Genomic DNA, 144179 nt, shown 5'->3' on the forward strand with positions numbered 1-144179 from the left:
TAGGCAGCATTCAAGAGAATTGCCTTGTCCAAACTCTCCCGAACTTGAATGCAGCACCTCATGTTGAAAGTATAGCCCTCTCTGTGTAGAAATCCATGATGTAAGCCACATCTCCAGTATTGACTTGATTATGCTTAGTTCACTGTGGTATCAAGCACCTAAAATAGCCGACGTCCAAGCTCAACGCGTCGACGCGTTGTGAGCTTGGAGGTCTGCTATTTTCAATATTTTCTCCCCAAAGCCCTTTTAGAAATGTCAGCCCCTGCCTCTCTAACATTCTCTGCACGTCCCCTGTGTGCGTGTGTGCATGAGGAACAGGCAGCTCCCAGGCTGCATGGACAGAATGACTGAAGCCTGCCTGTTGGATCTGTCACCACCAGCAGCCTGGCTGACATGCGGGGGGCCGCGTGTTGGCCTGCAGTTGCTCTCTGGAATCACAGCCCTCGTCCACAAACTTATCTCTCTCTCCGCGGCGCTACACCAACTGACCTGATGGACAGAACAGAGACACAGCTGTTCTCTCTACAAGCTGGTGGAATGACATGGGGGGGGTCAGGCTCTCGCTGATGGCTTTTCCAGACACGTCATATAGACACAGAGCTAATGCCGGAATTAACCCCGCCGTCTCATGTCACATTGTTTCCCAGACCTCTCATCTGAGCAGCCAGAGAGGGAAAGGGAAAAGATCTGATTGTGAAGATATTATATATGTTAATAGTTTAGCCACCATGAGGCCGATTCTTGCTAAACACATTTTTGGACACTGCTCCTACAGATTTTGCCCTAAAATCACGCAAAGCGGTACTCAGTGTCTCTAAAGTCATGTCATCAACATGGGTCTCATTTCCCATATTCCCTCCTGATTGGCTACCATTGGCTTCTAAAGTTTGTGTATGCGACCTGGCGGTCGCTTATCTCCCGATTGGGGAGTCTTACTGGTAATTTAACAAATATGTCCTCTCTCCGTCTCACCACCTCTCCCTCAATTTCTCTCTCCTATTCTCTCCCCCTCCCTCCTTCCCTCCATGTCTCTGTGTCTCCGGCTCTCCTCTCACTGTGGACAATATTCCCCAGCGTACCATGCAGAAGGGATTAGTTACACAGTAGAACACAAACATAGAAAGTTCCTGTGTTTTATATGGGTTGACTCCTGACCCGGGGCTTATTAACGGGGTCAAAATGATCACACCTTCTGCAGACCACCCCTGCCGTACCTTCCCTTCAACAGACAGGAACCTTTGTTAAACAAATAACGTATGGTTCAATAGACAGGTATTGATTGTCAGTGTACATACATTTCTCTTGTGGTTACATTATTTTTCTACCTAAATCTACCTCTGTCACTGTAACACAGTATTTATTTATTTAGTTTTGTACAGGTTGCTTTTGTGTTGTCCACACAAGGAATTACATAAAAAATAACAATAACTGTCAAGGGAGGTATATACGCGGGCTGCTGTGTCAACCAGTCAATGACCCATACTATATATTATATTTTCGGGTCCCCAAACCACTGCTTGAGAAACCCTATACCCTATTGTCTTTAGAAAATGTATTTTTCTCCCTTCCCAGCAAAACACAGCCGAGCCGGCTTTGGCTGTTATCACCAAATACGGCCCTGTGAATGATTCCCTGGGAAGGGCTGCCTGCGCCAGTCAGTTGACCTGTTTGCAGTGGCCATGGGGGGAGGGGGGTGCACAGGGTGGTGGTGGGTGGGTGGGTGGGGGGGGGTTTCCTAGGAGAATCTGGCAACGCTGACGGACCAGCGCTGGGCCTCCAGTCCGATCAATGCTGTTGTTGAGCCACACAGCTGACGGCAGACAATGAACAACACACTGGGCTAATAGGCCATGTGTCCAAGTACAACAGTGAATGGAGAGAGGGCTCCCCAGGGTAATGGTTCCTCTGTCCCGCAGACCAATGGCGTAGTGCACCCCAAAATATTTGAGTCGGGAGGGGTTGGGGTGGGTACACAAATTCACATGTACGTGTCCAAAATGCTAATCAATTGTGAACACGGATAATGACATAGTTATGGGTCTGCTTTGGCAATAGGTGACTTTCCCCAGTCTAGCAGCTATATAAGGAGGTTCCTAATAAAGCGATTCAGATTTGGAAACAAAACAGGAGAACGCTGTTTGGGGGAGTGGAGTGTCAAACTATGTGACGTGTTGGAAAGTAATAATTACCATGAATATGACATAATATATGTCATTATTAACATACAAAGGCAGTTCAAAGCCCTGTTCTCTCTAGAGGATCACGTCGGTGCCCACTGGTACTTTAGGGGTCTTCAACGTTTTCAGGCCAAGGACCCCTTGGTTGAGAGAGAGATGAAGCAGGGACCCCCACAACCTTATCAATCATAGATACCATATAGTTTCATCGTTTGACAGCACAATCATCAGTGTATTTTGGATTCATGTCAATTTGTGTTTTCAGATATTTAACCACTTGAACCGTCAACACTTAATAAACTTGACCTTTCACTTAGTCTGCTCTTTTTCGCCTCTACACCAAAGCTCTTTGCCGATCTACAAGCTCACAACGCCTTGCGTTGCGAGGCGTTGTGAGCTTGTAGATCGGCTATTTTTAGCTAAAGTTCTCCAAACATGGACACTAGGGTTCAAGCGGTTCATATTAAAAAAATCACACCCGTGTGAACTGAGCGGTGGTTTACCCACCTCATAGATCATGTGTACCGATTTTTGTGACATTTGAAGAAAATATGTAGGAAAAGGAGCAAAAAGTGTGTTTTGGAGAAAATTCAAGATGGCGGAAAATTTATCCTGGCGCAAATGGGCGTGGCCTATATGGGGAGATGCGTCTTGACCCAAGGAATCCAGGGAAAAAAGAATTTTAATTTTCCGATCTACGGTTCAAGAGTTACGGGGCAAAACGTAAAGTGGGCCGTTATAGCGCCACCATGAGGCCGAGTGATTTTTCGATTCATTCTTAAAATCATTATGAATCTCCTCTCCGAGGTTTGAAACTGTAGCTCCTATGGTTTACGAGAGAAAAATACTTGAAAGTGATTTCTTGCATTGTCCCATTATAAGTCAATGGGGACAATTAAGCGTCGTTTTTTGCCGATTACGTCGGCATGGTAAGGCGGATCGGAACGAAAGGTAATAGCACACCATTCCCGGCGGAGCCGCACATTTTGATGTATATATTGCGCGAGTGGCGTAAATGGTGCGGCACTAGTTACGTGCCGAAGTTTAGGCTACATACAGACACGGACGGAGACAGACCCACACACACGGCCACGTATAGGAGCGTTGTGACTACCGCTCAAAAAAAGGAGAAAAAAGTTTCTATCACACAAAGATTTGGAGGGCCCCCTGTAGTAACTCTGAGGACTCCCTAGGGGTCCCGGACCTCCTGTTGAAGACCCCTGCTCTACTGTAAGCCAGTTTGAATAGGCATCATGCCGGTGTGTGGTAAACTCAGCAGGGGGCTGCATGAGGACCTGAGCCTCCAGGCTGCTGTCCAGTCTGTGATGCATGCATGTTTTGACACAAATTGCTGATGACAAACCTGAATCTAGAATATAATTTTAAGTTCATGGCATTAAATGACTTTGCGAGATAGCAAATGTTAGATGTATTATAACACCCAAACACACAAGATGTATTATAACAGTGTCCGGGGACCCCACTTTGGGGTCCTTTGGGGGGACAGTTTAACCCTATTTGACACTTAATCTGTTCGAAAATAGCCGATCTACAAGCTCACGTTGCGATGCTACGCGTCAGCTTGTAGAGAATATATATTTATTTTACATTTTTTAATAATTTTGAAAAAATGTAATGTGGGGGTCCTTGACATGAAAATGTTTGTGAACCACTGATTTAGGGTGGAAAAAAAGGAAAAAAGTCACTCAAACGCTATCCTGATTTTAATAGGCTTAAGTCTTTGCAATGCCCGCCTACATTATTGGCTGGGTGACGCCCCCAGTCCCCTGCACACAGCATGAGAAGCACACAGTTGACAGTGTTTAAACTGTTGATCAGAGCTGCGTGCTGTCAGTGCACTGCGCCCGGGGAGCCGCTCACACGAAAAAGGACTATTCTGTATATTGCGAGTGTGTGTGCATGTGTGCGTGCGTGCGCGCTTTTGGGGACGAAATGAAACGAATTCATAACTACAGCTCGTCCGACAGCGACCTGGACGACAATATTGAGGTGGAGAAAGACAGTGGTGACGAAAATGGGTATGTTTATTATAAAAATGAAATAGGTGTTATGTTTTATGTTATATTGTATCTGTATTTGCTAATTGGATTATTATTATTTCAAGGAAGTGGAACCGTCTATTTAGTTACGATAGACCTAATTATATCATCGCATTCGAATTCATTATGGTACTAGCCTAATTATGTTTTTGTTTTTTTGTGTGTTTTAGTCAACTTGATTCTCCGCACGACTCAATGTTACCCACAACGACCACTCAAGTACAAGCTAGAAAAAGGCGCAGAGGGGTAAGTGGCAGCACAGCAGTCTGTTTAATGTGTGCGTAATTGCGCACGGATAGATGGTTTGGCAGAATGAGCTGTTTCACACTCTAAGATAATTAACATCGCCTGTTTTCCATTTTGTGTGTGTAGATCATTGAAAAACGACGACGCGACCGCATCAACAACAGCCTAACAGATTTGAGGAGACTGGTGCCGAGTGCCTTAGAGAAACAGGTATGCGACTTTGATTGTCCTGAGTCCTCCTGACGCAGGGACCAACTAGACAAATTCTACATTTTATTGCACGATTGGGAAAATGCGAATATATAGACTATAATAGACAGAAAGTAACCGGATCCCTCTGTTCCCAGGGATCAGCTAAACTGGAGAAGGCAGAAATATTGCAGATGACCGTGGACCACTTGAAGATGCTGCATGCTGCTGGTGGCAAAGGTGACTGATCTGTCCATGTACAATCTCTAATAACCTGACCCATAAGGACCACAGCAGCATAGTGAGAACCAGTGGTGGAAAGTAACACATTTCTGTAGTACTTTTTCTTCTTTTTTTTCAGTACCTTCAAAAGATTTTCTTACATTTTATTCATTTGAAAAATTGTGAAATTGGACATTCTGCATAATGAGTAGCCTACTTTCTACTTTTGGTAGGCCTACTTTGAGTACATTTTGATACTTTTGAATACTTTTGTACAATTAGGCCTACTCAAGTACATTTTTTATTCCGGACTTTTACTTGTAACAGTATTTCTACATTGCAGTACCGATACTTTCACTTAAGTAAAACATTTGAGTACTTTTTCCACCACTGGTGAGAAAACGCATGAATGACAGAAATGTCTCTGTGTACGTGTGTCAGGGGGTGTCACAAGGGGGAGGGGGGTCCTTCACATGAAAAAGTTTGAGCACCGCTGACATTTTTCAAAAAACCTTAGAAGGATTTAAAATATTCAAAGACACACATTTTCAAGATTTTTCAAAAATAGCAGATCTACAAGCTCGCAGAGCGGCACCGAGTGCCACGCTGTGAGCTTGTAGATTTGCTATTTTTCAATAGTTAAAGAACAAAATAATGCTTAAGATTGCGTTCTCAGTCTAAATTGGTTAAACCCCCTCCCCCTATGAAGAACATTCATGGGGGGCCCGCAGTGAATCCTTGTATACCTAGGGCCCATAATTTGGTGCGATACCCTTGCGTGTATGTCTGACCCTGGGCTGCTTGTCTTGTCCGACAGGTTTCTTCGAGGCTCACGCGCTGGCCAAGGACTACCGCAGCCTGGGCTTCAGGGAGTGCCTGGCGGAGACGGCGCGCTACCTGAGCATCATGGAGGGCCGGGACAGCACGGACCCGCTGCGCGTGCGGCTGGTCTCCCACCTCAGCAACTACGCCTCCCAGCGGGAGGCACACAGCACCGGACTGGGACACCTAGCCTGGGGGGGACACTCTGCCTACGGGCCTCCCCCCACCCACCTCCCACACCCCCTCCTGCTGCAGCACCCGCACGCCCGGACCGCTACGCCCAGGAGCAGCAACAACAGCCCCCCCTCCTCATCCTCCTCCTCCTCCTCGTCATCATCACCCACCTCGTCCTCCTCGCCCTCCTCCTCCCCCATCGAGGCGTCCGGGACGTCCCGGCTGAGCACGGAGGGCCTCAGGGTCCCTCCCAACGGCACCCTGCCCCTCGCCCTGACCGTGCCCTCCGTCACCGCCAAGCTCTCGCCACCTCTCCTCTCCTCCCTCTCCACTCTTTCCACGCTGTCCGCCTTCCCCCTGTCCTTCGGCGCGTTCCCCCTGGTGTCGCCGACGGCCCTGAGCCCCCTGGGTCCCGCCTCCTCCTCCTCCTCCTCCGCCTCGCCGGCCTCCTCCACGCTGACGAAGCCCTACAGGCCCTGGGGTACGGAGATAGGGGCCTTCTGAAGCCTCGCAGCTGGACTGAAGGCAACAGCTGCATGAGCCACACAACCAGCACTGGACGCCGTCAGACGGGACTGTATACCCGGCCTGCCGGCTTCTCTACACCAGTGGTTCCCAAACAGTGGGTCAGGACCCATTTGTGGGTCATGGACCAATTCTTATGGGTCAAGACTCGAGTAAAAATCCCATTTTCTTACATTTAATTTTTAAATAATATACATTTTAAAACAAACAAACAAATCTAGGAAATTCCATAAATAAAAAATACAATAATTAAGAAGTAGTGAAAATAGCACAATCTGCTGTTTTCACTAGTTTGGGTCCCGGGAACCACTGCTCTACACTGAACAAAACTAAAGAGACTTTTGGATCAACTTGTTAAAATGTTACACGTCATGTCTTATGTTTTATCATTTTATTTTATTTAACTTTTTTGTTACATTTGAAACAAAGTAAGCATAACAAATGTATAGGCAAGCCCAGAGCACTGAAGGTGGAGCAACTATTTTTGTGATGCGGGGAAACAAAATTATGTTTTATTTGATTCCGTGTAAGAAGGGGGAGGGTGGGCTGCCTTAAGTGGGTAGCAACCTCCCAATATGCAAGCACACCTGTATAAATCGAGAGATACTGAATCATTTTGTGCCGTTCTTTAAAGAATTTGAATATTCAATTGAGCTAATATGCACTGTGTCCAGTCTGAGGTGAGATGTCTATATATATTGTCGATGTGATGTCGTTGGACTTAGCCTATTGTCTTTCTATATGCACCATGTTACAGATAGAACTGTTGATACTAATGTAGAACTTCTGCTCTTGTAGAACAGGGAACAATATGTAACAACCATAGTTCCACAATAACTGGATCTGCTGCCTTCGCGGGGATCAGAAACACATGAGGAATACTGGATGTGCATAATAATATATCAAGTGTCGATAACTAACTACTTCACAATGGACACCTGGATTCATTCATCTATTTGTAATATTTTTGTACCAATAAACTGAGTTTGAAAAGAATAGGAGTATGGCTTTCCTCCCGTGTGGCTGTCCCTTTCAGTATTTGTGTAGTTTACTCTCGTGATCCATTCTACACTGATGCTACACATTCCTGAACACAGAGGTGCTCTCCAAGTAGAAGTGACTATAGGAGTCTATAGGTTTCTATAGGAGGTTCTATAGGAGTCTATAGGTAGAAGTGACTATAGGAGTCTATAGGTTTCCAACAATCTTTCTCCAGCTGCACCTTTTGTAGTCATCCATCACCAGGCCATAATGACCGGGCTTAATGAGTCCGTTATTGACTGAAAGGCAACCCCGCTACTGTATGCCAGGTAACCCAATCTGTGGGCATTGTTGCCCTCATGAATGCCCAGGAAATCATTAAAGAGCCAGAGGAAATCCTCTACAATGTTCCCCTGACCTCGGTAATGCGGGCCGGACTGAAACGGAGACAATGGTGTGAACAGGATGGGGAGACGGAGGAAGAGCCAGGCAGCTGGACCAATAACTCGGCTGATCAACTGCAGCTGGCAGGCTTTCAGTTATTAACACTTTTAACCTGCATGGCGTCCCTATTTTGGAAATAGGTTTTCCAATTTTCTGACAGTTTCAAAAGAGTTCTAAAATAGCAGATCTACAAGCTCACAAAGCATCGCATTGTGAGGCATTGGGAGCTTGTAGATTGGAACATTTTTAAATAGGGCACAAGTGGTCAAAGATTTATTGCGACCGGAGTTTACCATGAGAAATGTCACAGCTTGTCCGCGTGTAGCACATTTTTAGTCTATGGGTTTGCCGCTCTGACATCATGCTCTGATGTCACTGTGATGTCCGACACATCTTGTCCACGTATCCATGTATCTCTGAAGGTCACGCCTGACACTGTGGTTCCCTTGACACATCACTGTGACATCACAGGTGATATCACAGGTGACATGTCCATATGGGTATTCCCCAGAATCCCTTTTATGCCCATATATGAAGATCCCTGATGTCATCGATATATATCACTGGCCAGATGGCCAAGACATGGCCCATATCTGTGTGGCTGGTTCAGATAGGGATCTCCATGTATGGGCATAAAATATATTGTATGTTGTGATGTCATGGGAACCACTCTAACAGAATCCTTTTTATGCCCATTTATGGAGATCCCTAATGTCATCAATATTGAGCTCATATCTATCAGGACTTCATATGGGAATGTCCATATGGAGGAAGACAGCCCTTATCTGTGCGGCTGGTTCAGACTTGGATCTCCATGTATGGGCATAAAAGGGAAGGGATGTACTATATACAGTACTCCATATATGGGTAACTGGTCCGATATACATCACTGGCTAGATGGCCAAGAATTGGCACAACCTCGCCCTTTAGGGCGAAGTTGCATGTCACCCTGATGCGTCTTACTAGTTATGTTTGGAGACATTTAGCTGATTCAGAGTGATTTGGATCAAGCATTGAAGACTATGTTGATACATTTGAGATAAAGCTTTCAGACTACAGTTATCAGAAGCTACCGTATTTAAATATTGTATGTAGTAGGCCTATATGCCGCCTACTGGCATACATTGTATTTTGATTTAACTCATTTATGGCATTCAGATTTTTAGTATAGTAGCCTACCGTAGGTTTTTTTATTCCAGACATTCAATCAGGGACTAATTTAGACCTTGGACTCCTGGTGAATTGCATTAACTTCCTGGGTGCACATACTTAATGGGGACATTTTGAGTTATGTACTCGATGGGTTGGAATTCTACTCATGCCTGACCTGTGTTTCATGGCACCCCCCACACTCTCTCTGCCTCTCTGTCTCTGTCTCTGCCTCTGCCTCTCTGTCTCTGTCTCTGTCTGTCTCGGGTATCCGTCTCTGTCAGTCCGTCTGTTTGTCCCATCTATCCTGTGTTTCTCCAATGTGCTATGTAATAAAAACAGAAACACCAAACTAAAATCCACTAAAATGTGGAACGCCTAACCGAAGGCCTTAAAGGAGTGTAGATCCCTAACATCCTTTAAAATCGCCATGCAGAAAAAACACTTAGAGGTGGGCTCGTACTGGTAAAAACAAACCTAGCCCAGCCTTACCCTCCCCCTGATCCTTCTATGTAAATATCTACTGTAGGCTTATATATTTCTTGCACTGTTTCTTTTCTGACAATATTTACTGCACACTGTGTTCTATCCGTCTGTCATTCAATGTTATATGAGATAAAGGTTTCCTGTGCAAATAAACCGAAAAGCTTACTAGGATCTCCTTTTAGATGACATATGTACCAGTGAACTGTACTGTCATGAAACTGTACCTTTTCCTATGCAAACTTGTAATAAAGTCTTCAATCAATCAAAATGCTATGTAAACAGAAACACCAAAGAAATCATCTTCATAATAGGAGAGTATGGTTATTATGGTATGGCAAAAATAAATTAGACAGGCCTGAATGTCTGTCACACAGTTTTTGTAAAAACATGTCATCTCAGTAACATGCCAATACCAAGGAACACAGTCAACTTTTCACCTCACTTCATCGACACAGACTTGAGCTCAGTTCATTTTTCTAAACGCCACAAATAGATCTTTCACTGCCACCTACTGGACACATGTCAGACATGTCTGTCCTATGCAGCATGATTCATACATAGGCTACTGGGTTTATTCCAGTGGTGTCCCATATGTATCCACCTGCCAGGTGTTTAATTACAAACCTAACACTGATTTCACTACCCTCTGCTCTGGTGGACCGTGGATGATCTGCATAGGGAGAGGAAACATGGGAGAGGGAGTATTTTCTGGTCCAGCGCTTCCCAATCTTTTCTCCATACTTTTATGAAAATCTCCAAAGTGATTGGTTATGTGTTTCAGATGGGTGGCCCATGTGCATTTCCAGAAGCATGTTTATTTTAATGATCAATAATCGATTGTGTTCCAGCTTGGATGAATGAATCTAATATAGTCGTTCCTATTTTTTGTTGTGCCAATGAAAGCGAATTTTTCAAGCTTTAATAAATACCATGACTTTTAACTCATTGAATGCCCTTTTCAAGATGGCCGCCAGGTACCAGGATGCCACGTTCCTAAATTTCTAGTGCACGGATCAATTTTTTGTGCACGGATCGTGCACGCCCATGCACCATATATGCACCATATGTGTAGTACTTTTTAACAGCTTTCAAACAAAAGAATCCGCTTGGAAATCCGTTCAGGCATTCATGAGATAGAAGCCTTCAAAGCCAGACAAAACAAACACTGCCACCTTCCTAAATTTCTAGTGCACGGATCAATTTTTAGTGCACGGATCGTGCACGCCCATGCCTAGATCATGCACCATATGTGTAGTACTTTTTAACAGCTTTCAAACAAAAAAATCCGCTTGGAAATCCGTTCAGGCATTCATGAGATACAAGCCTTCAAAGTCAGAAAAAACAGCCATTTTTGACATTTTGAAAGATGTGTTTGTTATGGGGCTAAACATGCAATTTCGCAATTGCGATCATGCCTAATACATTTGAGGCATTTTTAGAAATTTTTTTATAAAAAAAGAATTTTGAAAAAAAAAAAAGTTTTTATTTTTTTTTTTTTTTTTTCAAAATGGCTTCCAACTCGGGAAACTCGGGCTGTGGCAGCCTGGGAGTACTGTAATAACTCGTGAAACTCGTGCCTTGGCAGTCAATGAGTTAATGTTATTATTGTTATTGTTTATAGAAGCCAATTATTTGGGAGCCCATTTGCATAATCCTCATGGCCACCAGTGGGCCCCGGCCTACAGGCTGAGAATAGCTGTTCTGATTCCAGGGAGCAGATATCTGGCCTGGGCGAGAGGGATTTACTTTTACTGCTTCACCTAGCAGGTGGCTCAGAAACGCAACTAGCTAATTTTGTAGTTTGATTTCTGGTTCAGGTTAAATCAATCAATCAATCAATCAATCAATCAATCAATCAAGACTACAGCAGATTGAAAACATTGGAAGGTTAGCAAGAAACACACCTGCAACTAATCAAATTAATAATGGGTGTGTTAGATTTGGTTGACTACCATAGATACTGTTTCAATGGGAACCAACACTCCCAAACTGAGCTTGAGCTCCAATATCTGTGAGACATGGCTGCCTCCCTCTTTAAGACAATAGTGTTTTGGAAACATTTTCACCTCAAGGAACCCCAAAATGAATATGTCTTTGGCCACTGAACCCCATCTGAAAATATTTCGTTCCAGGGACCCCCATAAAAGATTGGAGTTGTTAAAATAAAAAAAGGTACTACATTTTCAAGATTTGTCTACTATTTTACTGGTTTGAGCTCACCAAATGGGGTGGTAAGACGAGGGGATGTGTTAATTAATGCAACCTGCCATGTTTCAGTTTGTTGCATTTGATAATGGTGTTTAAATATGAAAACCCATATGCCCTCTGATTGGGCAGCACTAATACAACTATATTATTCACATTGTTAGTCATTGAGAAGACAGAAGGTTAATAACATCATGCCAAAACCGTGGCTTGTGTTCTAAATGAATGACTACAACCTCAATGGAATAGACTAGACAAACAGAATAATAAAACAGAAGTCCATTAGGGCAGTGGTTCTCAACCACCAGGGGGTCCACAAATTATTTTGGGGGTCCCCAGATGATCAACTTAATGTGCAACATTGTTTTCTCACTCAACAGTAAACAAACCAACATAAAGTCAAAATGTATAGAGGTTATCTGCACATTTCTAAAGTGACAATTTAAAGACTTTTTAATACCTCTAAAATGACAAATTAAACATTGGTCAAATTGTCAAATATTAGAGACAGAAATTATGAAAATAGCCGATCTACATGCTCACAACGCCTCGCAATGCGAGGCGTTGTGAGCATACAAAATGTAATTCCTCAACGTCAGGGTTGGGGGCCCCCAGATAAAATATGATTATTTTGGGGGTCGCGACCTGGAAAGGTTGAGAACCACTGCATTAGAGGAGGAACATCATTCTCAACAACGTGTAGGTAATTGGTTCTCTTTATTTGGCAGTTTACATAATTTTTCCTCATCTTTTGGCACAGAAAAGTATGAGATGGTTGCATGCCATGTTCACAGAACCCCAAACCTTAGAGCCTGATTAATACTTTATCCTATGGTGGAGTCAGGGCCAAAACAAGCAGATCTACAAGCTCGAGACACGCTGCGATGCGATGGTTTGTGAGCATGTAGATCTGTTTTGTTCGCCTGCGTGACTCCGTCATACAATGGAGTATAAAATAGGCATTAATTCAGCAAAGCTTGTCACAGAGAAATATGTAGAAGAAACACAGGCAGCAGAAGGATGCAGGCAGATCTAGATAGATATCTGTGGTACTGTAATATTAAAAAGTAGTAGTTGCAGTTCGGTGCGCTGAACGTGAAGCATCCTCGCATCCCGTCCCCCACGAGCTCTCCCAAAGAGAGAGACGCCACGGCAATGATGCCTCACCGGGAGTACACGTTCACACACAGCCACACGGACGCACACATCACACTATATCAATATTAAAGGTGGGTGAAAACGGGCACATTCCGCTGCCCCCGAGACACTGTGTGCGGTACCAGTATCATGACAGAACATTCAGGAGGGTCGTCTCCAAATACTGCGTACAGACCAGAGTCACTGATGCAAGCTAAAGATTGGATCCATCAGCAGATGGGTAGATGGTGTCAGGGTGGGGTTTGGTAAAAGAAAAAAAAAAAAAAGGAATCAGCTTGTACAAAGAGCTGCATCCACACTGGGGCAAGCACATTCTTTAATCACAATACAGCACCTTTCAAATTCATTATCAAGCCTCAGTATTAGGACTCTTTAAAATACTGTGGGTTTTGGCGTCTTACTAGCGGGAGTTTCAAAGCGTGCGTATGGCCAGGATGTGATTATTATGTTTGTGTGTGAGGAGATGAGAAGCGTTGGGGATGCTCATGTGATATCTTGCGGAGTCTGGAGTCTAGGCTTACACACCGACCGATTTTAGCGTTCTTCACAAAGACACAGAAACATCGTCATGACATCGCCAGGAGAGGAAACACCGCCAATGTCAGTCTACCAACCGACTCACGACACCGAAGGCTTTCACAAGAAAAAAATAATGTCTGCTGATACAAATTTCAGAAAACTGAAAAAAATAAGTCAACAATGACACAAAGCGAGGTACGTTTAGATCACTTTGTATGACTATGCATCCCCGCCTCTCTACCATAGATAGATAGATAGATAGATAGATAGATAGATAGATAGATAGATAGTAGAGCAATAAATAAATTACAAAAAAAGTATTTACAAAATAACCATATCCTCACTATTTAATTCACTATAATCCATTCAAATTCTCAGAGTGGTGTGTGTGTGTGTGTGTGTGTGTGTGTGTGTGTGTGTGTGTGTGTGTGTGTGTGTGTGTGTGTGTGTGTGTGTGTGTGTGTGTGTGTGTGTGTGTGTGTGTGTGTGTTTGTTTATCTACCGTCACATCCACTGATAATAATGATAGAGAACGTGAGTGTAGTTGGGGTGGTGGGGCTGTGCGATGTGGGGTGGTGTTGTGAGGTGTGGTCCTCCACCTCCAGGCTTGGGGGTCTGCTCTTGAGATGTGACAGGGGAGGCTGTGGGGTGGGCTGGGGGGTGGAGGAACGTACTAGATGGACAGTAGATGGAGGTCAGGGACTGAACGTGGCTCATGCTGTCAGCTCTTCCCTTAACTCTTTGTTCCTACGCACAATCTCTGCGTGTCGCTCCTGCGGAAAGAAACAGAATGAACCGGATTGATCGCACTGAATTCGACAACTACGTACCCTATCAGTCCAATCAAAACATTTTTAAACATTTGTTTTACAGTCTCCATAAAAGATTCTTGATTTTAACATTTTACGTTGTTTTGTTTGTAGATCGGCTATTTTCAAATAAAACAGGGCTAAAGTGGTTTATGTATGTTTTATAATATTATCATTTATATCTGCAAAGTAACTATTAACTAAAGTCTAAATAAATGTAGTGGAGTAGAAGTACAATATGAAAAGTGTACTTAAGTACAGTACTTAAATAAATGTACTTAGATACTTTACACCACTGCAGATAGACAGGCAGTGGATATTCTGACCAGCCAGACATGTGACACACCCATTCTCATCTTAGCTGCAGCGGCGTAGCCAGGATTTACCAACTGGCTAGGCCTGGCACAATGTGGGTGGGCATGTGAGCTTGTACATCGGCTATTTTAAAATAGCGAACATTTAAATATTTACAGGGACATAATACATATGTCATGGAAGTGGACTTCCCAAGCAATATGGAGACGTTTTAATAATTGACTAAACTATGCTCAAATCAAACTGTGGTGTCTTTCTTTGCTTCCTAGATAGCCGCGCATCGCCACACCATGCATCGCCGCGCCGCTCCGCGAATGTTTTAGTTCTTTTTGGGTGGGCACGAAAAACGAAATGGGTGGGCCTACCACCTGTGGCTACACCGCTGCTTAGCTGACCTGGTTTCACCCTAATCCAGTCAGACAGACGCTTGGGATCAGAAGCGCTCACCCTCTCTTGCAGGCGCTCCATCATGGCTGCCAGGTGGGCCTCGCGGTTCTCCTTGATCTGGTCCATCTTCATCAGGAGCCTCTCCTCGGCCATCTTGCTAAAGTTGCTGTTCTCCTCCATGGCCTTCAGCAGGACATCCCTCTCATGCTCCCTCTTATCAGCCAGGGTCTTCAGCACCTGGGCCTCCTGGGTCTGAATACATGATTTTCAAGTGAACAACACATTATTTTCAGTGAGTTAGGCTCGAGACAGGTGGACAGGCTGACAGAGAGATAGACAGACAGAGACGGACACACACCTACTGTAAATTAAATCAGTGGTTCTCAACCTTTGCAGGCCGCGACCCCCAAAATAATCATATTTTAACTGGGGACCGACATGTCTCCTTTCCGACATGAACCCTATCCCTTACCCTGACCCTAACCTCTATGGAAGTGTTGCCACTCCGACACTAAGAAGTCAATGTTGGAATGGAGACATGTCGGAATGGAGAGAGCCCCCGCTGCCCCCCCGACCCCCCCACCCTGACGAGCACTAAGAGTTGAGGCATTACATTTTGTACAACATGGTTCTATTGTGAAAATACACGATCTACATGGCGTTGTGAGCATGTAGATCGGCTATTTTCACAATTTCTGACTCTAATATTTGACAATTTGGCCAATGTTTAATTTGTCATTTTAGAGGTATTAAAAAGTCCTCAAATTGAAATCTATACACTTAAACTTTATGTTGGTTTGTTTACTGTCCAGTGAGAAAACAATGTTGCACATTAAGTTAATCATCTGGGGACCCCCCAAAATAATTTGGGGACCCCCCTGGGTCCCAACCCACAGGTTGAGAACCACTGCATTAAATGAGCTGAACATGTTAGATTTTCAATGGTTGGGTCGATCAGTCAGGTTTCAATCAGAGCCTCTGTCTGTCTGGTGGCCTATATTCACCTTCCTCCGGTCCTCGGCTGCTTCCAGTTTCTTCTGTATGTCCTCCAATGAGATGGCCCTCTTTGGGGGCGAGGCGATGTTGTGGGCTGTGTCTGACACAGGAGACTGAGGCTTTAGGATGACCTCGAAAGCCTGGCCAGAGGCTCGCTTGTTGATGGGCTTCACCTCCATGTCTGCAAAGCAAAAAATCTGCAGTCAGGTCGTTTGCCAAGTAAAGTCTAATTTCTACATGTCGCTTTTGTGTAAATGTGTGTACTTGTTTCTTTTGTTAAATTGCTGCCCAGTGCCCACCAAGGGAATACCAAGGAAATGTGATTCAGAGGTTAACTCTGGCACATCAGTGTGTACTACTGACAATCCCTGTCAAGAAAATTAATGCAATAAAACAACAAAGTAAGACATTTAAATAGAAAATATGGATTAGGTCACCGTTTTGCATAGTATGCACATGTTTCTAAGCACCTGGTTGAGTATGAATTTATAGCTGAAATACCATTTGAATCAAAACTCTAAAATGGATGAAAGTCACGGTTGTCAGTTCTCAGTGTTCATTTAACTCAGAGGGTGCTTTTCAACCGGCAAAGAACCGGTTCGGGTTCTTTCTCCCGCCTATGGGATGAACCAGAGGTGTGCTTTTCCACCGAGAACCGAGTTGGTTCAGAACCGTAAAAGTTGGTTCGGAACGGGAACCACAAAATCCTTGGTTCCTTTGGTTCAATCTGGTTCAATCTGGTGGAAAAACAAGCCGGTTTGCGGCTGGTTCACAAGAACGAACCAAGGTTCCAAGAAAGTTGAACGGCACTGGTTCTTGAACCAAGGTTCTTTTGGTTGAAAAGCCCCCAGAGTGAAATAAACCCTCCAGATTCTACCGTGTGTGCTCCTTTGAGCTGCATATAAGCATCCATCCACAGTGCAAATCACACTGCAAAATCCAGAGTGTCGATTGAACTCAATGGACCACTGGTCCATTTTCACTCAGTCTCTCAGAGTTAAATTTAGATTTCACAGCACATGCTTTAACCGACGCAGAAGAGAAAAGACACTTATGACTTTGCGAGACTGGGGCCTCCTCCTCCTCACCTTCAAACTCACAGACCAGCTTGTTGCGTGTCTCTGGGTAGAAGCAGGAGCACAGCAGAGAGAAGACGGACAGCTCCTTCATCTTCTCCTTGTATGCTGAGGACGGGAACAAAGACACACAAGAGATTTACCATCACAGAGGTTCCTACATCCAGGGGTGTCGCACCCAATTCTGGGCCCTGGGTACAAGGATTCACTGCGGGCCCCCCATGAATGTTCTTCATAGGGGAGGGGGTTTAACCCATTTAGACTGGGAACGCATTATTTTGTGCTTTAACCATTGAAAAATAGCAGATACACAAGCTCACAGTGTGGCACCGAGTGCCACGCTGCGCAACTTCTAGATCTGCTATTTTTGGAGCTGTGTGAAACACAGGCTCCCTATACGTGGCCGTGTGGGTCTGTGTGTGTGTGTGTGTGTGTGTGTGTGTGTCTGTCTGTGTGTATGTAGCCTGAACTTCCTAAAATTCGGCACGCCACTAGTCCCACAGTTTTGCCACCACACACTCGCGCCATATGTCAAATCGACCGGCTTACTCAGGAATCGTGGGCTATTACTTTTCTAAGAGAAAGGTTCTATAGTTTAATTGATATTAATTTATTAGTGAATTAATTTTCCCCATTGACTTATAATGGGAATTGCAAAAACTCACATTCAATTATTTGTCTCTCGCAAACCATAGGGGCTAGAGTTTCAAGACTTGAAGAGGAGGTTCATAATGCTTTCAAGGATTAAATAAAAAATAATTGTGTCATTTGGCCGCATGGTGGCGCCATAACACCCCACTTTACGTTTTGGCCTGTAACTCTTGAACCGTAGGTCGGAAAATTAAAAATATTTTTTCCCTGGATTCCTTGGGTCATGACGCATCTCCCCATATAGGCCACGCCCATTTGCGCCATGATAGATTTTCCGCCATCTTGAATTTTCTCCAAAACACACTTTTTGCTCCTTTTCCTACATATTTTCTTCAAATGTCACAAAAATCGGTACACATCATCCACACACACACACACACACACACACACACACACACACACACACACACACACACACACACACACACACACACACACAGCTCCACTTCACACGGGTGTGTTTTTTATATTTCAAATCGTTCTAAGGTTTTTTGAAAAACATATGTTTCTATGTCAGTGGTGCTCAAACCTTTTCATGTGATGGACCCCCCCAAAATGATATGTATTTGGCCACGGACCCCATCTCAAAATATTTAGTTCCAGGGACCCCCCAGGAGCAAAATTTGAGTTACAAATGTTTGCTTAGAAAATACATTCAAAGATTTGCATACATTTTCACGACTTTTCAAAAATAGCAGATCTACAAGCTCGCAGCACGGTACTCGGTGCCGCGCTGTGAGCTTGTATATCTGCTATTTTTCAATAGCTAAAGTATAAAATACTTTTGGGCCCTAGTAATTCAGTCCCACTTTCCCCCCTCCCTTGTGACGCCCCTGTTTACCATCACAGAGGATCCTCCATCAATGCAGCAGCTTGACTCACTAAATGTCATGGAATTGTGACTAAAAACTTCCAGGCTGGAGCTGACTCATTTATCGCTAAATGCGCTGGGCTGAGGAGGTGCTTCTCAAAGCATTTGGAATATTGCCAGATCAAAAGAGCCTGCGTTCACAACAGACGTTCACTGTGTAATTCTGTCATCAACACATCAGAAATGGAATTTGCTCATGTTCATGTTTTGCTGGGAATTAATTCATATAGATCCTGACACACTGACTTAACATAATATTATGCAAGATCTTTACAATTTTGATTTGGCCATCACTTATTGATGGATTACACTAATACCCAATAACCCTGTTGATCAGGACATATTGATTGACAAACACAAGATCACAAGATATCTGGGACAGAGGGATCAATTGTACCGTAATGGTACTTTAATGGCTGTTATCAGACTAAAGGCATTAATCCATTTGTAGAGGTTCGTCTCTGTAAAAGGGAGCAGAGTGCCTCACTGCCCGGAGTAACCATGAGGTCATTTAACCACTTAAACCCATATACTAAATTATGTTGGCCGGTGTCCCCTAGGGGTCTATATACAATCCCCCTACTTTGTCTTAGTCTTTCAGTTGTGGATTTTTTCTTTACCAAATTTATTCTGTGAAAAGGACCAATTGCGGTACATTCTGACCTTGTACATCTGCCATTTTGGCCGAATGTTGGTTCCAGAATAGAGACACTAGGGTTCCTGTGGTTCAGAAGGTAACACTGGTGGCCAACTGGCCTGCACGTGTGCCAGTACTCTAGGTGTTCTGCTTCCTGTTCAGTTCTTAATTGATTTTAGCTCAGCCTCCACAACACATGCACAGTTGCAAGTATGCACACACACACACACACACACACACACACACACACACACACACACACACACACACACACACACACACACGTTAATAATTATTGCACAGAATGATTGTTATAATCACAATAATATATTTAACACAATAATAAATTGTGTTAAATATTCTGGAAATGTTTTGGAAATTCACACACAACAGATAAAACCACTTGCGTACCTTATTTTCATTAGGCCTCCATTCCATTATCTGTAGCTTCAGTTAGCTTTGCACTTTACTATATCTTATCTTTCATTAATTCACAACATTATCTGGCCCAGTGTTGAATGTAAAATCCCTTTGAACAACATGTCATTCCGTGGTCTACATGGTGTCACTGTTATAATGTGGGAAACAAACAAACACCCTGCACCCTGCACCCTCGACGGCACCACCACTCAACAAAGTATCCATAAGAGAGAGGAAGAGACAAAGAGCGAGGTGGCTCCATCCATGAGGATGGCTACAGATTGTCAATACTGATTAGCCTCCGCTGCTGCAATGGCCGGCATGCGAAGCGGCCCCTTGCTGCAGGGCTGGCCTGCCTCCCAGCCTGTTATTGCACCCTACACCTGGTGGATAGCAACCTGCCACAGGAGAAAGCAACAGGACCCACCATATTGGTCGTTGTTGTGTAGGCTGTTCCATACCGTATGTCGACAGATGATAAATGACATAAACCCGAGGACCCCGAGGAAACTAAATAATGAATCACTTGTAGGCTATAGGGCCTATACAGCTAAAAACCACCACTATCATCGTATGACTGGACCTTAAAATCCATTGTGCTAATTCACTTGGATATGACAAAGATAAAGGGGCTTTTCACTGGATTTAATTCCATTCAAAATGTGTCATATTTTTTGGTCAAAGACATGGAGGTCTCACTAACTACGATGTAGCTCAACCTGTCACCTTATCATAAGAGATATACTGTAGAACAGATAGCCACAACCGACAGACACTGATATATGGGCATTTGCTCTCATACAGACTGAGGAAACAATGCATTTTCAATTGCGTTCACATAAACCTAACAGCCTAAGGCATGATTTATTTTACAATAATGCAATATTGGGCTACAAACCGGCGTCGAGTAATGCAGGCTGATTAAACCCCAGGGGTCCTTTAGTGAGTTCCAGGGGGTCCCCAGCTAAATGATAGGAACCAAATGGACCCCTATGGGTCTGTAACTCAGAGAGTGTACATTTGGTTCCATTTGTACACTCTCAGAGTTAAATTAACATTGATTACTAAATGTATATAAATTGGGGTCCCAGAGATAGAAATACCATTAAATGGGGGGTCCGTAGCCGGATGCATGTCAAACTGGAGGGTCCTTAACATTAAAATGGTTGAGAATCACTGGATTAAACAGTGAGCACTAAAGCTGTGCAAGGCGTTCTGTGGGCTGATCGCTTGGCAGAGCAGCATCTAGGGTGGGGTCCTTCCTTCTGCATTATGATGCTCTGAGGGCCGCCGCCGTTTGCATGAGCGGCAGGTGCAGCCTTGTACATGAAACAGGACCGCTCCAAATCCACCCACACATACAACATGTAACACTATTTATATTCAAAGCGATCATTCATTGAATACATTTTCGCCTAGACTGAAGTTGGATCGGCTATTTAGGCTATTTAATGCGGCAGTTTAATCACGAGGAACGAGGCTCGGCTACAGAACTGATCCTATTATTTTTTGCATTATAGCTAATTCGTTTCTCCTCGAACCGAGACGGTATATCTAGCCTGTTTAGTAATAAAAACGGATCAGGAAGTCAGAGATCTAATTGCAACAGATTTGTTGTAAATATATATATATTTATATTTAAAACAAAAAAATCCCCCCAGGAGGAACATCCATCACAGGGCCGTCATCGGTTCCACCGCGGCATATGGATGCTTCTGTCAGCAGCGCAGTTTCATCCTTTGCTAGAATTTGAATAGGAACGTTCTTTAGATCCTTACCGGTCGCTGTTTTGGCCATGGCTGTAGGTATCTCTCAGCAGAGGGTTCTGTAGGTCTGGTCAACGGGACGGTGATGCTGTTTTAAGGCACTGAGTCAGCGAATAAGAGCGGCTTGGGTTCTGGTGATGATGAGAGGAGAGGTGGGACACGGGAGCGGCGCTTTAATTGTGTGCGGGAGCGCGCAGGGCAGGCACATCCTCCTCCTCTGACGCGCACATTACGCACGAAGATTTTCAACCTCCACAACCTTCCACAACACAAAGATGCTTAGAGTGTAGTTAACGTCTTTGTGTGTCTGACTGTAGGCTCCGATTGGTATTTTGGCTACAGCCCATTTCATTACAAACAGTGACATAGGCTAATAGGGATAACCATGTTGTTTCAGTTGTCTAACATTTACCCCCATCAGGTATGTTCTTCATTGCAGACCACGCATTAAAATTTAGCCTACTCATGATGATTAAGTCATGATGAAAATGGATTATTATTATTTAAATAGGTATATATTTGTTTATTGCAGAATATTTTAATGAGTCTCAAGCTGACAGGATTTTTTTTAAATCATTGACTAGGTGTCTAGGCTTGTCACATAGCTATAGCCACTATAGGAGTTAGCCTGTGTTTGTATTGCTCAAGAGCACCTTGGTTTTAACTGAGAGGTAGGCATTTCTCAAATGATTTTCCCTAAGCTCCTAATGAAACAGCAGCCATTCAGTCACAAGCCAACTCCAGTGAGTGTTACGGTCTGAGGTAGCCTATGCTACAGTTCTATTCCAATAATAAAAAATCATTAGGATATTTGTCACAAAATATATTTTTGGCTTGGCACTAAATGATATAAAGATATTAAGTCACATACACAATATGCACATCATGGTAGCAAAAAATGGTTAAATCCTAGATTATATACCCATTTATTGTGTGTTGATACAATTTATTAGTTAACAATTGAAAAGTTTAAGTTTCAAAATGTAGGGCTATAAAAAGGTACAGTATCTGAGGCCTATTGGCTATTGGTATTGTGCACAAGACTTTTTGATCGGTCCAGTGGTTTGTGAAATTAGCTCCAGACACAGACAGACATAGAGACACACACACACACACACACACACACACACACACACACACACACACCCACACACATTCTATCTCTCTGCTAGAAGGCTACTCCTGCAGAGTCACGCTGTATAATGTAAAAACACGAATAGAAGGGGAAACATTTTTTCAAGAGCAAATTCCCAAGAAACCACAGTAACCATTTTGAACCTTAATATACGTTGACTGGGCCTGGACCGCATGGCGTAGCCGTAGCGGTCCAGGCACTAGGCTCAGTGTAGGCTGACAGCGTGTCGCGGGTTCGAGTCCAGAGCCTGATGGGGATGCTGGGGATCTATCTACTGATACAAACACACGCACACACACATGTTGACTGGGGTGCCCCAGTGGTCTACAATTGATTTCACAGAATGTTGCCTATCATGACATACCCAGAAAAGGCACGCTAAGTGCACATGTGGTTAACCTACACCACACAGAGCAAATACACACAAAAATACATTTTCCATTGACTTCATATGTTGTTTATTAGCATTTATAGAAGTACACTAATATTTCCCTTCAATTATAACATGCCCACACAAGGAATGCACATTTTGACACAATTTAAATAATTTAAGTTAACTGCTAGAGCTGTGGTTCTCTTGAGGGGTTTCTAAATGGATCCTACGGGTCTGTAACTCTGAGAGTGTACAAATGGAATCAAAAGGACCTCGAAATGAAAAGGTTTGAGAACCACTGAACTAGAGTGACACAGCAGTCATGGGGTGTTCAAGTTCATCAAATACAAGTCACACGTGGTATAAAAATAGAGGTAGAGTCAAATAGGCTTGAATTCATCATCATACATATAATGCCCAATAGGCCTAGGATTATTGAATGCTTTAACTGTTGAAAAATAGCAGATATACAAGCTTGCAGCGCGGCACCGAGTGCCGTGCTGCAAGCTTGTAGATCTGCTATTTTTGAAAAAGTCGTGAAAATGTGTGCAAATCTTTGAATATATGTAATTTCAAAGTGAACGTTTGTAACTAAAATTTTGCTTCTGGGTGGTCCCTGGAACTAAATATTTTGAGATGGGGGTCCGTGGCCAAATACATATCATTTTGGGAAAAGGTTTTGAGAACCACTGACATAGTAGTCTCTCAAGAACAGACCAACTGAGCTCCATTTAAGTGAAAAGGACCGTTTCTTTGACGATGGCTGGCCAGATTGCTGACATAGAAACATAGGTTTTTCAAAAAATCTTAGAAGGATTTCAAAAGACACTTCTAGAATCGGGTAAAAATTCAAATTTTCACGATTTTTCAAAAATAGCAGATCTACGAGCTCGCTGTGAGCTTGTATATCTGCTATTTTTCAATAGTTAAAGCATAAAATAATAATATACTATAAGGTGTACCCGTTCTAAAGGGGTTAAAAGGAGTTCAGTGACATAATCTATTACAGTGCAGTACATGACAAACAAACAGGGATACTAGTAATACTTCTTTATGAGGCTGCCTCTGAATCAGACTGTGACAGGGGAAATAGTAGGAATTGCACAGCTTGTTTACATTCATCAAAATTCAGTACACATCAAAGTTATTTTTTTTATGGTTGTCGTACACACACAAATAAAACACGCATTGCATTGTGAATTTGTAGATCTGCTATTTTCTCTATTTTTTAAATGTCTGAAATGCGTGGACATTTTCACCTATAACATAATATTCTGAAGTGAAGTGAACCTGAGTTACCGGTATAAGCATTTTGTGATTTTTATATCAGCAGGAAAGTGTTTACATTTTTAAGGGATACAGAGGAGTGGGCACCTAGGAAGATTGGCCACCTCATTGTTCAATTGGCAATTTTCCTAAATGTAAATACATTAAGAATTTAGAAAAAGTTCTTAAGTAATGTAAAATATACATGATTTAAAAATGCACAGTAAATCATAATCAAATTTACTCTTCAACTTCTTGTTTATGCACCTAATGACTGGCTGATTGTAGCAGTTTGTATTAATTGTAGAGATATTAGGCCTAGCATGATCAAATCATGTATACCATTACCATTTTCCAAATTTTTTATTTAGTTTTATATTTAGGCAAAAGTAGCCAATTAAACATTGAGGTTCCCACTCTTCTGGTTAAAAAAAAAAAGAAAAAACTCACACTTACAAGTAGGGGGAAAATACATAATAAAAATACTTTTCAACACAGGAAATGATTGCTCTGAACAGATCAGTGTAACAAAGATTTGGCAGATGCGCTCAGCTGCTTCTGAATGTAGTGACTGACCAGGATCTGCGGACGTTGCTGGTAGTTGTTGAGAACCTCGTGAGAGCTTTTCATCTGGTCTCCCTTCAGACGATCCAGTAATGTCACACACACCACAGCCGCTGCGAGTAGCAAGAGAGGAGACAACAGTTAAACTGCCCCTGTTCTAGTCCAGGGCTTCCCAAACATTTTAGAGACTTGCAGATTGGCAATTTCTGCTTAGAGACATTTTTTTAATTAAGACCTGAGGCCAATTCTACAAAATCATCTCTGTGAAAGGGTTACTCTTCAGTCTTCAAGATTCAAATTCAAAAACGGTTAAAGTAGCTGATCGCTCAGTTTCGAGCTTGTAGTACTTTGGGTACTTTTGAGTGACACTGTATTGTGATCAAGTAGGGCACTAATTTACGAAAAAACACGAAATGTTAGAAAATGGAATGGTTTCTACGCGACAGCAACAAAATGCCTTCTAAATCCTAACAGTTTTTTAACATGTTATATACCGTACAGTATGTAGATCTAAAATTAAATTACACATACTTTCCAGGTCTAAATGGGTTTTAAACTGTTAAACAGCTTAAATGCTCTCTCGTCTTACCTCGTAGACCACTGAGTTTGCACATGGCAGCAAAGGCTGAAGACTCCATCTCAATGTTGCAGACTCCAGCTTCAGAGGCTTTGGTCAAGTAGTCTAGTTTGTCCTTCTCAGTGTAGGAGCAGAAGGCTCCATCCAGACGGGCTTGGCCTGGGTAGATGTTATATCACAAACAAAGGCTGTCAACATGGATCTCATCCTGGTTGTGTCTGAATAGTATTTACATTTGCATCATGTATAACCTGACTCCACCATGTGGTGGCGTATGAGTTCCTCATACTTCCATCTCAAACCGCTCAGGGCCAACCGCTGAAGGAGGCGGTCCATTTTTTCAAGCTATTTGGCAGGTGATTGGATGGGGCCGTCTGTCTATCAGTCTGGGCGAGCTAACTCCAACCACTCATATTGACGTGTCTTCATGGCGTATAGAGCATCGCAGCGGAAGTTGATTCCTGGTGTCACTACGTCATTCCCCATTCATTTTCGCCATAGACTTTTACAAAAATATTTATAACAATTATGTTAAGCCTCGAACCAAGCCATCCAGGATGGAGGTGAATCATGACCATATAACCTTTTTTTCTATGAAAAGAACATTTTGAAAATCGCTAAACAAAGGGTAGTTATTAAATGTAGTATATCAAATAATGTAATATTAAAATATGTGTTCACATAGGATCAAAGGTTATATGGTCATGATTCACCTCCATCCTGGATGGCTTGGTTCGAGGCTTAACATAATTGTTATAAATATTTTTGTAAAAGTCTATGGCAAAAATGAATGGGGAATGACGTAGTGACCCCAGGCATCCACTTCCGCTGCGATGCTCTATAGTAGCTGCGCTAGACTAGCCTGGGCTGGCTTCCAATTTCGGGCTTTTGATCCGGTCGGGAGCGGAAGGGCTCCTACGTTTTTCTGTAGTCCAAAACGGACTACACTTTGGCCGGAAACAACGACCGGAAACAGTTTTAACCGCGTCTGGCCATTAAGCAAGCCTGTCCCTGTTCCGGTCTGGTTCCGGTCTCCCCCAAGCCCCCTGTGATTGGCTGAACCGGACGTAGGGAGCGCTCGGTTGTAGTCACTTGGACCGCCGCGCGAGGTGCACCAAACGTTGCGTTTATCGTGCGCTTGCCCAGGCCTTACGGCCTGGGCATAAATATAACGATTGCATTCACCACGGCTTCGTAACTCGCGCGGCGCTCCGCCGGCCGCGCGGCCCTGGCCCGCTCTTCGCGGCCACTCGCGCCTGCGGCGCTCGGGGGCGAAGAGCAGGACCAAGGTCCGCTGGCCTTCGCGCCGCTTGCAATGTCGTGGACAGTAACTGGCTGGCGTATCTAACCATAAAACGAGCGCTCCCTTCATAGACTAGATTGCGAATAGCTTCCTCGCGTTTTAACCAGGTTTTAACCCGTACTTGCGCATGCGCTAACTACTTGCGCATGCGCTAACTGGGTTGAAACTGTTTCCGGTCGTTGTTTCCGGCCAAAGTGTAGTCCGTTTTGGACTACAGAAAAACGTAGGAGCTCTTCCGCTCCCGACCGGATCAAACGGCCCGTTTAGTAAACGAAGACCAGGCTTTCCCCCAGCGGAAAGCCTGGTGATGCGAGGTTAGCGCTAGACTGGCAGGAAAGTAAACACTAAACGCGAGCATCTTTTTTCAAACACATTTCACGTCACGGTCCCCTGATGGGGATCGAGGCGGGCCGCAGGCGACCGCAACGTGAAGTGCGCTTGAAAAAAGAGGCTTGCAGCAGCTTGTGGTAACGGCAATGATGGAAAGTGAAAAACAGGTGCTTCTCGATCGCGTCACACACGGTCTCGCTCAGATCCCGCCCGTAGCTGCCGCTGATTGGTTGGAACCGGGCACGGTGCGGTGTAGCACCAATCTCTGACCGGTTCCAGATGAAGTATGAGGAACTCAATACATCATGTATACCTATTCCGAAAGAGGTACTTCTTATAAGTTTCTATATATTATTTTGCAAGCATGTTTTAAGTTATAAACAAAGTCCGTTGATCCTATTTGGATCCGTGCAATAACATTTATGGGGCTCCATGTTAATACAGCTCAGTCTTCCATAGTGAGCATTGACACAAGGATGAAATGCATTTTAGTTCAACCTGATTACTGTCCACCCTCTAGGGCTGTTAATGCCAACTGTGGAATGGGCCAGGATCAATATATCAGTTATTAGTACCTTCATAGAAATCCATAGTACACATGGTGTTTCCAATGACCGTGTTAAACTGATTCAGCTCCTCACTGCACCGGAGTAGCTCTTCAGCCAGGCATTGGTCCATGTCTGTGTTGCGGACCACAGTCCTCCCCAGGATCACCTGCTCAAACTTGGGCACGAAGGTGGCGTCCACAGACTGCTTGGTGACCACAACAGTGCCCGGCTCAAGACCTGAAAAACAAAAAGTTGCTATGCTGTTTAATCTTGATTTACAACAAAACTCAACTAAGGTCTTATAATTTTTAAATGTGGTTCCGTCAAATGATGTACCTTTATGTTTTACACTCTCTCTTGCATCCCGTTTCAATGAATGACTACAGAATTCAGAATTACCACAAAATTGTTATCTTTGCATAATGTGTGTCTCAAACATAAATGGACAAAGCTAGTTAAGCTCCCTCTTGTGGCATAACTCTGTCCCACACTGAGAGAGAAGAAAAAGAATGCAATGAGGATCTAGCATATTTTGTCAAAAATAGCTAATCTACAAGATCATAAGTTAGCTTGTAGATCTGCTATTTTAAGAGATTTGGTGCAGAGGGAAAAAAGGAAAGGGCCTCCAGTGCCTCCATTCAATTACTGGTAAGTATAATAAGTGGTTAACATATTTTTGTAGGTTTTGGTGCCAGGAGTACCTTCCAAGAATTAGGTTCCACTGAAATCCTGAATATACTCAGTCCTCCATGGCAGAACTGGACACCACTGATTACTGGTCTCCCAGTAATCTAGGATGGTCGGTTTATTGCTTGCTTACCTATACCACCTGAGGTTCCAATGCGTATGATTGCAACATCTGTGCAGCGTGCGTGATGAAGGAGCTTTATCAGCTCATGTAGCATTATGGATATAGATGGGATGCCCATTCCATGCTGGAAGAAACACACGGAAAGTCACAGACAGTTTCCTACAAGCACTTAGAATATGCCTTGGTGTCCCTTGGGAAAAGCCTGCCAACAGTACAATGTTATCAATGTGCAGCATCAGTTATCCTTTAAAGGTAACTAAATTAGTATCATCAGGGGTGATTAACTGAATGGGCCTCTGTGTGAAGTTGCAGTAAATAATTTTGCATTTCTTGATACTATAGTATAGGCAAAGAGCTTAGTCATTCATGTAAATCCTGTTGAGAGATACAGGTGAATTATTGTACTGTTGGCATAAAGTCAGTTTACCTTCCCTGTCAGGGAAAGGGGTCCTTTTACATGTCCACACCTATTATAGTACTGGGAAGTCTAAATAATTTTTAGATGATGCAATTATGATTTTTTTTGTCCATACGTACACTGACAGAAAGCACAGGGCCAATTTTGTACATAGCATAGCGGTCTGTCCCGGCACAAATATTGGGGTACTCAGATTTTGGGTCCTCCAAACCCAGCACACCAGCAACATACTCGATGAATGCTTTCATCCTCCAAGGACTTCCCCCAATACACACAAACTGAAAGAAATGACACAAGCAAGAATCAGAAAGAAAAATAAATCGGTTGATGTTCAATTCAGATAACTATATGGGAGCGTGTTTATTCCAGTAGAATACAGTAAAAAAGTATTACTTTGACATCGCCAAACATAGCTGGTAAGTTGTGAGAGGAGGTTCCCAGATTGAAGTGATAAAGTATGTCATCTTTCATGGTGTCCAGGTGTGGGTTGTGTACATGAACCAGACTTAAAGAGAAGGGGGAAAAAAACAGCAATGCAATTTTACCAGCCAAGCATAATATGCCCATGACATGATGGATTCTAGACGGACTAGTTGGACTATTTGGAGCACTTGGCAGTGGGGTAACCGGTAGAGTCGCCGGAAAAGAAACTTGCAGAGATTTTTATTATTACAGAGAGTAAGGTTAGAAATAACTTTAGGATTACGCATATCTTTCTGAGGTTAAGATTAGAAATAGGGTTAGGTTTTGGCACCGTTTTACTGAGGTTAAGGTTAGGAATAAGGTTAGGTTTAACCGTTTAGGCATAGTTTACAGAGGTATATAAGGATATTAAGGATCTCAATGGAAAATAACAAATAAGCCTTGCCTTATCCGAGTTTCCTTTTAGTTGACATTGTATCAGTGAACTGTTTTATCATACTGTACCTTTTCCTATCCAAAACTTCTAATAACTACCTCAATCAATCAATCAAAAGGCAAAGGCATAAACCATCAGCCCAGGCGAGTTTCTTTCCAGCGGCTCTTCTGGTATTCGGCAGTGGTAGTCTACATTAGTGGTTCTCAACCTGTGGGTCGGGCCCCCCAGGGGGATCCCCACAAGATTTTGGGGGGGTCCCCAGATGATTTATTTAGGGGATCACAGCCTGAAAATGTGGTTTTCCCTTATCATGTCAATGACACCCCAAATTGTTAAAGCTATACTGTGTAAGATGCTCAACTAGTGGTCAGTAGCCCTATAGCAAACCGCGGTCGCGTTCGCGTCTTTCGCCCGTTTTTCGTACCTTCACACCCCCGCGTCTGCCTCCACAACGCCGAGAGCTATCTTTAGAGGGGTCCCTGGTTCCTGTGCGTTCAGGCATTCCGGAGAAACGGACTACTTCACCCTGCCTGGTAGGCGAGATTACCTTTTGAGTAAAGAGACACACGGGCGACTACAAATATGGCGACCCCACTTCAAGATGCGCTGTGATTGGCCGGTAGTGTACCATGTGTGCATGATCGGCGATGTGATTGGGCAACGTATAGACAACGTATACAGATGATGCAGATTACGTCATTTTGGCGCGAAATCCGGTCCACGGCCAGGATCATAGAAAACATAAAAGAGAAGGCTTCAGAAGCTGAAAATAACGGAGTGGGTGTTCTAAAACTTTTGCGATTTAACAGTTAGGACAATTTTAAGATTTGTTTTATAAAAAAAGTTACATGGTACAACTTTAAGTAATTAGTTACGCTCATTGTTGCAAACTAACACTGTTGTATATGGCGAATAAAAAACAGTAGAAAACTGTTACAAAAATAATACCCGATTTTGAAGAGTGTGTGTGTGAGTGACTGTGTGTGTGTGCGTGCGTGCTGTGTGTTGCACTGTGTGCTAAAATAACTAGTAACTACAGCTCCTTGTTACACCGTTGTGCGGGGAATAAGCACCCGAAACCGTAATAAAAATAACCCAAAACCGGATAAAAAACATGAATTTTCGGCGCGCGGCAAAAGGCAGCACGCAAGTCCTCCAAGCTCAGCTCCCCTTGGGATTTGGGAGTTCCAGCGCCCCTGCGGCCCCCCATGGACAAAGATTTTGTGCCACCACAGACCACCAGAAGAGAAGATTTGTGTTAAAAAAAATCTGCTATTTCTGAAGAGGCAAAATATAAAATATAGATAAAGTGGTTAAAATGACTGTGTGCTATATTAATTATTTTAGCTGCAGACCCCCTGGGACCTCCCCAAGGTCCCCTGGGGGATCCCACTTTGAGAACCACTGGTCTACATGTTTTTATTAACAAAACCAAATATTTTTCCAGGACCCTTGATAAATTCCAAGCCTTTCCCAGGACTGACCGGAAACATTTTTTTTTCTAAATTCAAAACAATTCCAGGAATGTCATAATGTTAGGAGGACCCTGTGAGTCGATCAGCTGTTCTTCGCGCATGTAGAGGCGCGCGCGTGCACGCGCAATGACCGCCCCCCCCGGGTAGGAAAAACACAGCATTACACCACTGGTTTTGTCATGGTTTTTCCTGTTAAACTGCAACAGTCTCCTCAGGAAGTAGCCATGGTCTTGATGACACACCCAATAGTTTTGTAACATCAGAATTAACCTAGTCTTGGTAATGAAGCCACAAACAATAGCCTACAAAAAAGTGAACTAGTTAGTTACACATTATAATTCAATTAAGCCTTTACCTGAAACAAGATGAAACTCACTCACCTATTGCATGACGACTTTTGATTATCATCATTTAAGGCCATTTTCCTGGAGATTAAGACCAGTTAGAGGTTATGAAAACTGACAATGATAACGCGATTAGCTACATTATTGCCTAAAAGCAACGCTAATAATCCATATTCAGTTATTGCCACAATATAATGTAATGCAACCATTTAGGCAGTTTAGCATATCTTAAGTTATTACTAGTTAGTAGCTACATTTTGGACCAAGGCAAAACCCCCAGGAGAGGAAATTTAAACTGTAGCATCGCACCACAGATACAGTGTATGAGGCACTGCAGAGGTCAATGTCGCTATAAAACTACGATAAGGACTAATGTAATCAATCAGCCTACACATTTACCTTGGTAACGCGAGTTGTATCCTGTGATGAGAATAGGCCTATTATAGCTATAATGAGTTACAGTAGTTTTTCCCTCTGATCGTCCAAATGATCCTCTATTTCCTCCGCACCGTATCGGATTCGGTTCATATGCTCATTGTGCTGACGTCAGGACAACGCAGCGTGCTCCAAGTATCGATGTCACGTAAACTGCCACCACTGGCCCACCAGTGGACAGTGGTGGAAATATTTGCCTGCCCACTCACGTTTTACTTAGGTAAAAGTATCAATACGGCAATGTAGATAGGCCTATACTCGATTACAAATAAAAGTCCGGAATTCAAAATGTATTTGCACAATATTATTGGTATCTACTTACCAAGTACAACAGAGTAGAAAGAAGTAAATGTAGGCCTACTGGAAGACCAAAAAATTCTAAGTAACTAGGCTACAGTAGGCCCTACTTGAGTAAATGTACTTAGTTTACTTACTCCACTGACTGCCATCCACTCATGCGCTCTGTAACGCAGTGGCCAGAAGAATGCCTCTCTCCCTCCATCCAATCACCCAATATAAATGTTTTTTTTTTACAAAGCAGTGTTGCACCTTATAAAATAAAGTGATGTCTTGAGTTCATTCTTGAATACATTCCACTGTTTGATGTGTGAATTCAGAAAGCCTCCATTCTTAACAGTTTATTCGCAATATCTACTATAGTAGGCCTACTCTCAGGAGAAAAAAGCTTTTCTGATAACCCAAAACTTGAAGATGCAGGTGAATCATGCTTCTGTTGAGAGTTATGTCTTCTCGCACTTGTACTCCACAGTTGTGTTTTGATTGTGAATAACAGCCTTGTATTCAGCAAGTTATTTTTGAGGGAATGTTTTGGCTGTCTAGCCCACAGAGCATCCCAAATAGACATTTCAGAAAGTGAATGACTGGTAGTTTACCGCAGTTGATAAATTATGATGTATTTATTACACCTTACATGTTGCAATATAGGCTACTGTATATCCATGTGCCAGAGTTGGCCAAGAGCTAATTTTCATCTGTACAAGAGACAGGTTGATTTGATTCGTGCTCATATGCACTGACAGACGATTAACCCATAGGACTGTGCATTGTACTGGCAGAGAGCACATTCTGACAAGGATAAGTATGACAGCAGAAGACCATCTGCAGAATGCAGTAGTCTATTACATTTGACAGGTGCCAGTGTTGGGATTTGAATGAATCATATGTTGATTGATAGAGTACACACTTGGATGTTATGTGGTCACAAAAGGGAACCTTTTTAGCTCTTGTACAATGCTCTTGTATGGTTATAAGATATTTTATGAATTCCTTTTAATGAAGTTGGTTACTCTTATTTTATGTATTTTATGTAAAGTGACTTTTGGTACTTTGGGAAAAGCGCTATATACATTTGAGCTATTATTACTTAGATGAAAAATATAACATTCTCATTGTTTACGTTCAGCATGATGTAATGACAGTGTAGGCTATTTCTTCTCAGAAGGAATAGTCATGAAAAGGCTTTCCAATAGGAACACTTTTATCTAAAATTCAATGCAAACAAAACAACTCACTCAAAAAGGGGGAAAACAAACACAAAAGCATTCCCAAAAACAAAAGCATAGAACATTTTTTTCTTTTTTACAAGAAATTACAAACAAATTTAAAACAAATTCAAAACTTTGAACCCTTTCAAAAGTGTCAGTCCCCAAAAATACTCATTTTAAGATGGCACCATTTTGTCTACTTACCGTTATGGGAAGTTCAGAAACCTGATAATCAATGACATCATCAATGGGCAACAATGGCTATTATAAACTACAGCACTCTCTTTCTAGCATGCTGATATAGAAGCAACCACGCTGAGCTTTGTCGAGTGTCTATACGAACACAATTGGACCATGTTCGGTGAGGGAAGCAGGGTGGAGAGGGTGATATTTGTCACTGCACGTATTCCTATGGGCTGGGGCCGCACCTGTCAGCAGGGAGTGTTGGGCAAGAGGAGTAGGACTGAGGTGCTATGTGCTCCCTGTAGGGGCTCCTCACTGGCAGGTGAGCCAGTAGGGTACCAGAGCAGTGACAACTGCTATTGTCGGGGAGAGGGGTGGGTAAAAACTGATCTGAACTGAAAAAAAAAAGGAAATGGTTTCTGAACTGAAAACAGCCCGAGTAGACAGAAATGGTACCACAACATAATAAGCAATATAGTGAAGACCAATTATATGAAGACAGGTTGAAACTGGTTGAAGTGGTCCTGGTCCTAAACCATTTTCATTGCAGCTTTGACCTTTCAAAAAAATTACAATTCATTATTTTCCTCAGCCAGAGGAGCCCAGGCTCTCTGTAAAGTTGAATAAGAAACAAGACATTAAAAACAATAAATCAGTTACTTGTTGGACAGCAATGGCTACCATTAGTTTATTGTTTAAGATTTATCCAACTTACAGGCTTTTCCAACACGACAGGGTGCTCGGGCAAGAACTCCGGTTTCTTGTTGGCCTGAGGACAATTTGCCAGCTCCATCAAAAATTCCCTTGTGTAGGAAATTCTTCCTAAAACAAAAAAAGATATAAAGTGTTCATACTGTACAAACATCATTTGGGCCAAATCCCTATAACCCAGTGAATAAAATTTGTATATAAAGATTACGTTATGTGGTACTTTGTTTATCGTGTCACTTGTGAAAACGTGTTTGTCATCTTCAACATGAGATCAAGCTTGGTCACATCCTATACATACTAAACATTGAGAAAAGTCTTCTCAACATGTGTCTTTCACAGGCAAAATGTTTACCCTCTAATAGCTCTATATACTGTATTGTTATTATGGTTGTTTGTGGGTATGTATCTAGGTGTCCGACCTTTTTGAAGACCGTAGCCCTGAAATGGCTGGGATTCTGGGAATATATGTATGCATGTAGGTGTCTGCCTACAGCCAATGAGGGACCAGCATTTCTGTTGAAGCCACTGGTGATATTAGCAGAGTTCGGTATATAGAAGCGTTCTTCGTAAAGTCTTCATTAACAGCCAATGAGGCCAGCAGGGCACACCTTGTGGCGCGCTCTGCTTGCGCACAAGTTAGCCATGTGTGCATGTGTGGCCTACTTGTGCGTCAGGCGCAAGTTGACACCTCGACAGAGTGCAATTCTAGTTTTTACTAAAATAATCAAAATTGCATGTATTTCCCCCCTGAATGTTAGATGTTGAGAATGGGGTATTCATGGGTGTCAATTTGATATGTATGAGTGTATGTTGTTCTGCTGCAAAATGAAATAAATATAATGTAATAAATAATAAACTTAACCAAACTTTACCCGATCTTTCATTGGTTCCAGGTAAGCAGAATTTGTCTTGACCCTGTTTGTCCAGCTGGAGGATCCTACAGAACTGCTCAACAGTAACTCCCCCCTTCAGATGGTAAAAAACAACAACAGAACTATGTTAGAACATTTACAAAACTTGTACAAAATGACCTTTAACCCCCTGGATGCCATCGAGGGAATTTTCTTGCTGTAACGTGAGCACCATTCATAATGATGAAATGCAATGTTTTCATACAGTATTGTCAAGGCACATAATGTTTTCATATGTTTTTATATTGCAAGTGCATACTTTCATGTTCCGTGTGTGCATTTGTCACTTAATAATGGTATAATCTTTGTCTATTCACTGTGTGTCTCATAGGAAGGCTGTGGACAGTTCAGGGGAATCCAAGCTAATAGAAACCACAGGCTTTCTATTCCTAGAAAGTTACCATGCTATTAAATGAATAGAAGCCATTGTTCTCACATTAATAAAACAATCGAAATATTTATAAAAAAAAAAAAAAAAAAAGTAACTCCCCCCTTCAGATGGTAAAAAACAACAACAGAACTATGTTAGAACATTTACAAAACTTGTACAAAATGACCTTTAACCCCCTGGATGCCATCGAGGGAATTTTCTTGCTGTAACGTGAGCACCATTCATAATGATGAAATGCAATGTTTTCATACAGTATTGTCAAGGCACATAATGTTTTCATATGTTTTTATATTGCAAGTGCATACTTTCATGTTCCGTGTGTGCATTTGTCACTTAATAATGGTATAATCTTTGTCTATTCACTGTGTGTCTCATAGGAAGGCTGTGGACAGTTCAGGGGAATCCAAGCTAATAGAAACCACAGGCTTTCTATTCCTAGAAAGTTACCATGCTATTAAATGAATAGAAGCCATTGTTCTCACATTAATAAAACAATCGAAATATTTATAAAAAAAAAAAAAAAAAAAGCCTAACATGTTATATTTCGAAAATTTGAATATAGGTTGAAAATGGGTGAAGTCGTCATTTAATGTTCGCATATGAACAGTCATTATGATTCACAAGATTTAAAGGAAAGCACCACTCACCTGTCGGTCTGCCTCTACAAATACCTGTTTATAAGAATCAGCATCCCCCCTAAGCCCTGAAGTAAGCAATAGAGTGGTTTATTAGTGAGACATGCATTATAAATAGTACTGTATACTGCTGTGACTATCAGGAAACAGATGATCCAAAGCTTGTAGTTATATTCTCATTTCATTTTTATTATTTAACATCTCTCCCCAACAAGCACCTTACCCTCCAATTACCTCACAATCCCTATCATATGCCTTTTGTATTCTAATCTATTTATGCCTTGTGTGCATATTGCTAGCCCTGAAACATGACGGTCACTGATAACATGACGTACGACCATCATGGTTGAGGATTTACCTCTGTTGGAGGACGCAAATTCAAACGCATCTACAAACTACACAATCATTCAAATTTCACAAACAAAGTGCTTAATAAAGTCGCAATCCATTGTAAATCTTGGCCGGCATTGTGTTCTTTAATAAGAAGCCTTTTTATCAGATATTTTTCTGTTTTCGCATGCATTTCCTGGTGTTCCCCAAGGTAAATAGGAGGTAAGGATATCACGTGACAACGGGGATGCGCCATGGCTATGAAGCTCACCATGGGTGCCAGAACTCGCACCAGAAGTGCGATAAAATACATGTCAGTTTTCCCAATGACCCCGAGCGCAACGGTGGGGGCCGATGGGCAATAGGCTTCCCACACTCCCGCGCCACTACCGTTGCGCTCAGGGTCGTTGGGAAAACCGCGGTCGCGTCAGTGAATGAAGCGGGCTTGATCAGCTCATGAACAAACCTGGAACAAAAACTATTTATGAACAACTGAGACCTTTGTCATATAATCTGTTCAGGAATATAAAAGAAGACATATCAAAGGTATTTTTACAATCACTTGCTTTTCGATGTGCACAGTACATAATTAAATAATAATAATAACAGTAAATAATAATCGTTTCTGTCTCCGATTTATCGCGAGATTTGGTTCACAGACAGGAGACGGTGTGTAGTCTAGCAATACTTGGCACGTTTAGAAACATACTTTTTGCTCTTTAGATACTGCTATAAAATGACACAGTGCACACATCAAAAATCCACACAGCAGAAAAAAATGTGTGACATGCCTTCTTTTATTTTCCTGAGCTGAGTATGTTATAAAGGTCTCACTTTTTCATAAATAGTGTTTGTTCATGAACTTCATGAGCTGCTGGGAGGCTGCTCCAGTCTTCCATCGAACTTTCGGCTGCAGTTTGGCACCCATGGTGCGACGAATCTGCCGGTTGGAATTGCGAGATAGCAAAAGGGGTGTGGATGTCTTTACCTCCTATTTACCTTGGTGTTCCCCATGCGCACCAACGCCATCTATTGAACACTGAGATGTGGGCGTGGCCTTGCAAAAATGGGTCCGGAAATGCATGGGAAAACAGAATACTATCAGATAAAAAGGCTTATTATTAAAGAACACAATGCCGGCCAAGATTTATACAAAGCCGAGTCTGACCAAGATTTACAATGGGTTGTGACTTTATTAAGCACTTTGTTTGTGAAATTTAGAAAGAAGAAGACATCTGAACCATATTAACTACTTACTGAGTCCTGGGAGACCATTATTGCAGCGTCGAAGGGGCCTTGCCGGCTCCAGGTGCTTCTGAAGCATTCTACGGCTGGTCACCTCCATCCTGAAAACACATGTTACAAGTAAATGAAGATTTTGACTATTATTGTTTCACTATTATTGTTTCACATCACATCACATGACGTGATCATGGCATTTGGTGTGAAACAGTCAGTGGCTTTGCTGTGATCACCATCAGATAGACAGGACTTATTTTGAATTTGCAGATAGCTTGAAGATCTATCTCTTCTCGTCAGCATCGGCAAGCAACATCATCATGTATAAATTGCGTTCTCAGGAAGGTTTCTCTTCTGAAATAGTTGGATATGGGGGTTACCATTATTATGATAATATTGATTGATTGAACTTTGTTAAAAGTTTGCAAAGGAAAGGGTACAGGATAGCACAGTTCGCTGATACAAGGTCAACTAAAAGGATAAAGACCACAAGAAAGCCATTTAGGCTTGTTTGCATTGGGGTTCCTTTGTACTCATTCATTGCGACCGTCAGGGAGCAGTTTACTATGAAAACCTCCACCAGCCGTCCGTCCGTCCGTCCGTCCGTCCGTCCGTCCGTCCCACGTCACACCTTTGTTTGTGTACGGTGTGATGTCATATATCTTCAGTATGACATCACACCACATGTGTACACAAACCTTTGTGTACGTTGCTGTGGCAACAGTCTGTTGTTGCTGGTCTGTTAGTGTACGTTAGCAACCACCTTAGCAACCATGGTTTTACCCTAGCAACCAACTGTTTACCATAGCAACCATGTTTTTTTACCCTAGCAACCAACTGGGCATAAAAGGGATTCTGTTAGGGATCTCCATATATGGGCATAAAAGGGATTCTGTTAGGGATCTCCATATATGGGCATAAAAGGGATTCTGTTAGGGATCTCCATATATGGGCATAAAAGGGATTCTGTTAGCTGTTAGTGATCTCCATATATGGGCATAAAAGGGATGCTGTTAGGGATCTCCATATATGGGCATAAAAGGGATTCTGTTAGGGATCTCCATATATGGGCATGAAAGGGATTATGTTAGGGATCTCCATATATGGGCATAAAAGGGATTGTATCCCAGATGATGCCCTGTACTTGGGATTTGTTGATGTAAATGTTCACATAGAGTGTAATAATTGGTAAAACAAACTTTTGGCCTATTTGTGGAGATAAGCGACCAACGGTCGCTTATCTCCCGATTAGGGAGTCTTACTGGTACAAGGAATATCAGTATTTGTTTTGCAATGCAATACTTATAACATATATTAATTAAAAACAATCTGGGTCAAAGGTATGCACAAGACTTGGACATTTATTAAAGTGTGACAACATTTTTCATTTGACAGTTTAGATTAAAGCAGTGGTTCTCAAAGTGGATTTCAGGGACTCTCTAGGTTGATCTCCTTTTAGTTAACCTTGTACCAGTGAACTGTACCGTCATGAAACTGTACCTCTTTCTATGTAAACTTCTAATAGTCTTCAATCAATCAAAGTCTAAATTGACCCTTAAGACTAACTTTGATCAGTGTACAAATGGAACCAAATCCATTTGTTCACTGTCAAAGTTAAGGGGAGACCTTCAAATGTTAAAGTTTGAGAACCACTGAATTAAAGAATTAAACTCGACATAAACTAATAATTATCAACTTTAGCTTTAGCAAAAAAAAAGATGCTTGTGGTGCCAGTCTACTAAGTTATTGAAAAGTTCAAAGAGGGCCAATAACCTGTCAATTTAACCACATTGCATCCCTTTTTGTAGAAATAGGAGATCAACAAACTGACAACGCGTCCGTCGCATCGTAATAGCGTACAAAGTTGTACCGGTAGACAAGTTATTTTCGGTGCGAACTGCGAACTATGACGGATTGCCCTAATCACTGCTAATATCTACTGAAGTTATCTTCATCAATGATGACAAGCGACACGCCTAAATAATTAAAAGGCATATACGCCGCAGTACCACGCCGTCGTCGCTTGTAAAACAGCACAGGACTGATCTGCAAGCTGTAAACACACTTAACACAGCGCGTCCAACTTTGTAACTCAGTTTTTCTCTCTTTTTTTGGTGGGAGACAAGCGATGGAGTCCTGGAAATCAAGCTAACCCATTAGCACTGGTGGCGTGACAACTTCTTCTGTTGACTTTTTAATCTTTACCAGATATAACATCCTAATTTTGGTAATCCACATGTTTTTTTTGTCGTGTTCAGTCACCTGTATGGATCTGTCTGCAGCTGTCTGTCTGTGCCGCCGGCTTGCTCGGTGCGTGTCGTCTTGATGCTGAAGCGGAGCGACGGTCCACCGGGCTGGGCTGGGCTGAACAGGACAGGCAGCCTCCGGCTTGATGCTCCAAACACTACTTTATAAAATCAGTGCTGGGGCTGCAGCACCTGTGTCAAGCCATGCCGTCATGTCATCTGCGTCAAGCAAGTCCCCCAAGCACATGGAGCTGAATCCGGCCGTCCAATTTCAAAATAAACTGTAATCTCTCTCTGTCTTGTCTAATCCGAATCTGCCAAAGCAGTTATATTAGTCTGCTATAATTATATGTATAAATAAATACATAAATGTTACACATTTAAGATGAAATCTGTAATTTAGTCTTTATAGCTTTGCTTTTGTTAAGAGTTAAGGGAAGGAATAGGCAGGTTTATTTTTTTGTAGACTAATGTGACCAGAGACCTCACGTTCCTATGCTCGAGTCCATTTCCGTATCCGCCTGTGACCGGATCTCCAAACCACTTAGCCCTGAATACAGGACGGGCTAATAGACCACTATGCTCCATAGCGAACTCTACGTCAAGTTAATACATTTAAAAAGAACTTCGGGTTGGTGAACTTCAAAATAAGACCAACGATTAAGCAGAAGTAATAGCTTGTACTTCCAGTGTATCATTAATTTATTTAAACTACCGTCCGTGACTTTAAATACGCTGGATGGATGACGATTCAATGAAAGCCAAGAGATCCAACTGCTATAATTAATGTATCAAGATTGACACTAGGAAATTGCTCAATGCCGCCACTCATAGGCTATATAGCAGCCAATTAATAATCATTTATTATAAGAAAGCTCACCTGTTGGAAATTGCCATTTTATATAAAAATGACAATACAAATTGCAAAAATCACCATAATAGGAATTACATTACATTCCAACCATGACCCTAATAGCCTATGGTAAAGAAGACATTAAAAATACTAAGTCAAAACCATTAAAGGTACTTTTGGACGAAAATGGTCAATGTCTGAATTATATTGTATGTACAATACATATTCTTTAACAAATAATTATAAATGGGGGCCAAGTATAGCTATCGTTTTCATTTCAGAATATTTTGCAAGATATGCAACACTTAGTAATGACACAGGAACACTGTAATCACACAACCATCATTCTTTACTTTAGGTAGGCCTGCTATCAATTAACATAATCATGGAATATATTCATGTGATTGTGAATGCCAAACATTTTCAATGGAAATACAAGTGTACCAGCCTATGATATACTCATGTTTCCACCTGCCACAACATTTTGCTACTTGATATACTCATGTTTTTACGCTACATTAGAGTAATATAGTTGGTGTAAAATACTCGATAAGTGCAAATGAATGAGCAAACAATGCTGACAACTGCAGCTGCTAAGAGTTTATCTCAGACTTAACTGGATCCTGTGACATAGTGGAGTTTAAAATAATTGGTAAATAATACTATTAATCATTGGGCTCAACATCAGTCATAATTTTACCTGGTGGAGAATTATTCATCTTAAGTGTAAATAAAAAGGTGAATACACAAGTCAGATGATTCAAAACATGCCATTTTATCAGAACCACATGTTTCTTAAACACTTATTACATTAACAAAATTAAATTTACATAAATGTCTGACCTTAAGAGCTGAGGTCATTGAAAGCAACTAATTTCACTGTTTTCACAAAACAAAACACATTTACTAATTACTAGTCACACTATATTGTCTAATCACAATAAAACATTTCAGGTAGAGGAAAAAGGAAAAAAGCTCAAAGTGAAGCTTAGATCTCAAAATATGGTCATGTCTGAAACAAATTGTTAAAGAGTTGGGGAGTGTTACATAATCAGAAAAGCACTTTCTTTTCAAACAAAAATCAACTGTATTTTCCTTGCACCTATTGGTCTTCCACTCAGTTCTTTAACCACTGTAAGCGCCTCCTGGCGGGACGTGAAGACCACAGTTGCAGAACCATTTGGCATTCCATTCTTGTCATGTAGTACGGTCACAGATCCAGGGATCACACGATAGCCATAACAAAAGTCATAGATTTCATCCATTTTGATTTTCAATGGCAGGTTCACTAGCTTCAAACAAGTGGGACCCTCGAACTGGGGTGAAGGCGGCCCAAAGTCTCCATAAACCAATCCGTTACCTCCGTCCTGTGAAGCACAAGATCCTCCCGAGTTAAGATCACTCCCTCTATGGATATTAACCTGTAGATTGGAAGTAGCCCTGTTGCCATCAGTGTGCATTCTTAGGTTTTCAACCTCCATGTCACCAGGATAATGGGGTCCCTCGCTTCTCCTAGAAGAGTACCTCTCCTTTCTTGCCATCAACTCTTGCGCTGCTGGGGGCTCAACACCAAACTCCCGCATCTGAGACAGTGATATGCAGTTCAACATGACTACTGTCCCAAGAAACCTTCGCCCATTCAGATGCAGAGCACTCATAGCCTCCTCCTCAGACTCAAAGACCACTAAAGCCTCTCCAAGACCAGCACCTTTATGATCCCGCAGCAAGAACACTTTGTCCTCTGTAATATTGAACCCAACAGAACCCATCTCAAAGAAGTCCATGATCTCTACTTTACGCACATCAAACGGCATATTACGCACATAGAGACATGCCTTCTCCGAGTCATTAACATTACCCAGTTGACCAGGTCTCCCGGTGTGAGATTCCAGGATTGACATCATTCTCTCACGTGAGATTGGAGAGATTTGAACATTTTTATGATTCAACATTTCATTATGGCGTGTTAAGGCTGAACAGTAGTGCCTCAGACTGTTGAAAAGCACAAAGAGAGAGCTTGTTCTTCTTCCTTTGTCGTCAAGTAGGAACAGTATCTGGTCATCCTCCAGTCTATTACCGAAAAATTCTTTGATGTCACGTTTTTCCACAGCATGCGAGAGATTTTCTAACATGACACAAAACTCTTCGGCAGGAGATCTGGGTCTGGGGGGCAAAGGAGATATCGTTGTATTCATGTGTTGTGAATACCTTTCACTGAGAGTTGGAGGGCCCAAAGGAGATGTTGACCTTGTACAGGCTTGTGGATACCTTGTCCTGTGGGTTGGCGGATCCAAAGGAGATCTTGACCTTGTACGAGTTTGTGAATATCTTGGACTGCGTGTTGGTGGGGCCAATGGAGATCCTGACCTGCTACGGGCCTGTGGATATCTTTGACTGGAAGTTGGCGATCTCCCTCTTCTGAACTTAACTGTTCTACTGTACTGAAAGCCATTATTGTTTTTACCCACTGCCACACTACTATCTGCCTCAAGCCAGACGTTGTCGCTTATTGGTCTAATCCTCACAAACCTTGGACCAATGTATTTCCTGTCTCTCTTCTCGCCATCTCTTGCATCCTGGCTTGTGAAAAATTTGACGAGAGCTTCACCATTGTTTTGGCCCCGTTGGTTTTTCCCCAAGATTACACCCTCAACAGATAAACCATGAAAAAAGTTACGTATATCATCTTCAGTCACAGCGAAAGGCATTCCTGCCAGAAGCAAGCACACGCCATCTCTGGTTGGAGACCTCACATCCCGGGGTGCCTCCTCATGAGAAAGATCTGACTGGCTATGTCCCCTGTTAGTGGTCTGCATGTGGTCAGCTCTCCTAACCCCTCCAGAAACATCCACTTCATGGCGCCTGGAACTTTCCCGGTGTGACCTTTTTAGTTCCAGCTCTGCTTTTTTTGTACTCTCCTCAAGTATACTCTGCATTTCCGACTTGCTGCTCAGCAGCAAGTTGACTGGGGCTCCCTTAATGCAACCCCCCGACCGAACCATTGCCCTTCTTGCATCTTCATCAGAGGCAAAGATAATGAAAGCCTCCTCTAGTACACCACCAATAATATGCACCCCACCATCTGGGATTTTCAGGCCACTGAAGAAATTGCGAATGTCCTCAGACCCTGCTGTGTGGCGGAGTCCCTGTAAACGGATGACCACCGCCATTCCGAAGCACAAATAACAGCACCTGCAGATTAAAACAGAGGGGTACAGAATAACATTATTGCTGACAGCATCTCTAGCTCACCTTCAAATTCCAACATGAGTCATGACACCACTGAACCTTGGTCAGTGTGTGATCATAACATGGCAAGCCACTGAAATACTTTAAAATAGGCCATAAGACTGCAGATAGCAAAACATTAGGATGATGAGCACGAAACAAACTTCTAGCTCCCTCACTTGTTCTAAGGGATTTAATAGAATACTCTCCTCTCCTTGTCAATGCATCAAAATTTTAAGCATCAGCAAAAAATTCATAAGCTTGCTTAACTGATTAATAGCGTGCAATCTCAGTAACAAACTATGCACATTTCCATTCAAAGTTAAATATATAAAAGCATATGTCCACACACATCTTTCATCATTTTGACATTACTGACTGCCAATGTGATTCTCTGGGTTGTGCCCAAAATGCAGTCAATTTTTGCCCCAAAAACGATAACATGGCCATCAACAGATACACAAGTAACCAAGATCAAGTGTTCTCCTTAGGAAGAGCCGAATATCATGAGCCATCCAACAAAAATATATTTCCCCCAATAAGCTCCAAGGCTTTAACGTTGTTAATTTATGCTAATTTATCCATTATAGCTCATAATCATGAGCTTAAAACAACACATTTTCTCACCATTAATTTAACCAGCTAAAAGAAAGCACAATGCACACCTTTTTATAGTAATGACATGATAACATCACAATGCAATTACAATTCAGCTGACATTCTAAACAGTCAAGTAGACAACTAGATATCCTTGTAGCTAAATTCATTTTCCAAATCATGTCAGATTTCTTTTCAATGACCAGGCCACGTTTGACTAACAAATGTATACAAAAGGCCCGGCATAAATAGAATCACAAATATACGCTTTAAGTTTAGAATTACATTTAATTGTTTTAGCGTAGTTGCGATTTCACTAGAAATCTCTCCAAGGAAGCACCATTAAGCGGACATATTTAACCAAATATACTTGCTGGTGCCAAAAAACAAAACCCACAAAATGAGGCCATCACTGGCATCTCCACAAGCTTTACCAAATACAGTGAAACAATCAGCAATCCAGCTCCACTTCACCTAATGAACCAATATCATAACACCGAATACAGTGAACCAAGCAAGCCCCTACAATCCACCTCCACTTGACCTAATGAACCAATATCATAACACCGAATACAGTGAACCAAGCAAGCCCCTACAATCCAGCTCCACTTCACCTAATCAACAATAACCATCTTAATGCAGGGCCAGGCCAACAATAGCAGAGGCATGGTCATTGGATTGGTAATTTAATGATCAGATTAATTGTTATCCGAATCCGAGCCTTGAGCTCTAACTCCCACCTATTTATTTATTTGTAATAATCATCAGACCAAATATTTGTGTCTTGCGAACACATTAAGTCGGTGGTGGGATCATAATGCATATCAAACTGGGGGAGACATGTAAAGAGAAACGCTTCCATTAGTAAACAATGGTTCATAGATGCAACAGCTAACGTTAGCGGTCATCTCCTGCATTATTGTTCTATGGCTTAATTTACAGCCCACAGTAGCTTCACAGACAAAACAAAAACACACATTTACTACGTCCACGTGGCTTGTGTTTTTCAAGCTTACTTTGGGGGGAAACGGACATCTAGGTCAAAACGTCGTACATTTAAAAATGTAAATTAGTTTTGCCAGCGATACCACCGTGGCTTCTTAGGCCTCTAGCTAGCTATAGCACCGTTATCGGCTAGCTCGAGAATGAAGCTTTCAATCCACCCAGCAAAACGACACAACTTACTCAAAAGGTTACCACAAGCGCTCGTGTATTTCAGAGCCGGAAAGTAAAGTGATTTTTGTTTGGGGTAAAAAGTAGCATGTGGTGATGAAAAGCCAGTGGGGTGAATCAGGCCTCTTCTCTTCACTGTCGTCTTCGTCAGTTCGTCTCTCGCCTCGCGGCCCTCGCCGACTCCAGGCCGTTTCTTCTTTTGTATATCCGTCCAGTGAGGAGCATTACCGCCACCTACCATGCTAGAGTGTGAAGTGGACGCTTGCTGATGCTGATTGCTGACTGATTCTGTATCAGATGACCCTTGCGTCCCAATTTTGGGCTTTTTTGGCAAAAATAAAAGAATTCTGAAAATGGCAATCTACAAGCTCATATCTACCACTTGTGAGCGTGTAGATTTATAATATACATATAATTTAGATTTATTTTATTTCTTTGTGGTTAAATGGCACATCCAATGAACCAACCCAAACCAGGTACAGAAACAGGGGAACAAATCAGCAACTTGTAGTTACCTCTTAGAAATTTTAGATTTGAATGAGTGCATATCTACTTCCATGGCATTAAGTAATATTTGTGTTGTAATTTAAATAATTTAAAATAGAACACATACTATACAACATATTATTTGCGGAAATTACATTCCAATCACAGCTGTTTAAAAAATGAATTAGCTTAGCAAGTTAGTGGATGACATGGAAATTGGAAAACATCTTTTGGTTGTCCCATATTAAAGGGGAAGACCACCCATTTTCAATATTGAACTATGTCATTAATATACCTTAAAGGAGTTGTGTGGAAATATTAAAAAAAGTTCCCCCTCTTGTTTGCCTAGAACCGAAGGATTGATTTTGGGGTTTGTATTGCAAATTACAACTTGATGACATCACACATTGTACTTTACAATACAAACCCCAAAATCAATCTTCCAGTTCTAGGCAACACAGAAGAGGGGGAACCTTTTTTTTTTTATTTCCACACAACTCCTCTAAGGTTTATTAATGACATAGTTCAATATTGAAAATGGGTGGTCTTCCCCTTTAAGCCCATAACTGTCATATTTGACTTTGGATCAGGCTATCAATTGCATGACTGTTTTGTCTGCAAAAACAAGTTTCTAATAAAACTGAATGTCTTATGTCAGTACGTGCATAATAAAAAATCTCAGCTGATATTTTAATATGTGACCTATTCCATCATTGAGCAATCAAGAAATGACATTATGCTTGCTTTCTTTGAGGGACTGTCACTACACATTATGGTCAAGTGGTATGAAATAAACATTTAGTTTATACATTTTAACCATGCATAGATAACCAGATCCAAAAAGTTAGGAAACTTAACTTCGGGCCATTATATCTCCTCTTATCAGTATTGTTTTATATACATTTTTATTGTTGTGTAGTCACCTTGAGAGGAACAGCTTGTAGTCTAAGCATCAGGCATTAGTGGATTGAGCAACACAGCTCAGGCATTCATGGGTAGCACCCCTGCAAAATGTGTCAAAATGGCCTGCAACTGTTTTGTTGGCATTCTCCTTTGTTGCACTGAATGATTGCACGCTCCCACAGTAATAAGGACAAAAGAAACACATTGGCTAATTTTACACTTTCAATTTTAAACTCGTGTCAGGACAGCCCAAAAAGAGAGTGAATACCAACAGAAGAGTATTGCAGGCCATTCTGGCACATTATTGGGTGGCGCTACCCAAAGGTTTAGCTGCGTTGCTCATTCTACGAATGGATGATTCTTACAAGCTGTAACTTGTTGTAAAGGTGACTAATCAACCATGAAAATGATATAAAACAATACCAATAGTTATTAAAGGGGAGATATAATGGACAGAAGTTTTCAAACTTTGTGGGTAGTTTACTTAAACATTCAGAAAACACCTGAAATACTTACTTTATATGTTTTATCATGATATATTGTTTTCATAATGAAATACCAATACCAGCAATCTGCTGTCCAGGGCAATTGCTAAGAACCTTGCAAGTCTTTATGTACTGTATATTATATGGAGGTAAAAAAAAAGTATCATACTGTAAATAGTCAGTAGGCTCAATGGGGTAACAATTTTCAATACAAAAAATTAAACATGAGTCAGATATTAAAAGTGTGTACTTTTATCAAAAAATGTGTACATCAAAATGTTTTTACAAAGATCTTTCAATGAGATTTGAGCAGAAATCATCCCCAATATTGAACTCAAAGAAGTTGACCAGATAATTTCACAAAAAACAAACTTTTACTAGAAGACAAACTAACATCTAATCACAATAAAACATTTAATTTAGAGGAGAAAGAAGAGCGCAGTTTCTCAGAATATGATCTCGTTAAGTCCAAATCAACCACATTTTTAAACCGTTTGGGGCATGTTGCATAATGTGAAAATGTCTTATTTTCAGTCAAAAGTGTACTTCATCATCATCAAGTGTATTTTCCTTGGACCTATTGGTCTTCCACTCAGTTCTTTAACTGCTGTTAGAGCCTCCTCTCGTGACTCAAAGACCACGGTTGCGGTTCCTTTGTGTGGCAGGTCCACAGATCCGGGGACCACACGATATCCATAACAAAAGTCATAGATTTCAGACTTTTTGACTTGCAGCGGCAGGTTCCCTAGCTTCACACGCGTGGGTCCATCGACCTGGGATGCAGGCAGCCCAAAATCTCGATGAACCGATCCGTTGCCTCCGTCCTGTGGAGCATAAGCGCAAGGATCTCCCCCTCTATGGACATTTACCTGTAGACCGGAAGTTGTCCTGTTACCATCAGTGGGCATTCTTACATTTTCAACCTCCATGTCACCAGGATAATGGGGTACCTCACTTTTCCGGGAAGAGTACCTCTCCTCTCTTAGCATCATCGACTCTTGCGCTGCTGGGGGCTCAACACCAAACTCCCGCATCTGAGACAGTGATATGCAGTTCAACATGACTTCTGTCCCCAGAAACCTTTGGCCATTCAGAGACTGAGCACTCATAGCTTCTCCCTCAGACTGAAAGACCACTAAAGCCTCTCCAAGACCGGTACCGTTATGATCCCGCAGCAAGAACACTTTGTCCTCTGTAATATTGAACCCAAAAAAGAATTCCATGATCTCTACTTTATGTACATCAAACGGCATATTACGCACATAGAGACACACCTTCTCGGAGTCATGAGGATTGGCTTGTTGGTCTAGGCGCCTCTCCTGAAAGCTATCAGGCCTCCTGGTGTTAGATTCCAGGATGGACATCATTTTCTTACGTGAGATTGGGGAAATGTTAACTGATCTGCCAAATATTTTGTCGTTATGGCGAGTTAAGGCTACAGAGTATTCCCCAAGACTGTTGAAAAGCACAAAGAGAGACCTTGTTCTTCCCCCGTTGGTGTCAAGTAGGAACAGTATCTGGTCGTCCTCCAGTCTTGCGTGTTTGAAAAATGTTTTGATGTCACATTTTTCCACTCCATGGGACAGATTTTCCAATAGGACACAAAAATCTTGGTTGGAAGGAGAGGTGGGTCTGTTGGGCAACGGAGAACTTGACCTTGTACGAGCTTGTGTATATCTTGGACTACGAGTAGGCGGGGCCAAAGGAGATCTCGACCTTGGACGGGCTTGTGGATACCTTGGACTGTGAATTGGCATGGCCACAGGAGATCTAGACCTTGTACGGGCTTGTGGATACCTTGGACTGCGAGTTGGCGATCCCCCTCTTCTCAACTTGCCATTACCATTTACACCCACTGCCAAATCTCCGCCTGACTCAAGCCACTTTTGCTGACTTGCTGGGAGAATATCCACATACCGTGAACCAATGTATTCCTTATCTCTCATCAGGCCATCTCTTGCATCCTGTACAGTGGCAAATTTGACTAGACCTTCCCCAGTGTATTGGCCACGTGCGTTTTGCTTTAAGATTATGCCCTCAACAAGTAACCCATGAAAGAAGTCATAGACATCCTTTTCAGTCACAGAGAAAGGCATCCCCCTTAGATGCAAGTACATGTCATGGTCATCATGGTGATCTCCTCTGTTAGTCTGCATGTAGTCAGCTCTCCTAGCCCCTCTAGAAACATCCACTTCATGGTGCCTGGAACTTTCCCTGAGTGACCCCTTTTGTTCCAGCTCTGCATTTTTAGTACTTTCCTCAAGTATGCTCTGCATTTCCGACTTACTGCTCAGCATCAAGTTGATTGGGGAACCCCTAATGCAACCACCCGATCGCCGCATTGCCCTTCTTGCATCTTCATCAGAGGCAAAGATAATGTAAGCCTCCTCTAGTACTCCACCAATAATATGCACCCCACCATCTGGGATTTTCAGGCCACTGAAGAAATTGCGAATGTCCTCAGAACCTGCTTCGATCCTGAGTCCCTGTAAACGGATGACCACCGCCATGCCAAAGCACAAAAAACAGCACCTGCAGAACAGAGGGGTACAGAATAACATTATTGCTGACAGCATCTCTGGCACACCTTCAAATTCCATGGCATTCCAACATGAAGCCATAACATGGGAAACTGGGAACACCACTTAAATACATGGTCTGAAACTAAACGAAAAGTATCCAAGTAATAATTGCTCTCTTTCAGTTCATGTATCTTCCATTTATGGGTTGAACTTGAAATGATAGTTTAGTTGCATACAACCTCAGTTACAAACTGCACACTTCCATCCAGAGTTGAATACAAAAATAACAAGTGCATGCACAATGCACATCTAGTTCATCATGTAGATATTTCTGGCCGCCAAAGTGTTAAGATATTCACATTCGAAGCTGGCCTAAAATGCAGTTAATCACTGGCCCAAAAGCAATAACATGGCCATACACAGGCATCCATTAATTTTCAAATGACCGAGGTCCAGTGACAGTAAAAAAACACCTAAAGCGAACATCCCAAACAAACAATACAGCAAAAATATCTCCACAAACATGCTGTATGACATGACAGTAATGGGCAACATATGATTCCATAATCATATGAGCTCAGTTTTAAATGTATTTAATAAAGCTACTGTGGGGGGAAAACAGAAGCTATAATGCAGTTTCCCCACCATTATCATTATGTTTTATATTAATATACCTTCAGGACGAACCGGTTCTATTTATGAATCCAATTAAACTTGGACAAGATGACAACCAACCAGACCAATGAGATCAGAGTCAGACCATGCACACAAAAAGCTGAGGCCAACATTTCTGACATCCTGCTTTTGACTCAACCAGCTTAACACTTTCTTTAAATGTTCCAGTCCCATCTGTGTGTGACTGTGAGAACAAAGCCAGACACTTTTTAATCTAGAATCCAGTTCCACTTCCCCTGATAAACCAACAACTCTTACAGCAGGCCAGCATTACTAGTGGCAAAGTTACAACATAATACAATGGTGCTGTCAGTTGAAATACCTAATAACAAAGCCATTTCAAATGTAGCTGGGGGATCAGTGTATCCTGACTCAAAATGCTTCTTGAGTGTTCATCAACTTCCTCTTTGCAGATACCAACATCCAACACCCAGTTTAAAACAGCTATTGGGGTCAATTACAACTTCTGTCAACTCTTTGCCAAGGCAGCAAAAGGAAGGTTGCAAAAACTAATATTACACAACCTGTGGTGCACCTGCAACACCACCACCAGCAACGAATAACCTGAAAAAACAGGCAGATACCATCAACAAAATAAGTAAAATAGTCGGCAAACACAGCCAGGCGTTAATTACGATTGTGTAATTGATTACTTGCCATTTCATATCAATGCGTGCCTGGTCACCCCTTTTGCATAACGTTACCAGTATGACTACAGGTACCATTCTTATTACTTATTAGACCAATGGATATACTAGCATAACGCAAGCTAGCCAGCCCAGCTGAAAACAACCACCACTTCAAAGAATTAATAACAAAAAACACAATTGACCCCCAAAACTCTGCTAAACCAGATTGATGTGTAAACAATAGTATACAACAACGATTACATTTACGAAATCTCACAACCAGTGGTGCAAAGTAACAATGTACATTTACTTAAATTAAGTAGGCTACTGTACATAAGTAACACATTTGAGGTATTTGTACTTTACTTGAGTATTTCCAATTTCCAATACTTTGACTAGCAACATGTTGTGGTAGCTTGTAGATTGGTCATTTTAGGAGCGCGACACCGTCGTACGACAAAATACGTTCGACAAAAATACTTGTGTTCAGAAGTTAAAGGGTACAATTGACGCCCTTTTCCAGTTGAAACTGCGTCGTTTTAGCACGACAATTAATTAATATATAATTGTGCACATGTATTTTGCACCGCAGTTGTCGTCATTAGCTTCGATCACTGTCCTACGCTAGCTCGGCTAACGTTAGCCTCCCATAGGCCTTCAGTTTCATGTTAGCACTTAGCAGCTAGCTCACCTGGGTCTCTAGTAGTCTGCTGTAAAGAAAATGAGCCTGTGGTTAAATCACACTGTGCACAGCTAACGCCTAAACTTACACAGGATGAATACCAAGAGATAATTATATTCTCAGCCCAAAAGTCAGTTCTTTAGCGAAGGTGACTCCGTTCCCGTCGTGAGTAATGTATCTCCAGCCGGAGAGAAAAGACGACAAGACGGAAGTGAAACTCCACTGAAGGGTGCGTTCGTTTTCGGAACGGAAACGCCTGTTGTGGGCGGATTTAGTCAAGAGCTTGCAGATCAGCTATTTTCACTACTTCAGACCTGTTCTGTTCTTAATTACTATTATTTTATTTATGGAATTTCTTAGATATGTTTGTTGGAACATTTATATAACCCCATTTTCTTTTCCTACAAAAATAAAATATATAGCCTATTTCAAATCAAAAATATATCATTTTATTTTTTAGGGGATTTCTTTTAAATAAATGTATTGATTGATTGATTGATTGAAGACTTTATTAGAAGTTTGCATAGAAAAAGGTACAGTTTCACGACGGTACAGTTCACTGGTACAAGGTCAACTAAAAGGAGATCCTAGAAAAGACTAAGCTTATTTCCATAGGGAAACATTGAAGTATCTCTTGTAACATTGAATGACAGACGGATAGAATACAGTACTATGCAGTAGATAATAGTAAAAAGAAAAAAAAGTAAATAAACATTAAAATTAAATAAATACATTAACCCCCAAATAGTATAACAGCAACATTAGTCCATTTTATGACTATGGAGGCCACGTTCGTAGCGTGTACTAGCGCCACACAGGCCTTAAAAACAAAGCTCCAAAGTCCAAACATAAACTGGTTAGGCTACTGCTTAACCATAGTTCCCTCTCGGACTCATCTTCACCCCGATAGTTTTGAAAGGGTGGGATATGGCTCAGTAGTTGACAGAGTACAGCATCTTGTTCTTGCAATGGGCCTGGTGTACAAGATACACTACACCACTATACCCCTGTACCTGTCAAAATATTTCCAAATCGTAAAGGATGTCCACAATCACAACACCAGAGGCAGCTCCACAAATCATGTCCAACCCAGATTTGGCTCAAACAAACTGACCAGACTGTTATATGATGTTTTTTGTTTTTTTTGCACAGTACTGTGTATACACTATATTTGTCTGTCATTTAATGTCTAAGAATTGGGCACAAAGGGACCCCAATGTAAACAGGCCATGCTTTTCCTATGCAAACTTCTAATAAAGTATTTCAATCAATCAATTAATCAATCAGTCAGTCCTAAAATATAAGTAATTATCAAAACAACAGCAATAACGGACTAACACTCAAAAGAATTCAAAAGCAACAAAAAACTCTACAGTTCGTAAGTCCCTGCACCAAGCAGAGCAAGCAAAGGCAGGCTTGCCATTGCCTCAGGGTTAACAGCACAAAGCACTGACTGAGTCTTTTGTTGTTCTGTGTGGGGAGGATGCATTTTCCTCGACCCCTGGGGCTAAGCCACCCCACAATCTCCTTCTGGAGGGGGTAGGAGGGATTGGCCAGGATATTGCCTCCAGCTTCTTCTCACGTCTGGATGCCTGCACCACCTCCACACAACACTGTCCAATTTAGCACAGATGACAGAGCAAGCTTTCTTCACCAGCCTGTTCAGTCTTTGTCCCTAAACATTGCTGGAACTGCAAAGGGGGCACTGACTACTACAGATTGTTATAACATCAGGTAGCATCCCATTGCACACATTGAAGGATGGGACCTGAGCTTCCTAAGGAAGAACAGCTTGCTTGCTTGAGCCATAGAGGGTGTCAGCAACTCAGCATTGTCTGTACATATAATATATACAGACATACATATTATGTTCCCCATTTTCAACTATCTGTCCGGACAGTCCAGTACTTGTGTCCATGATCTCCACCCGCTCCCCTTGGAGGGAGTATCCGGGAATTTCATGGAAGCCACCCCTCAGTTTGGCCTATTTTAATGGTTACAGATTATTTGTTTTTAATACATGGTACTGAATAATAAAAGTTAATAATAAAACGTGCTTCGTTATTTCTGTCGACTTAAAAATAATTGTTTAATTTGATGGCCTTGGTATTTGGCCCAAAGCCCAAGTGGACATGCCCCCAAAGGGTATTTTGGCAGTTTGGCAGCAGGTGTAGTAGGATGCACAGAGCTTAACATCAGGTCCCAGGGCTCCGAACCCAAACTGCACTGCCACTAGGGTGTGAAAGGATATAGTTGCATCAGCAGTTCACAATTCTAGAGACCGGTTTAACCACACGCATGCGTGCACGTGCGCGCGCGCGCGCACACACACACACACACACACACACACACGCACACGCACACACACACACACACACACACAGCAGTAACAACATCAGCAGAAGTGAACTTGTATTGCTTTGCCATCACAATACAGAGGTCATCCACCATTCTTTGTCAAAAGTACTTGTAGTCCTTGGCAGGGATAAGGCGTCGGACAGGCATCAGAAGACCAGCCAATCTGTGCATTACTGCAAAGATCCTACAAGGCATATTTGAGTCTGAATGTATAAAAAATAAAAGGCAAAATATTTGAATTGGGATGATATCTCCAATAACCTTTTAGCTCAGATCAACTCAACTGTAAATATTTAGACAATTCCAGACAGTACAAAAATAAAATGAAAAATCAACTCACTCACTTACCCTGCTTGATGGACTTGAGCGACCTCTCAATGAGTCTCATTATCAGTCCTTTGAAGGTTATTATGACATAGGTATGACTCCAAATTTGGGCAAGGTTTCCAAATGAATACGGGACACACATTTATTAAAAATCACACCCGTGTGAACTGAGCGGTGGTTTACCCCCCCATTTCTCTCTACTTGTTCCCTAATGAATAAAAGGTTAATAAAGGTTGATCTGTCCGTCCGTCCGTCCGTCCATCCATCCATGTATTTATCTATCTATATATCCTGTAGCAGTGTGCATCAGAATGTTTGGTGGTGGGGTGCCTGGTGGCCTAGTGGACCAGGCGCATACCATATAGGCATTGCCATTTCGGCATCAATGCCTGTCGGCGTCGCCGGTTCGATTCCCAATCCGGGTGACCTTTGCCGCATGTCACTCCCTGTCTCTCCCCCGTTTCATGTCAGTCTACTGTCCTATCCAATAAAGACAAAAAGCCCAAAAACAAATCTTAAAAAAAAAAAAGAAGAAAAAAAAAGTTTGGTGGTGATTGGTCTAGCCACTATAGACGGTTAGAATGCAGTAAAAATATATTTTTGCCTATACTGTGTGTACAGTATTTACAAATGTAATATGTAGTAGACTTTTGCGAAATCTATTATATGATGCAGAGTGCAGAGTACAGAAGCCACTGCCATAAATGTTTTGTCTAGTTACTCCTCATCCCACTCTTTGCCATTAATACTGGCAGCATGTCAAATTAGGCATTAGATTCATATACCCAGATTTACTTCAGTTTCATGAGGTTAGACATGCATTTGTTATGGTTTGTTATATGCGTTTGTACAGTTACGCTTCAGTTAAGGTTAAGCTGATATAGAATGAAAGTAAGTCAATGCAACATCCCCAAATGTTTGGCATCTTTGAATATCTTCTGATACCGATATTGATAAATATCACAATACAAATGTTCAGCTGCCATTTTCAAGTATTTCAGAAATCTGACTTAGTAATGGTTAATTTAGACAACACATTGTCTATCACAGTTCACAAGAAATCCCATGATTATAATGATAGATGTTTCCCTAGTAGTGCATCAATCTGGGAACCCATCGTCAGAAAATCTGTTTTGAGAGATTAGTGGTGCATTGACAGGATTACTTGCAGTCACACTGTCAGTTTACTATTTCTTTGGTACATTTCAACATTCCCAAAGGTTTCTGCCAAGTGTCAAACTGTTGAATATAGCTGATAGTTTCTAATCGTTTTATTGTGTATAAATATTGAAAAGCGTACAATGAAAAACGAGCCACAGGCAGCATGCATTGGAGTGAGGTTACTGGATATTCAATTATCACCCTGAAACCACCTCTGCAGAAGTCCCTAGACGGGTGCTACAACAGAATGCTGCATGCCGTAGTACTTAACATCAGCAAGAGTGAACATGTTACCAACAAGAACCTGTATGAGGCAATACCAAGGGTGAGCGAGAAAATAGCAGCTAGGAGAAAGAGACTTGTAGCAGGACACTGCCAAAGGCCTTCGAGAACTGCAGCCAGCAAATTGGTGCTGTGGGAATCAACACACATCTCACATTAACATACGTGGCTGAACAGATGCAGGAGCACAAACTACAGACGAGCTGGCCAGATGTATGGAGAACCGGGATCACAGGATGACTGTAGGCGACGATGGAGGGCTCTTCAGAGGACGACCTAGAAGAGACTAGAGAGAGACCAATGTGTCAACAGAACAGTGGTTGCCACAGATGTGTTATTACTAGTAGAACAGTCAGATACAGTAGGCCAGGCCTGGATTAGATTGATGGGAGTCGCTGGGAGATAATTTCTCTGTATTCAATCACTCACTCATTCCTTAGCCTAGGCCCTAGGGCAGTGGTTCTCAACCTGTAGGTCGGGATATTTTTAAGAAGTGAAGTGACAATGGACCTTGTCCTTTCTAATACCTACAAAAATAAAGGAAGAAAGACCATTACAGCATAAAAAGTAATAAAAACTGGTCAAACTGGGACCAAATTGTCAAATAATGTAAGAAAGAAAGAAATAGTGAAAATAGACAATCTACAAGCTCACCGTTGTGGAGCTTGTGGATCTGCTATTTTCTTTTTTTCTTCTTCTTTTTTCTGTGGAACCAAGTCAAACAAAATTGAATAGGCTACGTCAATTACAATATTCTACTTATACTGCTTATCAGGGTGGGGGCCACTGGGGGTCCCAATTCAAATATGATTATTTTGGGGTGTCACAGCCTGAAAAGGTTGAGAGCCACCTTATTATTAGTTTATAATAAGTGAAACCTGCTGGCAGGCAGAGAACATCATGTGTACATTCTCATACGGTACAGTTACAGTAGGTATGAGCCAATAGCCTACTGTAGGCTACTTGTCTAATCTTTTATTCTAATTCAGTTTTGAGCTGCGAGTAGAAAAGCACAAAGTGGCGTATTTATTATAATAATAATATAATATTGAACAGTGAACACCATTTAGCGTTGGCGCCAGCTGTGTTCCTCCCAGTTCCCACTCATCATGTGATGCTGAAGTAGTGCACAGCAGCAAGAGTTACTGCTGTCTATGGGAGTCAGTAACTATAATGTTAATATGCAATAATAAAAGTTATAGCAAGGAAACTCGCCGGCGCATTAAGTGTGAAAAAAATCAACATATAACCGCACACACACAGCAGAATGCAATACTCTCGCTGCATGTATGTATTATTATTGGAGTCCTAGTGAAGCTGCCATCACTGGGCTGTGGGTTAGCTTTAGCTTTACAGCATTAGAGCAGCTGGCTGAGGCAGTGAGCCGAGGACCTTTCTCCACATTCAAGCCCGTATGGATCACTTGACGTCGGCATAAACTGCTTGATGTTTTCCAGCGGGCCGATTGACGGTGGCGTCGAAGATGGGGGAGCCTTATTATGACCGAAAGCACATAGTAAAGTGAGTATCTGACGATCGATCGTTTTTGTTTTGCTATATTTTAAGTAACACCCCCCCTCGCCTCCTCCTCACTCTACACACTGCCTAAGCATGCTAGCTGGCTAAGCCGGGTGTAAGGTGATGGTACACAGGGGGTCCGTAATGAAATCCTCCCGGCCTGGCCCGTGACATTAAATCGGCAGAAAGTAAAAAGCAACCCGAAGAAACAACAGCAGTTATCAAAACTGCGAGTGCAAATGAACCAGTTCTGTGAAGAAACTAAAGATTAGCCACACTAGCTAGCTCGCAGCCTCGCACTGCCGGATGCTAGCTGAGTAAATGCTACATATCCTATACTTCCTCACGCCAGCCTTTCGCTCGATGCAAAACGACGGATTTTCTGAGCAAAAACTAGAACTATTCAACAGAATGAAGCTCGCGTCGACATTCGATTCTTGCGTCGTTTTTTTTTGTCCAGCGAAAAAGGCTCGCACGTCCCTAAGGTTTAGCCTTTTAGCACAGACTGGGCAGTGGGGCTGGTCTGAAAACTGCGATGCTGTTCACCTCAGTTAACGTCATAATTAATGTTTAGGATTCTCACCTTTCTAAGCCATTATACTGTATTTATTGTGGCCGTCGCCCCTTTAAAACGCAATGCAATCTATGATTTATGAACGTGGATACAATGTATTATGATCGATCAGTGGTGTAAAGTAACTAAGTACATTTACTTAAGTACTGTACTACTTATGAAATGTTTTGAGGTATACTTTACTTGAGTATTTCCAATACTTTTACTCATACTCCACGACATCTGAGGCACACATATTATAATTTTACTTCACTACAATTATTTGAAAACTATTACAAAACATACATTAACCACTCGGCCCCATATACATTTCGGCCATTTGAAAATCGCACTACATAGCAGTATTGATACTTTTACTTAATTAAAAAAAATAGAGTACTTTTCCCACTACTGTCGATATTCTGATTTGGTCAATAATCAGCACCATCAGCTGGCTTGCTATGCGTGGAACAAGAGGCTCCTTGTCCAAACCGCTATAATAACAGTGTAACAACCACAATGATCGAATCACCCCCAATTGTATGAGGTTGAGGTGTCCGTTTAATCAAAACGCTGTGACCCAAAACACTAAATCCGTTAATATTTTAGCATGTATAATATTGTGTACATGTGTACACGCACAATCATAACTGTGAAATATCCAGATACTGGACCAAAAAAAACTGGGGAATTCACTTCTCTTAATATTTAAAGATGGCCTTTGGCTGTTGCCTGGGTTAACGTCACTAACATTAGTTAGCTAGTTAGCATAGCTGATCTGATGTATGCAATAATCAAAGCATTTTTAACACTGTTATCCAAAGAATGAAATCGTAAATAACCCGACAACTGCAGGAAAACGCTTTAGATTGCATCTAACTAATCCTCGTCAAAATCTACTCTCAAAACAGTGAGGTTTACTGGATTGTTCAAACGTGTTGTCATTAGCAAGAATCAGTCGACTTTTTTTAAAAGGCCTCGTCTTCTTCGCTAGCTCTTTGCACACGGGGCCATGCTGTGAAGAACAGCTTCCCCATTTTTTTAAATGTCAAGTCCGTCACTTTGTTTTGGTTGCTTTGCTTTTAGTGTGCATGTGTTGTTGTCTTGGCTGTTGTTCAAAAGATAGCCTTTGTTCTGGTTCAGATCACCAGTCAGACTGTCTGCCTGGTCACCCAGCCTCTCTGTGAGTGCTGATGATGGCATCTGTTGTTCTCGGCTGCCTTTGCCCTGGCTGCATCCATGTTTCTCTTCCACTTAGTAGAGCACTATAGGTTGTTGATACTACGAGAACTGCCTAAGGATTCATTTTAGGTTTTCATATTCTGTAATGTTATGGCAAATGCAACAATACAACAAGCTGTGTGTGTGTGTGTGTGTGTGTGTGTGTGTGTGAGAGAGAGAGAGAGAGAGGTGGGGGGGGGGGGAGTAGCTTTAAGCTTTAAGTCCCTTGCAGAAAACATATCAGGAGGTGCAATGGCTTTCTCTCTGCCTCATTGAAACAATAGATAACACTGTAGGTTCGAGAAGACACCACCCTGCAGTTGGAGGCGTGACACATGTGTTTTCTTCTGGGCTGACCCTTGGACTGATAGTACACACAATGCATACAGATTCTAATCAGACAGACAGTAGGCAATTAACATAGATACAGGTACCACACCAGTCAGTACCTGTATCTATTGCTGCTTGTCAGCTATTTTGGTATGGTGTGTTAACGGTTAACAGTACATGATGGTGGGTATACTGGGTTACTAACCTACTACCACGTACTGATCCTGCTGCTTCATTATACCTTTGTGAAAGTGTTTGGTGAGTTTTGGGATGAACCCTGCACCATCATTAACATTCCCAAAGATTTGCTCCTTCACCTGGCTCTTACATTGTGTCACTCACAAGAGAATACCTGCTCCTATAGCAAAACACAATATACAACTGCATTTGTAGGACCCGTATGCATGTTAGAGTAGAATTCTTACCATGGCCAGAAGAAGGAAATGCTTGTTCACTGACCTCATTCAAATATCTCTGTGTCTCAACAGTGACTTCCCCCACTCTGTTATAGATAATTAGTTACAACTGTATTTTTAGGATATGCATTAAAGCTTTGGCATGACAATTCTGACTGTATAGCTTCTGACATGACCCCGTCTCATTTGATTCTCTTTCTTTCTTTCAGGTGTGTCATCAGTTTGGAGGGCTCGCTTCTCTGAATTGGATTGTATTTGGTCAGCAGCCTCTACGACCCTTCTAACTATAGACGTGTCGTGCAATGGACGCTCTAATCAAGTCAGAGCTCAGGTATTAGACCCGCACATTTCTCATGCAGCCCACAAATGCACTGCCATAAATGTCTTATCTGCATAGTACCCGTTGTTGTTATTGAGTACTTTTGATCTGTGGCTGAGCCTTGGGCTCAGTGTGGCTACAATAAAGACTACAGGTATGCTCCACAATGCAGGTCATTTCCTGATGGGCAAACCCTGATGAGGGTTGACATGATTTCTCCCTAGGATGCTTTTGATGTTCGGACATTATTATTATTATTTTCACATATGTGGGTTGATCATGCAAGCAGTTACATTGCTTGTTTGAGATCTTTTTTTTTTACGCAGTAGGCACAACAATGGTTCATTTCTCTGTGGTGGTATCACTTTTAAAAAGCGGTTTCTATGTATTAGCCTAATTATGTTGACCTAATTTACAAAGAATAGGATGTTTTTAGGCCTTTGAAGAATGAAGAAACTGATATTGTGAAAGAAAACATGCAGTCTGAGCTCTCTAAATTGGCCACAAAAAGACTATGGTTATCTATGGTGTTGTTTTGTTGCCTAGTGATATATATTATACGTATCTTATACGGTAACATAATTATTGAGATAAGCTATAAGCTCTAGTATCACAATTTTAGCCTTTGGTTCTATTATGTAGGCCAAGGTCTTTCATAGCTCCATCCATTGTAGGACTTGTCTATTTCAGTCCCATCGTCTATATTTAGTCTTCATTCCAAGTGGTGAATTCCCATGTGTGTTTCTTTTTTTTTCGTCTTCTTTTTACTTTCTTTCTATAAAGTGGCAGAGCCTGGCTGACCAGTATCAGCTCCATTTTACGTGCTTATTATAATACTGTTTAGAACGAGTTAGTCCAGTGAAAGCAGCTCATGAAATGTTTGCACTTCCGAAATTTTTGCCATTTACAGAAAATAAATAGTAAAATTCTACGTTAGCCTAGTGACAGTGTGCTGTGCACCAAAGTGCAAATGCAAATAAGAAGAGCCCAGGAGCAGTTGGAAAAAGGCTCTTGTTTGGTCAGCAGATGTACCAAGGAGTTGTTGCACCTCAGAGTATGCAATCTGTTCGGAGACCATCTTAGCATCTACATGTTCCAAATGAACCCATCCACCCACAGAAACTGGGTGGGTGGATTACTACAAATGACATCACTGAGATGCAGTGAGTAGGGATGGGACGATAATAGCTATTATCGTTTATCGTGATAAAAAACACTCACAATAATTGTGAAATTATCCTCCATAATGCACTAGGATCAATTCACTTTTTATTTGCCGAGCTGCATATCCGGTACCATTTAAACCCTCTAATGCTCTATAATTGGTAAAGCGGACCTGGAAATAACATCCTTTTTTTCATTCTCGACAAAATCTCTTTGCCAAAAAATAGCCGATCTACAAGCTCACAACGTGTTGCAACAAGACGTGTTGTGACTGAGTTGTAGATCGGCTATTTTTTGGCAAATGTTCCGCCCCAGGATTATGGATGTTGGGGATATTTTGATTATCGCGATAATATTGTAAATCGCAATTTTTATTCGGTTACAAATTACAATAATTGTCCCATTCCTAGCGGTGAGGTGGTCACCTCAGCAGCACATGTAGCTGTTTTTACTCTCCATGGTGCCTTTATCCAAAAGGAATTTTAGGTGGATACTTGAGTTCGATGTGTGGGTGGATGTATTCATTTGTAGCATGTGACTACCTTCTTTACACCCAGTAAATTAAAGCTTCACTATTTCACTTTTTTTTATCAATACATTAAAATTCTGTTTATGTTCTGAGTATGTTATTTTTCTCCCTACTCTTCTATTGAGACATTTAGATTGTGTCAAAAGTCATGTCTCACCTAGACACAGGATCTGACACAAATATTGACCTGATGGTCAAGATTCAATTTATCCCCCGAGTAAGCAGGTCGACTCTCTCTCAACAGTAAAAATGTCAGCACTTGCGCAGGAAACCAGATTCAAATTTGGGGTAGAAGAGGAAAGTTACATAGTGCTGCTTTAAGCCTGAGAATGTCGTTTTTGTAAATTTTTGCAAAGCTTTGGAGGAAGAACCTTATGAATGATGAGCTCTAATTAATTTCTAATTTCTCTTTATTTTGTCTTCTTCAATACCGGCAGAGAGGAAGGGAGTAATGCCTCGGTAAGTTCACAAAAATGCATAGCCCTTTTTTATGCTTTTAACTGGACTTCCTTCTGCTTATTTTGTATATACTGCCACTGTTTTTTGTTTTAGCCATTGACTTATAGTGACATTTTATGGTTGAAATGACCTGAATATGTAATTCCATAATGTTTCTATGTCTATGTTGTAGGTAAAGGTTGAAGGCCTCACCAAGGCAGCTCTAATGAAAAGCCTTAGTCCCAGAGTCATGCTGTCCAGCCATCTCTTGCCTAAAGGGACCAAGATGAAGGTGAACCTTGAAGAGCAGGGTCGTCAGAAAGTGTCCTTCAGCTTCGCTCCGACAAAGAAGCCGCTGCAGAGTTTGTTCTTCGTCCCCCCCAGCCCCGAAAAGTCTCCCATTGAGCCCCCTTCTGCCTTGCCAGCTGCAACCTCAGCCCCCCAAGACAAAGAAGTGCAAAGTGTGGAAAAAATTAGTGAGCAAAAGAAGTCAACCCCACCAATATCAACGTTGGCAGCAGAGGTTCAGTTGCCCCAGAGCGCAGTCGTCTCACCACCTAAACCTAAAATTGACCTAGGAAAGATGCATTTTAAGAAGCAGATTCTCAGTGTCTCAGTTACTGAAGAGAAACCAACACCTAGTGTTGTGCCACAAGAACCACCTCCTCCACCTCCTCCACCACCACCTCCACCTCCACAACAGATTTCAATAAAATCCTCAAGTAAAAGTGGAGTGGAGTTCCCCTCACCCCAGCCTCAGAACGTTACCAGTGACTGTTCTTCTGAAAAAGCCCACACAGAGTCCTCTGAGGCCCGGGTAACGGCCAGCCTTAAGAAGCCAACTGATTCCTCCCACTCAGGAAAAGATGGAGAGAGCTCCAGTAGCACTGAACAAGATATCACAGTAGTTAAAAGGAAAACCAGGTCCCAATCTGATAGTGCTCCCGCTGGTTCAGAATCTGATGGAGATTCAGGCCAGATGTCTTCCAGCCACAAATCAGTCAACCCTAAAAATAAAGCACCACCAGACAGCAGAGGCAAGGAGGTGAGAAAGTCTTCCTCTGGGTCAAATACTGATGAAAAAGAAAAAAGTTGCTCCAAGCGGTCAGAGAATCGCGAAAGGTCTTCTAGTCGCCCAAAATCAGACCGTGATTCCAGACACACGTCTTTGCGTTCCTCCCGCGCAGACAAAGATCGCAGAAGGTCCAGATCTAGATCGCGGTCTCGGTCTCGGTCGAGAGGTTCTCGGACAAGTACCTCCCACACCAGATCAGAAAGATCCAGAGGCGATCGAGGGTCACGGTCTGACAGGTCCTACTATCACGACACTGAGCGCCGATCCCACAGGAGCTCTCCACGTAGAGATAGAAGGAGCTCTCGCTCCCGGGCTGAAAGAGCCCGGGACAGTTCTGACTCTGAAGATGATCACAGGAAGAACCGGACCAGAATGAACGACTCTAGTAGATCGTCCACGCATTCAAGCTCGCAGAAAGAATCCAAATCATCTTCCCACTCAAAATCTGAAAAGGACACAAAATGTATAGATTCTCCACACTCATCAGAGACTGATAAAAGAACACAGTCTTCTAAATCCGATAGGTCGTCGAGGCGACAGTTTGACTCTGATTCTAAACATAAAGGTTCCCCTGAACCTGAGTCTAATCACCGTAAATCTACTACCCATCACAAGTCTGAGACCAATGTTAAATCTAGTTATTCAAGTCACTCTCAAACATCTGAGAGGCGACGCCACAAAAGCAGCTCCAGTGACTCTGAGGCAGATCACAAAGGGAAGTCCCAAAAGAAAAACAGTAAGCCTGACTCAAAGCAGCCCACCGCCTCCAAGTCATCTGTGAAAGTCAGTGGAACCGATAGACAATCAAAGGACACGTTTCACAGTCCTAATAAAACGCACACAGATTCAAGCTCCACTGAATCCCACTCAAGAGACAGAAAGGAAAGATCTGAATCCCAGCTAGATGATACACGCCACAGGAAAGAACAAGGCAACAGTGATGTTAAGGAGGCAGTCTCATCTCTTGGTAGGAATTTGCAAGAACTGTCTAATAAGAGAATAAAAGAAACAGACTCTAGTCTTGAAACTGAGAATAAAAATGCATCCGTTGTAACTTCTAAGAAAGAATCTGGTGGTCACCTGCCCCATGTAAATGCTGTCCCAGTAGAATCTTGTGTTGTCAAGGATAACCTTTGTTTTAACCCTCTGCCACAGGCAAACTCTGAAACTGTTAGCTTAAATATATGCAGTAGTAAGGATGGTATAACATCCAGCCAAGATAAGAAACTCGGTCAGTGTTTATCAGAGCAAAAATCATTAATTGGTACGTCAGATTTCCCTGTCAGAGACCTAGAGAGAGACCACGAGGAGCAGAACACTAAAACAGACCATGTGAAATTGACTAAATATGTGACTATCAGCATGCAGTCTTGCACAATCTTGCCTCTCCAACCAGATTCATTAAACCTTGATCCTGAAAACAAGCTGCCACCTACAAGTGATCAGCACAAACCAGATTCAGCCAAAAGAAAGAATAACTCAAAAAGATCACGCTGGGATATTGTTGGGCAAGACAACTCGGACAGTGATGGTGCACAAAAAGTACTGTGCGAAGAGAGTACACCTACTCTTAAAAAGGTGATTTCTGTCAAAAACATTGAGTTCTCTAAAGAAGCTAGCCAACAAGAGTCACTTGGAGTCAAAGACGATAGCCAACAAGAAGCCCAGACACATTCCAAGTTAGTAATGCAGGTAGAGACTATTGAGCAGAAGTTCACAGCTGTTTCCCCGTCCTCTCTGAAAGGTGCACACAAAGACCAAAATGAGCCTTCACAAGCAGACATATGTGGCACCACCAATGACCAATCTGTCTCCAACCCCACTGGTAATAGAACCATGGATGAGCCTTTGCATGTAAATGATACCTCACAAGACAAAGTCACAAAGATGGAAAGCTGGAATGGTGGTAGTGCTGAAGAAACAGCCATGAAGAGCGCTGTCAAGGACAAACCGGTGAAGAGAAAGTTGCTGAGTCAGGATGGGTCAGAACAGAGTGAGGACAGTGACGACTCAGAGTACGACTCAGATTGCGGAGATGTGAATAAACGTTTGCACTCAGTAGTGGTAGTGCCAAAGAACTCTTCGCTAACACTGGACACACAGGACATGGCAGCCTCTTTATGCAGCCAAATGAACAGCTTAGAGCAGCAGCACACTAATAAAGAATCTGACTTGAATATCAGTAAAGACCCGGTATGTCCACAGGAAAGGCTTAAAGCTGTTCCTGCGATTTGTGAGGACACCAGTGGTGCTGGGACTCATGAAACCGTTCCACCACATGACGCCATGTGTCAGTCCCAGAGTAATATGATTGACAGCACTAGTCAGTCGGAAGGTTCCAGCTCTACCATCGCCCAGCCTTATAAGGATCCTTATAACAGTGCCCAAAGAGCAAAGGCCAGTGAACCAGTGAACCAGGGTCCCTTCCACAGCCTTGACAATTACACCGAGAAACAGAACGAAGTGAGAGACAGCCATGGTAGGATCCTCCCCCATTACCAAGAGGAAGACACGAAGGCTGTATTCACTCTGGGTTGGGATTTCACTCAACCGGAGCAGCCCAGCAGTACATACCAGCAGCCTGACAGCAGCTACGGGACACAGTCACTGAACTCTAAACACACCATAACCTCGCCACTGGGACAGGAGCACAGGCAAAGCAATGCCTCCTGGACCTGTCAGCCCCCTGTGTTTCAAACCAGCAGACAAGCCTACCTCCATGTCCCTCAACATTACCCAGATCCTGTATGTCAAGTCCACCCCGACTCCCTGACTAATGACCATGAGGAGGACGGCCGTGACAAAGCTTTGGGTCATAGTAGTAAAATCACTGTAGAATGCAATGGACCTCTGGGGTCATCATCACCTTTTGTCCAAGCTCATGAAATAAGCAGCAACAGCAGGGGCCCTGCCAGTGAGGGCTCTGCTATCCCCGAGCCCCCCAGAGAAGACAACCTCAGGCCCCACCGAGGCCGGGGACCTCCAAAGAAAAGGCGTCCAGAGATTGAGTCTGATTCAGACAACGAGGCGGAAGCTGGGCCTTACGGTAAAAGGGAGCGCCAAGCCGAAAGTGATTCGTCCAAGGAAACCGCTGTCAAGACTGAGGTGCAGCGACCTTTACTCAATCTCTCGGACTTCCGGGATTCCAACAAATGGCGAGAGCAGTCCAAGTCAAAGAAGATGCCACCTTACTTTGACTTGATCGAAGAGAACTTGTATCTGACTGAGAGGTAGGCATTGGTTTGTCTGAATGGGATTTTAACAGCTTGATGTATTTTTTGCATTATTAATAACATAACAAAAATGTAAAAATGTCACCATGCTTGATCTTTGAAAGCCGTTGAATGTTCTCATGTGCAGAAAGAAGAGCAAATCTCACAGAGACATCAAGCGAATGCAGTGTGAATGTGGTGTACTTTCGAGGGAAGAGAGATCCAGAGGAGTGTTCGCTTGTGGGGAGGACTGCCTCAATCGTTTATTGATGATTGAGTGGTGAGTTGTTACAAAATAGTGCCTACCATAAGAACCTCTATTATTATATCAAACGTGATATCAACTGATAAACCTGTGAATGTGTTGTTGAAATTGTAAGTTATGCACCTTGTTGCAAACCACTTGAACCCTAGAGCAGGAGTCTTCAACGGGGGGTCACGGACCCTTGAACCCTAGTGTCCATATTCTGAGAACATTAGCCAAAAATAGCAGATCTACAAGCTCACAACGCCTCGGAATGCGAGGCGTTGTGAGCTTGTAGATCGGCTATTTTCCGCAAAGAGGTTTGATGTAGAGGGGAAAAAGAAAAGACTAGGTACAGAGTGAAAGGTCAAGTTTATTAAGTATTGACAGTTCAAGTGGTTAAATATCTGAAAACACAAATTGACATGAATCCAAAATACACTGATGATTGTGCTCTCAAACATTGAAACTATATGGAATCTATGAAAAGATTGTGGGGGACCCTGCTTCATCTCTCAACTAAGTGGTCCTTGGCCTGAAAATGTTGAAGACCCCTGCCCTAGAGTCCCTATTTTGGGCATAAAACATTCGGTGAAAATAGAGATTTGGTTTAATGGGGGAAAAAAGGAGGGGGGGGCAAAGTTAGCTCCTTGGGGAACACCAGTCAACAAAGTATATAAGTGGTTAATGAAACTGTATCAGCTTGACATGACAAACAGAATTTGTCCTTGCTTTCTATTCTCATTTTAAATATTTCCTCCATAGCTCCTCACGGTGCTTGAATGGATCATACTGCTCTAACCGGCGTTTCCAGATGAGGCAGCATGCTGATTTTGAAGTTATTCTGACTGAAGATAAGGGATGGGGACTAAGGGCAGCTAAAGACCTGATATCGTAAGTGTCTGTTAAAAATCCTTAACCACTTGAACCCCTGAATTCCTATCCTGAGGGCAACCGTCGCTGAAATTAGCTGATCTACAAGCTCACAATGTGTTGTAAGAGATTTGGTGTAGACTGAAAATAGCGGCCAAAGTACAGAAATGGCCAACTAAGGCTAATATACTAAAGGCTGGTACACACTGCAAGATATTTGCTCCGATTATGCTGTCGCCGACCAATTTTGGCGCTCGCCGACAGAACCCCCGATTTGACACAAGATCTGGCTTTGCTTGCAGAGGTTTGGCTCACTTGTGTAGTGTTAAATACTTTACCGATCCGATGACTCCCCGACCAGATTTTCACCCAAAAACTTTAGACACTCTTTTCTGTCTCTAATGTATAATGTAATGATACATAAAGAACAAGCATATATCCGGGGTTGTAAAGGTATAATTGGCAATACATTTTTGTTTTGATTTTTCTCTCTTTCTTCAGAAATACCTTTGTTTTGGAATACTGTGGTGAGGTGCTGGATCATAAGGAGTTTAAGACGAGGGTGAAAGAATACGCTCGCATGAAGAACATCCATTATTACTTCATGTCTCTGAAGAACAATGAGGTGAGCTATGTTGACATAAAGAGCCATCTAATTTAAATTATATTCATTTTTTAGTGGCAACATGGGTTTGGGTCAGAGTCATTGTGCATATTATTATAGGTGGTTTCAGCACACACCAGTAATCCTTTCATAGCCTTTCAATGAATTAAAGAATGTTAAAGAATTCCAATTAGATAGATAGATAGATAGATAGATACCTTTATTATCCCAAGGGGGAAATTTAGTTGTCCAGTAGTAGCACAGCAGTATACAGTTATTTACAAAGTTACAGAGATGTAAGAAAGATAGATAAGAGGGGGAAAAAAACAAAACAAAGACAAGAGCAGTACAGTACCAATAAGGAGAAGGTGCATCAATAGAGGGGGCGAATAATATATAAGAATATATACATAAAGTGTCTTGCAAAAGAGACCATAGCAGTCAATGCTAGTTAGTGCAAACAAGTATCTCACTGTCAATGTTAAACAAAGCAAAAATACTCAGAAACTACCAACACTAACAACCTAATAGTGCAGTGTCAAAAATCAGTGCGAAAAAAAGAAGAAACTAGGAAGCGTGTCACCGCAAGGCGCACATGAGCACTCTTCCTGGAAGGTCCTTAGAGGTCAAAGTCAATACAGCAATGGTTCCGTAAGTCTAAGTTAGGAAGGGAGACCTTTTCAAGCGTCCGTTATGTGTCTCGTTGTACAGCTTAAGGGCAGCCGGTACAAAAGATTTTCCTAATCTCTCACATCTCCGTACTGGGTAGGTAAAGCGGTCGTTTCCTCTCTTACTCCAGTAACTGGTGATCTCTAGATGGAGGGGGTGGGAGGAGTTCTCCAAGATGGAATCTAGCTTCTTCGCAGTGCGCACCCTGGTTACTTCCTCCACCCCCTGCAGAGAGGACCCAACGACAGAGCCTGCTTTCTTCACCAGTCTGTTTAGGTTAAACGTGTCACCTGCTCTGTTGTTGCCACCCCAGCATGTTATGCCAAAAAAGAGGACACTTGCCATGACAGACTGATAGAACATCTGTAGCATCCTATTGCACACCCCAAACGCTCTCAGTCTTCTCAGGAGGAATAGCCTGCGTTTCCCCTTGCTGTGAATCGCCTGCGCGTTGTCCGACCAGTCCAGTGAACTATTCAGGTGTACTCCGAGGAATTTGTAGTTATCCACGAGCTCAACCACCTCACCGTTAATGGTGCTTGGCACCGGGGGGACTCTCTTGGAGGTGCGGAAGTCCACCACCATCTCCTTAGTCTTGCTTGCGTTGAGCTTGAGATGGTTGTCCTCGCTCCACTGCACAAAGTCCCTAACCACACCATCGTGCTCAGCCGTGTTGTCACCTGAGATCTTGCTGATCACTACGGTATCATCTGAGAACTTCTGCAGATGACAGGTCTTGGAGTTGAAGCGGAAGTCCGATGTATAGAGAGTGAACAGGAAGGGTGAGAGCACAGTTCCTTGAGGGGCCCCCGTGTTGCTCACCAGCACATCGGACCGACAGCCCTGCAGTCTCACAGACTGTGGTCTTTCTGAAAGGTAGTCTGTGATCCATGCCACAAAGCCCTTGTCCACCCCCATCAGCGTAAGCTTCTCCGCAAGCAGAGACGGTTGGATAGTGTTGAAAGCACTGGAGAAGTCAAAAAACATAATTCTGACTGTGCTGCCCAGATCTTCCAGATGGGTGAGAGACTTATGGAGCATGTAGGTGATGGCGTCATCAACCCCAATATCAGCCTTATTTAGATTTATTTATTATTTTTATTAATTAGAATTTTAGCTTTTATCAGCTGACAGGTGCAGTGTTTGACAAGTACGTGACAATCTATTTTGTCTCTTCAGATTATTGACGCAACGCTGAAGGGGAACTGTTCTCGTTTTATGAACCACAGCTGCGAGCCCAACTGTGAGACGCAAAAGGTAAATTGACGTAAAGAATCACTGTAATATATATATATCTTTTGCTTCAATTGTATTTGTATTAAAAACCTACGATGACATTACCACAGCCACCCATTCTCCATCCCTCACCCCAAACGCAACAAAGAACACAGTAAGACATAGGATATTTCAAAGTGTGTCTAGAAAGGTGACCATATCCTCCAGAATGTGTCCCGATTACTCATTCTAATCATGATAACGACAACAACACAGGAATTGAAAATACATTATTGCAATTACATTGCACTACTTCACTTCCCTTTGTTGCTAGTTAATTACCTGATGCATTGTGTCTCTCCTTTTTAGTGGACTGTCAATGGCCAGCTTCGAATTGGGTTCTTCACCACCAAGGCAGTCCCTGCAGGGACGGAACTCACATTTGATTACCAGTTCCAGAGATATGGGTTGGTTTTTCTCCTCACTTTGTCTTCATATAATTCCTTACTTTGTATTTTGTATATATACAGTATATGTCAACTGTCCTTTTATTAAGGAGTTCTCAAGTTGGTTTATGTTTGTGCAATGTGAATGTTTGCACTGGTGATGATTAGGGCTGTCAAAATTATTACAATAATTGTCTAATCGCAATTATTTGACATAATCACGATTATTTTTCATAATTGTCATAATTGTTTCCATGTTGAATTTCTTTTTTTTTAAAGTAGAAATTAGTGGAAATAGCAGATCTACAAGCTCACAACGCGTCGCATCGCGACACGTTATGATCAATGTTCTTTTTTAAGTATAAAGTTGTCAAATATCTCAGTAATTTCTTTGTATATTTTGGTTATGTGTCATATCTGCCAATGTGCAACTTCAAAGCCTAAAAGCCAAACAGAAATGTGATTGTCAACGACAAAAACACAATTAAATCCTTAATCGCAATTATTTGAGTGACAATTAATCGTCATGTGAAATGTCATAATCGTGACAGCCCTAGTGATGATGGTCATTTAAAGGAGCTATAGTGAACTTTTTCATTGTAGGGCCGACACTTTGTTTACATCCTAGACCTAGTCTATAGACTAGATTAGAATGTAAACAAAGTGTCGGTCTGACAATGGCCAAAATTATTATTTTGTCATTATTTTACGCTTTTTGTGGTCATTTTTGAATAGAAACACATATATGAAGCTTATTTTTTTATAAAATATTTTCGAAATATTATTTTTATTTTAGCATCCGTTTTTCAAGAAAAAGTTGCCTATAGCTCCTTTAACCTCTTGATGTCCACTAGCAAAGAGGCCCAGAAGTGCTTCTGTGGAGCTCCCAGCTGTAGAGGCTTCCTGGGAGGGGAGAACAGGGTCAGTGTGCGAGCAGCCGGAGGAAAGATGAAGAAGGAGCGCGTTCGGAAGAAGGAAACGGTCAGCGCTCTCACTACGGTGAGTACGGTCAGTCACATTTTATATTTACAGCAGTGGTTCATAAACGGTTTAATTTCAAGGACCTTGAGAAGAGCAAAAAAGGCGGAGTTCCGCACACTGTCTTCACTTTCCATCATTGTGAATTTCCACTCAACATGATGGAGATTTTTCTTTCTGCTTGGAAATGTTATTTATTTTGTCTCCTGCTGTCTCTTTCTGAGCTCATTCTGAAAACGGTTGTTTCATCTCGCCCTGTTAGCTGTAGTTGAAAAAGAGTAGTAGCCGGGTACATACCGGATGCATGCTGCTAGGGCCATTCCTGTGTTAATTCACACCACTTCCCTGATATGATTCAGTGGGGTTTACATTCAGCCAGTAAACCTGACTGATTGTAAGGTGGACGATATGAATGTATGAAGCAAAAAGCACCTTGGGATCATGCAGCCAATGTTAAGTCCCCCGGCCCCATCTGAAACAGCCTTATTAGTCCCATTAGTATTAGTCTTCTATACAAATGGTTATAATGATTTTGTCTTATTCCATTTCTTTTTGTGTGTGGAATGTGTGATCCTCTAAAATATATGTGCTCATCCTAAAATATTAGCTAAGTGATTGTGTCTCTTTGGTCCCCTCAGCTGGATGAGGAGCTGGAGGCGTTGCTGGAGAACGGAGAGGGCCTGTACGATGAGAAGCAGGTGGTGTCTCTGTGTAGGCTGATGGTCCGTGTGGAGACCTCAGAGCAGAAACTGACCTGCCTCAAGCTTATTCGGGTGAGGAATCCAATCCAATACATTCTCTTAATTTTTATTTTACCTGTTTTTTTTTTTTACAACATGGGTTCATATTTTCATATATGTAATTAGAGAAAATAAAAGATGAGTGTAAAAATGTTTTCATTTACTGCTTTCTATTTTAGCTATTTTAATGATGTTGATTTCAGTGGGTGGGGTCATGTGTACAATTGGCTAAATATGTCTTTTTAGACACAATAAGCCCGTTCCCAAGATGCACCACAATCTGGGCAGATGTGACTAGTAGTGTTACTGTAAATCGTATTGAAGAAATCTGCAGCTTATTGTGTCTAAAAATACATATTTTTAGACACTTTGTCACTTGTACACATGCCCCCAAACCACTGAAATCAAAATCGCTAAAAAGGCTAAAACGAAAGAAAGTAGTAAATGAAAACATTTTAACGCTAATCTTTTCTTTTCTTTGATTACACTCTAAAATATGAACCCTTGCTGTAAAAAACCAAAGTTGTCCTTTAAAGACTCTTAACATGGTGTTCATGAAGAGAATAAATACAACTTAAATTATATTTTTGAGGTAATTGTGTTTTGGAGCATGTAGCGGGATAAAGAAATGGATAAACTATAGAAGAATTAGCTTTAGAATTCAGTCCAGTTTTTGCAAAGCTCCACATTTGGGGCAAATATTCAGATCACTGGGCTTATCTATTAGATAAGCCCGGTGATAATATCTAATCCTATATAAAAATTGGCTTAAGGGAGGACCGGCGGGCTATACATAATCTCAGGTGCCCACAGTGTTAACTCATTCACAAACAAAACAATACTAATGTTAATATGAGAAACAAGGAAATAATACTATTAATGTAATCTAAATGAAACAAACATGTAGAATAATCAATCAATACAACCTTTTAGTAAACATCAACTAAATGCCAACAAATGAATAGCTCCACATAACTTGATATGTGATTGTCACCCAGGATACACAGAATCCGTCATGCTTGAAGCAGTTCCTGGACCACCACGGCCTGTCCTTGTTGTGGATCTTCATGGTGGAGCTCTCGGAGGCCAAGGGCAACAATGCCAACAACATTAAACTACAGTACGAGGTGAGATTGAAGCTGCCATCTAATTTAAAGGCTTCAGTGTATTACTATAGCAACTTTAGCTACGATGTCCCTAATTTAGGCATGTCATTGTAAGCAAAAAAAATCCCCCAGATTTACCAAAGAATTTTGACAGATCGGATTTGAAGTTTTGTTTTGTTTTTTAATGTTTGATAATGTTGCATGCTCTGCTGTTAAGAAAATATAAAAAAATGTATGGTGCAGCTCGCTGAGTCGGCCTTATACATTTTTTTTTTACCTGATGCAATAACAAAGTAGTTGCGTAACACATATTGCAAACTACTGTTTTGAACCTCTCTGTCTCCAAGGAGTTACAATCACTAAGTCATTACCTTTTTGTTTCCAGATTATGAAGACCCTATCGGTGCTGCCCATCTCCACTAAGAACATGCTGGAGGAGAGCAGAGTGCTGACCTTCATCCAGCGATGGGCCCAGACACACGCTCTGCCTCAGCCGGCTGAGATGGACGGCTATTCCAGCGAGAACACGTCTCGGGCCCAGACGCCCCTCAACACCCCCGACGGCTCTTCCGCCAAACTTGGCCCGGAGCTGGACAGCGACACCCCGAAGCGGGCTGTGTACCGCCGCCTCAAGATCATCAGCGAGAACAGCCTGGACAGCGCGCTCTCCGATGCCAGCAAAGCATCCGACGGGAAGGACGAGGAAGAGGAGGACGATGAGGAGGAAGAAGATGAATCACGTTCTGGGCTGCCGGATAGTAAACCGGTGAAGACGGAGCCGGTGAGCGAAGCTGTGACTCCAGCAAAGGAACAGTCAGATGAGCCAGTGAAGGAGGAGAAACAGGAAGAGGCTGAAATCTGTCCCAGCATTCAGCCTCCATCTCAGCAGCCACAGGAGGAGGAGGTGGAAAAGGAAAAAACAGAGGAAATGGAGGTAGAGCAGGGCATAAAAGAGGAGAACAGTGAGGCGCAACTGGAGGAGGCGAATGAGGATGCAAAGGAGACTACTGTGGGGGAGCAAGAGACCGGGGAGGAAAAGAGCAGTGGGGCAGTAGAGGAGGAGAAGGAGGAGGCGGCGACGGCAGGGGTTGAAGGAGAAGAAACCAGCACTGAAGCCCAGGAAGCAGAGACTCAGGTCGCCCAAACTGACGTTCATGAAACTATAGCAGAGACGCCCGCAGAACCAAAGGACGCAACATCCGAGGTAAAGGAAGCCGAGAAACCTCCATCAAGCGAGCACGTCGAGCAGCAGTCTGAGGCGCCCCTCAACTCTGAGACCCCAGAAGCCAGCACTGCCTCTGAGGTCACGGTGGCTGCGGGAGAAGCCTTGGCAGTTGGTACTCCCTCTCAGGACGAAGAAGAAGGGGTCTCTGATGTGGAGAGCGAGAGGAGCCAGGAGCTCCCAATCAGCAATGTGGACATCAGTGGCATGGCTGCTAGACTCCTGGACAGCTGGAAGGACCTGAAGGCAAGGATACACTCACACTGACTCACCCATTCATATTATGTGACATTTTCTATTGATCTATTTTTGTTATTGATGATGAGTCATACATATATTTACATACTAAATGTGTAGATCATAAAGTTATAGTGCATTTTATTGTGCATTTAAATTAAAAGTATTATTATTCTTTTAGGAGGTGTACAGGATACCCAAGAAGAGCCAGGTGGAGAAGGAGGCAAATGGTGGGTTGAATTTAACTTAAACATGCCTGTGTTACAATCACTCCCCTCATTGTGCAGCCAACAATTCAGTTTTGTAGTCCGACGTCACTTCCGGTTCCAAGAGGCACCAGCCGCTCGTGAATCAAAACGGCAACGCAGTTTCGACAATGGAACAAGGGGGGAGCGCTTGTTTTTTATTATAATCACTAATTCACTATGAAGTGTCTTTAATTATAATTAAAGTAAAAATAGTCAAATAACAAACAAGGACAAATTGTTCTGCCCACAACCTTATCAAACCAAAATGCCTAAACTACCTGACCTTATAAATATAGAATGTTTATGATTATATATGTTATGAAACATCGCATAGTCGAGCGTTGCGACTCTGCGACGGTCGCATGAGCGGACTCAGCGCCGTTACCGGCTTATGTGCCGTCTGCCGTTATGGACAGAATAGTAAATCTTCATCCCCAAGAATTTCGTCACCTCCGCGCGGAGCGCTCCCTACCTCCGGTTCAGCCAATCACAAGCTTCCACTGGCGATACCGCGTTGTTGTTTTGATACACGCACCAGCCGCTGTCCGCTCCTCATTTTAAAAAGGGTCTTAATGCTTTGACAATGACACTTAACACATCGGACGCCCACGTGGTTAACGTGTCTTAATTTGCTGGTGCCCATGGCAACGTGTCATTTTACCTACCGGCGAGAGTACTGGCGAGAAAAGTAATCCGAGTAAATGTAATCCGAGTATGTCCTGTTTATTTCGCGAAAATCTTTTCTTTCAGTCAGGACTGTTTTTTTATCATTTCTAAGCCACAGTGTTTGTGTTACGGCAGGTAGAAGAGGCTGCCGTTTTGAAATGAAAGTGATTTAAAAGCTAGATTAGGAGAAAACAGCATTTTTGTGCAGCCGCTAAACAGGAAGTCAACGAGACACACAGCACGTCCGGGTGATGTAATTGCGCGCTGCATGTTGGGAAATGGAGTTTGTTTCATCACCGCGGTAGCCAAGTGCAGTAGCTACAGTATAGTTTACTGTACAACGCGTCAAACGCGTCGTGGGCCTCCAGCGACATCAAAGAAATTGACTTGTAGACACCACGTGGGCATCCGATGTGTTAAGCCGTTCATTTAGTCTCATATCTGTTCAAACAGCGAGGGACACACCACTGCGTAAACTCGCGTCACCAGCCTTTCCACCGCGGAGGAGCCAGGGGTCCTTGAAGGAGTTCCAGGGGTTCCCAGCAAAATGTGTTAATATAGCATCACAATCAGTTTAACCACTTTAACCCTGTTGTATAATTACTATTTAAAAATAGCAATGTGACGTGTTGTGAGCATGTAGATTGGAGTATAGAACAAATCTTCTCTTCTGGGTGTCTGTGGCACAAAAGTATTTTCACATGGGGGTCTGCAACCAAATGGATATATGAATGGTCATGCTTGAGAATGTTGGCTTCATGCTTGAGAATCACTGTTCTAGGGCACACGCCAAATAGCCGGATACTAACCCTAACTCAGTATGTTAGCTGTCAGAAATAATTTCAATGGTTGGATGTATCTACCACTGACCACTTGTGGTATTTCAGCTAACCTGTCATGCTCACAGTAATAGCTTTATCCCCTTTGGTCAATGATGGATCTTTTGATACTTCACATCTAAGTACAAAAGTGCTTGTTTAATTTCTTTAGTTTTTGTTTTAAAGTTTCACACACTCAAATGACCTGATCCGTCTCTTTTGCAGATCGAAGCCGAGATCGGGAAGCGGCCTTGACCCCGCGGACACCCTCTGGCAGTCGGGAACGAGAGAGGGAGAGAGAGCGAGAGAGGGACAGAGAGCGAGAAAGAGACCGGGAGCGAGACAGAGATCGGGAGCGAGAGCGGGACAGGGAGCGGGAGCGAGAGAGGGACTACGACAGAGACAGGGACCGAGACTGGGACAGGGACAGAGACAGGGACAGGGACAGGGACCGCGACAGGGACCGGGACCGGGACCGGGATCGAACCTTGGAAAAAACCCCACGCAGCACAGAGCGCCGGCGGAGACGCTCCGCTTCACCCCCCTCGTCCTACGAGAGGAGCAGCCGAAGAGCTGAAGAACGGTATGGAAGCCCAGTAGACCCAAACAAATGGAAAGCATTAGAGCTGCATCAAATGATTCTTTTCAGAAGCAATTAATTGCCTTTTTTTAATACATTTTTAGATTGAAGGGGCACTGTACAGATTGTTTACATGTATTTAAGTGCTCTGTGCCTCTAGAGAAAGCAATTACTCATATAATCACTTCACCCCTACAGGGCATCATGATATCACAGGCATTTCATGGGCAGATTCACATACTACCATGGATCAAAAGGGGTCAGGTTGTGGGTGTGTGCCAGTGCACTCCGTTTGTTTCAGTGCAGTATATGCTTGTATACAGGTGCACAATGCACATCTACAGAATAAAGACATATTTACAAAGGGTTTACAGGAGCAGTGAATGAAAAGAAGTAGTAAATGGACTGTTTCAAATGGATGATATTTTATATATTCAACATATGTAGATATTTACAGGACATTTAGTAATTTAAACAAAAAAAGCTGCATCATCAATTCCCAGCCAGCCAGGTGTCGAGCAGGTTTTTGCCCAGGGACAGTGAGATGGTTGATCCCACCTCTCTGGAACCGCTGTGCCCCTGGGATCAAATCCCACCTGTTATGGTGCATATCCTTTTCAACAAATAACAAATTATAAGACGGATATACAAATAAATATGTGCCCGCTCGCTACTCTTTATTTGTCACGTAATCAGTTTCTTTCTTTGTTTGTTTTTTCATTTAGGTTCGACTCGTCCAACAGCAAGACCCCCAGGGCGGTCAGTGGGAAGGAGCGTAACAAGCTGTCGACAGAAGAACGCAGGAAGCTGTTTGAGCAGGAGGTCGCTCAGCGAGAGGCCCAGAAACAACAGCAGCAGTTCCAGCAGCAGCAGCAACAACAACAGCAGCTCCAGACGATGGCCTACGACCCCGGGGTGGCCTACGCCTCCAGCCCTGGCTTCATCCACTACCCCCCTGGATACCCCATCCAAACGTATGTGGACCCCACCAACCCCAACATGGGCAAGGTGTTGCTCCCCACCCCGCCCGTGGACGCCATTGTGGCCACCCTGAACTACGAAGAGACTCCTCCCCAACCGCTCATCTCTGAACTGGGACTCCCCTCGCCGTCCTCCACTTCCCAGGCCCCTGCGGTCTCCAGCCTCCCTCAGCACATCGCCGCCGCCCCTCTGGAGCTTCCCCCCGGGGCTCCGCAGCCGTACGGCCAGCCCAACATGGCGCCCCAGGACCCGGGAGTGGCTGTCCTCTCTGTGCCGCCCCAGGCCGTCCCTCCTCAGGTGGCGGGGCAGCAGAGCTACACCACCCTGTGGGACCCCACCACACAGCAGGCGGTGACAGTGCAGACTCAGCCGCCACAGCAGTACGCCCCGCCTCCCTCACCGGCTCAGACGCAGACCGCCATTTACTACCAGGGCCAGCCGTGCCAGGCCATCTACACCATCCCTGGTGCCTACCCACAGCCCAATGCTCCTGTTATACAGGTAAGACTCAACTGCCAACGCACAGTCCAATGCCCTGCCCTGTCACACGTGTAACTCTCCACTGGTTGACGGTGATTGTGGTGTGCTTTGGAGATATTGCAGAGTGCAAAAACTACCAAGATTTTCATGGGTAATCTTCTAAAAGACACGATGAACAAAACAAAAAACATTTTTTTAGAGGAGCTATAATATATTGTAGAATCTACTGTGTTGCTCCCAGTGGTCAACAGTCAAAGTCATGGACTGTTGTCATCTCATTTGTGTGAGTGTGAAGCATGCACACTTCATTCTGGATAAACGGGTCTACTTGAATGTGTTCTGTCTTTATAAAGGCTTACACAGAGCCCCCAGCCAGCTACCTCCATGGCCAGCCGGTGTATACCGGCCACCAACAGGGAGTGGTGGTGCAGCAGGGAGGAACAGTCACCACCATTGTCACCTCTCAGACTGTCCAGCAGGTACTGTAAAGCTTCACTTGTACTTAGTTGTGTGCCGGTGTCCTGCTCAGTAAATGGCAGATCTACGGGCTCACAATGCGTCACGACTGAGCTTGTAGATCTGCTATTTATGGCATGCAACACCAACGTGCAACCAAGTATAAATCAGGCTTAACTCAGTGGTTTTCAAACATTTTGTACCCAAGGCGCACCAAAGGGCAAGTCAAAATCTGAAGGCACACCTGTATTCATGACCGTGCAAAATTGACTCTATAACATGTTATAGACAAGCTTGTGAGCCTGAAGATTTGCTGGTTTTCCCCTCTTTAGAACATTTGTAAAGGATAACATAAAAATAAACAAGAATTTAACATTTGATCTGATGGCCTGCCCAAAATGGGGATTGCCATTTTGAAAGTTGTTAAAATGTGTATATTTTAGGGTATAGAATTTGCCTCTGTATTGGGAATTGAGGGCACACAAAGCACTGATATTATGGGTGCGTTCGGAAATGCGCACTAAACGGCAACGCACTGGTGTGCCATGTTGTCGTTCGTTTATTCGGTGCACTTGGTGCGTTGTCGTTCGGAAATCCAGTGCGCGGCGCACCGGTGTGTTGAGTGCACGCACTCACCAACCCTACTCAGAATATGGGGTTTGATGGTGTGGTGTGTCGGTGCGGTGTTTTGATTGGTTGGTTTTCATGGCCATGTCTCGAGTGCTTCTCAGCTGTGAACAATGGAGGAAATGACCACTAAATGAAGCATTTGCAGCTTAATTGGTCGGTTTGGGCTTGATAGTTTAAAACTAACAGCAGGTATGCCAATGTTAGGAATTACATCTCCTTTCAATATCAATGTTACGTTAGCAGCCAACTGCTGCTTTTCAGAAAGTTTACCTTCAGAGTGAAAAAGCGCACAGCTGCCTCTTAACTGGTCGTTCGTAAATAAGCCACACTGAACGCACTCTACAATGTCACGGCCACTGCACTCACTACACTGAGCACACACCCGGTGCGGGTTTCCGAACGCACCCAATAATTCAAATCCACTTGTATAATGGTGTATATTGCAATAATAATGTGGTTGTCACAAAAAAAAAGTCTAATCAGAGATCAAACAAACAAAGATAACAAAAATAAGAAATTAGCATATGGACAATTTAAGGCCTTATTGTTAAAGGAAAACATTGATTTTCATGTGAGGAGATCAGTAATAGAGTGTGGCAAAAAATACCCAATGTCTTCCTTGTATTTCTCAGTGAAAAGCGTCCTTTCTCATCATCGAGCATACAGATGCTGGTGGACAAAGGGTATTCTTTGCCACACTGTATGATATAATATCTATTACACTCTACTCAATCAGAATAATGAAATATATATAGGTTGAAAGTAAAAATTTCCCTTTATTTTCACACTGACAGATAAGCCAGAAACAGCAGAACTGGTGTAAAAGTAAAGCTACATAAACGTGAGCCAGAAAACAGCTGACTGCAGCTTTGACTTTGACAATAGCAAAGAACAGAGGCCTGCAGGGTCCAGGCCAGTGTGGCTTGGCATTTTGTTATGGAAATGAGTTGTACTGTGTCTCCTATCGACCCCCTGTCTCTTGACAACTGATGTGAATGGAGAAATAGAAGATGCACTAAATGCAGCACTTAGATGGAAGCTGATATAAGCTGCTAGGCCAGTGCTTCTCAAACTGTTTAACGCATTTAGGACGGGTACACATTTTGGGTATCGTTATTTTATGCTTTAACTGTTGAAAAATAGCAGATATACAAGCTCACAGCGCGGCACTCGGTGCCGCGCTGCGAGCTTGTAGATCTGCTATTTTTGAAAAATCGTGAAAATTTGAATTTGGACCCGATTCTATAAGTATCTTTTGAATCCTTCTAAGGTTTTTTTTGAAAAACCTATGTTTATATGTCAGCAATCTGGCCAGCCATCGTCAAAGAAAAGGTCCTTTTCACTTAACTGGAGCTCAGTTAGTCTGTTCTTGAGACTAACTATGGCAGTGGCATGTGAAGGACCCCCAAAATGATATTTATTTGGCCACGGACCCCCATCTCAAAATATTTAGTTCCAGGGACCCCCCAGAAGCAATATTTGAGTTACAAACGTTCACTTTGAAAATACATATATTCAAAGATTTGCACACATTTTCACAACTTTTTTTCAAAAATAGCAGATCTACAAGCTCGCAGCGCGGCACTCGGTGCCGCACTGTGAGCTTGTATATCTGCTATTTTTCAACAGTTAAAGCAGTCAATAATTCTAGGCCTAAATGGGTTAAAGACCCCCATAACTCTGTGAGTGTACATATGGAGCCAAATGGACAGAGTTACAGACCTATAAAGGTCCATTTGGAACACCCTCAATGAGCCCTGAGGGTCCCTGGACCACCACTTTGAGAACTATTGTGCTGGACATGGAGGCCTCCACAATGTATTGGAAATGTTTTGTAAACTTCTCTCTTTACCACTATCTACAAGACTGTAGATATTACTTAAGCTATTTACATTTTTTATTATGTTTTTGAAAATGTACCCCAACTAGGGTTGCCAAGGTTAACAAATAACAGTGGATTGTGTATGTATCTTGGACAGGGTCCACGACAGTTTCTCTAATGGAAAGAGAAATGTGTCACAGCCTCCTGAAGTGCTGTGTAAGATGAAAGACAAACTGTAAATACATAAATGCAAAAGTGAATGAATGGTAACATTAGGCTAATACTTAGCATTCACTTTTGCATTTACTTATTTATTTAATGGCATTAGCTGACCCCTGTCCAAATGTTTTGAGCATTTTCTGAGCACAGACCGAGTTAATAGAAAAAGTCATGTTCATGCAGTATTTATCACAGTACATAACATGTAGTCTACAACCCTAATCTGTAACTGACTGAAATATCACAATGATTTATTTTCTTGATGCCGGCATGAAACCCAGTTATCTATAGTTAACATACCAATATTACAGTATATAATGATATACCCTTTCATTGTTTTTAGAGTGTGTAACTTAGCCTGGCCACAAGGGGGTGGTGCATGTGTGCATAATGATAATGAGCTGCATAAGTGCAAGAACTGTCTTGAGAGGGAACACCTTCCATTTGAGATGAGATTATACATACACTCTAATTTTGAGGTAAATATTTTCGTTTTCAAGCAGTTTTGTTTTTGGTGGGTTGCATAGCACACACAGCAGCACACAACACACGTCAGTCAGCGATGTGATGAAGAATCAACCACATTAACCCTAATATACCTATTCTGGGCATCATGTGATGACGGCGAGCATTTGATGAAAATACAAACTCACAACGCACCATGATGATGGCGCCACGTACAGACCAATGGGGGGGCAGAGGTCAGCGAATTATATAGGGGTTAACGGTTAGATGAAACGAAATGAATCCACTCTTTGGTGACGAGCTCCATTGTTTTTCTCGTCGCTTCCTTCTCTTCAGGAGATGATTGTTCCCAACAATGTGATGGACCTGCCTCCTCCCTCTCCGCCCAAACCCAAAACCATCGTCTTGCCGCCCGGCTGGAAGGTAGCGCGGGACCCCGAGGGCAAGATCTACTACTACCACACTGTCACCAGGTTGGGCACCTGCTCTCTGTGTGTGTGTGTGTGTGTGTGTGTGTGTGTGTGTGTGTGTGTGTGTGTGTGTGTGTGTGTGTGTGTGTGTGTGTGTGTGTGTGTGTGTGTGTGTGTGTGTGTGTGTGTGTGTGTGTGTGTGTGTGTGTGTGTGTGTGTGTGTGTGTGTGTGTGTGTGTGTGTGTGTGTGTTGTGTATACAGTCTATAGTCGTTGTCGGTGGAAACATTGTATGTCCAATTTATTTATTTATTATCATCTAAAACTAAAAACTAGTGAAAATAGCTGATCTACAAGCACACAACTCCTCACGGTGCGAGTCGTGTGCTTGTAGATCTACTATTTTCACTACTTTTGTATGAAGTAGGGCTTTCATTTACGAAAAGAAAAAAAAAACAAGTATACATTAATTTGAAACTTGGAGATACAAGGTTTCTGCCTGACAGTAACGATTGGGGATGGAGCTCGTTAATTCAAATTGATATTGAGCACCTCATCGATCCTGCTTATTGAGCCAGGCTTTTATCGAGCCCACTATTGAGCATTTTGTAATATTTTGTGGAAATACGTGAGACAAATTCTGCACAGAACTGGTATATTCTTTTGTGGCTGACCACCATCTATGAAGATGACAATTAGCCAGTAGTAGCTATGCCCCTCCCCTAAAAGCTTTTGTCCAATGCTAGCTTAGCAACCGGCAGCTTGCCAAGGCTGTTGCCAAGGCAAACCTTGGCAAGCAGGAAGCTATTCTAAGCTAGCATTAGACAAAAGCTTTTTGGGAGGGGCATAGCTACTGGCTAATTGACAAAAGTAACAAATATTATCATTAAATATTATTAAAACAATCATTCATTAGTGTGCAATAAGTGTTAAATGGCTTTTTTATTATGAATAGTGTTCTTGATCGCCTCTTGTCTCGATTGTTCAAACATGCCGCTATGCTCGATAACAAGCTTGATAAGCCCAAACCTTATTGATACCGGGTAGTCAATGCATGTGTTATCGAGTTTATAGCGGACCCTTGTTTCGAGCTCCATCCCTAGTGACGATATACATGCTCCCTCTCTTCCTCCCACCCAGACAAACCCAGTGGGACCCTCCTCCAACCTGGGAAGTCAGCAGTGACAGTGCCAGCATGGACCACGAAGCTGAGATGGACCTGGGAACACCCACCTACGATGAAAACCCGTCCAAGGTGAGCTGTTTGTAGGGTCAATGGAGAGGAACACACCCACCACGTGGTTTATCTCTTCTGTGCTGCGGGGATTCGGGGAATCAGCAATGGGATCTCTTTCATATCCGTTGATCGTTGATCATAGAATTATCTCGGCAATGTTATGTCATTAACACATTGCCTGCCCCACGTTTTTTATTAAACTCTTCCAAAACATGTCAGGGTTTTGGAGCATTTTGACTAATTTTCAATGAATATTTAAAAAATGTGTTTCTTAGCTATGAACAAATGGAGTATACCGATGGAAAGATGAAGAAATATACTTTTACCAATAAATAAATGGGGTTTAAATGTTGTTTCCTGATTTTTCCCTGATTTTTTAAGTGACTACTGTACTGGCCCAACATGGGCTAATTTGAATAAAAAAGCCTAAAAAAAGCCTTTTTATGAAACCAGCATGAATAAGTCGCTTATTTAGTTTCAAGCCAATAGATGGCGCTGTGGTACTGTGTGCTCACTCAACACACGCACACACACTCACTCACACTCACATGCACGCGCATGTCTCAAGCAACAAGGAAGGTCACGTGATTTCTCAGATAATGAAACCATGACATTTTAGGGTAAATGAAACCAAGTGCTTACACACACACACACACACACGCACACACACACACACACACACACACACACACACACACACACACACACACACACACACACACGCACGAGCCCCCCCAGCTGATCCCTGTGTTCAGTGGCGTCAGTTCAGAACAAGCTAAGGTATGGCAACATGACTGGTGTCACCAGGCATGTTGCCATACCTTAGCAACAGGCACGATGAAAAGTACATTTTTATTATTTCCCCCTGTAGCCAAGGTATGGCATTGGCAGCTGCATACCCCTGCCATACCCAATTGACGCCCCTGCCTGTGTTATGTCACGTGATTTCTTAGCTAACGGAAACTCAGATCGATGCAGAGAAAAGTTTGCTGGACCATTGGATCATTTTCCTTACTGTTGTTTAGCCACATGGATTATAGTTTTACGAGCCAGCAGACTGTTTGTTTATCAATGGAATATCTTTACGAGCCAGGAGTGCACTGGGGGGGAGGAGGTGACAGTGTATCAGGTAGGACCCTGGTTTTTTCCGTTTTTTTCATTGTGTGTCGTGTCGTATGGATGGATGTTGTTTTGCTGCGTGTGGCCAGGGGTGTCGCACCAAAATCTGGGCCCTGGCCACAAGGATTCACTGCGGGACCCCCATGATTGTTCTTCATAGGGGGGATTTCAAAAATAGCAGATGTACAAGCTCGCAGAGTGCCGCGCTGTGAGCTTGTAGATCTGCTATTTTTCAATAGCTAAAGTATAAAATAATTATGTCCCCTCCACCTTGGGCCCTAGTAGTGTAGGGTTTCCACTCGCACTCCCCCCTTGTGACACCCCTGTGTGTGTGCGCGTCCTCCTCTCCCACTATAAATACAGAGTGCCTTCACCTAAATACACTCAAATCTAAACGAATTCTACTGTCATCTCTAGGCTATCAATCAACTATCTAAACTCTAACTCTAACTATAAATATCCTATATTCAAATCTCAACCAGCCTCCCAACCGATCTTTTTTTTTTCTTTTTTCTCCTCAGCTGGCTAGCTGGCTAGCCTGGCTTGTCGCGTCTAAAACAGCTGCAGACTTTTTCTCCCTCTCTCTCTGTTGTATTTGGATTGCCTGATAACATGTATTTCAATGCAGTTTTTTGACCTTTTTTCTTCATTCACGTGAATGACCTGGTTCCCTTTGATGTTGCCCTACTGTATTAAGTCACAGGCAGCACGAGAGCACCATCAATTGTAAAACAATGAAAAGACTATAGAACGTTTATGTACGTGTAAGGCGGTAAATAGCTGGGCAAAATAGAACGTTTATAAACGTGCTGGGCGGCAGATGAGTTAAGAAAGGTTAAAGGTTAAAAATATGTTTTTATTTAATCACACAAAATCCAAATCTGATCAACTCTGAAAGGGATTAAAATCATTGAACTCCCCTCCTCCCCCCTCCCCCACGCTTAATACATTTGAGATATTATTATTGAATTGATATAAAATAAGCACATAATTCTAAAAAATAGACTATGTACTGTGCTTAATTTATATTGTCACTTCATAATGTTAAACAAAAAGTGACCATCATTTAAAGGTACTTGTGTTGAATCCTGTGGTGTCATATGATATTGTCAGGAAACAAAGTGACAGTTAGGCCACGTACCTCCATCTCGCATTACAAACAAAATCCTTGTTACTTTTCATTTTGGTTCCCAGCATGTTTGTCCCTGGATGAACAGCATGATTACAGTGGTTGTTCCCTGGAGGTAATTGAAGATTCTGCACAAGTGATTACTTTCAGCTGTGGCCCCGGTTTTGAAAAGGGAAAAAAACTGAAGGGAACAGTGCAGTGCAACACCATAGATGATCCAATGAGAGTTGTTGTGAATCAGATGGAGACATGGGGCACTTACTATAAAGACCTCATTAGAATGTACATGTTGGCGATGTGTGGAGGAATCTGCTTGGGCTGTGCAGTATAGCAAACTGAGTTGCATATAGTGTGTGTGTGTGTGTGTGTGTGTGTGTGTGTGTGTGTGTGTGTGTGTGTGTGTGTGTGTGTGTGTGTGTGTGTATGTATATATATATATACTGTATATATATATACTGTATATATAAAATCGAATCGAACCAAGAAATATCGAACCGAATGACCCTGTACCGAACAATACAATACCACTCCACATCCACATTCCCCTGGAACCCCCTCAAGGACCCCTAGGAGTCCGTAGAGCCCACATAGAGAACCACTACCCTATAGGTTGGGTACTGTATTGTTCAAAGTTAAAACAAAAAAATACATAGTTATAAAAGTACATTTATAAATCAAGGACATTTCTGTTTATTTTTTGTATCGAAAAAGTATCGAACCGTGACACCAAAATATCGAACCGAACCATGAAATTTGTGTATCGTTGCATTATATATATAAAAATAAAAGAGGTGGCTGTAGTATTTTATGAAGTGCAGAATATCTTGCCCATGAAGCAAGTTGCAAATCTGTCATTGTATCAGTTAATTTTATGGCGCAAATAATTTTAATGAATGGCAATATTTATCAGACATTTGGCAAACTGTAACAAAAAGATCCATGAGTTGTTTCCCCCTTTTCAGATAGTGAGCCGTCTGTCCCATACAGAGGGGAGGGCCAACTCATTTTTCTCCCTCTCTCTCTCTATCTGCCTAGTTTGTTTTCCTTCTCCTTCTTGATCCTGCCTTTGATGATAATGGCAACCAGCTGCGAGAGCTTGCATTCGTTCTTTTGTGGTTTTTCGTTTTAAAGGCTAACGACGCAAGTGTCCCTTTTGTCTCCAGGATCGTTTTTTAAAAGATGTGCACCTCACTGTGGTTTACTTTAGTTGATATAGTCGGATAGAGACGGTCCTTTCTGTGACAGAGCTCCAGTCCACCAGATTTAGGTTGTGGACTATTTCCAAAGTCCAGCTGTTGAAATGATGACCTGTGTACTGTTCACTAGTGAGCTTGTTTCCGTAATTTAACCGACAGAGTTGAGGATGACCTACAGTTTAATTACATTGTAGCTGACGCTGTTATCTATAGTGACTTAAAACGGATGCCACTGCAGTGCAGCGTTTACTATAATCCTACCATCTGTTATTATCTTGTGGTCAAAATCCACAAGTCAGTATTCAGTGGATTCAGTCAAGGACACTTCAGCCAGTCCACTTGGTTGTTTTGAGTCTCTACCAGTGACCTCCTGATAACCACTACAATGCCATCCCGCCACCTCGGCTCTAGTTCCAGCTTCCTTCCAACATGCCATTGGCAAAGCTCAATGGCATGTGGGAAGATAAAGATCCATCTATGCTCTCTCATCCCCTCACAAAGAAATTGGTATAATTGGAACGGTAGGATTGGATTTGTCTACCTATTTCTTAAGCTAATCCTCGATGTAGGTTATGTTAGTTTGATGTAGGTTATGTTATTGTCTTACAGCCACAGAAAAACAATAGATACACAATCTTTCCCTTTTCCCAAATCACCAAAATAGCTGATGTTGTAGATTTCCAATTTTCGCCTACACTAGGACACTAGGGTACATGTGGTTAAACCTTCGTTTGGCTTCTTTTCTCCCTGCTATGTTTCACGTTGATCCGCAGCACCCCGTCATTACCCTCTTAGGGGTGTGTGTGGAGATCATACGTGATCCTCAACCACCCTGATGTGGTCATAAGCGCTCAGCTGTTGCTGCTCCGCCTTTGTTGTGGAGGCCCAGGAGCCGGTGAGGGAGCCTCCTGGCAGGATATCCCCACTTTACGTGACTCCTGGGTGGGGGGGGGCTGGTGACCAGGTGCTGCTTCACTGGCCGCCCCATTGACCTTGATAGCTGCTGTCGGAGCTCATCATTTCATGGTGATAAAAGTCCAACCGTGGAACACTTGGAGATTCCGCAGATCAAATGGGCAGGAAGTGGGAGCTGTGGAGAGAGCCAGCTGCCGTGTTGCATTGAGCCGGGGGAAATTGGGCACGGCGCGCCGTGGACGGACCCAGCCTCTCGCTCCCCGCCCGTTTGATCTGTGGAGTCGTCTCACCGTGTTGCAGTGTAATAGTTAAAGGCATTCACCAAATATTCAAATATCAAAGTCACAATTCGACGTTGTTCACCGAAGTCGAATATTCGCTTTTTTTTTTTTTTTTTTTATTGTTTTCTCTTTAAAAAATATATAGTTTATTAAGTTTGGCTAGATAGGAAGTCATAAGAATGAGTTGTCAATGCCCCTAATGGATGAATGTGTTAATGCTCTATACGAGGGGTTCTCAAACCTTTTTAGGCTGCGACCCCCAAAATAAACATTTTTGAACTGGGGACCCCCACCCTGACAAGCACTTGGAATTGTAGGTATTACATTTAATGTGACTCGTTTCTGCAGATAAATATTGTTTTGCGAGGCGTTGTGAGCATGTAGATCGGCTATTTTCACAATGTTCGCCTCTTGCTCACTTGATATTTGACAGCTTGGCCAGTCCTGTCGAATATTCGACTATTCGAATACTTTGAGGTCGAATAATTCGGATACTAAAAATCACTATTCGTGTATGCCCTAGTAATAGTGGAGTTGTAAAGAGTCACTGCTGCCTGCCGTTGTCGCTCAGAAATGGTCTACCATTGTTTTTTATATTGTTCCATCCTGTTGCTGCTTGCTGAAATAAAGGGTATTGTTGTGGCAGCGAAAGTAGATTAGGACCAAGGATTTACTTTTCAAGAGCATCCGTGCCAGGCTGGTAATGTGAACAAGACAGTATGTAGTTGACTTGAGGTGCCTGCCGCTCCAACATTAGTCCAAGTGTATATGTTTGAGTACGGCCTTTGTATATGTCCGGCAACACCAACTGCAGCCACCCAGCGGTGCTGTTGAGCAGCCTGCACCACTCAGTTCACATGGGTGTGATTTATATTGTTTTGTTTTATGTTCGTCTTATGTGTTGACTTAGTTGATATTTTATTAAAACCCCCTTGGGGTTCCACCTCACCTGCACACTTTTGGTCACCATTTTCTTATTTTCATGCCTTGGTGTCAAATGTGACCTTTAAAGGAAAAAAAAACTGTACACAAGGAGACTTCAGCAGAGGAGTGAACTTTAGGCTTTCCATTGTGGCATGTGAGGGCAGGGAAGTAATTGGTGTTTTCCTATGTTGTGTTTTTACAGTTCTCCACCAAGACCGCTGAGGCAGACACTTCCAGTGAACTGGCTAAAAAGAGCAAAGAGACTTTTCGTAAAGAGGTGAGTGTCATCATCATTTCCGGTATTAAAATGTCAAAACCATTACCAATCTTGTTACAAGATTATTTCCTTTCCTTTTTTATTCACAATGCTGAAATGAATTTGCCTGGTGACACACATACTTGTTTGAAGCCCTATAGTGGCTAATTGGTATATTGACTACAGATTCATCATTTGAAAACATACCTAGTCATATTATTTCTTATCACAGATGAGAATGTAATGCTTTTTACACTTTTATTTTTTAACATAGTTTTCTGTGTGTGTGTGTGTGTGTGTGTGTGTGTGTGTGTGTGTGTGTGTGTGTGCGTGTGCGTGTGCGTGCGTGCACGTGTGCATGTGCGCTCGATCCTCAGATGTCCCAGTTCATCGTGCAGTGTTTGAACCCATACCGAAAGCCAGATTGCAAACTCGGACGCATCAGCAACACAGATGACTTCAAACATCTGGCCAGAAAGGTAACACTAACTCCTGTCAAAAGACAGACACACACACACACACACACACACACACACACACACACACACACACACACACACACACACACACACACACATTTAGACATTGCAAAGAGGAACTTTTCCTCAGCAGAGTGAAAATGTTTGGGGGTCCAAAGTCTCCGGCTAGCCAGAGAACATGGAATCAAAGTATTGGTTAGCACTAAACTTCAAAGACAGCATTCTTATTTCTCAAAGCTTCCCCTCAGACCAGACCAAAACACTTGAGCTCCCACGCTTTCATTTCTTCAGCCTAACAATGTTTTTTGAACTCGTTTTCTTTTTCTTTTTCTTTGAACGAGACACTTGGGAAACATTGTACATCCAGACTAGCATCTCCCCTCTGTTTGCCTTAATCATTCCTTTGTAAGTTCCCAACATTTTCAGCCAGCGTTTCTTCAAAGGACAACGGCCTCTTTTCTTCCCCGTTCCCTGGCGGTTCAGGGAATTGTCGGCCACAGCCCCACAGGGACCGGTTTATATTGAGTGTCACTTGGACACTGAGCGTAGGGGCACAATAAACACAGGGAGGGAGAGACCCACGTAAACTGTGCATGGTACAAATTGTAACTTCATACACAACAAAACACAGACTTTTCTGTGAATGCTTAACATCCTGGCCTGGCTCATTTATGCAGCTTGACTTTTCTTTGTCTAAGAATGTAACGAGAAAAACCAAGAGTGGTGAAAGCTGTCGCTATCAAATGTCCACTTGTCAGATTTAACTGCCCTTGTACATCTAAATTCCGTTGACAGGCAGGAAAAAAATGTCTTAACGAGGATCAAGATCGCGATTATTTCAAGCTTTTGCCTCGATCACGTTTATTAAAAAATAAGTGAAAATCAGATCTATTTGCGTTTCTTTTGTTTTGTTTACCACTATTGTACACCAAAGTATATTACAGAGTTAAGTGGTTAGTCGGACTCGATTTTATTGATTATTTTGTGATGATTCGTTGATGTATTATACATTTAAAATAAAAAGCAAGTCTTTTACACACGTACAGAAGCGACAGATGCTTAGGAGAAGACCAAGTGAGGACCCCAACGCAGTGAAAGAAAAAACTAGGAACCGTAAAGGTTCCTAAAGATAACCTGATGAAGGTCTAACAGAAAGACATTGTTATTCCCCTTAAATCTTTTTAATTGCATTTAAAAACAGTGTGCGACATTTTTTTTCTTAAAAAATAAATAAATGCTTGTTGATTATTCGATTAACCTAAATGAGCAAGATTAAATCAGTTATTTGTTCTAAATATCGGTTTTGATATATATATTTTCGGTTAATTGCCCACAATGCCCAGCCCTAGTCTTAACTCTCTTTGCATCTCTGTCTGTTTATTTCTCTTAGCTCACTCACGGTGTTATGAACAAGGAGCTGAAGGCTTGCAAAAACCCTGAAGACCTTGAGTGCAACGAGAATGTAAAGCACAAGACCAAGGAGTACATCAAGAAGTACATGCAACGATTCGGCACTGTCTACCGGCCCAAGGAAGACACAGAGCTGGAGTTAATGTAGCCACGGCGAGTCCACCCACCCCCAGGGCAAATGGGAGGAGGCCCTACACAGAATGCCTTTACCCTCACTCCATGTATGAACCAGCCAGCCTGAACCACTTGTTGTCTCAAACCAGAGGATAGGTGGCGTAGTTTCATACTTAACAGTAATGATGAAGACTGTGAACTGCTGCCCAGAAAGAAAGCTCTCAGGCCGGGGCCCCAGTCCCGGTCTGCCATGGGCCCCTAAACTACAAGACTGTTGAGATGTTGGTGTCGCTGAATTTGTTCAGAGAGGTTGACATCAAGGGGTGCTACATAGACTCAATGTTTTCACTACCATGTTTGGTTTTTAGTGTTTTTTCCCCTCTCTTGGGTGGATCTTAAATGTTCCTGAGATGATCGACCTCAGCAAGTTCGCTTTTAAACTTCTTCTGCTGTTGCCTGTGAAGGATTAATGAGAGGAATCACCTAGGAAATATAAATTGCTCTTCAGTACTTTCCACTTTTAGAAATGGATCAAATTTGAAACCGTTTTGTTGAGTGTTTTACATTGGACATTGCTTGTGTGCTCTTTAACCCCAGCCATGGACTCTTTATCTATTTGGTGCTGCTTTTAGCTGGGCTGTGGAAGTCGAGGCTTCCAGTCTCATTCCCCTGCCTTCCAACCACAAGTCTTTTGGAGCCTTGTGTTGCTCTATGAATGCATGATGTAGACTGGGGTCAGCACGCCATCCGTATCCGAAATTCCTGCATTTTTCCAAGACCTCTCCCTCTCTAAGTATGATATGTCCTCAACCTGGCTTCAATATCACATACTTTCATCAATTTTCCTGCTATGGTATGAGCAGGATTTGGAAATGGTTTCAATCACATAAGGTTTAGCAGTATCTGTTTCGCCCCACTCAGTCCAGAATTGTCACTGTCGGGCGGCAACCTGTTTAAAACCATTACTGTTCAGGAAATGAAATGTTAGTACTTTTCATTTATTAAACATATAAAACTCACACAGACTTAACCACTTTTTGAAAATGTAAAATAAATAATAAAAGAAAATAGCCCATCTAAGGCGTGATGACGAGACACGTGAGCTTGTAGATTGGCTATTTTCACTACTTTTGCGTGACTATCGCACGGTTAAGTATGGCATTAATTTATAGGAGGGAAGAAAAACATTAAAAGTTGAAATATGGACATCTGATGTTTCTGCCCGACAGCAATGATAACCTATTTTAACCCTCAAAGCTTGTTCCTGGCGCTGTTTTCTCCTCGTGTGAGGAGGTGGTTGTAGCATTGCGATTTTAACTTGTTTCTGAACATCTCATGTATACTTGTTCTTACTTCTTTCTTTACTTTTTTTTTTTTAACTGTTTGTCCACATTAGCTATTAGACTCTCTTGGACCACCTCTTGGCACCAACGGTCCCAGCGTCAAAGTTACTGTTTTCCTGAAGCATGGGGGTCATTAATTGTCGATCATGTTGTCAAGTATGTATATTGCTTTATATGTGAATATATTGAAAACATGTTGTTTTTTTGGGGGAGGGGGGGGAGTAATGTAAGCGAAGACTTTGTAAAACAGACATATTCATTGATTTCAACATGTAAATAATGTGTTATAGAACTAACTTGTACACTGGGGGAGTAGGGTAAGTAGGAGGGGTGGGTGGTGCGCCCTCTCAGCCTCACCAGCCCAGCCCCTCCTGTCTGTGGCAGTTCCCACATCAAGCAGTAAAAAAAAAAAAACACAGTATCCCCAACAGACTCTCACAGGCCTCTGTTGATTTCAGTGGTGGAGGAGGAGGAGGATTTCTTTCTTTTCTTTCTTTTTTTCTGTTTATTATATTTTTTTCTATGTACAAAAAGAAGTTTCACCCCACTTTTCTGTAAGTATTGTGTAAGCACATTGTCATACTGAGTGTACAAACATTTTAAAAGGATAATTAAACTTTTTGTATAAAGCAGATTCTTATATTCTTTTCATTAGTTTTGGTGGTTGCTGAACCGACCGAATATATATTTGCAGCGGTGGAAAGTAAGTAAGTACATTTACTCAAGTACTGCCTACTCAATTACAATTTTGAGGTGTTTTTAATTTACTGGTGTATTTAAGATTTTCTGTACTTTTAATTCTACTCCACTACATTCCAGAGGCAAATATTGTACTTTTACTCCACTACAATTATTTTAAAACTTTAGTTACAGGTACTTTGTAATTATAAAACGTACATTAACCACTTCAGCCCTATACAGATCCATCTAAAAAGATTTGTAAATGTAAATTTTCTTGACACGTTCATATCTTTTGAAACTTTCATATATTCTAGATACATTGCACATTCAGTAAATTATTCCAAACCTTTTTTGTTAACATTTAGAATGTTTATGGCACACAGCTCATGAATATCAAAAGTCCATATTTCAAAATATTTGCAATATTAAACAAGGATTTATAATAGAGAAATGTCGACTTTCTGAAGTCAGAGTTGCTTGAAGTCTTATAGTATAATATGGTTTAATATTCAATTTTGTTTTATAGATGTGTCTGTATACATTTCAGCCATTAGAAAATAGCCCATGTACAAGCTACGTTGTGAGTTTGTAGATCTCATCTGCTATTTAAGAAAAGAAATTGCATTGAAATGCATTGGCAGAATCCGCCCACATAGGTAGCATAAAGGTGTGGTGAGACCGTGCCCTAAGGCCATGGTCACATTTATTTTCACCACTGTATATTTGCCATGGCAGAGTGCGTATAGTGGCCGGCAAACCAGAAAACAAAGTGTAAGGTTAGGAGCCATCTGTCTGGGGCGTCACAAGGGGTAGGAAAGTGGGACTGAGTTACTAGGGCCCAAGGTGGAGGGGCCCTAGTAACTTTAGCTATTGAAAAATAGCAGATATACAAGCTCACAGCGCGGCACCGAGTGCCGCGCTGCGAGCTTGTAGATCTGCTATTTTTGAAAAGTCGTGAAAATGTGCGCAAATCTTTGAATATATTATGTATTTTTTAAGTGAACATTTGTAACTAAAATGTTGCTTCTGGGGGGTCCCTGGAACTAAATATTTTGAGATGGGGGGGGGTCCTTCACATGAAAAAGATTGAGCATCACTGACATGGAAACATAGGTTTCTTGGCACACATTTTCACGATTTTTCAAAAAATAGCAGATCTACAAGCTCGCAGCGCGGCACTCGGTGCCGCGCTGTGAGCTTGTATATCTGCTATTTTTCAATAGCTAACATTCATGGGGGGCCCGCAGTGAATCCTTGTACCCGGGGCCCAGAATTTGGTGTGACGCCCCTGGCCATCTGTCTGGGGGCATGTGTTGACAAGGTTTCGGGGTCGTGTATAAAAAGGCATGGGACAATGGGGGGGTATAATAAAGGACTGTCATTACATCATTATGGTGCAACCAGAGTGACGGGCTGTAGGGGAGACAATTCTTTTGACAGTGAACACAGAAATACTGTGTGGCGTGTTGTCAAACATGCCTGAAATTGCAAAACACAGAGCACTGGGATTCAGAATGTAATAGTTTCCCATTTTAGAAAGGATTGTAGATCCGCACACAATTTGCTATTTCCACTTGCAGACTTGTATCAGTCCGAGGTTATTAACAAAAATAGGATGGTTGCCTTGATGCATGTGAAAAATATGAAGATTGGGGGTTCCTTGGCCTGCTGGCAGTGCTAATAGTTTGTGAGATAGTTAGTTGCAGACAGACACATGCAGGGGCGAATGTGGTGACTCAATTTGTAAAGATGTGCACATTTTGATGAATCAATACTTCATGGTAACTGCCCCATTCAGATCAGACAGCAAATGAATGCTTAGGACATGAGACATTATGATACATTTAGTACACGGTATGATTCACAGCTGAAGTGAAAATGGTGCTAAAAAGATTTTATATTTAGTGGGGGTACAGAGTATGTCTTATGTCTTAGGTTGCTGGTTTAAGTCCACCACTTTGAATATTAATCCAACAAAGTGAAACACCTCCAGTTCCTCTGTAGCACATAAGATTGTTGCCCCCAGCTATGGGCAACAATGGACAACATCTATAAGGTCATTTCACAGTCCTGAGGAGCTGCAGAGAGCAGCTACTATAGGAGAGAGAGAGAGAGAGAGCTCCACAACACACCAGCACAGAGTGGATGTGGAGCAACCACACAGCACTTTCAAAGTAGCCCAGAGCTTTGGAGCTTTTAAGCCAGTCAGTGGGCAGGCAGGCAGGCAGAGGCAGGACAGTTCTAGGGCTGTTATTATTCTATCAATTATTTTTCAATTAATCTAATAATCGAGAAGCATATTCTTTTTGTCTCCGGCAGGCTAGATGGCCCTCTGTCTGTCTGTGAACAGCTAATCACACACAGTACACCCCCCCCCCCCCCCCCCCCCCCACACACACACACACACACACATGCGTGTGCACTCTCTCTCTCTCTCTCTCTCTCTCTCTCTCTCTCTCTCTCTCTCTCTCTCTCTCTCTCTCTCTCTCTCTCTCTCTCTCTCTCTCTCTCTCTCTGGGGGTCAGTATCAGTATCATGGTCAGTATCATGGTCAGTATCATGGCCAGTATCATGTCAGTATCATGGTCAGTATCATGTCAGTATCATGGTCAGTATCATGGCCAGTATCATGTCAGTATCATGGTCAGTATCATGTCAGTATCATGGTCAGTATCATGGTCAGTATCATGTCAGTATCGTAGTCAGTATCAGGGCTGGATTAACCGTTGTGCCGGTGGGGCCGTTGCCAGGGGCCCTTGGCTCTCAGGGGCCCTTGGGGGAACTGGGCTGCGTGGTCATTGACAATTTACTATTAAATGTATACGTTAATTAAAAATCAAATGTGTGGGCCCCTCCTCTGTTGTCTACAGGTGCTTTCTTGGCCCACAGATGATCATCATGGCTTAAAATCCGAGCTGGGTGGTGCGCGTCGGGAGGGGGGGTTATGGTGGAGGGTGGAGGAGCCCTCGCGGGGGTTAATCCGTCCCTGAGTGGTCTAATGATTGACTTTCAGCAGAGGCTCCATATTCAAACCCCAGTATAGCTGTAGTTTGATGATGAGTAGGCTACTTTGGAATGTTCTTTGTAAAGATATGCATAAGTAACTCAAAATGTATTTCAAAATGCACTGGGCATCCATAGTATGTGTGTTTGGGTGGCTCAGTTGGAAAAGCTCTTGACTCATTACCAAAAGGTCACAGGATCAAATCCGAACACTGGCACCTCTGCATCTGAACAGATCGTATGATTTTTCTCTCCTTTAAATGTCCATTGTCATTGACAATGCATTGGGCGCTTAAAGTTAAATATTTCAAAAACTACAAATTATTTCAACGTAAAAATCTCAAGCATGCATGTCCACTGTAAGGTGGAATTTTTGAATTGTGAATCAAGTTGCTCGGTTAAAGTATGTAGGAAGGTGCCAAGGTTTTCAGATTTAAGTTTTATGAATATCTACAAAACTACAAAACATTTCAAAGTAAAGCGTTCAAGCATGTGTGTCCAGATTTAGGTGAATTATAAAAAGTATGAATGGAGTTTCTAGGTGAACGTGTTTTTTTGAGGCGCACAAATCTGCCATTGAGCCCCATGTTAATTTTCCGAATTTTGTAAATACTATATCTCTAAAACCATGAAACATTTCAAATATTCATTTTCAGGCAAACATTTCCACAGTAAGCTGAACATTATAAAGTCTGAACGGTGTTTCTAGGTATACGTTTGTAGCTCTAGTAGCCTGCCAAAGTGTGTACTTTTTCCATTGACAATGCATTGGGCGCTTAAAGTTAAATATTTAAAAAACTACGAATTATTTCAAAGTAAAAAAGGTCTCAAGCATGCATGTCCACAGTAAGGTTCAATTTTAATAAGTGATTTTACTTTGAAATGTTTTGTAGTTTTGGAGATAATTAACTTTTAAAACCCACATCTGATAACTTTGGCACCTCGCTGTTCTTTCATACTTTAATCGAGCAACTTAATTAGCAATTCAAAAATTCCGCCTTACTGTGGACAAGCATGCTTGAGATTTTTAATATGAAATAATTTGTAGTTTTTGAAATATTTAACTTTAAGCGCCCAATGCATTGTCAATGACAATGGTCTTTTAAAGGAGAGAAAAATCAAGCCATCAGTGTCTATTGCTCAAATACAGAGTTATGGTGCTGGGATTTGATCCCATGACCTTCTAATGATGAGTCAAGAGCTTTTCCAACAGAACTACCATATCTCAAAATGAGTGAGCGTCCAATGCATTGATAAATACATTTTGAGTCACCCATATATATGTTTGCATATACATTCCAAAGTAGTGCATCATTGAACTATGGGAAGACTGGGGTTTGAACATGGCACCTCTGAGATGAAGAACTAATCATTAGACCACTATACCACCTCTCAGCCTCCCTTAACGTGTCTCTTATGTAACATTTACTTATTTTTTCAAGGCTAGAATAATAGCCAATAAAACCCACTTCAAAACACTAAGAGCTGTGCCCTGAGTTTCTGACAGGTAGTAAAGTGGTCTCAGGCTGGATTAACCATTGTGCCGGTGGGGCCTAAAAAATGATCGGCCAAGGGCCCTCACGGGGATTAATCCGTCCCTGGTCAGTATCATGGTCAATATCATAGTCAGTATCATGTCAGTATCAGTATCATGCAGTAAAATATCCTGAACATGCTTCTATAGCATGAGAGATATTAAATCAATTTGTCTTATTAACCACTACATCCTAGATCCTACAACGGTGTTATATGTAAAACAAAAACAAAAAACATCTGATCTACAAGCTTATAATGCATTGCGATGTGGATCTGATTAAGTATTATTATGAAATAATAAAATGGATTAGTTTGTTGCAGCCCTACTACAGGCCAGTGATGTGACCAGTTTCCCTCCACATTTTCCCACAGTCCATCCAGCATGTCAGGTGCTGATGAGAACCACTGCATGGTTGTTGCTGCCTCAACGCTGTCTGATAACACTTTGACAGTCAACAGACAGTGAGCGGTTCCAAACGCAATGCAGAGGAGCCAGCAGAGAACAGGCCCGATAAATAAGTCTCCTCCTCCACAGAGATGTCATGTCAGTCAGTCAGTCACACAAAAGCAACACAGACCCACCGCAATGACTACGAGGTCTACGGTTACTCGTCTCAATCCACGATTGTTATTGCCTCAACACCGTCTGATAAACCTGTGTGTCAGTCAACAGTCAACAGTGAGTTCCAAAGGCAAAGCAGAGGAGCCAGCAGCACAGAACAGTCCAAACGCTCGACAGTAGGCCTACGCCATGTCAAAAATGAAAAAAAATATTATTACATAATACAATATCACAAAATGAAGAGCATTTTCTGCCGGAACACCATCAAAAGTTCATGAAAACTTTTTTATTGATTCATCCTGTCTCCTCCTAGCTCCACGTGCCTTCTAATAAAATGCATAATTATATGTAATTAAAAACTCATCTTTAGAAACCAACAGCACACCTACAATTCAGATGGCATTTGCACTCTTTGCCTTTCAAGTGTTGCATATGGTGCAACTGCCACATAAGGCACACATGTTGCCACACCAGATGTTCTACAGCCATAAAGGCAATCAAAGTGAGCGACTGCTTTCATTAAAAGGCACTCCGGTTTAATGATGGAGGGCCCCTGACTGACACACACATACACATATGTATATATGTGTGTGTGTGTGTGTGTGTGTGTGTGTGTGTGTGTGTGTGTGTGTGTGTGTGTGTGTGTGTGTATATATATATATGTGTGTGTATATATATATATATATATATATATATATACACACACACATACATACACACACACATACACACACACATACATACACACACACAGTATATATATATATATATATATATATATATATATATATATATATATATATATATATATATATACATACATACATACATACATACATACATACATACAGTGTGTGTATATATATATATATATATATACACACACACACACACACACACACACACGCACACTGTATGTTATGGGGGCGAAAGAGAGGAAGATGGAGGGAGGAAGAAAGGGGGAGAGAGAGGAAGAGGGGGGGGGGGCAGTGAGAGAGAGGGACAGAGGGAGACAGATAGAAAGAGAGAGAGTACCCGGCCCTGATTCCCTATATTCCTGGTCGGCCCCCCAGCCCCCCTCCCTCCTTGGAGTGCATGTGCATACCACAGGCCCCATGGCTGTGTGCTCCAAACCGCAGTTAAGCAGGCCCGGCTGGGGTGCGTGACGGCATGCAGTGCAGCGCTGCCCCAGGCCCCTGTGAGCAGCCTGCTCTCACTTAGCAGTGAAGGCATAGAGAGATCATTAACAGATTTCAGCTCTGAGCGAAGCACAGCGCAGGAGGGAGCCCGGATCACATCACGCCTCTCAGGGAAAGCACACAAAAAAGTCCCAGTGTTCATTCATCTCCCAAGAGTGTGCAAATGGAAATAATGCTGAGATAAATTAAGACTAAGAATCTTCCTGTGCAGAAACGTATTTATTTTATTTTCCCTTTTTTTCTCCCTTTTAGATGGGAGGTGGGGGGTTGAAGCTATTATCTTTTCGACTCCAAACTGCTTAAGTACCTCTTAACTGGTTTTACTTAGCGCTTTTGGGATAGGAAATGTTCTAACACACTAAAACCCTGGATAGGGAATGGAATTCGCCAAGTCAGACTGTACTTCCTCACTGTACAACCTGTTTTAGTTTTTCCCCTCTTTTTTCCTTTTCTTTTACCATGACTCATGAGACCATTCAGTGATAATTCTATTAACAACATGCCCTCCAGGTCAGAGAGTCAAACAGAAACTTTCATCTGTTTTCCTTTTAGTTTTTGCTGCATAGAATTCTCACTCTACGCAACCTAACTATAGCTACAGGCGGCGTGAATTTTGAAGTGAGTCACAAATGACTTAAGGACTTATGGGAAATACAATGCTTTCTCAGACATTATAAACTCGTTCCGATATCAAGCATGACTACGCCTGTTTATTCACTGCTGTGTAAACCCAGTTCGGTCCTTCAAGTGCCAACAAGTTGAACACCAATCATTACACAGCACCCAACACAGCATGTTACTTTAGGCTTATGTGCAGATTATAAACAGCACACAAACTGAACAAGCTGAGCAATCACATATAGATTCTGTTGTGAATGTTATTTATTAATTGGAATAGAAACATACAAAAACACATCAAGACATACCATAGACAATGGTTTTACGAATATAGACAAAACGTACGTGTTTGGCATTAGATAAAACGATGGGAAGCCATAGCGTACAATGAATACGCAGATAAATAATCTTCCATGGATGCCACTTCCAACCTGGAGTCCATATTTTGGGCAATGTCATTATAGGCAAAACATTTAGAAATTCTAAACACTTAGAAGGAAAAAAAAACCCTTCTAATGATTTTAAAAATAAATTCTAATTAAAAGATAATGAAGATAGACGATCTACAGGCTCAACGTGGCCACGCGTCACGATGCAATGTGGCGTGAGCTGGTACCCCGGCTATTTTCACTATTCGCCATATGACAAAGTTATACTGTAGAGCTTAAGTGGTTAAACCATTGATGTTGTCCGTGGAGGGAAGTACATTTCATTCAGTGGTATTCTTGTCATTCTTTCTGTTCAATGCAGAACTACTAGCTATAGCTGAACACAATGAACCACTTGAACCCCAGCATCCCTATTCTGGGGGGAACATTCAATGGCCAAAAATAGCTAAATCATACTGTATGTCGTTTTTTTGGCTCATGTATTTGGTGTAGACAAAAAGAAAGCAGGGTGTAGTAACAGACATCTGCAGGACTCCGGTTAACGAAGTATATAGGCTTTAAGAGAAGAAACCACATGGTAAGAATCTTAAGTGTGTTTTAGGGGAAAAATAGTTCCAAAGTGAGTGTGGCATTAAGTCTATCGGCTTCTATAAAGTAGGAGTTGTGGCCTGCGTGGCTCTGAAACCAATGAGCACTCGTTATCTGTAAAATAGATAACATCTGGTCTCATAAAGGGGAAGAGAAGCCACCGGCATCATCAGAGAAGAATTCTGAGAGCTTCATGCATGGTTTAACATGTATGCTTTTCCTTGGTGTGTGCCGACATCAGAGGTGTCTAGTCATGTGCCACAGTGGGCTGAGTGTGCATGTTTTCTTTCCGGTCGTACATCACACTCTGTAGGAGTTCACTAAATAATTAGCTGCTCTATGGCTGCAAATTGTTAGTGAAATCGCCTTTTCTTTGTTGTTGTGTTTTGTCTATTATAAACATGTTTAAACAACTTGGCGTGCCTATTTTGGGCATGACTGAAGGTGTAACGTACGCACTGGGATTATGAAACTATCCGAAAATATGTCACGAATATATTTCACACCAAACTCTTTGGTGATGCCTCATTCATACAGGTTGATGCTCTTATTTGTGCTGAGAAATCGACCACATTTTTTCGAATTGCTTCATCGCGTTGTTATATTCACATTCTGTGTGGATGTGCTCATGACACAAACAACCAATACAAAAATAAACACTCCTGGTGTATAAGGAAGGATCTTTAGAGGCAAAATAAAATATATTTGTTTTAAAAGCTGACAACATCGTACGACCAAGTACGTTCTGTTCTGTTCTGTTCTGAACCTGTGCACACATGCCCCTCCATGGCCAGTGACTGGAGACCTCTGGCTAAGGTGTCGTTGTAGAGATCACAACTAATTAGAGTAAGTAGGTGAGTGTAGGTCACATCAGGCCTAAGGAGTTGGGCCCAGGTTGTTCTGGTTTAGTATAAATCCTAATTCCTTGAAGCATCTGTGATGGAAGGTGCAGACAGAACCTGGTTCAACATGGTTCAACATGTATGTTTGTCCTTAGGCTTCCCACCCTAGTATTCATTAACACAAGGTACATTACATTAGTCACATCCCGTGGTCTGGGTGGATAAAAACTGGATATCTTTGTCTAAAACTGAAGAACGTCGCTCCTCCTGTCAAATCAGATTGTAGAGATTGAGAACGATGGGTTGATCAATCAAATCTCAAGTTCCTCCCTCGCTGGTGCAAAATATACCACGATCAGGGCGATCCATTTAGAAGGCCATCTCATTCTTCTTTCTCCACAATAACTTGAATATTGACATGCACAGTCTGGGGCACAGACAAACAACTTTTTTTCTCTTTGTAAACCATGGTAGTAAAAAAAGGATTTCACTGGAAAGAGCCAGGAACGCCGTTCACTGCCGGCCTCCTTTGAGTTCAAAGGTCACCAGGGTGCTGACGTTAAGAGTGCCTCCTTAGTCATTCCAGTGGAGGTTGGGAGTTGGGGCGTTTCCCTCCCGTCTTTGTCTTTATAGTACAGCGCACAGCGGTTCTCAAAGTGGGGTCCGGGGACCCTCAGCGTTCCTCGAGGAGTCTGTAGCACTAAGAGTGTACGAATGGAACAAGTACGGGTCCACTTGGTTCCGTTCGTACACTCTCAGAGCTACGGGGGTCCTTGGAATAAAAAAATTAAACAAGGCTTGAGAACCACAGTGAATATCGTCTGTTCAGTCTTGTGTGGTCGTGTGTGTGTGGCTCAGACCACCGACACGCCTTGCGTGGGGCAGGTGAGCAGCGAGGCCACGTCGGGCCTGTCGATGCGGCCCAGCGCCGAGCACAGCAGTCCCAGTGTGGAGCCCTCCTGCTGGGCCCAGCTGGAGAGCAGCGTGCGGGCCGGAGCCTCCCCTCGCCCGAACAGGTCCAGCTGGTCCGACTCGTAGCCCAGCACAGAGCCCAGCTGCCACCAGCCCCAGCCCGACGCGCCGCCCGCCTCCTGTAGGAGGCGCTCCACTTCCTCCTGCCTGTGCGGCGGTAGGTTGACGTACAGCCGGTTGTCTGGCTTGCTGTCCCGCCTGCTGCCTGTAGGAAAGAACGAATTATATACGTCAAATAACAATCGTAAGATTCATTTATGGAGTTGTTTTGAAAACAACTGTCACTGTCACAGTTGTGCTTTGCATGAGTCACACTGTTAGGTCAGTTGTGGAAATAAGACATTATCACCATCGTGAACTAAGAAGACCAATAAAGGGAACATTGTGTTGTCTTGCATGTCTGAGTTATGACTTCACATAGAGGGTGACATTTAAGACCAGAGAAAAGCTGTTGGGAGTCAAAGAGTTGGGATTTTCTTTCTTTCTATTTTTATCCATTTGAAAATCCCCTGAGGTCCTGTAGTTGTTAGTTTAAAGCAAAAGATACAAGTTTAAACTTGTATCTCTAAGTGTCATCTTGTTATGTTTGTTCATAAATTAATTCCCTTATTTTAGTGTAGGGGATGTCAATTCAATTCAATTCAAAGGAGCTTTATTGGCATGAGAAAAACATACGTTTACATTGCCAAAGCAAGTGTCACAAATATGATGGGGATGTCAGGCCCCGTCACAGGGCCTGTAAGCCCAGTAACAGGGCCTGACCATCCCTATTGCACATAATATTAATGGCAATAATTAATGTTCTTTTGTAGCACTCTTCATACATATAATCTAGTACCTTTGCTGGGCTGGTTGTCCTGGATGCTGTGGGAGTCCAGGAAAACGCCACTGTCACTATGGAGCTTCTCTCCCTCTGGAGAGGTTCCCAGCTCAGCTACACGGGCCTTCGACAAGGCCTTCTTCTGTTTACAGGACATCCAGCTGAGGAGAACGGAGCAAAAACACTGTCAGATGAAAACTGCCAACGCCGGTGGAAAATCACAAAGATCCAAGTAAACTACGGATGAAGGCTGTGCTAGTCACATAACTGTTGTTTATGTTGAAGAAAAAAGCCATGAGAATGCGGGACTGTTGCTGTTCATTCAAAAGCGATGAGAGAACAAAACCAGATCACAGCTTTCATATTTTTGGCATATATTACTTGTGTTGAGTGAGTAGATCAACGTTTCCATGCCAAGGACACCCAAACAGCCATCGGCTCTGGCTGCAGCGAAATGTTTTTTTAAAAACTAAAAAATTCCCCAAATAACAAAAATAGATACAAGCTCACGATGCGTCACATCACAAATGTTCTTCTGCCCCTCAGTTTTCATTTCCTTTTCTTTTCTTTCCAATCATGTAATTGACTACCGAGTGTATACTCGGTAGTCAATGTTCTCACATAGCACTTCCCCAGATGATTTCACTCCTTGGTACATCTGCCAGCAGAAGAAACTACATGCAAACAAATTTGTTTGGAATGAAAATCTGCGTGAACTCGATTCAGTTATTTTAACTTTAACATTTAACCACATGAACCATCCCATCCTTATTCCATTTCCGGGCATGTCATAATCTGTAAATACAGACAAATATTTGGTGAAAATTAGCAGATCTCCAAGCTCTCAAGAGTGTGACACATTGTGAGCTTGCAGATATTTTCGCTGTTTGGTGTACACAGCGTTCTTAAGTGGTTAATATTAAACTAACGCAGGATTTCACTGCGCTACGTGACCATCGGACACCACTGGCGGACTGAGGTATCCATCGCTCACCATTTGTAAGCGACGTAGAAGAGCAGGCCCAGGACCACGGCGGCCAGGACCGACACGTAGGCCAGGATGTTGTTGCTGCCGGAGGCCTCGTCCTGCGGGGTGAGCTTAGGGTGTCCGGGCGGCACCGGGCTGGCCTCTCCTCCCTCCTCGTCCACCTCCTCCAGGCCGGGCCAGCGAGGAGCCGCGTCACGGGAGCCGTCAGACTCCGCGGGGCGAGCTAGGATGTGCAGCTTCCTGTCTGTAGGGGAAGAGAGAGACAGAGAGAGAGGAAGGCGTGTTAGGCACATGCAGAGGGACACGGTAAATGGGTCGAATGTGTCGAAATTGCGACATAACATTTGTTCGATGTTCCATTTGTTTGCCGCGGGTGAATGTTAACCTGCTGATGCTGGTGAATGTTAACCTGGTGAATATTAACCACTATGCCTAAACCTAACCCAAACCCTAACCCTAACCTCAGTAAAATTATGCCTAAACGTAACCCTAAAACCTAACCCTAACTCTAACCCTTAGTCGAAATAATGACACGAGAATTGCCCTTGGTAAATAGACATTGTTGCTACCGGATGGAAACCTTTTACAGTATGTACACTATTGTACAGTATTTCAATTTTCAGGAAATGGAGAAAAAAAAGATAACCTGAGTTTCAATGGATCTGGTGTAGTTATTTAATCACAAGCCCTATTAATACTTTTTCCTTGGTGCAAAACCCACAGATCACTTTCACTTTCCAAAATGTCCAAACAGCGAAAGATTAAGTTCACACCGCATCGCATCGCTATTTTGTAATGTGTCACTCTTGTTTTGTATGTCGAAGTAGGGCATTAACTTCATAAAAGAATAAAGATATTAAATATCATCGTTGTCTGGTGGAAACCTTGTATGTCCAAAACCGTTTTGTATTCCTCATTTTAAAAATGATTTAAAGTTGTGAAAATAGCCGATCTACAATGCGAGGCGTTTGCGTGTGCTTGTGGATCTGCTATTTTCACTAGTTTTGTGCGACAGTCTGGTATGATGAAGCAGGGCTTTACTTTACGAAAAAGCGTGCAAATGTGAAATCTGGGAGATACCAGGTTTCTGCCCGGCAGTGACGATATGGAGATAGAAGGTCTCTTTCTTCCCGACGGCAGCGACGTACAGTACATGCAGCACGTGCACGGTGCACCCTGGGAACATACTTTAGGCCTGTGTAAATTACAGCCAGAAATAATCCCACAGAAGCCAGCATGGTGGATGTAAGGATAGACTGGGCCGCCCGGGGTCTCCTGGGGGTTGAGGCCTCGCCCTGCCTCTTCCATCCTCATCTGCCCTCCTGTGGTTCGGGCCTATTTTAGGATCAAACACGCCACGGGACTACGCTGACCTCTGTGGGGTCGCGCGGGCCATGACCTGTGGCCCCCCTGCGTGTGTGCAGACGACCTCGCTCGCTCCTGGAGAGCGAGTAGGGGCCATTTGCGGAGCCGTCAGGGCATAGGGGGCCATGGTGTACTGGGGGCCGTTAGACCCTAAAGATCTTGTCAAGCTCACGCCAATTGGGCTCTGGCACTTAAAGAGGCCTGTTCTCTCTGCCTGCGCTCGGGTTTCCAGGGCACGGATGTGTTAGCGAGCGAGTTGAGGCGTGCGTGCAGGTGTTGACCACATGTACCGCCTTCCCCCCCAACCTCCCTTTCATCTTGGACGTTTGCTACTTTTCCCTGCAATGTTTCTTTAAAGGAAAAACGTTTCAGTCATCCCATTGTGCCCCCCCCCCCCCCCTTCACACATGCACACATTTGTATTCACGCTGTTCATCACGTTTGTATTACTGCTACTTGTGAGGACGTCAACATTTTAGCGACGCCAATTTTATGAATGCCATTCATAAAATATTGCCATATGAATGCCGTTATAATTATTGGCCATAGCAGGCTATTTGCGGTGCGGGACACAAATGTGCAGTTAAGTCAATTATAAATCAGGCATATCTGTTAACCCTAACCCCTAAACATAATGGTTAGGTTAGCCTCTAAATGTCTAAGCCTAAAACCCCAACCTGAATATTTCCCTAAATCTTTTTCTTAACCACAAAACTCTTCTCTTGGGAGGGCCAGTTTATCACAATCTCAAATTCTACTGTACTTGTGGGGATGTTTGGCCCTCACAAGTACAGTAGAATAAGTACACACACACACACACACACACACACACACACACACACACACACACACACACACACACACACACACACACACACACACACATTTAACTCACCCATGCAGAGGGTGTCAGAGTTGGGCTGACAGGCTCTGATCTCCACCTCGCTGTCAGAGCAGCGGGAACAGGTCTGGCAGGCCTTGGAGTGGTTGTGCTCCTCGGAGAAGAACCCCTGGCCGCAGAGCCGACACTGCGCGTTCCCCCAGGCGTCGCACTGGCGGACCACGCCCTCCCCGCGCCTGCAGCTGGAGCACAGGGCGCACAGGCCCTCGGTGCTCTCGCCGTCCCGCCAGAGGTAGAAACGCTCGCCGCACTCGCAGTGCGTGTCCCGCGTGGCGGAGCAGGAGGCCACCTCGGGGAGGCCCACCGGACAGCGGGCGCAGGGGAGACACGGAGACAGGCCCTCGGACGAGGAGAACGTTCCTGTGGGAGAAAACGACACAGACATTCAGTGGCTTCTCCAAAGCACTTTTTCCCAAACAGTGGGCAGGACAAATTCTTATGGGCCACGACTCGGGTAAAAATCCCATTTTCTTTTTCCACAAATAAAAGATTATATCAACGTTGTCGGGTGGAAACCTTGTATGTCCAATAGTGTTCGCTTTGCATTTATCATTTTAAAAATGATTTAAACTAGTGAAAACAGCCAATCTACAAGCACACAACGCCTCGCGGCGCGAGGCGTTGTGTGCTTGTAGATCTGCTGTTTTCACTACTTTTGTGCGACGGCCCTCTATGATGAAGCAGGGCTTTACTTTGCGAAAGAACATACAAATTTGAAACTTGGGAGATACGAGGTTTCCACCCGACATCGGCGATATATAATTGTATACATTTTAAAACAAACAAATGTAAGAATGAATAAAAAATAATTATAATTAAAATAGCTGATCTACAAGCCCGTAAAGTGACGCGTTGTGCACTTGAAGATCTGCTATTTTCAATAGTTCGGTTCCCGGGCAAACGTCTATTCTCTCTTTTGGGTCTCTCGACCTGAAAGGTTTTGGGAGCCACTGCTCTAAAGACTCTGGACGTCCGTTCCGAGCGTCAGGGTGTGTTTAGAGAAGCAGACATGTCTGAAAGCTCCCGGCCACGTGGAAACTGAAGCTCGCTGAGAGACATGACAGCGATAATGATAAGGTAAAGTATTCTGTATTCTGTATATAGGTACAAGTATCATGACATTATAATTACTCACCCTTGGGGCATGGCGCACACTTGGTGTCTTCTTTCCCACATTCTACCTCGACTTGGAAGCCAGCAGGACACAGGCTGCAGCACTGACCTGACGCCGTGAACTTCTGACTGGCGCAGGAGTCTGCCAGAGCAACCTGCAACAAGCAAAAACTGTGGTTAGAGAACATGCAAAAAATAAAACAACAACATTATGGCTGTATTGTAGCTGTGTGCTGGTGGTGGTGACACGTTGGAACCATGTGAGACCAGTGTCCTTAGTTTTACCAATGCGTGAATGCATGGCACACAAGAAAATCCCTCGCCACTTCTCAGGGGAAACAACACTTAGCAAACACATTGCTGGCAGTTTGTATGTTGCTAGGGCCTTATTCTACAGAATAGATTTTGCTTTGTTCGGCAGGGGGACTTTTTGTGCCTCGGACCACATGTGGGAAGGAAATCACACACGCAGATCGCCCACTCCCTTGCCGCTGGGGCAAGAAAGAAAACGGTTGAGTGGGTGTAGAGAAAATTGACCCTTTTAATATCTTTCAATCTGCCTCCGTTTTCACCCCGAGAGCGCGGTCCGATGTCTTATCTGCAGCGGGGTAATGGAGAGCCCCGTCTGAGCGGGACCAGATCACACATTCCTGAGGGCTTGTACAGGAGAGCGGGTGCCTATAGGGCCTCGTTTATACTTAGTTAATGCCGCTGAATAGCAGATCTACGGGCTCACAACGCGTCACCTTCGTGATGCGGTGTGAGCTTGTATATCTGCTATTCACTGCATGCAACACCATGGGCAGCATGCAACTGAATCACAACAGGCTTAACAGGAATGGCTGGCTTCAATGGGATGGCCTTACACCAGTGGAAAGAGTCAAGACATGAAGGAGCAAAGAAAAAAGAAAACACCCACGCCGAAGAGGAGGAAGGAAGAAGGAGAAACGGCTTCCTCCCTCCCTCCTCCCGCACATTCCAAATCGCTGTGAATGACATCGGCGGGCATTTGACATTGTGTGCTGTGTGCGCGGCTGCGCGTGTGAGTGTGCGTGCACGCAACATGTCTGTGTACAGTCTGATAACCGTGTGTCTATGACTGTGCACAGTTATGTGTGCATGTGTGTACTGAGCACGCATGTTATCATCTTCAGAAACTGTGAGCAACACATAAAGGAGGCTGTCTGTCGCAGCCCCAGGCCAGGGTGTCAGTTAGCTGGGGCTGCCCAGCATGTGAGTATCTGTTTGGGTGAGACGGGGCCTTTGAAGTTGCTCCCACCCCCCACTCCCCCTCCAGTCCCAGGCCTGCAGGTGTGTGTCTGTGGAGGTCAGTGTTACACCCACCCACACACACACCCACCCACCCAACCCCAACACGCCACCACCACCACCACCACCACCACCACCACAGGCCCTAAACGACGGTATCTTAAACATGCACACATTAAGGGGAGATTGGGCCGTAATGCGCCTGGGGGCTGACAAGAGCAAACAGATGTCGAACAGCAAGCCTCCTGTAGAGGAGGAAAGTAACAAGCAAACAACGTGCTGATGTCTCTCTCTCTCTCTCTTTGTCTCTGAAGTTTGCTGCCAGGGAACACAGGCATGCAGCGTGTGGTAACCTGTACAGCCTGCAATGAAAACCCCCCCGAGCCCACCGCAGCAACACACAAAACACACACACACACACACACACACACACACACACACACACACACACACACACACACACACACACACACACACACACACACACACACAGGCTCGCACACACATTATTTCTGTTAGTGTGTAACTTTTGTGGACATTGCATTTACTTACATTCATTCCACATCTCCTTACCTCAACCTCTAACCTATCATAGGTGTGTGTTGGCATTGCATTTTTACTGAAGTTTCATACGCATAGTATGCATATGAAACTTCAATAAAAATTCAATGCCAATACACGCACGCACGCACACGCACACACACACACACTCACACACAAACATACACAGTCTTGCCACCAGTCTCAGAACTCTGAAATCTTTCCACCGACCATGCTGATACTAGAGAGGAAGCGGCTGAGAAACCAAGTCCAGCCTCTTTCCAACAACAACAGGCAGTTTTACTGCAGCACTTTACAGACGGCCCAGATGATATCGGAGAGCCAGCCAAGAGCCCCAGATCACAAGTATTAAGGGTTGTAGGCCCCAGCAGGCACTAAAGCCCCTTTTCGACTGCAGTTTTAGCACCACACCACACCACACCACACCACACCACACCACACCACATAAAGATATCTACATTTTCCATTACACAAAAGTACCCCTATCGGTAAGAAACAAATTGACCCTTTTAACTGTGATTATAATACATAATAAATGTGTATTACAACTATCCTAATTATAATGCACTATAATGGATTATAACTGTGATTATAATACATTATAAAGTATTAATGTATTACTATGATAATTATGATATACTATAATAGATTATAATAGTGGTTATAACACAATATAATCTATTATCATGTATTACAACTATATCCTGGTGGTCTAAATGAAAACCCAGTGAGTGATCAGTCATTATGATGTGTTTGGCCCTGTGTGGCCTAGCTCAGACCTACTCTAGTGAATACTTTTTAGTACCCCGTTTAGTACCACTTTCACACCACTCTACCCAGGACCTTGTAGTGGAAAACCTCACACAAGTGGGCGGTGTGGTGTGGAGTGGTGTGGAGTTGGGCCAGTGGAAAAGGGGCTTAACTGGTAGGCTGCTTTGAGTATCGGGCTGTGCAACCGATGTCAGAAGAAAGAAAAGTTTGTATGTTTCTGCAAAATATGTGTTCTGTGATATGTGTGAACATGGCATTTTGTTTTTTTGTCTGTGCTCCAAAACCTTTGAAATGGTAAAAAAAATCATTAATATTTGCTTTTTTCTCCATTTTCTGGATTTGCAGTAGGCCTAAGTTCCTCAGTGTTGTTTTAGTAAAACTGCCATATTATGTAATTACCCAACTCAAGCTTGAGTCATAATAACCTGGACCTACCGGTATATGCCAGGAAGCATCTAACTAACGTTGGCTAGCCGTACTCCATGCGACAGATGGACCCCATCAGATAACACTAGCCAACCCCATAGCTCTATCTGCACTTCCATAAATATTTGGTGGCGGTGGCAGCTTGGCTGTTTTGTATTTATCTCCAGCCAGTCTGGGTCAGGCCAGGTCTGCTTTAGATCCGTGAGCTTGACTGGAGAACTCTGCTCAGCAACAGGAGCTGCCAACAGCCATGGCACTTCATCCAGTGGTGCCAAGCAAGAGTTAAAATGGCAGAATTTTAAGAGAGTGGTAACTGAGACGCAATGCAGAAGCCTAATGACTTTAAAGAAAGTTAAGTATAGCACCGAATATGTTCCATTACACAGTTAAAGTTACATTACTGATATGTTTCATTAAAATGAAAGAGTTGTAACAGCAACCCATGTGTTGATTCCTATCTTGGGAAAATAAAGAAACATTTGTGATTTTCATTTAGCAGTTAATTTGTATGTACCGGTATGGCATGGTATTACTGAATCACAAATCCACTGCACTAACTGAACATTGTGATGCATGAGGCTAATTTGCGTAACAGATCCTCACAATGCGTCGGTGTAAACAAGAGTGAGAAATGACATTTCATGAGTCGTTAAATTTATAACCTGCTTTTTGGAGTCTTTATAAAAGCTTTACGAGCAACCAACACACACACACACACACACACACACACACACACACACACACACACACACACACACACACACACACACACACACACACACACACACACACACACACACTTCCAAAAAAGGGAGAAAAACACAGCAAATGTCAAGTCTATGTATATGTAGGCTACCCATTGATGCCTCAGGGCTTAAGACCCACATAACCTCGCTTTGGAAGCTGTGGAGGATATGACTCTTGTAAGAATAGGAGATTATCAGGATAGTCTGTTGGCTGCACTGAATAAATGAAAATGCACTTTTAATTCCCTGCCGTGGGTTACAAAATGGTTCCCCGGGGATCTAGCCCTGCGGAGCAGTGTGATTTCCCTCATTTGTTCTCACCTCTGTGTTGATTCCCAACCATTCAGCTTGGAATGGAAGCATGCACAGTTGCACACCCTACAGCCCTCTATGAAACAAAGCTGGTCACCACTGTTCTGACAGTAAATGTTCTTTCTACAGCTGGAGGATGACATGGCATTCTGTAGAGCAGAGGGTTGTGGTGCAAGAGCATTTAATGCTTTGTATATGAGAAGCAGGAGTCTGAAATCAATTTGTGTCGTTACCAAGAGAAAATGAAAAGGGACTAAAAGCCAGTATAATATGTTCTGGCTCTGATTAAGCCCTTCCATTGTTTAATGAATAAAGCACAGGACAGAATTATACTATGTGCGAAAGTTTATACTCTGGTTGGCGCGCTGTCCAATGTGGAGTAAACATATACGTAAAAGTAAAACCTTTTACTACCAAGCAGTGATTCTCCAACATTTGAATGAGTCAGTCACAATCAATTCCACTTAAGTCATGTATAATCAAACAAATGTACGATTCAGTGCTCATTCTGCCCTTCTGCCAGATCAAAAACATGCAAACAATTATTAGCTTAGCATAACCAACAGGGATTGTGTTGTTTTGCCAGGGTACTACTATAGTTAACCACAACTATAAAGAACCCATGCACATAAAGATTGTATCTGTCCCATGGGGGGGAAAGGAGGCAGGGCAGCAGTTGCTCAGGAGCCGCAATCTGCAGGGTTCCCTGGTGGGAAGAGAGGGACCACCACCACCACACAGTATGTGTGACATGTGTGTATGTATGGCCCTCAACACTACGGCTGCCTGAGTCCCTCATTCAACACACACACACACACACACACACACACACACACACACACACACACACACACACACACACACACACACACACACACACACACACACACACACACACACACACACATCACAAATATATTGTTACTGTCGGGCAGAAGCCTCTTATCTCCATAATTCAAACTTTTTGTGGTTTTTCGTAAATTAACACTTTACTTGATCATATTACAGCAACACACAGAAGGATCAAACGTAGCACATCCACAAACTCGAAACGTGGCGTGAAGCAACGCACTTTGAGCTTGCAGATCTGCTACTTTAGCTGCTTTTGAATTTGAATCCTTAAAAGTAACAGTTTTGGACATATGAGGTTTCCACCCAACAGAGACGACATACAACAGGCACACATACACAGACGTTTTTAAACACTGCAACAGGTCCTGTTTGAAGTGATGAGATGAATGTGTACAGTCAGGGGTCAACAGCAGCGCCTGGCGTTTCCTCTGTAAATCTTTTCTTTATGTGATCTGAACATCAACATGAAAGAGCAGCATGCCCAGGGCTCGCTGTCAGTCTCTGTCAGTCTGTACCTCTGGGTCTATATTCAGCCAGTCTCTCTGTCTCTGTCTCCTATCTCCCTCTGTCTCTCTGCACACCGACCCCATGGCTTTCTCCCTCCAGTTGCACTATAAGCATTATACCTCCAACATCGCTGACAATTAACAAATCAAATATAATCATCATAGTCTGTGTGTGTGTACATGAGGAATGTAGCCTTGCTTTTACATGTAAAAAATTAATGAAGCACAAAACCTGATCTATTTAAAAAAAAATAGTCAAATTTAAATACAAATTTAAAAACGTATTATTATTATTCAAGCAAGTCTGCTTGTGAGAGCTGTGCTGTGACTTAATATTGACCCCATCCAGACCCCCCCCCCCCCCCCCACACACACACACACACACACACACACACACACAAACAAACCCCAGAACCCCCTAAAGAACTCTACTTAACTTCTAAGTGGAAATTCAAATGGGTACGTTAGAAAACTAGGCCCCCTTTCCCACCACCACAGGCCATAAGAAAATGAAGATAATTGCTTTGCTCCGGATATCCAGACCCCAGCAATGCTGCAAAACCACGCCACATTTTTCACCAGGAATTGCCTTGAGCTGTGAACGTGGCGTGTACGGCAAACGACATAAAAAATAATATTAGCAGATATGTGGCATTAAAGCACAGTGATGGTGTGGGCATGCAGGCTACAATAAACTTAGATGTGACGAAAGAAAATAGACATTTTAGGGTTCAAATCTGCTCAAGAAGCATGGGGGGATCAGGGTGATGGGAGGTTGATAAACTTTTAGATTGGGCCTATGATCCGACTTTAAATAAATTAGGACGGGTTGTTGCTATTACACCCGCGTACGGGTAAACAGATAATGATCTCTGGGGTGTTAGGGTTGAATGGAGTTACACTGTGTATTATCTGATGGGAAAGGTTTATCTGCGCGCTTTGATCTGGGGGAAAACGTTTGGTTCTCAAGGACGTGTTAAAACGAGACTACAAGCCTGAAGCCCCAGAGGCTGTCGAGGAGATAAGTGTCATTCAGATCGTTGTCTGTGACTGTGTGGAAAAAGAAAAAGGCAGGAGGAGGCGTCTTTTTCACACTTTACTCCTGCTTGGATAGCATGCTATCAAAGGCGCTATTAAAACCCATAATAGGTGCTTCAAAGACCACCGTTACCACACAAGACATATAGGGCCGAGGACCTTGATATTAAGATAGTGTAACCCTGTCTTTTTGGGGTTGTCTTCTTCTCTTCACCCGCCCCCAAACGACAGGCGTATTAAATGAAAATTGATCCTACTCAGTGATGGGAAGATGGAAACTGATTCTGTAATTACCCAGCTTGACTTGTACATGCATGTTATAAGCCTAGCTACAAGGGGAATGGATTATAGGGGAAATGCAGCCTGTAATAATAATAATAATGGCCCAGTAAAAAAAATGCAGACTGGTAATTGTATAATTGTTCACATACATAGGCTACTAAACATTATATTCAATCTAATGAGGCATTATTTTTCTATGACAATATTATTAATGACAAGCTGGAGTTTAGGACATTTTTATTTTGTAAATTGTATATCCCAGAAATAGTCTCTAAGTTTACTTTAGGCTACATCAAACAATCACGAATTTGATTCAATTATTTGCGGTCCTTCTTGGCCAATTATTATAGGCCACATACTTTTTCTCTTACCCAACAGCGTTATTTCCCCTTTACTTCAATTTTAGGTTGAAATGTCACCAGAGTGGGACTGTGGGAAATAGCCATGGATAGTGTGGACATCAATTAATAAATTAATGGAGCATATTGGTGAATAGGCCTACTAAGTAGGCCTACTACTTACTTTGAGCAGAAGCAGCGTGCAGATGATGAAGGGAGTCATGTTGTCTTGGGTTCCACCGTGGGGTGACAGACTGATCCAACAGTGCTGCTGGGGACCACAAGTCGATCTTCTTTGGCAGAGCCAACACTTTTCCTCAGGACGCCACACAAAAGGTGAATTGCATTTAAAAAGAGGCGCTCCTTCAAAACTACAAGTCCATTAGAAAGAAACGCCACGGCCAACTTCAGATGACGGGACGGGTCCACCACCAGTAAAGTCCAATAAAAGTCGTTTCAAAGAAGAGTGACTAAAAAACGGGAATGTCTACACAAGCATTTTCCTCCAGTAACAACTGGCGCATCTGTTTCTTTGTTTCACTCCCCACTGACTGACTGATCTATCTGACGAGGGGGGAAAAAGTTTCTTCTGTCCTGTCCCCTGCCTGCAAATGAATCCCTCCTCCCTGCGGCAGGCAGCTTTAAAACAGATGCGCTCAAATTGCCCACAGAGTCCTGCAGGGACTCCATGCTTTCCTCCGCCTCCCCAGGAGAACCTCACAACGCACTCTGATTGGCTGCGGGGACACTCGACGTGACGGGAACAATAATAATACAAAGACATCGAAGGCAATATTCGCAAACAATAGCACAGTCAGCGACTCACTCATTGTAATAAACGACCGAACCTGTAATTCAGGCTCTCGATGATATGGTCATAAATAATAGTTGGGGATTGGATTTCACCAACCGTATGGACTGTAACAGACTGCCTAATGATGATGATTGACCTGATTAAATAGTGACATACATTTTGCTATTTCAAATGTGCTTGGGGTGCTATTATTATATTGGTGTCATTGATCTTTAAAAGGCCTTATGATGAGAAGACCACAGTGACACAGTTATGGGCCCCACAGATCATATATGGACATTAATATCCTTTGAAATGTTGGAGTTGGAGCTTTCAAAGCACTGAGACAAGTCTGTCCTGTACAGTGTCTCTCTCTCTCTCTCTCTCTCTCTCTCTCTCTCTCTCTCTCTCTCTCTCTCTCTCTCTCTCTCACACACACACACACACACACACGCAGACGCGCACGCACGCACGCGCTCTTATCAGAAACAGAAGCCATCTCATGAATCAAACAAGATGCTCATCACATCCATGTTTGATCTCTGCAATTCAAAGGGTCAGAAAACAAACAGGGTGAATAGCTACACCTTGTAAATCCCAGAGAATGCACGGCGGGGGGTCGGTAGGGGGACTTCACAGGGGAACGAGTGGAGGAAGATCTCTCTCTCAGACACAATGCTGTAGTTGCACTTCAAAGGCTGCCAGGGGAAGATGGGAGACAGGCAAGATGGGTTGAAACAAGGGTTCCTGCCTCTGATCTGTCAATCAGTCTGTTGTATTCAGAAGGATATTATCATATTATATCATTTAGAAACATTATAATGTAGTTAGTAGCTTAGTGCTTAGGGGAGAGCGGAGTAAACTGAGACACTTTTTACATTTGCTCCCCTCTAGGCGAACTAAAAGATATATCAGTAAAAATGTACACATTTCCCAGTAATTTGGGATGTTTCCTAACAATGGAAGATATCAGAACATATTCAAGACAAAAGGCAGAGAAAATATGATTGTTTTAAAAAAAGTGGTCTTGTGTCTCAGTTTACCCCAGGACCGGGGTAAACTGAGACAGACCAGAGAAATCAACGGGGTAAAGTGATCCACTCACTTTTTTCACTTTAAAACTACCATAAAAACACAAAAACCCGGTTAACCGGGTTAAATATTCGCAATACAAAAATGTACATAGCAGACATTCTTTTAATAGGCTTTGTCCTGTCATTTCCACCCATGTGTCAAATAATGTGACACATGGGCAGAAGGAAAAAACAAAAAACCCTATAAAAAATTGATAGAAGGGTTTACCAAACTTTCCTCAGTTGATCCTTATGTAATTTTTCCTGTAGAATCTATTTCTGCAAAGTATATTGTTGTATTGTGCATAATAATGAAATAATTAGCATATGTAGTCAAATATGCGAATTATCTCATTAATTATGCACAATACAAAGAAATATATATCAAAAATGGATTCTACAGGGGAGAATACATCAGAATCAACTAGTTTGGTACACCCTTTAATCAGGTTTTTACAGCTTTCTCCCTGTCTATCATGTTGGGATAATGTGAGATAGTGTCTCACTTTACCCCACAGCCACATTTTGGGAAAAGGGATATTTTTATCAATTCAGGGTAATCTTCAGCTAGCATCTATCACATGGATTTATAAGTTGGTAGTTCATCAACATGTATGATATAAAATGTTCTCCCTGCATCAATTTGCTTTGACACAACAGCTGATTATGTTGACAGCAAGAAAATTTACTTTTACATGCAAAAAAATAATTTTTGTGAAAAAAGCATGTTTTCTACAGCACTATCAGGTCTCTCTTTTCATGACAAGTGGGAAATTCAAGGGGCTTGAAAATATAATGGTCACATGACCACAAATGTGTTCCATTGCCAAGATAAATGGAGCGTCTCAGTTTACCCGGTGTCTCAGTTTACCCCGCTCTCCCCCTATTGACTTTTTTTTACTTGAAGTTGTGTACAGAACTTTGGTGCCTACAATATAGTGTTTAAGTAACCCAGACAGTAAAATTATTTTGATTGTTACCCATTCTTTTGAGATTCTTTAATGATGCTGCTATATTAGCTGAATGTGTATCATTGTGAAAACAAACACTCTTGAACATCTCATGATATGACCCACTACTGCATACAGCTATATTTCAATCTCCCTTTTAATCACAGTCTCTCTCTCTCTCTCTCTCTCTGACACTGACACACACACACGCGCGCGCGCGCACGCACGCACGCACGCACGCACGCACATCAGTTTGACACATCACTGCCAATATTTCTTCTGATCTTTTACCAAACATTTGTGCATATTATGACACAAAGTCTTGCAGCCCGGTCAGACGAATGATTTAAGTTAGACTTTATTGATCCTAACGAATTATTAGGAGCAGTCAAAGAGCAGCACCCAGAGACCTGGGCGCGACGTTAGTGTAGCGGTTAGTGCATATGCAATATGAAGGTGAAGGTGAGTGGTTCAAACCCTGCCTAAGCCGACGTCAGCAAGGAAAGACGACAGCCAGCCCCATGGCCTCCCCTAAGTAACAAGAAATCTTGTGAAATAAAATGTTGTCAACCAATCATCAAGGACGATGATACACGAAAGAAGAAGAACCCAGAGACCTGCCTTTTTGTATGTCTATATACGTATGTCACTGTATGTCTATACTGTATGTCTTGATGAATACACAATTCAATTCAAAGGACCACAGTGGAAACAAGCCCTCTGGGCTTTTGGTGTTATCCTTTTAGCATTATTGTATAACTGTACCTCTGTACTTTTTGCAAACTGTTAATTAAGTATTCAATCAATCAAATAAACGCTCCAGCTTGATCAAACCAACAGGTCCATAAACAACAAGGTACATGATATTGTGATGTACGGTACATCACAATGACTTGTTCATGTGAAACTAAAACAAAAAGATAAGACAATGCAGAACCCTTAACCCTTGGGTATTATGTAGAGCGGGAGCGCTCCAGCGTGGTCATACGTGGGTGAGAACTTCGCAGTGCAGTGAAAGGTGGCCATAAAAAGTCATGATCTCCTCGCCCTCTGGGCTCTGGGCCAGGAAATACTCAGATGCTACAGGGGGGGGGGGGGGGGGGGGTGTTGGAAAGGAGTTGGGGTCAGTGTGGAGGGAGGGGTTTGAGTTTGTGGGTTGTTGTGGCTATTGGCACATTCGACTCAGACAACACCCAAGATTGCAAGAGCTCACGTTAGGCCTCATCTCCTCCCAATCCAGACCCTGGCCTGCAGGGTCAGAGGAGGAGAAGCCTCCTCCGCAAAACAACCGAGAGCGAGGTGTCAACTCCTCCTACCATTGTGGACGAGCACACAGACATCCTTAACTTCACCCCCCCACTTCCCCCATTCTCTTTCTGTGCTTGGATTGACTGACTGAGTAGTAGGGGGGTGTGGACCTACAAGCTGGTTTTATCACCCCCTACCCTACTTCTTTCCTCTATGCTACCCCTGGAGGTGTTTACGACAAGGCTGGCAGGATGTTCAACCCACCATGGGATCAAAGGACTCATCTTCAAGTAAAAAGTGCTTTTGCTTGCTCACGACCCCTTCCACCCCCGACAGGGTTAAACGCATCATCACACAGACGCAAGCCAGCGGAGGAGAGGAGAGTTCCTACAGTGGAGGAGTCAGGCCTGTCCTGGGACAGCATGTCAGCATGCGGTTTGCAAAAGAATCAATCTTCATTTTCGACCCAATTATGGACAATCATGCTCAGGATGTGGGCTGTGGGTGTTTGGAATAGCAAGTCGATGGATTTCAGCAACTAAATAAAAAAAGAATGGGGAAACAACCATAAACATTCTGATGCTTTTCAAAGATAGATTTGATGAAGTGTTTTTTGACTGCCTTACAGTGGTTCCCGGTTTAGCTCTAGACCCAAATGAGAAATGTGATGTCTCCCAACTCCCCGGGACCCAAACTAGTGAAAATAGCCAATCTAAAGGCTATAGCATCTGCTATTTTCCCTACTTCTTAAGTTTTAAAGTGTTTTGGTTTTTAAATTGATCTCAAGTTCTTATGAAATATGATTTAATGTAATCTTCTGAGAAAAAAATGGAGAGAGAGAGAGAGAGAGAGAATCATGGTCAGTATCATGTCCATGGTATCATGGTCAGTATAAGTCTCAATTAAAGGGCCAGTTCACCTCTGGGACAACCAGATCTTATTTTATTGTTGTTTGGGACACGATCAACACAATCCTGAGTTATTTTTTGTGTTCAATCTGTGTTTTGAGATATTTTAGTATTTCAGAATGAATGATGATGCATTTTGCATCATATGATGCATGATGAGTCATATGACAACAATAAAATAAGATCTGGTTGTCCCAGAGGTGAACTGGCCCTTTAAGCCAGTGTTTCTCAAACTTTTACACTTAACCCTTAACTCTGACAGTGTACAAATGGAACCGTTAGGGTCCATTTCGTTCCATTTGTATACTGTCGGAGTTACAGACTTGTATGGGTCCATTTAGACCCCCCTAAAGGATCCCTGGAATCCACTTCTTTGAGAACCACTGAATTAAGCAGTTCTCCCACTTATGTCGTTAGTCATTAACATAACAACCAATTCAGACAGGTGGATGATGTCTGAATACACAGATCCGATCGGATCACATGCAAATCCTGGTGTGGACAGTAAAAGTCAGTCCTAAAGATCAGATCTGAGAAACAAATCGGATTTGCTTGCAGTCTGAACAAAGCTTTATAATACAGAATACAACTGTACACTGTGACAAATATCAGCTCAGTGGCCTTGTGTTTAGAGTGACCGCCCCAAGATTGGGAGGTCAGGGTTCAATACCAAAGAATATAAAAATGTCATCCAAAGCATCAAGAGGTGGACTAGGACTTAAGTCCTTTTAGGTCCATGGTGGGTTGTGACAAACTAACATCATGTCCAGGAAGGAGATGTCCATGCTGTACATCAATCTGCCTCACAATATGGAGAAAGGCGATAGGCTTTTTGCAATGGGCCACATGGATCGAGAACCGTTGGTTCCCAAGGCTAATTACTCACTGTGACAAGAGACAAGACGAATGAACAGCATCATGTGATGCAGCTGATCATTTCCAAGACCAGTTTCAATGAAGTGTAACCCTTCAAACCACTGATGCTTAATGGAACTGTACATACACAGACAGACAGACAGACAGACAGACAGACAGACAGACAGACAGACAGACATCAACAGTATCAATGGCTGCTGGTTATGATTATAGATAATAATAATAATAAGGCAGACAGAATCGTTTTGAAAAAGCATATGCATTTCTTTCCCCAGACATGTTCAAAGAACAATACAAACGTTAAAACTGATTTAAAAGTAAGTGGAACAAGTCAGACCTGGCCTGACTTAAAGCCTGATCCATTCTCTGCCACACAGCATCGTCACTCGTCGGAAATGACAGATTTTCTACGAGGGACAATGTTGTGTGCTGGAATATTAAGTAAACTTAAGGCTTCAGTTGGAATGGAACAAATTTAAGACACTTATGTCAAAATAGTCTAGCAGTTATATACAGCACATACAGTATAATGCAGAACCCTGACCCATTCACTGGTCACGGGCTGAATTGTGTGATAATCAAACAGCATGAAAAGCAAGCCAAAATGATGACTTAATCAAAATACATTCATAACACGTATAGCATGGAAATGCAGCAATATTGTACAGGTAACTGTTTGCAAACTGGTAAAGTATTAGTCAGTGTGTGTTTGTGTGTGTGTGTGTGTGTGTGTGTGTGTGTGTGTGTGTGTGTGTGTGTGTGTGTGTTCTGCGTGTGTGTGTGTGTGTATGTGAACAGCTGCTTACACACAAATAAAAAGCATTTCTTCTTTGCACAGACCACCTCGAACACGCATAACCCATTAATTAAAACCCACAGGTTTTTAGGTGATCTAAATAAAATGTGACTGCACACAAGTGAAACATGTCCTTGACTTTCTCAAGGATCCACAGCAAAAAATCATTTAAAAAAAAAGGAAAAAAAAGTATTCTCTGCCGTCTTTAACTTTCACAGAGACATGGAGACAGAACACGTGCTCCATTTTGTTGGTATTGCATTTGCCCAAACAGTTCCCTTAGTTTCGTCTCTCTCCCCCATCATGACAGTGCATAACAATTTAGTCGCTCCGGCCGCAGGAGCGAGGAGCTGGCAGGAGGAGCATTCCTCTGTTCACTCGACAGTCACTCTGTTCATGTACTTCACAGTCATCTCCCCCTCCTTTAAACGCTTTCAGTGCTTCGCAAAACTAACATGACACACATGTATTCAGCGAACAGCTAAAAGAACATTAGGCTAATTGACAGTGACACAGGCAGGGTGTGTAATGAATGCATTGTTTTGGTGCGGAGGGCAGAGTCCTCATTGACATACAGTAGAATAAAAAGTGTGCTAAAGAATACGCGAGAGAGAGAGAGCAGCAGCGGCTGTGAGACAAAGAGTACAAACAGATATACTGTACAATGGAGATCATTGCATGCATATGGCTGGAGATACACAGATGCAAAAGGCACTTTTCAGTTTTGATTTAAAAACATCTATAACCATACTAATAATTTCAATAGTATTGAAAGCCAAAACTATCTCAGAGCAGATGTTTTTAGGGATCAAACAATGGCGTTTCTCCTCCATGTAAGGCAACAGAAGACATCTCCTTCACAAGGTTCATTATATCCAAATTCTAAAACTGTAGAAGGTGGATGTGTTTATCATTAAAGCAGTTATTGCTTTAACATGAACAAGATTGCTTAGGGCCAAAAGGGCATTAGTAAACATGCACACAGGCACGCACACACATATGTATGCATACTGTACGTGCACGCGCACGCACGCACCCACGCACACACACCCACGCACACGCAGTCAGGCACGCACACACACACAGTTTTAAACACAGACACAGACAAAGTCAACCCTCTTGTGGTGTTTACCAGTATTGCAACATGGACATCTCTCCAACAATACTTTCAGTTAGTTTCGAGGAGGGTTGGGAAATGCCATGGCCACAATCACACACGCACGCACGCATTGCACACCCACACCCACAAACGCACACACGCACATTTCAACCCAAAAAGGAAAAGGAACTGACAAGAGAAGAAGTTCCCAAAGTATTCCGGACCAGGGCTCACTTCTCATCTCAAAAGCCTTCACCCATCTGACCGCTGCTGTTTTAAGTGGTGAGACACATTTTTTCTTATTTCTTTTTTAATATATATATATTTTTGTTATATTGTCAATAAAACTATAGTGTCAAATATTTTGGGACCCATTTGGAATATCCTCACGTCCCACTAGTGGGGCCCCGGCCCGCAGGTTGGTGAATGGCTGAGTTAGGGAGTTCACAGATGCTCTGTGTGAGTCCATTCTGGGCCTGTCTGCACCACAGTCAATCATGGTGCTTCTACCCCCCCCCCCCCCCCCCCTCGATAAGTGACTCAACCACATACTGTCATACAGCGGTTCACAACAGCTTTCTTCCCCCCTCCCACAAAAAAACAAGGCTGTTCTTTGGAATGATGCTGATTGGAGAGTTTAAAAAAAATCCAACATTGTTTCTTTTCCATTGCAGAAAACAAAAGTGCACAGTGTGTACGGGTCGCTCTCCCAGAGAGCTCCGAGGCTTGAGGACCACAGTCGGGGGGACTCTTGAGATAGAGTGGTAAAAAGGCCTCGTCGAGTCACATGACAGCAATCACGGCCGTGCGTTCCTGCCTTTGAATCCCGCACTGAAGTCCCGCCGCCGTGGGATCGATGCCTGGGACCCACGTGTGTCATTTCCCAGCGTGCTCGGTGGGGTTGTACTCGGTCTCTCCCGCGGACACCTGGGAAATGCGGCGCGTGGAGCCCCACAGGCGTCGAGAGAACTGACCTGAGCGCACCTGAGATGGGGGAGGGGGAAGGAAGAAGAGGTTGAGGCCATGTGACACACACACACACACACATAGAAAATCCCTAACATTCAGGTTCAATGACAATAGATTTAAACGGCAGATTATAATCTGAATGACTTTATTCCAAGTCGTTAGCATGTGATTATTCAGAGTGAGTCACACACACACACACACACACACACACACACACACACACACACACACACACACACACACACACACACACACACACACACACACACACACACACACACACACACACACACACACACACACACACACACACACACACACTTCTCACCTCCTCTGGTTTCCCTGCCCCCACCACTATCAGCTTCCCGTCCTCCAGGCCCACCAGGATGTGACTGTTCTCCCTGGTGACAGACACACTCCTGATGGGGACCTTCAGGACCAGGGGCGCCTCCACCGAACTCAGGCTGTCAAACAAACCAAGGCAGAGAGTAAAACTGTTGATTGTTCGATCCCGAAAGGCCTGAAAAATACCTAAAAATTTCCTCAAAACTAAACAGTTTTCTGAAAAACCCATGTTTCTATGTCAGTGGTTCTCAAGCCTTTTCATGTCAAGGACCCCCCAGAATTATATGTATTTGACCACGGACCCCCATCTGAAAATATTTTATGAGAAAGAAGTTTCAAATGTCTGCTTGAAAAACATACACATTCAAAGATTTGCACACATTTTCAAGATATTTCAAAAATAGCAGATCTACAAGCTCTGTGAGCTTGTCGATCTGCTATTTTTAATAGCATAAAATAATGGTTAAAGTGGTGACACATTTTTTCTAATTCAATGAATTGATCAACCACTTAAGCATTATTGTATAATTCATCAGACATCAACAGTGTAACGCAAAAATGCTGAGCATGTATTTTTTTATTTTTTGCATTGTCACGGATGCATCTCAAATATGATGAATGTAAGGAAAGAGGAAGCAGACAGAGGGACTGAGGAAATGGAACCCATTCTGCTGCAGACTGCAGTTCAGGTCTGTGTGGTTTGTGCAGTTCACCAACTATTTGAGCCATCAAAACAGACAACATCCTGTGTATTTGATTTTGCATTATTTTCTTTGGTCACCATCTAATTGTTGTTATTCACTACTATCTTTCCTTTTTATGCATGTGTCCATCCATCCATCCACCCATCCATCCGTCCATTGTTATAAATGTAGTTTGGTACCTGAAGAGCTCTCGTATGTGCAGGTTGCCCTGCAAGGTGCCCACCATGACGTAGTCAGACACCAGGTGCAGAGCAGTCACCTGCTCATCCATGGAGGAGGACGCCAGCAGACAGCCGTTCACCGAGTACACATGGAGCGAGTACTTTCCCTTGAAGGAAAATGACATGTATGTACAGTATATCATCATATGCATAGAGCAACAGACAGATATGGCCTGGGCAGTATTTCAGAAATTTGTATCTCATCTCATCATATTACTTTTCAATTAGTTTTGATAGTATGTAGTGATGAGATGCTTTGGGCAAAAACGAAAGACAAAAAAAGTGTAATTTATACGGTTCGTATTACTTTTAAGTAATATGAACAGATGCAGTCATGTAAACAGACAGTCCCTTATCAGATACACACACACACACACACACACACACAAAAAAGAATGTAATTACTCCCGTTTTATACATAGTTGCGCACTGGTGTCTCCAAAATAGCCGATTTACATAGTTGGGTCATTTCCGATACTTCCGTGACCGTGGAGAGCATAGGTCCGTTCTCAGTGGTTTTGTCAACTATGAAGGTTAAATAACAAATTGAGCTCCCATGCCCCTCGCAAAAAACACTGAGTATCGGAAACGGGGAAATCCCGCTAAGTCAAACGCCGATAAATGTACTGCCCGGGTCTCCTACCGTAGTGATCTTCTGCTGTCCCATTAAGGAAACAGAGTAGCCTCCTTATTTTTTAGCAATACAATGGTTATATGTCACAGTTATTGTCCACGACATTGCAAGCGGCGCGAAGGCCAGCGGACCTTGGTCCTGCTCTTCGCGCCCGAGCGCCGCAGGCGCGAGTGCCCGCGTTACGAAGCCGTGGTGAATGCAATCGTTATATTTATGCCCAGGTCGCAAGGCCTGGGCAAGCGCACGATAAACGCATGAATGGAATGAAACGCGATGCAGGTGAGCTCACATTTCACCATAACAAAAGGAGGTTTTTAAAAAAAGGAGTTTGGCTTATCGGCATTTGGCTTATCAGGACGTGCCCTCAGAAACGACCTAACTAACAAGCTTCTAGAACAGCTATTTCCAGTGCCAGGCACAATCAAGTATAATTCAGGCGTAATAAAGCTGAGAACGGCATTTGAGCTAGTGTGTCAGTATGTGCGTGTGTAAATGTATGGGAGTTTATGGAGCTCCCTACCTTTCCTCCTGAGGATCCTTCCAGAGACGTCTGAACCACGATGTGTCCCTCCATGCCCACCTGCAGCTGAGCGATGGTGGCCGGCACGCAGCTCTCACCTGGAGGCCGCAATGTGCGCAGGAATTGCCCTCTTCGGACACTGTGAACGATCACTGTGCCGTCCTGACACACAGCAGAGAGGGGGGCAAATTACTAGTATTGGCTACGAAGTGATTACAATGAGGCTGTCTCTGTGTGTGTGTGTGTGTGTGTGTGTGTGTGTGTGTGTGTGTGTGTGTGTGTGTGTGTGTGTGTGTGTGTGTGTGTGTGTGTGTGTGTGTGTGTGCGCGCGCGTGTATCTAATGTATGTATGTATGTGCAGTATATTACGTGTGTACAGTATGTGTGTTATGTACAAAATGACAATTTGAAAAGCTTAATTGTCTCCAGCCATTTCACTTCCCTGTATTAAGTTACCTGGATGACGTAAGATAATTATATAAACTAGAAGCTGGGCCGCCCGAGCGTCTAGCGTCTAGTCGGCGACCTGGCCAACTGTTTTCATAGGACCCGTTTTGACCATTTGTCTGCCTGTGTCCATTTATGCCCATATATGGAGATATCTGTATCTGTCTGTCTGTCGGTGTCCATTTTATGTCCATATATGGAGATCACTGCAGTTATAGTTCTGGGTCCATTTTATGCCCATATATGCCCATATATGGAGATATCTGTCTATCTGCGTCCATTTTATGCCCATATATGGAGATCTCTGTATCTGTCTGTCTGTGTCCCTTTTATGCCCGTATATGGAGATCTTTGTGATTCTGCATCCATTGTATGCCCATATATGCCATATATGGAGATATCTGTTTATCTGCGTCCATTTTATGCCCATATATGAGATTTCTGTCGCTTTTTCAAACAGATGGTCAAAACGGGTCCTATGACAACAGGTATAATGGGGTTTGCATTAAAGGGGGAACCGGCACTGTGTCTGCAACACAGTCGGAGGCACAGACAGATACAGAGATCTCCATAATGGGAATAAAGGGACACAGACAAACAGATGGAGGAGGAGACAAACTTAATGCAAACCCCATTATACCTGTTGTCATAGGACCCGTTTTGACCATCTGTTTGCCTGTGTCCATTTATGCCCATATATGGAGATATCTGTATCTGTCTGTCTGCGTCCACTTTATGCCCATATATGGAGATCTTTGACCATCTGTTTGCCTGTGTCCATTTATGCCCATATATGGAGATATCTGTATTTGTCTGTCTGCATCCATTTTATGCCCATATATGGAGATCTATGCAGACACAGTGCCAGTTCCGGAAAATCCTGATGTCAGACATCAGAATCCGAACCTTTCGTGCTGGTTCCAGAAAATCGTGTATCGGGTCGGGTCGAGGCCGAGCACTGCACTACCTGCTGCGGTGGGGAACGCACGTGCCGAATTTGAAATAGGGAATGAATGCCCCACCCTTTAATGCAAACCCCATGAATGCCCCACCCTTTAATGCAAACCCCAATATACCTGTTGTCATAGGACCCGTTTTGACCATCTTTTTGTCTTTGTCCACTTATGCCCATATGCCCATATATGGAGATCTATGCAGACACAGTGCCAGTTCCGGAAAATCCTGATGTCAGACATCAGAATCCGAACCTTTCGTGCTGGTTAAAGAAAATCGTGTATCGGGTCGGGTCGAGGCCGAGCACTGCACTACCTGCTGCGGTGGGGAACGCACGTGCCGAATTTGAAATAGGGAATGAATGCCCCACCCTTTAATGCAAACCCCATGAATGCCCCACCCTTTAATGCAAACCCCAATATACCTGTTGTCATAGGACCCGTTTTGACCATCTTTTTGTCTTTGTCCACTTATGCCCATATGCCCATATATGGAGATCTATGCAGACACAGTGCCAGTTCCGGAAAATCCTGATGTCAGACATCAGAATCCGAACCTTTCGTGCTGGTTCCAGAAAATCGTGTATCGGGTCGGGTCGAGGCCGAGCACTGCACTACCTGCTGCGGTGGGGAACGCACGTGCCGAATTTGAAATAGGGAATGAATGCCCCACCCTTTAATGCAAACCCCATGAATGCCCCACCCTTTAATGCAAACCCCAATATACCTGTTGTCATAGGACCCGTTTTGACCATCTGTTTGTCTTTGTCCACTTATGCCCATATATGAAGATCTCTGCACACACAGTACTGGTTGCGGAAAACTCTGATGTCAGACTTTATGCCCATATCTGGAGAACGCGCGTGCCGGTGGGAAGAAGGGTTCTCGAGATACGCGGATTACATACATACATACACATTCACAGAGATTTTGTGTTGACTCATGTGGCGTACGTGATGTCAGAGCCTTTTATGAAGTGATGTCACAATGACTCAGCGCTTGCGCCGATTTCCTCCGGAACAGCCTGATGTCAACAATCAGCTCCGCATAAGGAGATTCCGAACGTTTCGCGCCGGTTTCGGAAAACCGCGAGTCGGGTCGGGTCGAGGCCCGGCACTGCACTCCGCGCGGCGGCGGGGAACGCGCGTGCCGAATCTGAAGCCGGTGGGACGAACGGTTCTCGAGATACGCGGATTACAAACAAACAGACAGAGATTTGTCGCATTTATAGATAGACTAGAAGCTGGGCCGCCCTTCGGGCGGCCCAGCGTCTAGTCGGCGACCTGGCCAACTCGGAACAATGTAAATAGGGAATGAATGCCCCGCCCTTTAATGCAAACCCCATTATACCTGTTTTCATAGGACCCGTTTTGACCATTTGTCTGCCTGTGTCCATTTATGCCCATATATGGAGATATCTGTATCTGTCTGTCTGTCGGTGTCCATTTTATGTCCATATATGGAGATCACTGCAGTTATAGTTCTGGGTCCATTTTATGCCCATATATGCCCATATATGGAGATATCTGTATATCTGCGTCCATTTTATGCCCATATATGGAGATCTCTGTATCTGTCTGTCTGTGTCCCTTTTATGCCCGTATATGGAGATCTTTGTGATTCTGCATCCATTGTATGCCCATATATGCCATATATGGAGATATCTGTTTATCTGCGTCCATTTTATGCCCATATATGAGATTTCTGTCGCTTTTTCAAACAGATGGTAAAAACGGGTCCTATGACAACAGGTATAATGGGGTTTGCATTAAAGGGGGAACCGGCACTGTGTCTGCAACACAGTCGGAGGCACAGACAGATACAGAGATCTCCATAATGGGAATAAAGGGACACAGACAAACAGATGGAGGAGGAGACAAACTTAATGCAAACCCCATTATACCTGTTGTCATAGGACCCGTTTTGACCATCTGTTTGCCTGTGTCCATTTATGCCCATATATGGAGATATCTGTATCTGTCTGTCTGCGTCCACTTTATGCCCATATATGGAGATCTTTGACCATCTGTTTGCCTGTGTCCATTTATGCCCATATATGGAGATATCTGTATTTGTCTGTCTGCATCCATTTTATGCCCATATATGGAGATCTATGCAGACACAGTGCCAGTTCCGGAAAATCCTGATGTCAGACATCAGAATCCGAACCTTTCGTGCTGGTTCCAGAAAATCGTGTATCGGGTCGGGTCGGGTCGAGGCCGAGCACTGCACTACCTGCTGCGGTGGGGAACGCACGTGCCGAATTTGAAATAGGGAATGAATGCCCCACCCTTTAATGCAAACCCCATGAATGCCCTACCCTTTAATGCAAACCCCAATATACCTGTCATAGGACCCGTTTTGACCATCTGTTTGTCTTTGTCCACTTATGCCCATATATGAAGATCTCTGCACACACAGTACCGGTTGCGGAAAACTCTGATGTCAGACTTTATGCCCATATCTGGAGAACGCGCGTGCCGGTGGGAAGAAGGGTTCTCGAGATACGCGGATTACATACATACATACACATTCACAGAGATTTTGTGTTGACTCATGTGGCGTACGTGATGTCAGAGCCTTTTATGAAGTGATGTCACAATGACTCAGCGCTTGCGCCGATTTCCTCCGGAACAGCCTGATGTCAACAATCAGCTCCGCATAAGGAGATTCCGAACGTTTCGCGCCGGTTTCGGAAAACCGCGAGTCGGGTCGGGTCGAGGCCCGGCACTGCACTCCGCGCGGCGGCGGGGAACGCGCGTGCCGAATCTGAAGCCGGTGGGACGAACGGTTCTCGAGATACGCGGATTACAAACAAACAGACAGAGATTTGTCGCATTTATAGATAGATTAGCATCAAAGTTTGGCATTTTCACTATGCATACTTCTAGGTTATCCTTGTTACATAAGATAAGATGATCATTTTGTAAATACTATGTAAATTGTATTGTATTCTTGCGGCTTGTATATTGTTACATATCCGAGATTCATTTGGTTCTATTTGTTACTGGCTGGTTTATATTTTTGGTTTCTGAATCGTTATCTAAAATGTGTGCACTACTTGCCACCAATTAAAGGATCTTCAATCATGAAATATAATAACCACTGGACTCTCACCTTTGACCCTGAGACAGCCATGTCCAGTTCAGTGCTGATGGCCACACAGGTGACCTCCTGGTCGTGGCCGCAGAGGACCTGCACCGGACGAGGAGACAGACCACTGGAGAAGCCCCCCTGGAGCACAGAGGACACAGTTACATGACATAACCTTTATGTACACATGTATGGCTGTTTGGACAATTTGCCCTCCTGGCCCCCAAACTGTGGAATAAACTCCCTGTCGCATTTAGGACTACAGACTCACTCCCTAGCTTCCGCCGGAGCCTGAAGACTCACCTCTTCAGACACCACCTAAACCCATAGCACTACTGTACTGTAACACTCCCATTCCCTCGATGACCACACATGAAGCTAGATAGCATTTTTAGGTCTTAGAAAAGTATTTTTTACTGCTTAGGTGCGTGGTCTACCTATGTTATTGTTTTTCTAGATTGATATTCCTATGCATTTGTTGTATTGCTGTTGAAGTACTGACATATTATCTTGCTTATTATATTGATGTATTACCGGCTTATTGTAAGTCGCTTTGGATTAAAAGCATCTGCTAAATGCCTAAATTGTAATTGTAAATTGTTGGACACATTTACAACATCGTCTCTGTCGGGTGGAAACCTCCTATGTCCAGAACTGTTTCTTTTCAGGATTCAAATTCAAAAAGTATCAAAATGTGGCGCAGGATCTGCTACTTTTGAGTGACGCGGTAGTATGATCAAGTGGAGCATTAATTTACGATAAAATACAACAAGTTAGAGAATATTGAGATAAGAGGTTTCTGCCCGACATCTCTTTTTTCTTCTGTACAGTATGTGTTTCATGTGAATCACAATGAGGCGTTTGAAATGTGCTATAAGAATAAGCTTACCTGAGTACATTTTATAACTAAGCTTTTATGTGCATGCACACACGCACACGCGCACACACACACACACACACACACACACACACACACACACACACACACACACACACACACACACACACACACACACACACACACACACACACACACACACACACACACACACACACACACACACACACACACACACACACACACACACACACACACACTTACCTGCTGTAGAACCTGCCACACTATGCAGGATGTGTCTTTAGAACCAGAGATGAGGTAGATACCACACAGATCCAGGGCCAGACATGTAACTACATCTGCAACGAGAACACACATAACAAACATAATTATTATCTGAATATTATCCCCAGGGGGTCTAATGGGTCTATACTTGGTCGCCTCCTTTTCCCCCCTCCACACCAACTCTCTTTGATGAAATGATGTACTGTAAAATCAGGCTAGATCTACCAGCTGGTAGATCTGCTATTTTTGCCAAAAGTTCAATTAAATAATTATGAGTAGAATTGGTATCAAGGGCTCAGAGAGACACCAGAACATCAGCTAACGTATTAAAAGTATTAAAACTAAAAATGAAAAATGCGGTGGCGCTGTCATGGATGCTAAGCCAATCATTGTGACTTAATAAGACACAGATCACACTTAATTCTGCAAACAATAACACATGGCCTTAATGATTCAACTTTTGTGAACTTCCTGTTTATAACCGTTGCCCCGGGAAACAACAAACTATCACAGAAACAGCTGTGAGTTTGCACATACCCAGCCAACAGAAAATGGCCACATGGCTTTTGCATTCATTACTTGATTGTTTTCAATTTGCTAGTGATGTAAACAGCAGACAGGATGTTGGAAGGATGTTGACAAGTGTATTGTCAAGTATTTTTTTGAGCAGTGCTCCTGGAACAGGAGCTATAGCTCCAACATCAGTCTTTGTCCGGTCAAAAAGCAATGGGAAAACGCGGTTAAATCATCTGGGCTTAAAGGTCAAATGACATTCTGTTTTTACCAATCATAAAAGTCTTTGCCCTGGTCCTAAAAACATGTTTTAAAATGTTTAAACTTGAAAATCCACTCCATGGAGCCATGGTCTCTCTCTCTGTTTAGGTGTCATGAAAAACGGTCTGTCACCTGAAATACTCTATAATCACCACCAGGGGAGCCTCTCTCTCCCACTCATTCTAACACATATTAGTATAGCTTGAGTACAATTTTTAATATTTGTACTTTACTTGAGTATTTCCAATTTTCAATTCTTATACTTCTACTCCACTACATCTCAGAGGCAAATGCACTTTATCTCTCCACTACAATCATTTGGATTTTGATTATTAATACAAATCACTCACTTCAGCCCTTATAGGCCAGCAGTTCTCAAACTGGTACCCAAAGTGGCCACTGGCCACACACACGCACGCACGCTCACACACCACACACACACACACACACACACACACACACACACACACACACACACACACACACACACACACACACACACACACACACACACACACACACACACACACACACACACACACACACACACACACACACACACACACACACACACACACACACACACAGGTCCGCCCAGCTCCAACACAATGACCGAGAGATGCATGTGTTTCGCTGCTTTGCTTTGGTACAAGACACACTGTGACACACACACACACACACACACACACACACACTGACACACAGAGGCTGAGCTGAGCCCTGACGAGGCACACACAAACAGCATCGAGAGTCGCGAGTGTTTTTTTCTTCCCTGGGACCGACGTTACCGGATCTCTGCGGTTACATCTGTACCCCCGCGGAGTTCAATTTAGACCGTACGCGGTAACGTTATAGCTCTGCTCCGCACTGCAGAAACACTTCACGGTCCTTCTGTAGTTATTATAGTAACATATTTTGTCTAAATGCCTCCGTTTAGAGAACCACCTATTGCTTGTGTTATCATAGCGTTTTACTGTCTGCTCTCCGAGTCGCCGTGCCCGTGTGTGTGGAGGGAGGACAGGGCAGCGTGGAGTTATAGTCGGCTGCTCCACGGTCCACGGAGCTCTGCCCCCGGGAGAAGTGCGCTGTCCTCGGGGACTCGGTGATGAGGAGGGAGGCGCTGTCCACGGACCCAGCCAGGGCGGAAAATACATAGCGATATATAGCGATTTTCATTATTTCACAAAAGCATAAACTGACTACTTGATATGAAGGATATTGATGTAAATAAGATATCCGAATGGGTAAATATATTTTATATGCCCATATTTACAATTAAAGGATAATATAATGTAAGAGGTCACTTCCTCAAAACTTGGGCTGTGGAGAAATACAGACAGGGACACTGGGAGAGGGGAGAGGGGAGAGAGGAGGGGGAGGGTGGGGGGGGGTGAATCGACTGACGACGTATGAGTCCAGTAGCCAATGAACTGCGCGTTTGAGACTCATTATGCAGAAACCAGCACAAACACACAGATAGCAGGAAAACCACTGCATGTCAAAAGTTGCGTTTTTTTTTGGTGTAATTGAGGCCAGGAAACATTAAAAAAAGCATAAAAAACTCAAAATTTATTTTTGGATGTCACCACCCCTTTAAGTAAACTGAAGCACGGCTACATGTCCGGGATACATCCTGGAAGTTTGTTGTACGCCAGGGTCCCATTGGCCTAGCTTCGCAGGACACACTGTGATTGGCTAGCGAGACGCTTGAAATTAAATAGCTCCGCTCACTTCACACTGGGTGTGATTTCTTCTATTGAAAATACAATAACGCTGTTCCAAAAATACCGTAAACATATGAGCATGGCGATTCTGTCAGGAATGTGACTCTTTGTCGTTTATGATATTGAGTCACATTTGATAATGTTGCGTTTGGAGAACATTTATACATTTTCTTCTCTTCAGGATAAATTAGTACTTTTTCCACCGCCAGTTTATCATATCCATAAGTAATATCTCCAGGTTCATTTGTTTATTTTTGGAAAACAGTTCTTATTATGCCATGATGCTATTGAGACCCTATGGTATCAAACATATAATTTTCCAAATGTCTGTCTGTCTGTCTGTCTGTCTGTCTGTCTGTCTGTCTGTCACAGCGTTTCTCCTCAGTGGCTGGAGCAATTGATCTGAAATCGCATCACCATTAGCATATGAACACACCTAACATAACTGTGAAGCCCGTTTGTCACTTTCACAAATCATATGCTGTATATTAGCATTTTTATGGTGTATCTACTATCTATTCTGCATCTAGCATGAGGCTTATCTATTCTGCATCTAGCACGAGGCAACATGTTTAACCAACTGTGTGTGTGTGTGTGTGTGTGTGTGTGTGTGTGTGTGTGTGTGTGTGTGTGTGTGTCCGCGCGCGCAGGGGAGGGGGGGGGGGGTCTGGCCCTGTTACAGATGTCCAAAAATCATGCAGATCGGTACACAGTATCTCTGTAGCCATTAAACGAAACAGGTATTTCTTACATTGATGCTCCTACATATTATCATGTAAGCACCAGTTAAAGTTACTTTCCATCCCTCATATACTGTGTGCACAGTGCACACCCCATAACCCACACACTGCACATCATTTCAGAGCTTATATCTTTGAACGGGTAAGGGCTAGTTTTCAACAGAATAAATAAGTGTGACCCAGGGGGATAGGGGCCTCTAGAGGCAGTGATAGTGGCTTCCCAAACCTTTCCATGCCAAGGACCCCCAAATAGCCAAAGTCACACAATGATGTGTTATGAGCTTACGTCCTGCGAAACTTGACCAATGGGACCCTGCGCGTACAACAAACTTTGATCCGTTTGTGCCAAGACGTAGGCCATATCTAGGCCAAATGTAGGCCAAGCTTCACATTCTTTGGGGCCAGGACATTTTTTGGGAACTGGACAAAACCAGATGTTGGAGCTTATCTCCTTCCAGGAGCACCGCTCAAATATATATATAAAAAAAAGACAACGAAATAAATAAATAATGTTTACTATTTTTCATTTCCCTCTCCTTTCCAATTGCGCCCCCTAGCGGCCTCCCTGGCGGCCACGGCCCCCACTTTGAAAACCACTGGTCCTGAGGAGTGGGACCAGTGTTGGGCGGGGGAAGCCGGGCGGGGAGGATGACAATTTGTCATTGCACGTTTTCCTACGGCCTGGGGGCGACACCCCGTCAGCAGGGAGTGTTGGGCAGGAGGAGTAGGACGAAGGCTCTACGTCCTCCCGTTGTGGGCTCCTCACAGGCAGGTGAGTCAGTAGGTCAACACACAAAACAATTGTGTGTGGGGAGGAATCAATTGACTTAAAGCAGGGGTCTTCAACAGGGGGTCCGGGACCCCTAGGGGATCCTCAGAGTTACTACAGGGGGTCCTCCAAATCTTCCAATCCTTTTTATATTAACAACTTGAACCCTAGTGTCCATATTCCGAGAACTGTAGCCAAAAATAGCAGATCTACAAGCTCACAACGCCTTGCGCTGCGGCTATTTTCGGCAAAGAGGTTTGGGGTAGAAGGGAAAAAGAGCAGACTAAGTACAGAGTAAAAGGTCAAGTTTATTAGGTAATGACGGCTCAAGTGGTTAAATATCTGAAAACACAAATTGACATGAATCCAAAATACACTGATGATTGTGCTGTGACTGTCCAAAGATGAAACTATATGGAATCTATGAACAGGTTGTGGGGTCTGCTTCATCTCTCTCTCAACTAAGGGGTCCTTGGCCTGAAAACATTGAAGACCCCAGGCTTAAATAAAAAATAAGAAATTCTGACTCACCAATATGTCTGCAGATCCTGCCCACCAGCTTGGCCTTGCCCAGCAGGGTGACCCGCAGGCTGCAGTCCCAGTGGCCTCCACTGAACAGCAGCCGGCCATCACTGGACACCACAAGGACCTGGGCACTGATCCCCACTCCTGGAGCGAAAGGTCCACTCAGGAAGCGCTGTGTTCTGAAGCACAGGGGGAGGAAAACTGTTGGACATCGCTGCTGTCGGGCAGAAACCTCTGCATCTCCATATTGTAACTTTTAGTGGGGTTTCTTTCTCGTAAATTAACGCCCTGCTCGATCAAACTACGGTGTCACACAAAAGCATCAAACGTTGCAGATCCAACGTTGCAAGCTCGAAGCGCGAGATCTGCTACTTTTGGTGTTTTTGAATTTGAGTCCTGAACAGTAACTGTTTTGGATGTATGAGGTTTCCATCCAAGAGAGACGATACAGTGGTGCAACTAACTACTAATCCAACAAATAGATTTAATCGATTATGAAAATTTCAAATTTCAAAAAAATATATAACAAAAGATGTAAAAGAAAACAGATGTGCAAACTCATAACGCAACGTGACAAGTCGTGTTAAAATAGTAGTTAATCATAATTTTAGTTTTTTATTACTACTGTACCATTTGTCCTTACACTCTTTTATTGTTGCAAACACTGCTGAGGAAACAATACCTTCTAAATAATGCTGCCGTCAACATGGACAGATGATGGAATAGGATAGGTTTGAAGGATTGAGGAATAGAGAGATAGAAGGACGGAGAGAAAAGGTAAAGGAGAGGGCAACGTTTGAGGGCAAGCTTTGATTTGCTATAAACCAGGGCAAGAGAGGGAGGAGTCTTCTATTTGCAACATATAAGTGTGGTGACATTTAAGAGTTACATACTCTGTGAGTTCAAGAGGGTTTTCATTGTGATTTATACAGTGTTTATGTGATCTGTGTTTACTGTAGGATTAAACTGCAACGATCCTTTAAAACATCTGCTAAAAGTTTTTTTCTTTCTTTTTAAAAATTGATTAGATACAGCTTTGAAGTACCACAAGTACAAGTAAATCCTTGCTGAGCTGGAAAGCAGATAGGGCGATACAGATATCTGAGGTATGGAGCTATATGGCCTTGTCAGGAGCCTTCACTCTTCACTGGAACGGGAGAAGCACTTTACCCTCCATAATAAACAATTACCAGCGCGCCTTTGAGCAAAGCATTATCGTCACTGTCAGGCAGAAACCTCCTATCTCCATATTCAAACTGTTCTTTTTTTTTTCATTTTCATTTCACTTGATCATACTAAAGCGTCACACAAGAGCATCAAAAGTAGCAGATCCACAAACTCGAAACATGGCTCGAAGCGACACGCCTTGAGCTTGTAGATCTGCTACTTTTGCCATTTTTGAATTTGAATCTTGAAAAGTAACACTTTGGACTTTTTCACCCAACAGAGATGATTTAATGTAAACTCAAGCTGCGCAAAATTGACCCTTATTAGTGTAGGTACATTTTTACACTCTCACAGTTAAATTATTATATTTTGCTGTGTGCAGAAATGTCCAAATGGTTAGAACACTAGCTAGTTGCACAGGTCAACTCCCAGTAACCAGCAGTTTCGTACTGGACTGGCTGAGAGGTGTGAATGTGTATAAATGTATTAAGAAGCAGGGTGCAAACAAAAGCCCATCAGCGCTGAGTTGACCCTCCTGATGAAATGAAGGTTAAAGACTGTATTGTGACAGGCTCTGGCACTGGACACTCACTTTGGGTTGGTCACCGTGGGGTCCTTGGTAAAGGTGAAGTAGTTGGCGATGTTCTTGTCATAGGGCAGCCAGTTGTGTGTTCCTATCAACCCGTTGGCGCTAACTGTCACCTGGCACAAAGGAACGGTGGAAGGAAACACTCTTATGTCACATACTGTGTACATCCTGTGGTTTCGGTGCACTGACATTCAACTGATCACAATGATGCTGATTATTCATTAACCACTTCAACCCTAGCATCCCTACTCTGGGGGGAATAGTCACAGAAGATATTTTTGGCAAAGAGATTTGGTGTAGAGGAGAAAAATCCTACCAGGACATCTGAGCCCTGGATGATGGAACGATTCAGGGTCTTAGATACCACTGCCTGGACCAGAGGAAGACCATCACTCACCACCTGGGGGTCGCATACACGCACACACACGCACGCACACACACGCACGCACGCACGCACACGCACACACACACACACACACACACACACACACACACACACATGTGCGCACGCACACACGCACGCACACACACACACACACACACACACACACACACACACACACACACACACACATGCGCGCTCGCACACACACACGCACACACGACAAGATAGAATATGAATTCAGAATAACGTTGATTGGTGATCTAGTGAAAAAACAGCACAGGTCAGAGAGTGCCTATGCCGCTGTGAGCTGCTGTGATAGGAGATGGATCAAATGGAACACAATCACCTTAAAGACTACTAATCATCGTGTATATATATATCCCTGCACTGTCTGCATTGAGTAACCTCGATACACAAAAACGGTTTCACTCCCTTCAATTGTACATGTTTTGTTTTTGGTTGTATTGTATTGGTTGATCGTATTGCATTGTGCACACTTCTGCTTTGGCAATGTGAACGTATGTTTTCTCATGCCAATAAAGCCCTTGGAATTGAACTGAACTAAACTGAGCATCATCTCAGCGCTTACTGTACCTCCACAAAGGGCCGCAGTTGGTTGAGGTGTTCAAACAGGTTGGGGGGCAGAGTGTCCAGGCGAGCCTGTCGCCTGGATGCGTTCTCAGCGGACATCCTGGGAGGGTGAGGCTCCTGTATGGAACACACGGAGGTGTGGTCTGAACTCACATGTTGCACCATGCTGAACTCTACACATCTGGAAGCACTACAGCATGCTACAAACATCTCCTCCACCACCACCACCAGACTAGATATACCTTACACTACTGTCTCTTCTCGTCTGATTGTGCGCGCGCGCGCGCATGTGTGTGCGTGCGTTCTTGTATTTGCTACACTTGTGAGGACCAAATTGTCCTCACAAGTGTGTGTATGCGTTGTGTATGCGTGTGTGTATGCGTTACGTGAAGCATGAGAACAGATCCCAGAGTCATGGTCATCCTCATAAACAGTAACACATTGATCTGTGAGACTAATTTAGAGCCTTCAAACCACTGCTTCTCAAAGTGGGGTCTCTTTGAGGGGGTTCGAAGGCCTCTTTACATTTGAAGCTATTCGAAAATAGCCGATCTAAAATCTCACAACGCGCCGTGATGCGACCTGTTGTGTACTTGTGGATCTGCTACTTTTTATATTTTAGAATTTGATCACACGCTGTAGTGTTCATTTATAAAAATAAATAAATAACACAAACAAGTTAGAATATGGAGATAAGAGGTTTCTGCCCGACTGCTATGGTATCAATTTGGGGGTCCTTGACATGAAAACATTTGAGAACCATTGCTTTAAAACTTCACAAACAACCTGATCCTCTCTGCCGCAGAAGCAAATAGACACAATTTATGAGTCTCTCTGTAATAGTCCCCAGTCATTCCTCACATGGCTCACAGTGAGCAGATATAAATGTAGCTCTGACAGTGGTGGGAAAAGTACTCATATGTTTTACTCAAGTAGAAGTATCAATACTGTTGCTATGTAGAAACGTTCTGTTGCAAGTAAAAGTCCAGAATTCAAAATGTACTTGAGTAAAAGTACTCATTATGAAAATGGCCAATTTCACAAGAAATCTGACAAATGTGACCTATACAATGTATAAAAATCTTTTATAATGTATAATGTAATGTACGTTTAATAATAATCAAAATGTACAAAGTAACTAAAGTTTTCAAATAATTGCAGTGGAGTAAAAGTACAATATTTGCCTCTGAGAAGTAGTGGATTGGTAAAATTATTGGAAATCGGAAATATTCCAGTAAAGTACAGATACCTCAAGTACAGCACCTGAGTAAATGTACTTAGTAGGGGTGTAACGATATAGTAACTGTATCGAAATATCGTTTTTAACTTAAAAAATCGAAGTATATCGAAATGAAAACAGCAAAAATCGAACCGTATCGTTTTATTTTGTATCGTATCGAATCGGCAGTGCAAAGAATCGATTGTATCGATACTACCTACTTGTGCATTGTATTTAGCATTTTTAAGGAGAAAAAATGAAAAGGAGGGGTTTAATTACTTTTCCTTTCCATATAGCTACACTGGTCTATCGATAAATGTGTGTAATCTCTGGGTTCATGTCAAGGTGCAGGTTTGTCAATATACAATGTCCATGTATTTGGCAGATAATCACTGTATTTACTTATTTATATCCATAATAATATATGTTTCCCTTAAAAACCTGCACTATCCACACCTTTCAGACAGATTTAATTTCTTTGCTAAATAGTTACTATATCGATTTTAAATCATTGAATCGAATCGTATCGTATCGCCATGAATGAACCAATATCGTCCATGTATCGTATCGTCAACCATGTATCGTGATATGTATCGAATCGCTATTAAAATGTATCGTTACACCCCTACCCTAGTACTTAGTTACTTTCCCCCACTGAGCACTGAATGATGTTACTAATCAAAGGGTTGCATGAGAGAGTGGAGTCCGACCTTGAGGAGCTGACAGGGAGTCTGGCCAAAGTTACTGATGATTCCTTCAAGGGCCTTGCGCTCGTTCTCGTTGGCGATGGCGTCCAGATCCACGGCGCCTGCAGAGTCACGGTCACAGGAGAACACGCGGACGAGGTCAGACACCATGAACATGAAACCCAACGCAGCACTAGTATGAACCCCCTCTATTCCACGCACTGCATCTCATATCCTTGGACACTCTCACTTATCACACGCATGAATGTATGCACGCACGCACAGCGTGCGTAGACACACACACACTAGGGGTGGGACGATGTGAAAATGTCATGTCACGATAATTTTGACCAAGATAACTGCGATTTAAGATATACTGCGACAATCAAAATATCCCTAGCATCCATTATTCTGGGGCAAAACCTTTGCCAAAAATAGCAGATCTACAAGCTCTCAACACATCGAGACAAGTTGAGAGCTTGTAGATCGGCTCATTTGGCAAAGAGTGATAAAAAGACTGTATCGAGTATGTTCTTTACAGGTCCGTTTTACCAATTATAGAGGGTTTAAGTAGTACCAGGTATGCAGCTCGGCAAATAAGAGGTGAATTGATCCCTGTGCATGACGGAGGACAATCGCACGATAAATTAAAATCGAGTGTCTTTTATCACAATAATAACGATTATCGTCCCGTCCCTAACACACACATAAACGCACGGATGGACACACTTGTACATTCCTCTCTTGTACTCCCCACTAGTGGTAGATGTACTTAATGCAAGGTGCTTTAAAGCTAAGACCCCAACAGCATGTGGACTGTGCTGTGCTTACCTTCATAGGTGCAGTAGTAGAAGACATTGAGGGCCTCCACCGCCTCCTCCCCTCTCTGCTTGTAGCCAAAGATCAGGTCAATCCACTCATGGAGGTGACTGGACACATGCTCACATTCCTACACATGCACACGCACACGCGCACACACACACACACACACACACACACACACACACACACACACACACACACACACACACACACACACACACACACAGTATGTAGAATGCAGTCACTTTGGATGTATGTCTATATGTATGTATCAACCCACACATGCATGTATGTATACAAGTGTACATATATATGTATGTATGTTAACAGTAAAAGTAAAAGAGAAAACGGGCAACAGTAGCCAAAAAATCAGAGATCGTTCGGTCCAATCTGCTAAGTCTGCTCAGTTCGAAGCTTGTTGGATGCTTTGAGGAAGCGCATTATGACACCTTGATTTTGGGCCTAAAAGTATGGTAATTGTTCGCAGTAAGGCCCAGTTAGGGCCAGGCCTTAATTTTCTGGCCTGTTGAGAACTGTAATTTGGATTTGAACTCCATGATGTGAGCGGTTCTGTTCCATTGTGACACGTACACTGAGTGGCTGCTAAGCCACCAGAGTAGCCAGCTTACTCCACTGTATATTCAGCACACTCCACAAATGGATTTATATGCAGCGTAATGTAAACTAAACAAGACTCCCAGATCGTTTTGTATAAAAGTGTCCTGTTCTCTCTTCTTTTTACTGACTGATTATTTATCGTAAAATATTTTTTATTATCACCTTTTATAACCTTGTAATTTTATAGATAAACTGTTCTGCGTTAAAAACTCACCAAGCATCTCTTGTTTTTTAAAACCTACTCGGCCAATAAAATGACACTGTTTCACTGTGTGTGGGTTTTTGCTTTATTTAGATATAGAGAGACAGAGAGCTGAGGGCAGAGAGAGGACATGGAGAGGACATGAAATGGAATGATTAGGTTGACGCACTATCCCAGTGTTTCCCAAACAATGGGTCGGGGCCCAATTTTAAAATTCGAAATGAATTTTTGGGTACCGGGGAGAAACCAAAATCTTTAGGTCTTCACTGAAAAGGTTCGGGAGACCATGCACTATGCCAGGGGTTTTCAAAGTGGGTGATGGGGCACCCTGGGGTGCCGCGACAGCAGTCCAGGTCATTTGATAATATTTGGAATTTATTTGGACACTTGAAAAAATATTTAGTATCATTTTAAACT

General features: G+C 42.9%; 9 protein-coding genes across 11 annotated transcripts in view; 2 read left to right on the top strand and 7 right to left on the bottom strand.

Moving 5' to 3' along the window:
• Positions 1–4051: 4051 nt before the first annotated feature.
• Positions 4052–6499, top strand: LOC308302958 (hairy/enhancer-of-split related with YRPW motif protein 1-like). Its single transcript, XM_080747277.1, has 5 exons — positions 4052–4216; positions 4408–4483; positions 4610–4693; positions 4831–4912; positions 5712–6499. Exons 1-5 carry the CDS (start codon positions 4098–4100, stop codon positions 6392–6394), a joined length of 1044 nt encoding a protein of 347 aa, XP_080603403.1. The 5' UTR covers positions 4052–4097; the 3' UTR covers positions 6395–6499.
• Positions 6500–14070: 7571 nt separating this feature from the next.
• Positions 14071–21316, bottom strand: stmn2a (stathmin 2a; the record flags this gene model as incomplete). The annotated part of the gene is made up of 5 exons (XM_080748725.1): positions 14071–14130; positions 14929–15120; positions 15873–16045; positions 16953–17048; positions 21298–21316. The coding sequence occupies 5 exons, from the start codon at positions 21314–21316 to the stop codon at positions 14071–14073; spliced, it is 540 nt and encodes a 179-aa protein (XP_080604851.1).
• A 3262-nt stretch (positions 21317–24578) lies between these two features.
• Positions 24579–31757, bottom strand: upp1 (uridine phosphorylase 1; the record flags this gene model as incomplete). Its single annotated transcript, XM_080743097.1, has 8 exons — positions 31688–31757; positions 31325–31369; positions 29004–29115; positions 28730–28888; positions 28202–28316; positions 27409–27618; positions 25213–25359; positions 24579–24736 (listed from the first exon to the last, which is right to left on the bottom strand). Exons 2-8 carry the CDS (start codon positions 31363–31365, stop codon positions 24579–24581), a joined length of 942 nt encoding a protein of 313 aa, XP_080599223.1. The 5' UTR covers positions 31366–31369; positions 31688–31757.
• A 1912-nt stretch (positions 31758–33669) lies between these two features.
• On the bottom strand, positions 33670–40021 carry gra (granulito). The gene is made up of 6 exons (XM_080749491.1): positions 39891–40021; positions 37647–37735; positions 36072–36127; positions 34995–35088; positions 34127–34233; positions 33670–34022 (listed from the first exon to the last, which is right to left on the bottom strand). Exons 2-6 carry the CDS (start codon positions 37732–37734, stop codon positions 33981–33983), a joined length of 387 nt encoding a protein of 128 aa, XP_080605617.1. The 5' UTR covers position 37735; positions 39891–40021; the 3' UTR covers positions 33670–33980.
• Positions 40022–41651: 1630 nt separating this feature from the next.
• On the bottom strand, positions 41652–45883 carry rbm12bb (RNA binding motif protein 12Bb). The gene is made up of 2 exons (XM_080748869.1): positions 45738–45883; positions 41652–43919 (listed from the first exon to the last, which is right to left on the bottom strand). Exon 2 carries the CDS (start codon positions 43895–43897, stop codon positions 41798–41800), a length of 2100 nt encoding a protein of 699 aa, XP_080604995.1. The 5' UTR covers positions 43898–43919; positions 45738–45883; the 3' UTR covers positions 41652–41797.
• A 2026-nt stretch (positions 45884–47909) lies between these two features.
• Positions 47910–52294, bottom strand: LOC308302713 (RNA-binding protein 12B-like). Of its 2 annotated transcripts, none has more exons than XM_080747001.1 (2): positions 52196–52294; positions 47910–50131 (listed from the first exon to the last, which is right to left on the bottom strand). In XM_080747001.1, the coding sequence occupies exon 2, from the start codon at positions 50107–50109 to the stop codon at positions 48130–48132; it is 1980 nt and encodes a 659-aa protein (XP_080603127.1). In that variant the 5' UTR covers positions 50110–50131; positions 52196–52294; the 3' UTR covers positions 47910–48129. The 2 variants fall into 2 exon arrangements, with proteins under 2 accessions (XP_080603127.1, XP_080603126.1); XM_080747000.1 differs by having other exon boundaries at positions 52117–52288.
• Positions 52295–57607: 5313 nt separating this feature from the next.
• Positions 57608–94155, top strand: setd2 (SET domain containing 2, histone lysine methyltransferase). 2 transcript variants are annotated; one of them, XM_080738971.1, is made up of 22 exons: positions 57608–57756; positions 60483–60604; positions 62723–62744; positions 62917–67028; positions 67159–67290; positions 68020–68148; positions 68629–68752; positions 70580–70657; positions 70985–71082; positions 71916–72069; positions 72678–72812; positions 73778–73906; positions 74271–75353; positions 75526–75574; positions 77302–77659; positions 78382–79138; positions 79471–79596; positions 83046–83182; positions 84259–84373; positions 90122–90196; positions 90553–90654; positions 92045–94155. In XM_080738971.1, exons 2-22 carry the CDS (start codon positions 60576–60578, stop codon positions 92210–92212), a joined length of 8112 nt encoding a protein of 2703 aa, XP_080595097.1. In that variant the 5' UTR covers positions 57608–57756; positions 60483–60575; the 3' UTR covers positions 92213–94155. The 2 variants fall into 2 exon arrangements, with proteins under 2 accessions (XP_080595097.1, XP_080595098.1); XM_080738972.1 differs by having other exon boundaries at positions 71916–72060.
• Positions 94156–103793: 9638 nt separating this feature from the next.
• nradd (neurotrophin receptor associated death domain) lies at positions 103794–116422 on the bottom strand (the record flags this gene model as incomplete). The annotated part of the gene is made up of 6 exons (XM_080747849.1): positions 103794–104116; positions 104750–104892; positions 105726–105963; positions 107980–108345; positions 109121–109253; positions 116384–116422. 6 exons carry the CDS (start codon positions 116420–116422, stop codon positions 103794–103796), a joined length of 1242 nt encoding a protein of 413 aa, XP_080603975.1.
• An 8131-nt stretch (positions 116423–124553) lies between these two features.
• The window catches only part of nbeal2 (neurobeachin-like 2), a 110303-nt gene continuing 90677 nt past the window's right edge, over positions 124554–144179 (bottom strand). The window contains exons 46-57 of the mRNA XM_080754576.1: positions 142952–143069; positions 142145–142242; positions 140219–140332; positions 139556–139639; positions 139243–139352; positions 137490–137662; positions 132931–133025; positions 131853–131969; positions 127336–127497; positions 126140–126288; positions 125240–125375; positions 124554–124926 (exon numbers count right to left, since the gene is read on the bottom strand). Coding sequence (XP_080610702.1) covers positions 124819–124926; positions 125240–125375; positions 126140–126288; positions 127336–127497; positions 131853–131969; positions 132931–133025; positions 137490–137662; positions 139243–139352; positions 139556–139639; positions 140219–140332; positions 142145–142242; positions 142952–143069 — 1464 coding nt within the window. The 3' untranslated portion in view covers positions 124554–124818. The remainder of the gene's footprint in view (positions 124927–125239; positions 125376–126139; positions 126289–127335; positions 127498–131852; positions 131970–132930; positions 133026–137489; positions 137663–139242; positions 139353–139555; positions 139640–140218; positions 140333–142144; positions 142243–142951; positions 143070–144179) is intronic.

Source organism: Nannobrachium achirus (assembly GCF_963921795.1).
Source record: "Nannobrachium achirus genome assembly, chromosome: 2".
NCBI classification, from domain to species: Eukaryota; Metazoa; Chordata; class Actinopteri; order Myctophiformes; family Myctophidae; genus Nannobrachium; species Nannobrachium achirus.

Coding starts and splice junctions, on each gene's coding strand:
- gra (XM_080749491.1), bottom strand. CDS start 37,734: ATGGAGGTGACCAGCCGTAGAATGCTTCAGAAGCACCTGGAGCCGGCA. Junction 35,089..36,071: donor TTGTAGAGGCAGACCGACAG/GTGAGTGGTGCT, acceptor TACCATCTGAAG/GGGGGAGTTACTGTTGAGCA. Junction 34,023..34,126: donor CTGTCGTGTTGGAAAAGCCT/GTAAGTTGGATA, acceptor TCAACTTTACAG/AGAGCCTGGGCTCCTCTGGC.
- rbm12bb (XM_080748869.1), bottom strand. CDS start 43,897: ATGGCGGTGGTCATCCGTTTACAGGGACTCCGCCACACAGCAGGGTCT.
- setd2 (XM_080738971.1), top strand. CDS start 60,576: ATGGACGCTCTAATCAAGTCAGAGCTCAG. Junction 75,354..75,525: donor ACAGCTGGAAGGACCTGAAG/GCAAGGATACAC, acceptor TTATTCTTTTAG/GAGGTGTACAGGATACCCAA. Junction 77,660..78,381: donor AGCCGAAGAGCTGAAGAACG/GTATGGAAGCCC, acceptor TTTTTCATTTAG/GTTCGACTCGTCCAACAGCA.
- LOC308302958 (XM_080747277.1), top strand. CDS start 4,098: ATGTGTGCGTGCGTGCGCGCTTTTGGGGACGAAATGAAACGAATTCAT. Junction 4,217..4,407: donor GACAGTGGTGACGAAAATGG/GTATGTTTATTA, acceptor TGTGTGTTTTAG/TCAACTTGATTCTCCGCACG. Junction 4,913..5,711: donor GCATGCTGCTGGTGGCAAAG/GTGACTGATCTG, acceptor CTTGTCCGACAG/GTTTCTTCGAGGCTCACGCG.
- LOC308302713 (XM_080747001.1), bottom strand. CDS start 50,109: ATGGCGGTGGTCATCCGTTTACAGGGACTCAGGATCGAAGCAGGTTCT.